The following is a 144,179-nucleotide window of genomic DNA, read 5'->3' on the forward strand; positions in this document are numbered from 1 at the left end:
GCTATTTTTTTTTCTGTATATGAGTATTAGTGATAAGAAGGAATGTGATGCTGCTATTGGATTATTTGTGTTCTAAGATAAGTTCTTTGATTGTTAAATAGCAGCATGAGTGTAGTCTAGTTAGAGACAGTTAGAGGTTCCCTTTTTTTTTTATATAAGGAGAATGGAATATAGGATTGAATGTTAAATGCCCCCTTAGAAATTTTTAGATATGTGTCGTATTAGGGAAATTTAGGTAAATGTTTTGACCCATAGGACAGAGTAGGGTAGAACCTGTCCTTGATTGAGGGTACCCGGCATGTCAGAGAACAGGAGAAGACCCAGTATTGTGATCTTTCACGCTTCGCATTGAGGATCAAGAGGACGGAGTGTAGCCACCTGGGATGGCCACTTACAACCAGGGACAGAGAAACTCACAAAGCCTAGCGGGTAAAATGGACAAAGCAAGACTCAGGCAGGCTCAGAGCCTGAAATGTATATTTGCAAGCAAGGAGTCCAGATGGTATTGAAACTCCGGCCAATTAGCATTTTGATGGGCCGATTAGCATTTAATGACCCATCTTCACCAAGACAAAGGACTGGTACTCGAGCGACCGGTACAGTCCCAGACATTTCGGCGCCACTCCCTGTTCAAGGGAAGCGTAAACAACGGGGTCAGTGACCGCTTGGGACACACCCAGCCATCCAGACCCCCGCCCATTTATTGGTTAGGAATCGAACAGAGTGATCAGGGATCACCCAATTAGCGGGGTCCAAACTGAAGGACCGCCCGAAAAAGTGCGAAAACCCCCAAATATAAGAAGAGAGTCCGCCATATGTTCGTCCTTTTTTGGACCTGGCGCCCGTGCAACGTCCATCTCCAATCGCAACACCACCAAAAGCAAGCCCAAGTTCAATGCTCGCTACCAGACGGGTGAGCCCAGCTGAGCAGCAGTTACTTCTCCAGACTCGATAGATCCAGAATCGGACAGCGGCCACTGTTCCTCTGACCTAAGCTGGGTGCCTGAAGTTAAGTACAGGTTGTCTTAGTCGATAGGTGTAGTTAACTAGTAGAGTTTATGTTGCATGACTAATTGTGTATAAATAAAGTACCCTTGACCTTGAACTAACTAACTGGTGTTTGGCTCTTTGATCGATAGCCGGTTGAACCTTGTGGTGGTATCATTTGATACCTGGCGACTCTGAGCATTTGAACATAAATATCAAAAGAAAGGAGGGCAAACTCTCTGATTGCCATAGTTAGAGCAGAGCCACACAGGAAAAGAAAGGCAACAGGCCGTCCATATGGCGTGCGGCGGGAGTACGGATTTTGGAGGGGCGGAGCATCGCAAAAGCAGCTGACTGCCAAATTCTCTGTCCTCGCTAGCGGCAGTAGTGGGACGGACTCGCAATGGAGAATCCAAGCCAATGCCTCACATTGGGAGCTAGCTGCATGTGGGCCAGCATATTCAGCACTGTTGTAGCTATATCTTACAAGGAAGCTGCAGTATTTTGTTTGAATTCACGAGAATTGCTGGGAGTCAAGTTTTGGGCAATACCAGAGATCACTCGAGTACAAAGCCAATGTGATCAAAAATTTCTGGATGCTTCCATGGAAGTCTTGTTGCAGCAATTGCAGCAGAGGAAAATTGTCTCTTTGGTACCTAGACAATGTCCACGCAGGATAGGTGTAAAGCTAGTTTGGCAGGATGTGCCAGCACATGCCAGTGTGAAAGGCAATATGCAAAGTAGTTGTCTGCAAAAAATCCACGACTCCCGGCTTTGCTTATGATTCAGAATAGGTAGGACAATAATTAGCCAGGGTTAAATTTATCCTCTTTTTTTGGACAGGCCATGCATTGGGCAATTTTCTGTCAAATTAATGCCAGTGCTGTACCTGTACTGGAATAGTTTGGCTAAGAAAGGGGCCAATTCTGGAGAATAGGTCTTCAGTGCTACAGCTGGGATATGGTTGAGATCCACAGCATTTTCTGTGTCCTGTGCAGCCGGTCATTTCTTGATATCTTGTGGAATGAATCAATTTTGTTAAAGACTGACATCTCTTATTAAGGGGACATCAGGAGATGGCCAAGAAGGGCATTCCACTGGGCACTTCTGGCTGAAGGTCATTGTGAATTCTTCAGTCTTGTCTTTTGAATTCACACCCTGCGCTCAAGCATCATCGAGGCTGGAGATGTTTATAGAGTCCCCTCCTTTCATTAGTTGTTTAATTGTTTACCCCCAGTATTAAAGCACTGTTTTCAGCCAAAATGCTGTGCTAATCTTTGTAGATATGTCAGGAGATATCCTTGTGGTACAAGTTGTCCGTAGGTCAGCTTGCTACAGATGGCAGTGTTCAATGGCAGCTCTTTGAAGTCGAGGCAGTGAAAGCAGGTAAGCTCTGACATTCTCAAATAAAATAGTTGGGCTCAATAAATACATACCCTGAGTAGTAGATGTGTACCTTAGGGTGTTGCCGTCCATGCTTTTTGGTGTCCTCTCATGATACCATCTTCATTTCAATTGTGGAGCAGCATAACTCCTATTCTCAATGAGGGTAAAAATAAATGCAACTGTGGTAATCTGCTCAGCAATAGAAACTCATGTAAGAAGAAAAATGCAACAAACGACAATGTTTTCTCAGAAAAAAGATAGTTGATAGTGCTTTTTCCAAAATAAACCTCCCTTTAAAAATGGAATGTTTGCAAGTCCGGCCAGTGGATGATTGTAAATCTACCTTAAATAAATAGATGATCTTCCCTTTGTGCATTTGACTTTGCTACAAACTGTCACGTGTTCTGAATCAGTGCATGGCTGCTTGATTTCCTACTTTGCATTTGCCCCAGGTGAGGTACTCATGTGGAGGCTCCCAAAATTCGACCATGCGTGTTAATTGCTCTTCTGAAATTAGAACAATAAAACCTTGCTAAACTAATACAGAGAGATCAGAAGGTCATTGAGGTTAAATGATTCCAATGGAAATGTACATTACATTGAAAAGCATCATGCAAGCATTTTGTGTTCTGTTTTTACAATACAGCGTATTTAGAAACATTCAATTTCTGTAGTCATAGCTGAGAAAAAAGATTGAAGCTGTCATCTGAAAAGCACAGAACGCAATAATCATATAAACTAAGGACACCTTCAGCATGAAACAGTTGTCCAAATATGGGAACACAAATTAATAATAAAATTGGAGAGGGACAGTTTAATGCTGTCATTCTTGTATTGCTTGTGTAGAATTTTGAGTGGCGAAATATAATCACCTGACCATTGCTCTGTTCTTCAGCACCTGCCATACATTCATGCCCTTTCGGCACAAATGGTGAGGCAAAGGAGTGCTTGTTGTACTTGTTGAGCCAACCTGTAAGTGCCTACTGCTTAGAACATTATTATGCGTTTGGTTCATTAAGGTAGAAATTTTCCATTCATGAAGGCATGTTCTCATATGTGTTTAAACTACATTCGGCAGGTTCAGAGCCCATGTAAAATTGGTACACCCTTTCTTCAAATTGGGTCCTTGTAGTCAAAGAGCTTCCAATTCCTATCATTCACTACTTCTGTACTATGTTTATGTCAGCATTTTGCAGAGACTGTTCCCTCCGGGATACTCTGGTCCACTTGCCATCACCCCCAACACCTCACCCTCTTCCCACGGCACCTTCCCATACAATTGCAGAAGGTGTAACACCTGCCTCTTTACCGCCTCCCTGCTCACCATCCCACAGCCTAAACACTCTTTTGAAGTGAGGGAGTACTTCACCTGCACCTCCTTTAAACTGGTCTATTGCATTTGCTGCTCCTACATTCTACTCTACATTAGACAGACTAAACGCAGACTGAGTGAGTGCTTTGCAGAGCACCTTCGATCTGTCCGCAAGCAGGACCCAGACCTTCCTGTCGCTGCCATTTCAACTCACCGTCCTGCTCTCACGTCCACATGTCAGTCCTTGGCCTGCTGCAATGTTCCAGTGAATCCCAGTGCAAAGTGCAGGAACACCACCTTATCTTCACCCCATTTTCATTTATATCAATTTATTTTCATTTATTCCATAATCTGCTGCGGGATTCTCTGGTCCGCCAGCCGTGTGTTCCTCGCCGCGTGTCCTCACCGTTCGCGGGATTCTCCGTTACGGCCACCTGACAATGGGATTTCCCATTCTGGCCACCTCACAGCGCCGGGAAATCTGTGGGCATGGATGCGCTACCGGCAGAATGGAGAATCCCCCCCTCTCCACTGATGCTGTCAGATCTGCTGAGATTGTCCAGTATTTTCTGTTTTGGTTTCAGATTCCAGCATCCACAGTAATTTGCTTTTATCTATTATTGTTGTTGAGAGGAGCTGTCAGTATTCCTATTGACATCTCTATTTAAAGTTGTTAAAGATCAGGTAGAGGATCAGGATGAAGGTCAAACACGTGTATCTGCATGAGAAGTGGGGGGGGGGGGGGATGATCAATAAGGAACAATTCTTACAACACCAGAGATGAATGCAGACTCAGGAATTAACACAGGAACATTTCAGATGAAACATCTATTCAGAAATTACCCTTCTCCAAAGAGGCTGCCAATGAATAATGGTTATGCTTCTTGCAGCTAGACTTGCAAACCATTCTGTCAATTACAGACCAAGGCGGTCACAGCCCTGAACCTTTGTACAACTTCATCATTTTAGGTGATAGCAAGGTGTATCTGCCAAGTTACATCCAACCCTGTAGTGCACAGTTACAGCATGTTTATTGTAAATATCTTATTTGCCTGGTTCCTTCAATTACCAATGGAAAAGAAGCAGCAACACAAAAGGTCCCAGCTGAACTGGACTACTGTGTCTAATTTTGGGAACCACATTTTAGGAAGGATGGGAAGGCATTGGCAAGGGTGTGAGAAAGAACGATTCCGGGGATGAGAAACTGCAATTACTTAGATTGGCAAAGCTGGGCTGTTATGTTTACAGAAGAGAAGGTTGAGAAGAAATTTGGTAAGGATCTTCAAAATCATGAAGGTTCTGGATAAAGTACATCTGGAGAATCTGTTCCCACTGGCAGATGGACCAAGAACGAGAAGACGGCGATTTAAGGTGATTTGTTGAAAGAGATAACAGCGACATGAGTGAAAACCTTTTATGCAGCGAGTGGTTAGGGTGTGGACTGCACAGCCAAAGAATGTGGTGGAGACAATTCAATTGTGGCTTTAAAAAGGGAATTGGATAATTTTCTGAAGAGAAAAAGAGTAAAAGACACAGGTGTGAGTACTTAAATGACCTCAAACCTTTATTTGGGACCATGACTCGACACTGATGTGAGGTGAAATGATAGCGCAGAAAAATTCAAACCTCTTTGTGGTAAACCACTGTTGCACCTGTATTAGGTGATGTAAGGTAGGACCTGTACTGCAGGTTCGCCAGTAGTCCCTGCCTGCTGGCTCCTCCCAGTAGGCGGAGTATAAAAATGCGTGTTCTCCATTCAGCAGCCATTTCGCCAGCTGCTGTGGGAGGCCACACATCTTAGAGCAATAAAGCCACAGTTGTACCCAACTCAAGTCTTTGGGCAATTGATCGTTCCACAATTTATTGCTCTAAGATTTTCTAAAAGATGGACCTCTGAATCAAACCAGATCGCCTGCAGCTGGATCCGCAATCAAGCGACGCCAAAAAGGACTTTAATTACTGGCTAGCTTGCTTCGAGGCGACATCAACTCAGCGACCAGCCTTTTCCGGAGGCTCAGAAGATACAGATCCTGTACTCAAGGTTTCAGCTGATCCAGGACACCCCGAACCACGCCGACGCCACGGCGCTTCTCAAACAAAACTATGCACAGAAAACGAACACGCTCTACGCCAGGCATGAACTCGCCACTCGCTCTCAACTCCCTGGTGAGTCCATAGAAGACTTCTGGCGGGCCCTAATCCCACTCATCCGGGTCTGTGACTGTCAGGCCATTACAGTCACCGAACATTCCAACCTTCCGATGCGGGATGCGTTCGTAACCGGGATTGGGTCAGACCTCATACGCCAAAGACTGTTAGAAGGGGCCACGCTCGACCTAGCTGAAACAAAGAAGCTAGCGCTCTCCATGACGGTTGCCTCACGTAACATTCAGGCCTACCCCACCAGCCGCACGGCCCACCCCTCCTATACCTCGTGGACTCCACAGACGGCCGCTCCAGCAGGGCGCCTTACCCAGCCAGTACGCCTACGCCACACGCAGCCCGTGCACCCCAGAGGTCCCCAATGTAACTTCTGCGGCCAGCAGAAGCACCCACGCCAACGCTGCCCGGCCCGCGCTGCCCTTTGCAAGGCTTGCGGCAAAAAGGGGCACTTCGCCGCGGTGTGCCAGACCCGCGCAGTAGCCGCTATCGCCCCCACCCCCCTAGCCTACACACAATAGGCGCCGCCATCTTCATCCCCCCGGACCACGCGTGGCCAGTGGGTGCTGCCATCTTTACCTCCCTGGACCACGCGCGGCCAGTGGGCGCCACCATGTTCACCTCCCGGGGTCACACGGAGCCAGTGGGCGCCGCCATCTTCACCTCCCGGGGCCACGCGCGGCCAGTGGGTGCCGCCATCTTCTCCCCCTCAGTCCACGTGCGGCCCATGGGCGCCACCATCTTGTCAAACCCACGCAATGTACAGCCCATGGGCGCTGCCATTTTGTCCCCCGCAGGATCTTCAGGCGCCGCCATCTTGTCTCCCCCAGAGGACATGGACACCGACAGCATTCCAGGACCTGGGCCCCCCAGGCTCCCCATCATCCGACATCAGCGACGACTGACCACGACTCGCCTCAGTGATGATCGACCAGTCTCGTCCGCACAACCTGGCCACCGCATCGACCAGTGTGTGAATCAACGGCCACATGACCTCTTGCCTGCTGGACTCCGGGAGCACCGAAAGCTTCACACACCCAGATACGGTAAGGCACTGCTCCCTTGGGGTACACCACACCAACCAATGAATTTCCCTGGCCTCCGGATCCCATTCCGTCGCGATACGGGGGTTCTGCACGGTCACACTCACGGTCCAGGGCATAGAATTCAGTGGCTTCCGCCTCTACATCCTCCTTAATCTCTGCGTTGCCCTACTACTCGGCCTGGACTTCCAGTGTAACCTCCAGAGCATAAGCCACAAATTCGGCGGGCCCCTGCCACCCCTCACTGTGTGCGGCCTCACGACCCTAAAGGTTGATCCGCCTTCCCTCTTCGCCAATCTAACCTGGACTGCAAACCAGGAGCAGACGGTACAGCACCGAGGACAGGACCTTCATCAGGTCCAAGGTCCAGCGGCTCCTTCGGGAGGGCATTATCGAGGCCAGCAACAGCCCCTGGAGAGCCCAAGTGGTAGTCATTAAAACTGGGGAGAATCACAGAATGGTCGTGGACTACAGCCAGACCATCAATCGGTACATGCAGCTCGACGCGTACCCCCTCCCACGCATATCTGATATGGTCAATCAGATTGCACAGTACCGGGTCTTCTCAAAGGTAGACCTCAAATCAGCCTCCCACCAGCTCCCCATTCGTAAATCAGACTGTCCATACACCGTTTGCGAGGCGGACGGTAACATTGTGGATAGCACAATTGCTTCACAGCACCTGGGTCCCAGGTTTGATTCCGGCTTGGGTCACTGTCTGTGCGGAGTCTGCACGTCCTCCCCGTGTGTGCGTTGGTTTCCTCCGGGTGCTCCGGTTTCCTCTCACAGTCCAAAGATGTGCAGGTTAGGTGGATTGCCATGATAAATTGCCATTAGTGTCCAAAATTGCCCTTAGTGTTGGGTGGGGTTACTGGGTTATGGGGATATGGTGGAGGTGTTGACCTTGGGTAGGGTGCTCTTTCCAAGAGCCGGTGCAGACTCGATTGGCCGAATGGCCTCCTTCTGCACTGTAAATTCTATGATAATCTATCACTTCCTCAGGGTTCCCTTCGGCGTCACTAACGGGGTCTCGGTCTTCCAAAGGGAGATGGACCGAGTGGTCGACCGGTACGGTTTGCGGGCCATCTTCCCATACCTAGACAACGTCACCATCTGCGGCCATGACCAGCAGGACCACGATGCCAACCTTGCCAAATTTCTCCACACCGCCACTCTCCTCAACCTCACCTACAACAAAGAGAAATGAGTGTTTAGCACGACCCGCTTAGCCATCCTCGGCTATGAGATCCAGAACGGAGTTCTGGGGCCCGATCCCGACCGCATGCACCCCCTCTTGGAGCTTCCCCTCCCCACTGCCCCAAGGCCCTCAAACGCTGCCTGGGTTCTTCTCGTACTACGCCCAGTGGGTCCCAAACTATGCGGACAAGGCCCGCCCACCGATTCAGCCCACCCATTTTCCCCTGACGGCTGAGGCACAGCAGGCCTTCGCCCGTATCAGAGCCGATATTATCAAGGACGGGATGCAGGCAGTGGATGAGACACTGCCTTTTCAAGTAGAGAGCGATGCATCGGACGTTGCCCTAGCCGCCACCCTCAATCAGGCAGGCAGACCCGTGGCATTCTTTTCCCGCACCCCTCATGGCTCAGAAATTCGGCACTCATCCGTCGACAAAGAAGCCCAAGCTATCACTGAAGCTGTGCGGCATTGGAGGCATTACCTGGCTGGCAGGAGATTCACTCTCCTCACTGACCAATGGTCGGTAGCCTTCATGTTCAATAACACACAGCGGGACAAGATCAAAAATGATAAAATCTTGCAGTGGAGGATCGAGCTCTCCACCTATAATTACGAGATTGTGTATCGCCCCGGCAAACTCAACGAGCCCCCGGATGCCCTATCCCGAGGTACATGTGCCAGCGCACAAGTAGACCGACTCCGGACCCTGCACGACAGCCTTTGTCACCCGAGAGTCACACAGTTGTACCATTTCATGAAGGCCCGCAACCTGCCCTACTCCGTCGAGGAAGTACAGACAATCACCAGGGACTGCCAGGTCTGTGCGGAATGCAAGCCGTACTTCTCCTGGCTGAACCATGCGCACCTGGTGAAGGCCTCCCGCCCCTTTGAACGCCTCAGCGTGGATTTCAAAGGGCCCTTCTACTTCACCGACCGAAACACGTATATTCTCAGTGTGGTTGATGAGTACTCCAGGTTCCCCTTCGCCATCCCATGCCCTGACATGACGTCTGCCATCATCATCAAAGCCCTAAACATTATCTTCGCTCTGTTCGGTTTCCCCGCCTATATCCACAGTGACAGGGGATCCTCAATCATGAGCGATGAGCTGCGTCTGTTCTTGCTCAGCACGGGTATCGCCTCCAGCAGAACGACAAGCTACAACCCCCGGGGAAACGGGCAGGTAGAGAGGGAGAATGGGACGGTATGGAGGGCCGTCCAACTGGCCCTACGGTCCAGGAACCTCCCAGCCTCTCACTGGCAGGAGGCCCGCCCTGATGCACTCCACTCCATTCGGTCACTGCTGTGCACCGCCACCAACAACACACCCCATGAACGCCTTTTTGCCTTCCCCAGGAAGTCCACATCCGGGGTGTCGCTCTCGACTTGGCTCTCAGCTCCAGGACCAGTCCTGCTCCGTAGGCACGTCCGCCTCCACAAGGCGGACCCATTGGTGGAAAGGGTGCAATTGCTTCATTCCAACCCCCAGTATGCCTACGTGGCAAACCCCGATGGCCGCCAAGATACTGTCTCCCTCAGGGACCTGGCACCAGCAGGTTCCACACACACACACACCTCTCTGGCCCAGCGCCACCCTCCCTCCCCCGGCGTTCCCAGCATTAACCCCACCAGGACCATCCGTCCTTCCCCTGCCCACGCCCGAGGATGAAGAGGATTTTGGCATGCTCCCGGAGTCACCGAACATCAGGCCAGCATCGACATCGCCGCCACCGCTACGTTGCTCCCAGCGGCACATCAAGGCACGAGATCGGTTAAATCGCTAAAGACTTTTTTTCTGATCAAATACTGTAAATATAAATTCATTGCTGTATATATAGTTTTCCACCACCCCCGCCGGACTCAATTTTAACAGGGAAGAATGTGGTAAACCACTGTTGCACCTGTATTAGGTGATGTAAGGTAGGACCTGTACTGCAGGTTCGCAGGTAGTCCCTGCCTGCTGGCTCCGCCCAGTCGGCAGAGATATAAATATGCGTGTCCTCCATTCAGCAGCCATTTCGCCAGCTGCTGTGGGAGGCCACACATCTTAGAGCAATAAAGCCTGAGTTGTACCCAACTCAAGTCTTTGTGCAATTGATCGTCGACATGAATGAAAACTTTTTATGCAGCGAGTGGTTAGGGTGTGGAATGCACAGCCGGAGAAAGTGGTGGAGGCAGTTCAATTGTGGCTTTAAAAAGGGAATTGGATAATTTGCTGAAGAGAAAAACTTTCAATGTTACGAGGAAAAGGTAGGGATGTGGGACTTTCAGGGTTGTTGTTACAGAAAGCCAGAATAAGAATGAAAGGCTAATTGATTTCCATTGTGGTACATGACCATCGTCATGACATGGTACCTGCATGATAGTATTATAAATCTTCAATGACATATTCTTAATGCCTATGCTTTCAAAATGAATAAAGCTGGAATTTAAGGTGACTCCTCAAAGCAACGAGACAGTTTTTGTGAATTAAACCATCTTATCTCTCAAGGGGACATTGGCTAACAGCGAATTAACCAGGAGATAAACAAAACGCATTCAACACATTCATTTTAAAATGCAGATTTTGCTTGTCAAAACTGAAAGCTCAGCCCACCTGTAAAAGACACAGGTGTGAGACTGTTACTTAAATGACCACAAACCTTTATTTTGGGACCATGACTCGACACTGATGTGAGGTGAAATGATAGCACCTGTCCCCCTGCTAAAGATAGCGCAGAAAAATTCAAACCTCTTTTCAGAGCCATCTTCAGAGGCACAGGCAGAATTCCATCAGTGAGAGAGAGAGAAAGTGCCCATCAGTAAAAACCATTAACTGCTGCAGTCAGTTGCGAAACAAAGTAACTACCTACCATATCTTGAAAGAGAAATTAAGCCTCTCTCTTTCCTCTAATCTGTTCATAGAAACATAGGAACAGGAGCCCCTTGAGCCTGCACTTCCATTTAATGGAGATCGTGGCTCATCTGTGGCATAACTCCATATCCCTTTGGCCCATATTCCTTAAAATCTTTGATTAATAAAAATCCATCTATCTCAGACTTAAAATTAATAACTGTTCTGGCTTCAACTGCTGTCTGTGGGAGAGAGTTCGCATTAAGAAGTGCTTCCTAACATCTCTCCTGAACAGTCCAGCCCTAATTTTTAGACAATGCCCCCTAGTTTTAGAATCTCCAATCAGTGGAAATAATTCACCTTTATCTATCCCGCCTTTCCCTGTTAATATATTGAATACCTCAATCAGATCAACCCTTAACCGTCTAAATTCTAGCGAAAACAGGCCTACTTTGTGTAATCTCTTCTTGTTTAGGGTGGCACGGGCAGTGGTTAGCACCGTTGCTTCACAGCGCCAGTGACTCGGGTTCGATTCCCGGTTTGGGTCACTGTCTGTGCGGAGTCTGCACGTTCTCCCCGTGTCTGTGTGGGTTTCCTCCGGATGCTCCGGTTTCCTCCCATAAGTCCCGAAAGACATGGGCAGGGATTCTCCCCGACCCGGCGGGATGGGTGGTGCCGGCAGGATGGAGTGGCGGGAATCACTCGGTGTTGGGCTGCCCCAAAGGTGCGGATTTCTCCACATCTTTAGGGGCCAAGTCATCACCGTGAGGGTCTGGGCCTGCGCCGGAGTGGTTTTCGCTCCACCAGCGAAAGGACTCCGCTGGCCGGCAGAAGTCCGCGCATGCGTGGGAGCGTCAGCTGACGTCATCCTCGCGCATGCGCGGGGGGGTCTCTTCCACGTCGGCCATGGTGAAGGCTATGGCCCAGGCGGAGGAAAAAGAGTGCCCCCACGGCACAGGCCCGCCCGCGGATCGGTGGGCCCCGGTTGCAGGCCAGGCCACCATGGTGGCACCCCCCAGAATCAGATCGCCCCCGCGCCCCCCCCCCAGGACCCCGGAACCCCGCCCGCGCCCCCAGTCCCGCTGGTAATGTAGGTGGTTTGGTTCACGCCGGTGGGACTGGAATGACAGCAGCGGGACTTCGGCCCATCGCAGGCCGGAGAATCGCTGCGGGGGGACCCGCCGACCGGCAGGATTCCCGCCCCCACCAAATATCCGGTGCCGGAGAAATCGGTGGCCGGCGGGGGCGGGATTCACGCTTGCCCCCGGCGATTCTCTGACCCGGCGGGGGGTCGGAGAATCCCTCCCATGCTTGTTAGGTGAATTGGACATTCTGAATTCTCCCTCAGTGGACCCGAACAGGTGCTGGAGTGTGGCGACTAGGGGCTTTTCACAGTAACTTCATTGCAGTGTTAATGTATGCCTACTTGTGACACTAATAAAGATTTTTTTTAAAGATTAACTTAACCCCTGTAGTCTTGCTATCATTTTTGTAAACCTGCAGTGCATTCCCCCCCAAGGTCAAAATATCCTTCCTAAGGTGTGGTGCCCAGAACTGCTCACAGTGCTCCATAAGAACATAAGAACTAGGAGCAGGAGTAGGCCATCTGGCCCCTCGAGCCTGCTCCGCCATTCAATGAGATCATGGCTGATCTTTTGTGGACTCAGCTCCACTTTCCGGCCCGAACACCATAACCCTTAATCCCTTTATTCTTCAAAAAACTATCTATCTTTATCTTAAAAACATTTAATGAAGGAGCCTCTACTGCTTCACTGGGCAAGGAATTCCATAGATTCACAACCCTTTGGGTGAAGAAGTTCCTCCTAAACTCAGTCCTAAATCTATTTCCCCTTATTTTGAGGCTATGCCCCCTAGTTCTGCTTTCACCCGCCAGTGGAAACAACCTGCCCACATCTATCCTAAAGATTCCCTTCATAATCTTATATGTTTCTATAAGATCCCCCCTCATCCTTCTAAATTCCAACGAGTACAGTCCCAGTCTACTCAACCTCTCCTCATAATCCAACCCCTTCAGCTCTGGGATTAACCTAGTGAATCTCCTCTGCACACCCTCCAGTGCCAGTATGTCCTTTCTCAAGTAAGGAGACCAAAACTGAACACAATACTCCAGGTGTGGCCTCACTAACACCTTATACAATTGCAGCATAACCTCCCTAGTCTTAGTGGAATCTAATCAGGCTTTTGTACAGCTGCAACATAACTTCTGTGCCTTTATATTCCAATCCTACATATATATATATATAAAGGCTAGCATTCCATGAACCATTTTGATTATTTTCTGCATTTGTTCCTGGCATTTGAAGGATCTATGCACCTGAACCCCCAAATCTCTTTGAACATCCAAAGAGGCGATTTCTTTCCATTGAGAAAGTGCTCTGTTCTATCTTTTTTTGGTCCAAAGTGGATCACCTCACACTTGCTTCCATTTAATTCAATCTGCCACAATTTTGTCCATTCACCTAGTCTGTCAATATCTCCGTTCAATTTTGTGCTGTCATCTAGACTCTCTACAATGCCACCTAGCTTTGTATCATCAGCAAATTTGGGTATATGATTTTCAATGCCATCGTCCAAGTCATGAATGAATAATATGAATAATTGAGGCCCCTAACACAGATCCCTGTGGTACATCACTAGCCAGCTCCTGCCAATTAGAGTACAAAGAACAAAGAAGCACAGGAACAGGCCCTTTGGCCCTCCAATCCTGCGCCGACCATGGTACCTGCCTAAACTAAAACCGTCTGCACTTACAGAGTCCTTATCCTACCATTCCCACCCTATTCATATATTTGCCTTGATGTCCCGTAAATGCCACTTTCGTACTTGCTCCCACCACCTCCTCAGGCAGTGCGTTCCATATATTTACCACCCTCTGTGTAAAAACCTTGCCTCGCACATCTGTTCTAAACTTCTCCCTCCGCATTTTAAGCCTATGTCCCCTAGTACCTGATTATCCTACGCTAGGAAACGGCATCTAACTATCCACTCTGTCCATGCCACCCATAATCTGGTCGACCTCTATCAGGGCGCCTCTCAACCTCCGTCGTTCCAGTGAGAACAGAGAGAGTTTATCTAACCTCTCCTCATAGCTAATGTCATAATATACACCAGTATATCATGGTGCAGACACACACTGATGGACACACAGTGGGACCAATCAACATACACAACACCGCAGCCAATCACCAGTGAGAGCACACGCACCATAAAGACAGGGGACATCAGAGTTCCCGCTCATTCGAGTAGCAGCTAGCTAGGAGAACAGAGCTCACAGCCTGCAACACAGACATTCACCATGTGCTGAGTGCATCAACTGGTTAGGACAAGGCAAAGGTCTTTAGTTAAAGCTGGTATCATATTTACCCACAGTTCAGGTATGTTTAAATAGTTAACCTTTTGATAAAATAGTGTTGCACTACTTCAAGTGTTGGTGACCTGTATGTGATCCAGAACACCCAACACATCAGCTAATGCCCTCCATACCAGGCAACATCCTAGTAAACCGCTTCTGTACCTTCTCCAAAGCATCCATATCCTTCTGGTAGTGTAGCGACCAGAATTGTACACCATATTCCAAATGAGGCCGAACTAAGGTCCTGTACAGCTGCAACACGACTTTCCAATCTTTATACTCAATGCCCCGACCAATGAAGGCCAGCATGCCGTATGCCTTCTTGAACACCTTATCCATATGCGTTGCCACTTTTAGTGATCGGTGGACATGCACGCCCAGATTTCTCTACCTGTCAGTACTCGCAAGAGTTCTACCATCCATTGTGTAATTCCTACACGCATTGGACCTTCCAAAGTGCATTACCTCACAATTGTCCGGATTATACTCCATCTGCCATTTCTCCGCCCATGACTCCAACCAGTTTATATTCTGCTGTATCATCTGACAATCCTCTTCACTGTCCGCAACTCCACCAATTTTTGTATCGTCTGTGAACTTACTAATTAGACCAGCTGCATTTTCTTCCAATTCATTTATAGACACCATGAACAACAAAGGCCCCAGAACTGATCCCTGTGGAATGGCGCTAGTCACAGCCTTCCATTCAAAAAAGCACCTTTCTATTGCAACCCTCTGTCTTCTATGCCCAAGCCAGATCTGTATCCAACTTGCCAGCTCTCCTCTAATCCCATGGGACTTCACCTCATGTACCAGTCTGCCATGAGGTATCTTGTCAAAGGCTTTAATGAAGTCCATGTGTACAACATCTACTGCCCTTCCCTCATCTATCATCTTTGTCACTTCCTTGAAAAACTTGATCAAATTACTGAGGCACAACCTCCCCTTCACAAAACCATGCTATCCATCACTAATAAGTCCATTTGTTTCCAAATGTGAGTAAATTCTACCTCTAAGAATCTTTTCCAATAATTTCCCTACCACTGATTTAAGGCTCACCAGCCTATAATTTCCTGGATTATCCCTGCTGCCCTTCTTAAACAATGGAACAACATTGGCTACTCTCCAGTCCTCTGGAACTTCACCTGTACTCCTTACCCATTATCCCCACTCCCTTTCACCTGTCTCTCAACCAATATTCTAACCATGGCAATAAATTGCCCTCAACTCCGTGGGCTTCTGCCTTAGTTTACAGTCTCCTATGTGGGACTTTATCAAATGCCTTCTGGAAGTCCATATAAATAACATCCATAGATATACCCTTGTCCACTACCTTAGTCACCTTAAAGAAATTCAATAAGATTAGTCAGGCATGACCTTCCCTACATGAATCCATGTTGGCTCACCCTGATCGACCAAAGTTTTTCAAGATGCTCAGTTACCCCACCACAGATTTTAGGCCAACCGGTCGGTAATTATCTGCTATCCCTCTTTCACCCTTCTTAAAGAGCAGAGTGATGTGCAATTTTCCAATCCAGAGGATTCCATTTTCAAGCCTACCTGTGAAAATTACCTCCAGGATAATCAACTCCAGGAACCATCACAACTCCTGAGAAATATCTGCATTTTTGAGAGTTTGACTGAAGTAGTAACTTGACTATGGAACATCAGGCCTGTAGAATCATAGAATTTACAGTGTAGAAGGAGGCCATTCAGCCCACCGAGTCTGCACTGGCCCTTGGCAAGAGCATCCTACTTAAGCCCACTTTAAGCCTCTACCCTATCCCCTTTACCCCCGTAACCCAGTAACTCCACCCAACCTTTTTGGACACTAAGGGCAATTTAGAATAGCCAATCCATCTAACCTGCACATCTTTGGACTGTGGGAGGAAACCGGAGCACCCGGAGGAAACCCACGCACACGGGGAGAACATGCAGACTCCACACAGACAGTGACCCAAGCCAGGAATCGAATCTGAGACCCAGGAACTGTGAAGCAACTGTGCTAACCATTGTGATACCGTGCTGTACCAGAAATTGAAACTGAGTTCAGATCTATTTTTTATAATGACAATTTTAGCTTCAATTGTATCCAGGTTTTATGTTTGGGCAGCCTGGGCGAACCGTTTGAGTGAGATGCCACAGTTTTGTTAACCTGCAGAGAAAGTGTATGAGAAATCAACTAAGCTTCATCATTTTTAAAGTACAAAAGCTTGCTGCGGAGTTATTAAAATTGACTCGATCTCTCTGAGGGTAAGAAAATACACACATCCACATATAAATATATTTTATTGTGGGCAATAAAATGTAAATATCTTAAAATTGGCCATGACGTTATTCTATGATTCTGTACATGTTTACCATCTGTCTGGATTTCTCAATATGCAGGACATTATTGATGCCATGGTTGCAGCCATATCACTGGGACTGCGGCACTGAGGACCCGGGTTCGAATCCCGGCCCTGGGTCACTGTCCGTGTGGAGTTTTCACATTCTCTCCGTGTCTGCGTGGGTCTCACCCCCACAACCCAAAGATGTGTAGGTTAGGTGGATTGGCCACGCTAAATTGCCCCTTAACTGGAAAAAAAATAAAATAATTGGGTACTCTAAATTTATAAAAATAATTTTTTTTTTTTTTTTAAATGGTTGCAGCCATATGAGCACCCATCAGCCCAACATCCACCCCCTTCATCCGACCCCCGCCCTTACCATCATCACATATTTTCACAAACAGAAAAGGGTTCCCACATGGTTGTGCAACTCGTCTTTGATCATTAATATTGATTTGCACAACCTGCTGCCTGCTAGTCTGGTAGTTCTCATGAGTCATTCATTTAATGGGAATTCATTTTTCCACCAAGATTTAAATGGTCTTGGAAATTGGATGGCTGGCATTGAAGGACCAGGGCTGTAAAGCAGCTTACCTATCACAGAACTGAAGGGCAAGAGAGGGTTTTGAACACAGAGAGATTGGTGCTCTAAGCAGGAGCGAATTGAAAACAGTGAGAGCTTTAAAATGGGAATTCACTGAGAAGAGGAAATAGATGCAAAGAGGAAGGAAGATGCTTAAGTAATTGCAATTAATAAGTAATGACAATGGCAAATAAGTAAATATATAAATAAATCACAATAATTAATTACACCTCAGAGGATAACATTAACTAAGTAGAAGATACCAACATTAAGGGGATCTGAATTACATTAATTAAAAATTTGCTATATATAAATAATGAATAAGTAATTGTCGGGATCAGGGCATTTCCGTGATTTGTGAACCTAGGCAAGGAAGTCACAGTACTCTATATAGTAATGAATTAAAGTTGCATTTAATGGTTTAAATATTACAGGCAGAATCAAAACAGTGTAGTCCAGCATGAAAAATCATTCAACATTACATCACCTTTAAAATCAAGCCTCTGCTTCAAAGCATTGGAGTTACCAGATCTCTCACAGCGCGAGTTACTTGTTCCTGCATGTCACCCCTCTCAATGAAGATTCTCAGAGTGGAGTAAAACATCTGCCATGATGTTCTATTTTTATACAATTATCTTTTTGCCAATGGGTTTGAATTAATGTCAAGAATGGCCCCATTTTGGCCTCTCCACTGGTTTCATTAATGGCCAGTTGACTAGGCCACTCAAAACTGAATGAACTCAGGTGCAGTCTAACAGCTACATGCAATCAGCATGTGAAATATTCTGAAATTCTGCTCCTTGCGAAACCAAACAGTGTAGTTTTTGTTGTCACTCTCTCTCTCTCTCTCTCTCTCTCTCGAGGATTTCTGCCTCAGCATTGTTTTCCAAGCACTTGTTTTGAAAACCAAAGGCCTGAATGAAGATTCAAGAAGCTTCAGCAAGTTTTTGCACTGTCGCTGCCATTGCAGTTGAAACTTCAAATGTCCAAATATAATGACCAAAGGGGTAAACTTAACCACACAGGCTAAATTGCTGGCTTTTAAAGCAGACCTAGGTAGGCCAGCAGCATGGTTCAATTCCCGTACCAGCCTCTGCGAACAGGCGCCAAAATGTGGCGACTAGGAGCTTTTCACAGTAACTTCATTTAAAGCCTACCTGTGTCCACCTGGGTGATCCCTGCATGCGAGCTGGCCATTCCATCACACAGTCCCATCGGATCCCTGGGGTGATGGTTGTCGGGATGGTCGGGAAGGGGGGGAGCACGGACCAGCCACATCGTCCGCTCATCCCCCCCACCCCTCTCTGGCCATCCCAGACCAGCCCATCCCTCACACCCGTCTGACAGAGTACCGAGGCAGATTGTATTGGTGGTAACAGGTGTTTAATGTGCACAAATATATACATAAACGTGCCCTGCATCCATGCCAACTTTACTGGTGTCAGCGCTCTAGCCTTATGGGCCCTAACCTATGTCTAGGTGGGTGCCCAGATGGTACAGCAGGAATGGAGGCGGTCTACTGTGATTCCCGCCCTGTGACCTGGGTTCCTGTTGGCGGGTATCTTCTGGGGTTATTGGGCCTGGATGGGCAGCTGCTCCTCAGGTGTCCGAGGCGGCATGGTGCTGGCCTGTTCTGCCCACTGCCCACCAGATGCACCTGGAACAGGAGGGCGGGAGTCTGAGGTGCCGCCGTGTTCCGACACCACCCCTGTGGGAGTCACCAGCACGGGCCCCATTACCTCCTCCTCCCTTGGCAACACGATTCTCCGGCCTCGCTCAAGCAATGAATAGCGGAAGAGGCCAAAACCGAGATCCGCGCCAGGCACCAAACCGTTTGCGATACAACCAGCCCGCCTCCATAGGCGGAATCGGGATTGCGCCGTAGCATGGTGAAAAATCGTAGCCACCTGGGATGGCCACTTACAAAGAAACATGGACATTTACAAAGACTCAAGGGAAATATGGCCAATACAAGATTCAGACAGGCTCAGAGCCTAAATGTATATTTGTAAGGAGAGAACCAGACAGTATCGAAACCCCCAGCTGATTTGCATTCTAATGACCCATTTCCCTAAGACAAAGGACTGGTGCTCAGGTATCCGATAAAATTCCAGATACATCGGCGCTACTCCCTTTACCCAGGAAGCATAAACAGCGAGGTCAATGACCGCTTAGGACCCGCCCAGACATCAAGGCACCCGCCCCTTTATTGGCTCAGATCGAAGGCAGTGATCGAAGTCTGCCGAATTATTGGGTCCAAACCTAAGGACCGCCCAAAAGAGAATGTAACCCCCCAAGGATAAAGAGAGACACCGCCATGTGTTCGATCTCTTTTGGACCTGGCGCTCTGGCAACATCTATCTCCAACTGTAGCACCACGACCAGAAGCAAGTCCAAGTTCAACGCTCACTACCAGACGGATGAGCTCAGCTGAGCAGCAGTTACTTCTCCAGACCAGCAGATCCAGAATCGAACAAAGGCCACTGTTCCTCTGACCTAAGCCGGGTGCCTGAAGTTAAGTACAGGTTGTCATAGTTGATAGGTGTAGTTTAACTAGTAGCATTTATGTTGCATGTTTAAGTTAATCTTGTGTGTAAATAAAGTATTATTGAACTTGAACTAACTAACTGGTTGTTGGGTCTTTGATCGTTTACGGTTGAACCTTGTGGTGGTATCATTTGATACCTACCGACTCTGGAAGCACTATAATATCAATATCTAGACAAAAGAAGGGCAACCATATTAACTGCCATATTTATAGCGAGTAAATATAGCAACAAAACCAATTATCACCACTTAAGCCCCATTTCCATACGATTAATGAGAGCTCCCTGTCATTCATCGGCCTCCCCAGCAAGTGCTTGCATTGGCGCCGATTAGTACTCCTTTTGAAAATTGTGAACGTGGAGGAAAGGTTTCTGTGGGGAGTGAAGAGGTGAGTGGCCATCTTTGCTGACAGGCAAGGAGCCCAGGGGCGCTAGCCTTGTCACCTCTGTGCTCAGTGGGGGTGGGGGACCCTCTGCAGGGCTGAGCAATGGGGATGGATGTGCTGGGAAGATGGGCAAATGGTCTGGGGGTCAGCCCGAATTGCAGAAGGGACAGAGGCACCATAATGGTTTTGTGAAAAGGTGTTTAATGTGTTATACAAACCCCACGCCCAATGGTACCACGCCCCCACCTCCAACCCCCAGCCTCTCCCCACACCCTACCTAACCCCTCCCCTCCACCCCCTATCCCCTACCTCCTCTCCCGATGCCCCCAGTGATCCTCGATGGGCTTTACCTTCCGAGCTCTACCACTACGTCTTGGTGTTTCCCCAGGATGCACACCTGAGATGGAGGCAGCCAGCTGCATACCTCACCCCGTTGCCTTTGATGCCCCAGATGGGTGACCTCTGAGGCCTGAGGACCTCGGCTCACTTGTCAGCGGCACATGTGCCGCCATGTCCCGTGTTCTGACTGTGAGACGCTAGCTCATGAGGGATGGAACCCGAGGGAGCTGGTGCCCACAGTCGCCACTCCATGGGACAAGTCTGGCTTGGCAACCAGCACCTACCAACCGGTGCCTTCAGTGCCCTGGGGTTCACCTTGGGACAGAATAGAAGCTGGTTTGAGCTGCTGCTCTCCCTGCATCTTCGGGCTCTGGCTCCCCTTGGTCCACACCATGGTGTCGACACCCTCGCAATGCACCTCAGTGACAGGGACGTGCTCTGCAGTACCTCAGCCATGTCCACCTGCGACTGGGGTGAGCGCCACAGCACCTTGGCCATTCCCATCTGAGAGCGGGACATGTCCCGCAGAAACTTATCAAGGTCAGCCTGGTACTGGGTGATATCACCCAGCGAATCAGACATTCTGCCGCGACCCTCAGTCATGGCCGTCACCGACTGCACGATGCCTTGGACGCTTTCACTCATGGTGCCGATGCCGTGCACCAGGCTCTCCACTGCGGTTGCCACCCTAGCAGTGTTGACCTTGGTGCCACGCATTGCCGGCGACACCTCCTGTACCCAGAGCCACTGGGACTCCTCCAAGTGGCTATGGATCTGCTGAGGTGATGCTGACATCTCCCTCTGATACCCAGGTTAGTCTGTATCATCTCCATCAGCTCCGGGTAACTCTACTCCAGCAGAACTCTGACTGCTGTCTTACCTGGGGGTTCGTGCCTCCACCGGATGTACATCATCAGCAGTGCGGTGCTCACCAGATTGTGCCCCCGAAGCCTGACCGCTAACATTTCCCATCGAGGTGTGTGTATCTGCGCTGGTGAGGGGTGGGATGACAGATGTGCCGTGACCATGGTTGCATCCTGGGAGCTCTCCTCCAAGGCGTGCTCCTCGGAGTCAGGAGGGGATGCCGCCCAGGATGAGTCAGTGCTGTCGGCTGAAGGACCTGCGGGGGAATGAACATGTGATCAGTAGGAGGGATGGGTCAGCCAGTAAGGCAATAACAACTCACGTTTGACAGGTCCTCCAGTGGAGCCCGGTGGTTTCTCACCTCTGCAGCGTCCACCAGCCTCCGCATGGCTAACCGATCTGTCCTCAGCCACACCGGTCACCTCCAGGGCCCACTCCTCGAAGAAGGTGAGGATTATGATGTCCAGCACCCCTCCTCCAGTCTGGTCCTCTCCCGCTGATTGGGGGAGAGCTTTTCCTGAAGAGACACAGAGAGGCATCGCTAGCCATATGCGTCGTTCACAGTCGTGAGAGAGGGGGTTTCACAGGGAGGGAAGGGCGTGGGGTTGGGGGAGGGGGAGGTGTTTGCATGGGGAGTTGTGGGGTGAGTGCTGTCTTGGGTGGGGGTGGTTTGGTGTCTACTCACTCGTGCTGCCTGGTGTAGGTGCCTTCTTCCTGCATTGCTGGCCAGTCCTGCTGGTCACACTCCCCGAGTTCACAGTTTATCCTAGGCAGCACTGGCTATCTTTTGACTCACCCTCCGGGAACCTCAGGGACACAGAACATCCCGCCTGGCCTCCACTGCATCGAGGAACCTCCCCTGGTCAGTGTTCCTGATTCTTGGGGCGCGCCTCCTCAACGCCATTATTGTGAATCGCTGAGTTGACAGCTTAAGTGCTGCTCGACCTTGTTAGCGACGGAGTTAGCGAGCGGGGTCCCCCCACTGGTGAGCCTTCATTTGCATCGAGAAGCCCGTGAGATCTCGTTAAGTGGACCAATTAACGTTGAATAGTGTTGCCAGCCTCGCTGGGCAGAGCACCAGGAAGTTCGCGGCAATTCCCGCTCGCTATCACACTTCGATATTTTTCCTGAGAATTGCACCCGGGGTACCCAATGGCCTCCGGGCTACTCCACAGGATCGGTATGCAAGCGGAGCTATACCCTGAGGCTCCCCTGCCGCCTGATGCTGCCAGTCGCGGAGGCCCTGGCCTCGGTCAAGGTCTGCAAGCTCGCGGCCATGGAGCACATGGAATGGACAATCTCCGTCTGGGGCTGCCCCACATCAGCCAGTGACTGTGCCATCTCCCTGTGGAACTTGGCCACCTCCCTCTGTGTCTGCGACACGTCGGCCAGCATCTGGTCAATGCCGCTGATGTTCCCAACCGTGGCCTGCTGTGACAGGGCGATGCTCAGAAGTGCCGCTGCGATGTCAAGGTGGCTCTGGCACATGACTGCCTGTGAGACGGCAACCCTATCCTGGGCCTCAACCAGCACCTGCACAGAATACCCCAGGCCTTGCACATGCTAATCCATAGCCAAAACCGTCGCCCCCAATGCCTCCAATGTGGATGCCACCTGTGCGGTTTTTGGCCTGGGTGGCACGCATTGTCGGCACCACCTCCTGCTGCTGCACGTGGTTGGACTCCTTCAACTGCACCTGCAGGTACTGGATTCTCACCAACAACCCCTCGTGCAGTCCCTGGCTCTGTGACTGCATCTCTATGATTCATGGGACTGTCCGTTCCAGAAGCCCAAAACCCACACCTACCGGATCAGCTGTGTGGTACGCACCAAAGAGTGTCCCAGAAGCCTCTTCACTAAAGTGCCCAACCGAGGTGAGTGTCTCTGGGATGGTGGAGGGTGTTGGAGACAGCTGTGATGATAATTACGCATCATCCTCTGACTCAAGCTCCGGGGTCTCCTGAGTCTTGGGCAGAAGGCTTCCATCCGATCCTCTTTCGTCGCTGCTCAGCTCACTGGGGGAGCTCTGGCTGTAGCACTGGCTGGGGAACACTATCTCAGTGACCTCCCTTTCTTTCGGACCGCCGACCACATCCACGGCCCTCTGCTCCGCCATGGTTAGGGGTTGCAGGTCCTGTCTTCTCCCGCTCCTGGTGGTTGTAGGCAGCCTTCTCCTGGGGGGAGGAAGATGTGTAGGGAACAGAAAACTACAGTGTTAGACAGTCTGATGCATGCAGCAGAAGGGCTGGGTAGCTGGTGGCCTCAGTGGCCAGTGCATCCGGCCATGGCGGCCGGTATGGGTGCTGGCATGTGGTGCAGGGTGGGGGTTCTGCCGCCCTCCACGCGGGGCGGTCTCAGATTATGGGTATGAGACGGAGGTTAGTGCCATGGGCACAGTGCTGCCTACTCACCCTGGCCACCCTGAAGAGGTCGTGCAGTTTCTTTCGGCATTGCTAGCCGGTTCAGAGAGTGTTGCCAACGGCACTGATTGCCACTGCCACCTGCGCCCAGGCACGGCGAAATGTGGGGGCTGGCAGCCTCCTTCCCAGGCTGGGGTACAGGGTCTTCATCCTCTCCTCCACCATATCCAGGAGGGTCTCCATCTCAGCATTGGTGAAGCAGGGAGCTGATCTCTTTGCTGCCATCTTGCTGGCTGGGATGGTATGTGTGGTGAGTGAAGTGTGTATGCAAGGCTCACTTGTCAGCCTCCTGAGTGTTGATCGCGAAACCGGAGAATCTGACACAATTCCTCATTGGAATCGATTGTGTTTCACCTGGCCTCTTAACAGTAGCGGAATCGGCCCAGGTGCGGCACCAATTTGCTGCAGTTGAATTCCACAAATTATGCATTGGAGTCGACACTTAGTCTCAGAAATGGCGAATCCCACCCATGATCTCCCTTTGACAAAACCATTGTGACTATCCCTGAAAATCCTTGCCTCTCCAATTGGAGATTAATTCTGTTCTTCAGAACTGTTTCTTGTAGTTTCCCTACCATTGAAGTTGGAATCACTGACCTGTGATTTCCTGCTTTGTCCCTACTTCCCTTCTTGGCTAATGGCACCACATTAGCTGTCCTTCGGTACACTGGCACCTGTCCTGTAGCCAGAGAAGATTTCAAACATTTTGTCGGGACCACTGCCATCTCCTCCCTTCGCCCACACAGCAACCTGGAATACATCTCATCTGGCCCTGGGGATTTATCCACTTTTAGGCCAGTTAAAACTTCCCACTCATTGTTAGGTTATTCAAGTAAATCACAATGCGCCTCCCTGATTTCTATACCTGCATTATCCTTCTTCGTAGTGAACACAGATGCAAAATATTCATTTAAAACCTCAGTTATATCCTGCGGTTCCACACACAAATTGCCACTTTAGTCCCTAATGGGCCAGTATTACCCTGGTCAACCTCCTGCCGTTAATATACTTCTCAATCACCTTTGATTTTCCTTATTATACCCACTAGTTCTTTTTCATGCCTCCTCTTTATTCTCCTAATTTCTTTCTTAAGTAACCCCCTGCACATTCTGTACTCCTCCAGGGCTTCCGTTGTTGTGAGCCCTCAGTATCTGCCATAATCCTCCGTTTATTCCTTACCCAACCCTGGATATCCCATGATATCTAAAGTTCTCTGGATTTTTGCTCCCACCCCTTGCTATCATGGGAACATGTTGACCCTATACTCTCTCGATTTCTTTTTTGACTGCATCCCACTGCTCTGATGTAGATTTTCCTACAAGTAGCTGCTCCCAGTTAACTTTGGATAGATCCTGTCTTATTTGACTAAAATTGCCTCTCCGCCAATTTAGAACCTTCATTTCCAGTCGATCTTTGTCCCTTTCCACAACTACCTTGCAGTCCATTGAGTTTTGGTCAATGTTTCCAAAATGTCCCCCACGGAAACGTCAACCATTTGCCTCGTTTCATTCCCGAAAACTAGATCCAGCACCCCCCCTTGTAAGTCTACATAGTGGCATAAAAAGCACTCCTGGATTAATTTTAAGAATTCCGTTTCTCTAAGCCTTTCACGCTTTGACGATCCCAGTTAATATTGGGGAAGTTGAAATCCCATACTATTATTACCTGAATTTTCTGACAATTCTCAGAGCTTTGCCCTTTTCTCTCTCGCTCTGACTGTTTGGGCGCTGATGGTACACTCCCAGCAACGTGATCACCCTCTTTTTGTTACTAAGTTCTACCCATATGGCTACCCATATGGTCTACTCCCAGGAAAATCAAGGATTATGACCACACCATCAGCCTACCACCTCCCTCAACCCCCACTGGCACACCATCTGCACCCTGCCCAGCCCATCTCTCACACCCTTCGGACAGAGGACCAAGGCAGTCAGAACGCCAGTGAGCAGTTGTTCATTATGACATATATAAGTATTGTGTCCCAGCCCCTATGTACTTCACCCATGCCAATTTAACTGTTATCTAACTTTCTGACCTTGCATGCCCTAACGCTCCTTCTAGTTGGTCAGGGGCAGTGCATCAGAAGTGGAGGCGGCCTGCTGCGGATCTCGCCCGGCAACCTGGGTCCCCTTTGGCAGGAGTCCCCTGGGGCACCCGGGCCCAGATAGCCCAACAGTCTTTCGGGTGTCACAGGTGGTATGGTGCCACCCTGTTATGCCTGCTGCCCATTGGATACACCAGGGACAGGTGAGGGGAATTTAGAGGCGCTGCAGTGTTTCAGGACCTTCCCTGCTGGAGTCACTGGAATGGACCCCAACACCTCCTCCTCCCTCAGAGTGCCCAATGACCCCGGGGTACTCCTTGGGAAAGGGTTGCAGCCGGAATTAGCTCCGGGAACTCTCCCGCCATCTGGCGTTGCCAGTCCTGGAGATCCATTGTCGGCTTGACCAAGGTCTCCATGCCCACGGCCATGGAGCACAGGGACTGTGTCACATCACTCAAGGGGCAGCTCAGGCCACCAACGCCAGGCCAATGCCCTTGGCACCCGCAGTCAAGGCCCGTTGCGACGTGAGAATGACAACACCTGAATGACTGGGCCAAGTTCTGGAGCGCCACTGGAATGTCCATGTGGCCCTTGCACATGGCTGCTTGGGCCTTGGCCAACGTGTGCACAGAGTGCCCCAGGCCTTGGATATCTTGATCCATTGCCGATACCTTCGCACCCAAGGCATCCACTGTAACGGCACCCATGCGGTGTTGGCCTGGGTAGCATGCATGGTTGCACCATGGACTCCTCCAACTGCACCTGCAGATGCTGGATGGCTGCTGTCACCCCCTCCTGTGGTCCCCAGCTCTGCAGCTACATCTCCAACATTGGTGGGACTACCCTTTCACTAAAGTGCCCAACCAAGGTGGATTTCTCTGGGATGGTGGAGGGTGGCAGTGACAGCTATGTCAAGAAGTTGGTGTCGTCCCTGGCACACTCTCTGGGTTGTGGCAGTGTTACACCTGGCGGGCTTGGGACCCTGGATGGTCCTGCCTCACCACGAGGTGGGCCGCTGGATTGCAGCTGGGGCTGGGGACACTTGATGGACCCGTGATCCTGCAAGACATAAGACAAGATGCATGGTTACATCGCATGTAGGGGTGGTGTGCAGGGGAGGGGTGACTCACATGCCATACGGACATTGCAATGCATTGGGGGCTCATTTGGATCTCCAATGCCGACCTCCAGCTCGGCGACGGCCCAATTTCAAAGAACAAAGAACAAAGAAATGTACAGCACAGGAACAGGCCCTTCGGCCCTCCAAGCCCGTGCTGACCATGCTGCCCGACTAAACTACAATCTTTTACACTTCCTGGGTCCATATCCTTCTATTCCCATCCTATTCATATATTTGTCAAGATGCCCCTTAAATGTCCCTATCGTCCCTGCTTCCACTACCTCCTCCGGTAGCGAGTTCCAGGCACCCACTACCCTCTGCGTAAAAAACTTGCCTCGTACATCTACTCTAAACCTTGCCCCTCTCACCTTAAACCTATGCCCCCTAGTAATTGACCCCTCTACCCTGGGGAAAAGCCTCTGACTATCCACTCTGTCTATGCCCCTCATAATTTTGTAGACCTCTATCAGGTCTCCCCTCAACCTCCTTCGTTCCAGTGAGAACAAACCGAGTTTATTCAATCGCTCCTCATAGCTAATGCCCTCCATACCAGGCAACATTCTGGTAAATCTCTTCTGCACCCTCTCTAAAGCCTCCACATCCTTCTGGTAGTGTGGCGACCAGAATTGAACACTATACTCCAAGTGTGGCCTAACTAAGGTTCTATACAGCTGCAACATGACTTGCCAATTCTTATACTCAATGCCCCGGCCAATGAAGGCAAGCATGCCGCCTGCCTTCTTGACTACCTTCTCCACCTGTGTTGCCCCTTTCAATGACCTGTGGACCTGTACTCCTAGATCTCTTTGACTTTCAATACTCTTGAGGGTTCTACCATTCACTGTATATTCCCTACCTGCATTAGACCTTCCAAAATGCATTACCTCACATTTGTCCGGATTAAACTCCATCTGCCATCTCTCCGCCCAAGTCTCCAGACAATCTAAATCCTGCTGTATCCTCCGACAGTCCTCATCACTATCCGCAATTCCACCAACCTTTGTGTCGTCTGCAAACTTACTAATCAGACCAGTTACATTTTCCTCCAAATCATTTATATATACTACAAAGAGCAAACGTCCCAGCACTGATCCCTGTGGAACACCACTGGTCACAGCCCTCCAATTAGAAAAGCATCCCTCCATTGCTACTCTCTGCCTTCTATGGCCTAGCCAGTTCTGTATCCACCTTGCCAGCTCACCCCTGATCCCGTGTGACTTCACCTTTTGTACTAGTCTACCATGAGGGACCTTGTCAAAGGCCTTACTGAAGTCCATATAGACAACATCTACTGCCCTACCTGCACCAACCCCACCAACCAGGTGCATCGCCCTCTGCTCTGCAACGGTGAAGGGCCACAGGTCTGGCGGGCCGGGCTCGCTTCAGTCTTCTCTTGCTCTCTGCAGTTGTGGGCCACCTTCTCCTGGGAGGACAGATAATGCACAGCGTGAGATACTCTGACGCAGACAGTGCAGGGTGTCCGTGGCCTGTGGCCTCTGTGTGCAGGGCACCCAGCCATGTGAGACGGTATTGGTGTTGGCATGTGGGAAGATGTCTTAAAAAGTTAATGATTAGAAAAGTTTGTTTGGATCAGTTGTTCAGGGTCAAATAAAGTCAAGCAGTCATAAAATCCAATTGCCTTTGGAGATGAGCCTTGCTAAGTGCTTGTAAAGATCTTTTATTTATACTCCACAGATTTGAGGTGTGAAATTGCTTTTAGTGAATTCTACCCCACCTCTAAAGCACCCACCAAACCTCTGTCATGAAACCAATAAACTAAACATAAGCTAATATTTATTTTCCATGTCTGTTCAGGCTGAGATGGCTCATGAGTGGTCGATGTTTGATGATGGTGAGGCCAATCTTAAGGAATTTACTGAGTGTTAAGAAAGGGCCAAACAGCTGATGAGCATCGTTAAGAGTTGAGTATCTAGTTTCCAATCAGGCATTGGAGTAAGGAAAGGTGAATGTCGACACTGTTGCTTTGACAAGCTGAATTTCTAAAATATGTATGAGCTTCAGTCATGCGTCAAACATAAATGCTTCACCATTGTATCTCTTTTCTTCCCAAAGGTGGACAGTGTTCTCAAAATAGCCAAGTATATAGGATAGTACTGGAACCAATACACACTTTTATATTTATTTACAGATTTACACATTACAAGCATATACCTCTTAATTCCACTATCAGAGGTTTAGGTTGAATCTGTTTATATTCATTTCAATATGAAAAACAAGTTGAGTGAATGAACAAATTAACAAAATAAAGGTTTAAGAGTTTATTGGGGATCAAATTAATCCTCAATTAAATCCCACCACCTGCATGCAATTAAACATGGGGCTGCACAGCAGCATAGTGGTTAACACTTTGGCTTCACAGCTCCAGGGTCCCAGGTTCTACTCCTGGCTTAAGTCACTGTCTGTGCGGAGTCTGCACGTTCTCCCTGTGGGTTTCTTCCGGGTGCTCCACGTTCCTTCCACAGTCCAAAGATGTGCAGGTTAGATGGATTGGCCATGCTAAATTGCCCTTAGTGTTCAAAACATTTAGCTGGGGTTACTGGGTTGTGGGGATAGGGTGGAGGTGTGGGCTTAGGTGGGTTGATGTTTCCGATGTGGACTCGATGGGCCAAATGGCCTCCTATGTCTAAACACAATTAATGTACAATTAAAAAACAGTTATCCTTGGATGCATGAGCTGCAGATGGTGACACTGGGTGCAGAGGGGTGTAGGCACAGGATACATAGGTGGTGTTAAAGGAAGAGCGAGGAGGAGGAAAAAGATGGAGGGTGGCATCTAAAGGAAGAGGAAGGTGTTCACCCTGGGTAGGAGAGCAGGCAAAGTGGCATTGTTGCCCCTGCTCTTTCAGAGTGCTGATTTTGGTGTTGGGTAGACAATATCAGCTTTGAATCTCAGATCATCACCTATCCATCTCCAGGTCCCCCGGCTCTGTATGAGACACAGAAGACTGCCATCTTCCTTCAGGTGCTGTTCTTCTCTTCTTGAAGTCTGCCATCTTCAACAATTCCTCAAAACAGCAAACAAATCTGGGCAACCTTTAAAACTATCATTCTATATCCAACTTCCCTTCCTATCCAAGATTCTTGAATTTGCTGTGACCTCTCAGATCCATGCATGTCTTTCCAGGGACTCCATATTTGAATTCTGACAATCCGGTTTCCATTCCTACCACAACACCAAAATGACTCATTACACTTAAAACTTACATCCTCTATGATGCGAACAAAAGTAAATTATCCCACTTCATCCTTCTTGAACTGTCTACAGACTTGGTGATACACTCATCCAACACCTTTCCATTTTTGGCCAGTTAAGTGTGACTGGTGTCACGTGGGTTCATTCTAATCAATCTGATCATGTCCAGGGCATCATTTGCAATGGCTTCTTTGCCCATTCAAACACCATTACCTATGGTTTCCCTAAGGTTCTATTCTTGGCTTCCTCAAATTTCTCATCTACATAAGAATGATAATACCTGAATTCACTGCATTAGTTTTCACATATACGCTGAGAATACCTAGCTGTCCCACCACTTCTCGTAATTTCCAAACTTTTTCTAAATTATCGAACTTCTTATCCAACATGCAGTACTTGATGAGCAGATAGTTTTTCCACTTAAATTTTGGGAAGACTTACGTCAGTCTTTTTGGTGTCCACACTGGACTCCATTCCTTACGTTGCGCACTGGAAGAGGGTTTAATTTAAAAAGCACTGATTTTTCCTCTCATCACCTATCTATAACCGCAAAGGTGTTTTAATTTGCTTCCTCTTTTTAAGTGATGGCATATTTCCCAATGTTGCATTATTGGTGTGACACAATTTGCTATTAGTAACCCCACAGTAAACTGCAGTTAGGATGAATTCAAAGGGTTAGTTTATTTGCACACATTCAAATGCTGGAGGGGGTTGCAACTTTTCCTCCTTCACACTGATAAAGTAAAAGGATAGAGACTAGAAAGATTTACAGGGCAAAGACCACAGTAAAAAGCATTTTTGTGAAATGTGGGTCCAGAATCAAAGTCCAATAAAGTATTAATTCACAGAGGTCAAGCGGTTTAAATCTAATGCTGTATAATTTGCTTTTCCAGTGGAGTTGACTTCACACGATGAGGGAGGGATGCAGAGGGCAAAGGCCACAGAAAAAATCATTTTGGTGAAATGTGGGTCCAGAATCAAAGTCCAATAAGATATTAATTCACAGAGGTCAAGCGGTTGAAATCTAATGCTGTATAATTTGCTTTTCCAGTAGAGTTGACTTCACACGATGAGGGAAGGATGCAGAGGGAATTGATCTTGCTGGCGGTATGGAGGTTCCAATAGAAACAGTTTAGATAGGCCATGTATTCAATCTGAGCAGAACCCCCTTTCTGCTTATGAATAGCAAGCTGGCAGACTGATTTTGTAGTGCAGCAAGGCAATATCACTGGTCATGTCACAAAGCATCTGAGTCCTTGAGAGGGTTAAATGCCTCAACCATTAAAAATTGAAGGGAAGGCAGCATGGCTCTTTATCCCAGCAGATGTTTAGACGGTGGTTGGCCAACCTGGGTTATGAAATGCAGATGACCCTTGTATAGCTCTCAATGAATTTGGTTGTGCAGCTTATAATGTGCCAATAGTGTCTCTTCAGATAGCTCCTTTTGCTCAGGAGTCACAGACAGACATTAATCCAGTTATCTTAAAAGGTCTTTGCCCAGTTTTTAAAATGTTACAAACAGTCATGAGGATCTCTATATATATTTTGTTTTAAAAATACAGGATGAGGTCTCAGAACCCTCATACCTAGCTTCTAAAGGTACCTCTTTCCCAGGCAACAGTCAAGATTAAATCAGACTGGTTGCAACATTGGTCTCATATGTAATGATCCCAGTCGATGTTATAACTGGATGGGAAGATTGCAGAATTGAACCCTGGCTCAAAAGACTGTAATTTTTACTTTTTAAAAATAAAATGTGGAGGAAAAGTGTCACAGGACTGCTAATCAGTTTTAACAACAAGAAAAAAACATTTATTAAACATGGAAAAATTGGACACTATTGAACAATTTGATACAATATTTCTTTACCCCCCCAGCTTAATAATACACACTAATTTTAAGATTAACATAGATTGCAAAGTACATCTTAAGCTGCAATGGTCTCCTTAACACAAAGTCCGCACAGTGAGCTAAACAGCTGGCTTGTAATGCAGAACAAAACCAGCAGCGCGAGTTCAATTCCCGTACCGGCCTCCCCGAACAGGTGCCAGAATGTGGCGACCAGGGGCTTTTCACAGTAACTTCATTGAAGCCTAATTGTGACAATAAGTGATTATTATTATTAAGTCCCTTTAAGCACATAGACTGGCTGTGGTCAACTAGGCACTCTGCTCTGAACCCAAGTTAGTGTCAGTCGTTTTCTCCGCAGAATCCTCCCCCCCCGTCCCTGATGATTGTCACATGAGTGTTTCCAAGCTCCACTCCCAAAGACACATTTTAAAACCTTTTCTCACCTTAATAATGCTTTCCCTTAGCAGTTTGGATTCTGAAATCCAGTCCAGGTTTTCCAAATGACACTTTTAAACAAGCTTCTGCTCCACTTTTAACAGCAAATCCAGTCCAAGATTTGGATTTGGACACTACTCGCAACATGATTACTTTGTCTTGACTGCTGTCCAAAGAAGCAAATAGCTAGTTAACTCAATTTGTACCTAAGGATTTGCACTAAATGCCTCAAGTTTATATAACATTTTGCAATTGCTATTTCAAAAGTCTTGCAAAAAATTTTTTGTTACTAAATTTATGTTAATTTGTTTCACTTTCAATCTTTACTGTTCCGGTATTGAGATTTTGGAAATAGTGACTTGTTTACTTGGGATATACAGGGTAGAACTGAAGCTTGTGCATGACAAGGTATGCAGACATATGGTAAACATAGAGAAGAACATCAGCAGGAGGAAATAGACTAATGAAATTATCCAGATGTTGTTTAATCCACAGGAGTTTGAAGTGATGTATTTTGGTAGGAAGAATCGAGGCGTTGCAATTTAAACTAAATGTCAAAATTTTGAAGGAGGAGCAGGAATTCTTGGGTAGGTACACACACAAATTGTTTTAGGCAGGGGAATTTGAAAAGAATCTCAAAAGGCTTACAGATGCTTGGATCGATGAGCAGAAGCTTGGAGTACAAAACCAAGGAAGTTATGCCGACTCTTCAAAAATTGGTTAGGCCCCAGCTGGAGATATATTTCAAACCCTGGGCACCACACTTTAGGAAAGATGCTGGGGTCTTGAGGAGTGTGCAGAGGAGATTTGTCAGAATTGGACCAAAGATGCAGCACAGTTATGTGGTGAGAAATTGGGATTATTCTCCATAAGTGAGATAAGGGAATTTAGCACAGTATGCGTTGCCTGAATGGGTAATAGAAGCAGATTCAATATTGGCATTCAGAATGGAATTAGCTAAATACTACAAGGGAAAAGAAAGAAAATAAGGTTTATGATCAAGAGAATGGGATTCATTGGGTAGCTCTTTCAAAGAACTGGTACAGCATGAAGGCCTGAGCGACTTCTTTCTGTTTGGTGATAGTCTACGATACACACTCTGGTACCAGGATGTTGGTTAACTAGGCCATTCACCAAAGCTTCAGATGCTTAGACAAATCAATCTCTCATGTGAGATCTTATAAGTTGATAGCCTAAGCAATGGAAATGTAACCGCAAAGCATTATCTGTGTGCCATAATATGCATGATAATGATCTTGCCATCGTTTTGCTTGTTGCAGGCATTGGTGCAAAAAGAGTATGTACAGGAACAGCTCTGATGAGAGATCCACTCCAGAATTAGCAGCAAGGTGTGTTCTTCAGATTGGAAATCTCTCTGGAGGTGTTCTCCAGGTTGACAACCTCAAGCAAGACAGAAGTTTTAAGCAGTGATGACTGATAAAAAAACATGGTAGCTCAGTTCAGCCTTCAGCAGAATGAAGGCTCACCTCCCCCTATCTACATCAGTGGTATTGTTCTAATTGCAAGCACATCATAATGTATCAATGTCTGCTTGATTTTCCCTTTGCGCTCTCTCAGCAGATGAAGCAAATACCCTGTGCTGCAAGGAAGCCAGGTGTATAAGTGCAAGAACTGAATGTCCAATAGACAGTCATTTACACTGCCTCTTCACAAGAGGGAGAGCTGACTGCTGGTGATTTAACCTGACGGTCACCACACCTCAGGCGAAAGGCAAGGTTGAGAAGGCAGGGCCTTCATGAATAACCTCAGTCAGTACAGGGATTGAACCCACACTACTGGCCTTACTTTGCATCATGAGCCAGCTGTCTAGCCAATTGAGCTAAACTAGCCCCCAGGTAGCCCATATCCCTAGGAAAGTAAGCAGAGAATTTTCCCAGCAAAAAATATAATTCAACCAATGCTGGTAGCAGAGCAAAAGATTAGGAGATGGATTTATGACAGTTAAAAGAAGGCAGGAAGATTTTTTCGGCATCATGTCTGCTGCTATTCCCATGATGTCTATAGATGGAAATCTTTGGACAGGTCCCTTGGAGCAATGAATGTTATGTATTTTTGGCATTAAGTAAATGCTCAGTTGCATAGAGTGCACCTCTCGGTGTGATGCATGATTTCATGAAGCTTGAGCTTGCTCATATAATTTGTGGTATGATGAATAAATATTGCACCTCCTACCTCTTAATGGGCAACTACAATGTATGCAATTTTAGTGCCGACGCATAGAACTGTATTTGATCGATTAATGTCCACATTCTCAAAGCTGACTTTGATACGTTGAGGGAGAAGTGGAGAACATCAGGAAGGGGAAGACAAGGAACTTGTTCAACAATGGGCAGCACGGTAGCACAAGTGGATAGCACTGTGGCTTCACAGCACCAGGGTCTTAGGTTCGATTCCCCGCTGGGTCACTATCTGCATGTTCTCCCCGTGTCTGTGTGGATTACCTCCGGGTGCTCCGGTTTCCTCCCACAGTCCAAAAACGTGCAGGTTAGGTGGATTGGCTATGATAAATTGCCCTTAGTGACCAAAAAGGTTAGGAGGCGTTATTGGGTTATGGGGATAGGGTGGAAGTGAGGGTTTAAGTGGGTCAGTGCAGACTCGATGGCCCTTCTGCACTGTATGTTCTATAATGAAGGTCCCTGGTGGTGGAGAGCAAAGTACCTTTTGAGCACTTCTCTGTTGGTGAAATCTCTATACACCCTTCAATTTCTACATGAGAGTTCTATTCTCATAGGGAGGGTAAACACATCATTGTGAAATTCTTAGATTTATGAAGGGCTTAGGGAGTTATCTTGATCACAGTATCATGAAGTTACTTTCACCAGGGAGTTCTCAGACGTTGAATAGCATTGTTCTATATTAAATAAACCAGTGGGATTGTAGGTTCAGGCAAATCTAGTTCTAAAGGAACACTGTTAGCACCTCCACTAAAAAGATTTCTTTAAAAGCTATGATAACAGATTTAAGAAAGAAACACTTTGCATTCATATAGCACCTTAAACAACCTCAGGATGTGCCAGTACACCACATAGTGAATAGATCACTTTTTAAAGTGAAGTCATTGTTGTAAAGTAGAAAAATATAACAAGTAGAAAATGGTAATGAAATTATTAGCCAGTTGATCTGTTTTGGATTTTGGTTCAGTGACAAATGTTGTCAGGATACCGAGAGAACTCTTTGTTCACATTCAAATAATATCGCTAGATCTTTTGCACCAGCCTGAATGGGCAAATGGATCCTCATCTGAAAGACAACAGTTCGATCTTTTCACAAAGCTGAGCAGGTGTACTTCAAAATGTTGGCCCTTATGGGCGATAGGTTGGCGACCCATCCAAGCAAAAAAACGATGACATCAATGCCATTCTGCAAGATTGAAAACCATCTAGCCGTAGCCAGTTCCAACAAAGGACCACACTGCAGGGTAAATTCAACCCTTCAAAGGAAAAGCAGAGAGGATGGATTTCATTGCTCACACAAGATTGCCACAGCCACATTAGTGGAGCCAAGCAGAACAATGTGCCAGCATTGAAGCCTTGCCCAAAATTATCTTATCTTCAGATCTCTCCTTATTCCCTCAAGTCTGCAGCTCCTCAGTTTCCTGAAAATTGATGCCTTTGTTAGTTTGGACTTTTTCCCAACTCTTGTGCGTGTGGTTTCCTAAACAGACGAGGGCTGCAGAATTTTGAAACCCAAACCTCCTATGAACACTGTAAATTCTAGGTCCTATTCCACTATCAGCTTCAAGTTCCACTCAAACAAAAAGTGCCGTCTTGCAGAAATGTTCCTGCTTATATCGATGTTAACATGTCAACATTTAGGAGTTAACCTCTTCACCGTGATATATCAATCAATGGCGAACATGGGATATCCACAATGTACACCTGTTTCTACAAAAGGACAGAAAATAACACTCTGACAAATGCATTGTGATTAAATTAACTTGGTTGACATATTTACAGGCTAATTAAAACATAACGACTGAAGAACTAAAACGCAGTGCTTGAAAATAAAAATGAAATTCATGCACAAGGGTTTGATATGATCATTTTAATCACAGATTTCTCACTGAATCTGATAAACCTGAATGCACCAGCCAGCTGTTTATTGATGGACAGTCACGCTGTTGGGTAATATGTGGACAACACAAATTCTAGTTCATTTTAGGAGATTATTTTTAACCTTAGGAAGAGCTGAGAAGCCAGTGCTGTGATAACATTTTGGCTTAATTAGTTTCTGAATAAAGGCATTGAAATAACTGATAAAACTCATTTAGGATCATTGAATGTACTAACTAAGTCTGATTGGATGCACCTAGTTATTTTCATTAATGCCAGACGCTCTTAGTAATCCAACTAACTGAAGTATTTTTTTAAAGTCAAATTTAGTTGTAGATTTTAATTAATAAATCTTGTTATTTCTTGTACCCTCTCTTGATTGTGATATTATTGAGTATATAACACATTCCAGGTAACATTCCATAGAATCCCTACAGTGCAGAAGGAGACCATTCAGCCCATCAAACCTACACTGATCATCCGAAAGAACACTCTACCGAGGCACACCCCCATTCCCATAACCCAGCGCATTGATCATGCCCAATCCACCTGACCTGCGTATCCTGGACGGTGAGAGGAAACCGGAGCACACAGAGGAAACCCACGCAGACACGGTGAGAACGTGCAAACTCTGCACAGGTCATCCAGATCCCTGCTGCTGTGAAGCTTCAAGCCACCTAAACACCCCTCAGTGAGCATTGTTCTTTTTGGAAGGGTCACCCAATTTTTAAGGTTGTTGTGACAATTGTTACGCTTGGAATAAATCTCCCAGTTATTCCTCTTGCTACTTGAATTCTGTGCTGTTGTAGGATACAAGTTCATCACAACTCTCAGGATGATTCCACATAGGCAGCCCCTTCCTGCCCAGGCTCTACATAAGAAAATCATTCATGTGTGATATTGGGAAACTCAACCATAACCCTTGATTCACCATCAATCTCAGGTTCCTTACTTTTCCTCGATCACTGATTACCACATGCTCCTCTTTTCACCAATACAAAATTAAAAGCTACAAGGCATTGCGCTTACCAATCACATTTTATAAAATCAACAATTACATGATACACACAAAAATAACCTAATCACTTTTGTGAAATTCCTGAGTGGCTCTTTTGTGCCCCTTTGTCTCTCCTACAAGGTGCTTCCCCAGTAACAGCAGCATATGACTGGTGAAAGGCTGTTGACATTCAATTGAGGAGACTGCAATCATTCCAAGCACAGGCATCATGAAATTAATTTGTTTAATCAGCTACTGGCAACACTGAGTAGCATAAGTTGATTGTATATCTTATTCCAGTGAAGCAGATGTTATTTTAAAATTGTTTCTGGAGTCTACTGTTGCTTTAAGTGTGTGCGTGTACCAATGAGCGATTTGGTGCGTCCGATTGTGACCATCAAAAGAGCTAGGGGTGAAGAATAGACATTTGATGTGATTAGGGCCAAGTCAGATGTTCTGCAGGTAAACACAACAAAGTATAAATTTGCATTAGATGAGAAGTGAAGATTTTGAGTTTTAGCTGTATATTGGTTTGATAGAAAGAGCTCTGTCCTTCAGGGAACATGTGAAGGAAAAAGCAGCAAAGGTCAAAAACCTCTTTTTATCCTGATGACCAAAATGAATTACTTCACATTTCATTGAATCCCTACTGTGCAGAAGGAGTCCATTCAGCCCATTGAGTCTGCACTGACCCTCCAAAAGCGCACGCTACCCAAATCCACTACCCGTCGACCCTGCCCTGTCTCCATGACCCAACCTGCATGTCCTTGGACACTAAGGGGCAATTTAGCATGGCAAATTCTTCCAATCTGCACATCTTTGGTCTGTAGAAGGAAGCTGGAGCACCCGGAGGAACCCACACAGACACGGGGAGAATACGCAAACTCCACACAGTCACCCAAGACTGGATTTAACCCAGATCCATCATGCTGTGAGGCAGCAGTGCTAACTATTGTGCCACTGTGCCACCTAAATGCCCTATTTCCTGCACTAAATTTCATCTGCCATTTGTCTGCCCACTCCACCACTTCCTCCTTACAGTTTACAATGCTTCCAAGTTCTGTATCATCCATAAATTTTAAAACTGTGCCAGTACACCATTAAAATACTTCAAGAAGATCAAGTGTTCCAACACCTTCCCCTGGGCAAATTCCACTGCAAACATTACTCCCATCTGAACAACATCCATGCAGATCAGTGAGTTGACATAGGTTGGCGCTAACTTGGCAGAGGGCTATTATAGTTCCTATGTGTGGGTTGAATGGCATAGGTTGGCATGAGGGATCATGGGGGTTGGCTAGGGAGGCATAGGTAGTCAGAGAGGGGTGTGTGGCAGGGAATTCTTTTAACTTGCCCACCCCAGCACCTGGCAGCCTCTGCGCCTGGTCTGCGTTGTTTCTGGAAGTGAAGGGTCCGACTCCAGTTTAAACTTAAATCTTGCCCAGAGTGAAAATTCAATCATTTGGGGCAATTTATTGCCTAGCTAAGTTTGCAGAGTTGGGAAAAACATAGCTTTACACACACAACTTGGGACCGAACATTTGGCCCTTAATCCCTCCAGTCTATAATCCTGTCACAGAATTTTCATCACATTCTATCCTCCATTTACACTTTTCTTACAAGGAGAGCTGTAGTATTAAGTATACTGAGGGTGATTGACACTGTTCTCTGCAGTAAAGGGCCAAACTCCAGATGGCTGTGTTGCCCAACCAATGTCAGGGTTCTAGACATCAGCTCCATGCTGGAGTGGAACTTGCAGTTGAAGGGGGAAGGTGCCATTGTCATGGTCCAAGTAGGAAAAACAAAGAAAGAGTTTCTGCATTGGGTGTTTGAGGAGCTAGGCACACCATTGAACCTCCAAGGTTATAATCTCTGGATTGTTCCCTGGGCCGGGTGCAGGTTGGCACTGGCACATAACGGGAAGGTGGTGGCGCAGTGGTACTGTTGCTAGAGTAGTAATCCAGAGACCCATGGTAATGCTCTGGGGACCCAGATTCAAATCCCACCACGGCAGATGGTGGAATTAAACTCAATAAAAAAGTCTGTAATTAAAAGTCTAATGATGAAACCATTGACGATTGTCAGAAAAACTCAACTGGTTCACTAATGTCCTTTACGGAAGCAAGCCTGTCGTCCTTACCTGGCTTGACCTACAGGTGACACCAGACCCACAGAAATGTGGTTGACCCTTAACTGCCCTCTGAAATGGCCAAGTATGCTACTAAGTATTTTTAAAATTCATTTATGGGATGTGGGCATCACTGGTTAGGCCATCATTTATTGCCCACTCCTAGTTGCCCTTGAGAAGGTGGTGGTGAGTTGTCTCTTGAACCACTGCAGACCTTGAGGTGTAGGTACACCCACTATGCTGCTAGGGAGGGAGTTCCAGAGTTTTGTCCCAGCGACAGAGGAGGAACGGCGATATATCTCTGAGTCGGGTGGTGAGTGACTTGAGGGGGAACCTCCATGTGGTGGAGTTCCCAGGTGTCTGCTGCTCTTGTCCTTCGAGATGGTAGTGGTCGTTTTTGGAAGGTGCTGTCGAGGGAACCTTGGTGAGTTACTGCAGTGCATCTTGTAGATGGTACACAGGGTTGCCACTGTTCGTCAGTGGTGGAGGGTTTGAATGTTTGTGGAAGGAGGAGCAATCAAATGGGCTGCTTTGTCCTGGATGGTGCCAAGCTTCTTGAGTATTGTTGGAGCTGGACTCATCCAGGCAAGTGGAGAGTATTCCATTACACTCCTGACTTGTGCCTTGTAGATGGTTGACAGGCTTTGGGTGGTCAGGATGTGAGTTACGCGCCGTAGGATTCCTAGCCTTTGACCTGCCCTGGTAGCCACATTATTAATGTGGCTAGTCCAGTTCAGTTTCTGATCACTGGTAACCCCAGAATGTTGATTGTGGGGATTCAGTGATGGTAATGCCACTGAATGTCAAGGGGCGATGGTTAGATCCCCTCGTGTAGGATATGGTCATTGCCTGGCACTTGTGTGGCTCCAATGTAACTTGCCACTTGTCAGCACAAGCCTGGATATTGTCCAGGTCTTGCTGAATTTGGACACAGACTGCTTCATTATCTGAGGAGGCGCGAATGGTGCTGATCATTGTGCAGTCACCTGGAAACATCCCACTTCTGACCTTATGATGGAAGGCAGGTTATTGATGAAGCAGCTGAAGATGGTTGGGCCTAGGACACTACCCTGAGGAACTGCTGAAGTGACCTGGAGTTGAGATGATTGACCTCCAACCACCACAACTATCTTCCTTTTTGCCAAGTAAGATTCCAACCAGCGGAGAGTTTTCCCCCCGATTCCCATTGACACCAGTTTAGCTAGGGCTCCTTGATGCCATACTCGGTCAAATGCTGCCTTGATATCAAGGGCAGACACTCTCACCTCACCTCTGGAATTCAGTGCTTTTGTCCATATTTTATTCAGACCTCAATGCGGTCAGGAGCTGAGTGACCCTGGCGGAACCCAAATTCAGCGTCCATGAGCAGGTTATTGCCAGTAAGTGCCACTTGATAACACTGTTGAGGACTCCTTCCATCACTTTGCTGATGATGGTGAGTAGACTGATGGGGCTGTAATCGGCTGGGTTGGATTTGTCCTGCCTCTTGTGTGCAGGACACACCTGGGCAATTTTACACATTGCCGGGTAGATGCCAGTGTTGTACCTGTACTGGAACAGCTTGGCTAGGGGTGCGGCAAGTTCTGGAGCACATGTCTTCAGTACAATAGCCCGAATATTATCAGGACCCATAGCTGTTGCAGTATCCAGTGCCTTCAGCCATTTTTTGATCTCACGTCGAATGAATCATATTGGCTGAAGACTGACATCTGTAATGCCGGGGGCTTCTGGAGGAGATAGAGATGGGTCAGCCACTCTTCACTACTGGCTGAAGATTGTTGCAAGTGCCTCAGCCTCGTCTTTTCACAGATGTGCTGGGCTCCTCCATCATTGAAGATGGGGATATTTGTGCAACCTCCTCCTCCAGTGAGTTGTTTAATTGTCCACCACCATTCAAGGCGGGATGTGGCAGGACTGCAGAGCTTAGATCTGATACGTTGGTTGTGGAATCGCTTAGCTCTGTCTATTAATTGCTCCTTATGCTGGTTAGCATACACGTTGTCCTGTTTTGTAGCTTCACCAGGTTGACACCTCATTTTTCAGTATGCCTGGTGTTGCTCCTGGCATGATCTCCTGCACTCTTCATTGAACCAGGGTTAATCCCTTGCCTTGGTGGTAATGGTAGAGTGGTTAAATGCTGGACCATGAGGTTGCAGCTTATGGTTGAATACAATTCTGCTGCTGCCAATGGCCCACAGCGCCTCATGGATGCCCAGTCTTGAGTTGCTAGATCTGTTCGAAGTCTATCCCATTTAGGACAGTGGTATTGCCACACAACACAATGCAGGGTATCCTCAATGTGAATACGGGACTTTGTCTCCACAAGGACTGGCGGTGGTCACTTCTACCGATACTGTCATGGACAGATGCATCTGCAGCAGGCAGATTGATGAGGATGACGTCAAGTATGTTTTTCCCTCTTGTTGGTTCCCTCACCACCTGCTGCAGCCCAAGTCCAGCAGTTATGTCCATTTGGACAGCCAGCCCGATCTGTAGTGGTACTACTGAGCCGCTCTTGGTGATGGACATTGAAATCCCCCACCCAGAGCATATTCTGTGCTCTTGCCACCCTCAGTGCTTCCTTCAAGTGGTGTTCAACATGGAGGAGTACTGATTCATCCGCTGATGGTGGCCGATTTGCGGTAATCAGCAGGTTTTCTTGCCCTGCTTCACCTGAAGTCATGAGACTTCATGGGATCCAGAGTTGATGTTGGGGATTCCCAGGGCAACTCCCTCCCGACTGTATACCACTGTGTCGCCATCTCTGCTGTGTCTGTCCTGCCGGTGAGACAGGAGGATGGTAATGCCCTGCATCTAGGGGCTTGTGCCAAAGTTGAGAGAGCTGACTCACAAACTAGTTAAGCAGCAGCCTGACATAGTCATATTCTCAGAATCATACCTTTCAGACAATATTCCAGACAGCACGATTACCATCCTTCTGTCTCAGTCGGAACAGTGTTCTCACTTGTCACAGGCTGATTGGACATTTCATTTCTCAGGCAGCCAACAACACTTCCAGCTGGCAACACTGAATCAGTCTGTAACACTGGCTCTTGGGGCAACTCTCGCTCATGCAGATGGACCACATATTCCTTCAAAATCCTATCTTGTGCAGTCACTTAGTTGCAACAATTCCTGGAACCCAGCTTGGGCCAACCCTGAAATCTCTCACATAAACTGGGTCATCTATTTTGAACGATTTTTCATCTTTAGTCAAATCATGGTTCCTCTTTTAGTTGCATTGTCTAGCCTCTAGTCTCCCCGCTAAATTTGGGAATTCCAGGCTTAACCTGGTCTTTGAACATTGATCTATCAATAGTTCTGCTGGAGATATCCCTGTGCTTGAATGCGGGCTGGTCCAGTACATTAACAGGAACCAAGTTATTCTTGTTTCCAAAGATGCAGCTGACTGTTTCTTTAAGCCGGCCTTGAAAGTCTGGACTGCCGGCTCAGGCAGTCCAGTGGATGGGGGTGATACGGTGCAATTCTGATGTGCTTTACCACATTGGAAGACATGAAACTTTGAAATTTGGTTGCTTGTAAAAGCCATTCCATTATTTGATATGAGTACTTTAGGTAATCCATGGAGCATGAAGCACTGGAGAAGGTTCCCAACTGTGGCATGTACAGTTGTTGATCTCATCACAAATACTGCTATAGAACACTGTGACGTCAGAACAACACTGTAAGGAACCTCTTAAATCCTTTTCTAAAGGGTGACACGGCGGCGCAGTTAGCACTGCTGCCTGTGGCACTGAGGACCCAGGTTCGATCCCGGCCCTGGGTCACTGTCTGTGTGGAGTTTGTACATTCTCTCCGTGTCTGCATGGGTTTCACCCCCACAACCCAAGAATGTGCAGGGTAGGTGGATTGGCCATGCTAAAGTGCCCCTTAATTGGAAAAAACAATTTGGGACTCTAAATTTATTATTTTTTAAATCCGCTATTTGAACTGGCTCAAGGGGATCCTCCTACATGCAATGTGTTGTGTAGCATAGACCCATGATTTCATTTTGATGGACTTGGCTAGCAGCCAGCTGACTCTTCTGTGATTCCGTGACATATTTTATTCTTGATTGTGATTAGTGGAGCACCCTAGAGATTTCTATGGCTCCATTTTAACTTCTACATTTTTACACCTCAGTAAGAACAGGTTCTCTCAGCTGAGGCTGGCAATTTTTAAACACTCTCCAGCCAGGCCCGTGCAAGTGTAAATCTCTGTGAGAAAGGTTGGGAAAAGCTCAGGCTGATATTTCCCTCCTCAGAACGCTAAAAGGTTCTGAAGACCAGGCATTTTTTTCTCTCTCTCCATTCTACAGCCAGAACCCTACCCAGAGAAAAGGTCACTTGACCCTTTCAGATGGTCGCCCCTTAAAGGGGCCAGCTACTACAGCTCTATATTCCCATCTATCCCCAATAACCTTTAATTCCATTGTCTAACAAGAATCTTTCTCCCTCTGCCTTAAAGATATTCAATGACTGCATTCTGAAGCAGAGAATTCCAAAGTGGAACAACTCCTCAGAGAACAAAATTCCCCTCATCTCTCCTAAAAGGGAAACCATTAATTTTAAAACACTGCTCCCCAGCAATGGACTTGCCCAAAGAGGAAAACTCCTTTCCGCATCCATGTTGTCAAGATGGTTCAGGATCTTGTGCTCAGGATGGCAAAAAAGAAAGTAAATGAAAGGCTTTACCATTTGTTTTTCAGGAAAATAGAATATTAAAAAATCAATAGAGGAGATTATGCAGAGAAATTAAATAGGGTTTAATAAAAGGACAGAAAAAGAAGGAGACATATTACCCCTAAAGGGTTGAGATTGAAATACAAGAAACTTATTCTTAAGCATACAACATAAGAATATTAAACATCCATTCACCTACCTCAGAATGTAATGTAATAATTCGCAATAAAAGAAAACAAATATAATTACATGGGGAGCCAACATGCATATGGAATATAGGTCGAAGTCCATATTGGGTTAATGTCTTTCCATACATTGTTTCAAAGAAACACCTATATGAAAGCATTTTCTGTACATTATTGAAACTCTAAGGTAAGAGAATATGATGTCCAAGATTAATATTGACTCTTTGCAACCTCCTTGCACATCATAGTTTGAATCTGAGTTGGCAAGATTGCTTCAGTACATGCTAATGAACATTTTGTTCCATTTGACACCATATCGCATCTGACTAGTCTCATGGGCCTACAAAGGTACATTTTGTTTTTTATTTGACAATACGTCGGATGACTAAATTATGATAAGATGTTATCATTAACTGCCTCTTATGTTATCTGTAACCTCAAAAGTGTTGGATCCTTTATTTAATAGTTAATTAAAAATATATATATCTTATAGGCTTCAGATCTCAATAAGTTTGCAGTGCTGCCAATTGCTAAGGCTTTTCCATCACTGGAGAAGTGTGGGAAGTAAACATAGCTTATAATGGTGACAGTTGTAAGCTCGTATGACCTCTGAATGGCCAGTAATGTTGCCAATCTACTGCTGATGTGTTGTTCCCCCACCCTTGTAGCTTCAAAATGAGGCATTCATTAGACTCCACCCTAAATTGCATCCTGGGAGGATTCCCCATGCAGTTCCTCTGCTGAGGACATCAGTACATTCTGGCAGTTTGTGGTCCGTTATTTAGTGCAGTAATCACTATGAGAACCTGATGCTGCACAGTGACATCAATGGAGGCTGTTGTGAGGTGCTGGTGTGCTCTGATACACCAGAAGTAGCAAACCTCTGTTCTTCAAAACCTAAGAAAGCAGAAAAGAAGAATCACCAAGCTGTCTTAAATACTGATTCTTTGCACTCAATGCTGCATGATATTATTCCAGTTTGTGTAATTGTGTAACAGTGGCTCAGCATCAACCCATAGCATGACACAACACCAACGACAACTTGTGTATATATATATATATATATTGCCTTTAACAGAGCAAAGCAATCCATATGAGCATTAGCAGACAAAATTTGACACCGAGCCATATTACAAGGCATCAAGACAATTGACAAAAGAGTTAGGTATTAAGAAGTGTCTTAAAGCAGAAAACAAATTACAGGTGGAGAGGTTAATGGAGGGAGTTCCAGGGCTTGGGACGTAGGATGCTGAAAGCATGGTTGTTATTCTGGAGTGCAGGAAGGCTCAATAGGCCAGAACGAGTGACGTAGAGTTCTCAAGGGTCTGTAGGGTTGCAAGAAGTTACAGATATTGGGAGAAATTATGCCATGGTTGGACTTCAATGGGAATTTAAGGATGCAATAGCAAATTTGAGGCATTGGTAGACCAGGAGCAGATATTGGTTAGCAAACAAAGGGATGATGTATAACAAAGAACAAAGAACAAAGAAATGTACAGCACAGGAACAGGCCCTTCGGCCCTCCAAGCCCGTGCCGACCATACTGCCCGACTAAACTACAATCTTCTACACTTCCTGGGTCCGTATCCTTCTATTCCCATCCTATTCATATATTTGTCAAGATGCCCCTTAAATGTCCCTATCGTCCCTGCCTCCACTACCTCCTCCGGTAGTGAGTTCCAGGCACCCACTACCCTCTGCGTAAAAAACTTGCCTCGTACATCTACTCTAAACTTTGCCCCTCTCACCTTAAACCTATGCCCCCTAGTAATTGACCCCTCTACCCTGGGGAAAAGCCTCTGACTATCCACTCTGTCTATGCCCCTCATAATTTTGTATACCTCTATCAGGTCGCCCCTCAACCTCCTTCGTTCCAGTGAGAACAAACCGAGTTTATTCAATCACTCCTCATAGCTTATGCCCTCCATACCAGGCAACATTCTGGTAAATCTCTTCTGCACCCTCTCTAAAGCCTCCACATCCTTCTGGTAGTGTGGCGACCAGAATTGAACACTATACTCCAAGTGTGGCCTAACTAAGGTTCTATACAGCTGCAACATGACTTGCCAATTCTTATACTCAATGCCCCGGCCAATGAAGGCAAGCATGCCGTATGCCTTCTTGACTACCTTCTCCACCTGTGTAGCCCCTTTCAGTGATCTGTGGACCTGTACTCCTAGATCTCTTTGACTTTCAATACTCTTGAGGGTTCTACCATTCACTGTATATTCCCTACCTGCATTAGCCCTTCCAAAATGCATTACCTCACATTTGTCCAGGTTAAACTCCATCTGCCATCTCTCCGCCCAAGTCTCCAGACAATCTAAATCCTGCTGTATCCTCAGACAGTCCTCATCGCTATCCGCAATTCCACCAACCTTTGTGTCGTCTGCAAACTTACTAATCAGACCAGTTACATTTTCCTCCAAATCATTTATATATACTACAAAGAGCAAAGGTCCCAGCACTGATCCCTGTGGAACACCACTGGTCACAGCCCTCCAATTAGAAAAGCATCCCTCCATTGCTACCCTCTGCCTTCTATGGCCTAGCCAGTTCTGTATCCACCTTGCCAGTTCACCCCTGATCCCGTGTGACTTCACCTTTTGTACTAGTCTACCATGAGGGACCTTGTCAAAGGCCTTACTGAAGTCCATATAGACAACATCTACTGCCCTACCTGCATCAATCATCTTAGTGACCTCCTCGAAAAACTCGATCAAGTTAGTGAGACACGACCTCCCCTTCACAAAACCGTGCTGCCTCTCACTAATACGTCCATTTGCTTCCAAATGGGAGTAGATCCTGTCTCGAAGAATTCTCTCCAGTAATTTCCCTACCACTGAAGTAAGGCTCACCGGCCTGTAGTTCCCGGGATTATCCCTGCCACCCTTCTTAAACAGAGGAACAACATTGGCTATTCTCCAGTCCTCCGGGACATCCCCTGAAGACAGCGAGGATCCAAAGATTTCTGTCAAGGCCTCAGCAATTTCCTCTCCAGCCTCCTTCAGTATTCTGGGGTAGATCCCATCCGGCCCTGGGGACTTATCTACCTTAATATTTTTTAAGACACCCAACACCTCGTCTTTTTGGATCACAATGTGACCCAGGCTATCTACACCCCCTTCTCCAGACTCAACATCTACCAATTCCTTCTCTTTGGTGAATACTGATGCAAAGTATTCATTTAGTACCTCGCCCATTTCCTCTGGCTCCACACATAGATTCCCTTGCCTATCCTTCAGTGGGCCAACCCTTTCCCTGGCTACCCTCTTGCTTTTTATGTAAGTGTAAAAAGCCTTGGGATTTTCCTTAACCCTATTTGCCAATGACTTTTCATGACCCCTTCTAGCCCTCCTGACTCCCTGCTTAAGTTCCTTCCTACTTTCCTTATATTCCACGCAGGCTTCGTCTGTTCCCAGCCTTTTAGCCCTGACAAATGCCTCCTTTTTCTTTTTGACGAGGCCTACAATATCATTCGTCATCCAAGGTTCCCGAAAATTGCCGTATTTATCTTTCTTCCTCACAGGAACATGCCTGTCCTGTATTCCTATCAACTGACACTTGAAAGCCTCCCACATGTCAGATGTTGATTTGCCCTCAAACATCCGCCCCCAATCTATGTTCTTCAGTTCCCGCCTAATATTGTTATAATTAGCCTTCCCCCAATTTAGCACATTCATCCTCAGACCACTCTTATCCTTGTCCACCAGTACTTTAAAACTTACTGAATTGTGGTCACTGTTACCGAAATGCTCCCCTACTGAAACATCTACCACCTGGCCGGGCTCATTCCCCAATACCAGGTCCAGTACCGCCTCTTCCCTAGTTGGACTGTTTACATATTGTTTTAAGAAGCCCTCCTGGATGCTCCTTACAAACTCTGCCACGTCTAAGCCCCTGGCACTAAGTGAGTCCCAGTCAATATTGGGGAAGTTGAAGTCTCCCATCACCACAACCCTGTTGTTTTTACTCTTTTCCAAAATCTGTCTACCTATCTGCTCCTCTATCTCCCGCTGGCTGTTGGGAGGCCTGTAGTATACCCCCAACATTGTGACTGCACCCTTCTTATTCCTGATCTCTACCCATATAGCCTCACTGCCCTCTGAGGTGTCCTCTCGCTGTATAGCTGTGATACTCTCCTGAACAAGTAGCGCAACTCCGCCTCCCCTTTTACATCCCCCTCTATCCCGCCTGAAACATCTAAATCCTGGAACGTTTAGCTGCCAATCCTGCCCTTCCCTCAACCAGGTCTCTGTAATGGCAACAACATCATAGTTCCAAGTAGTAATCCAAGCTCTAAGTTCATCTGCCTTACCCGTAATGCTCCTTGCATTAAAACATATGCACTTCAGGCCACCAGACCCGCTGTGTTCAGCAACTTCTCCCCGTCTGCTCTGCCTCAGAGCCACACTGTCCCTATTCCCTAGTTCTCCCTCAACGCTCTCACCTTCTGACCTATTGCTCCCGTGCCCACCCCCCTGCCATACTAGTTTAAACCCTCCCGTGTGACACTAGCAAATCTCGCGGCCAGGATATTTATGCCTCTCCGGTTTAGATGCAACCCGTCCATCTTATACAGGTCACACCTGCCCCGGAAGAGCTCCCAGTGGTCCAGATAACAGAAACCCTCCCTCCTACACCAGCTGTTTAGCCACGTGTTTGTCTGCTCTATCTTCCTATTTCTAGCCTCACTGGCACGTGGCACAGGGAGTAATCCCGAGATTACAACCCTCGAGGTCCTGTCTTTTAACTTTCTGCCTAGCTCCCTGAACTCCTGCTGCAGGACCTCATGCCCCTTCCTGCCTATGTCGTTAGTACCAATATGTACAACGACCTCTACCTGTTTGCCCTCCCCCTTCAGGATTCCCTCTACCCGTTCGGAGACATCCTGGACCCTGGCACCAGGGAGGCAACATACCATCCTGGAGTCTCTTTCACGTCCACAGAAGCGCCTATCTGTTCCCCTGACTATAGAGTCCCCTATAACTATTACTCTTCTGCGCTTTGACCCTCCCTTCTGAACATCAGAGCCAGCCGTGGTGCCACTGCTCTGGCTGCTGCTGTTTTCCCCTGATAGGCTATCCCCCCCGACAGTATCCAAAGGGGTATATCTGTTCGAGAGGGGGACAACCACAGGGGATTCCTGCACTGACTGCCTGCCCTTTCTGGTGGTCACCCATTTCTCTGCCTGCACCTTGGGTGTGACCACACTTACATAACTGCGATCTATGACGCTTTCCGCCACCTGCATGCTCCTAAGTGCATCCAATTGCTGCTCCAACCGAACCATGCGATCTGTGAGGAGCTGCAGTTGGGTGCACTTTCTGCAGATGAAGCCATCCGGGACGCTGGAAGCCTCCCGGACCTGCCACATCTCACAGTCAGAGCACAGCACCCCTCTAACTGACATTGCGTCAATTAATTAAAATTAAAATTTGTCTTTTTTTTTTTTATAAATACTTTTTTTTTTTTAATTACAAAGTTACTGTCAACTATCTGTTTCCTAGCACTAGTTTTCTAATAGAAATGCGATAGCTAACTATAATATCCTCCGATCTCTGGCTTAGATATCCTCTAAATTATAATTAAGTTATTATGTTTAATTAGTTCCCAAATACTCAAAAAAAATTTAGGTTAGAATCCCAACCAGCCACTCAGGTCACAGCTTTTCTGTGATGTCACTTCAGTTTCCCCCCGACACACACAATTTGAAAAAAAGGTATAAAAGTAAAAATCACTTGCTTACCTTCTGAGATGTTCTCAGGTTCTCTCGCTGACAGAGACTGCTCCTCCACCTCCAATCCTTGGCCTGCACAATGCTAATAATATAATAATATAATATGGCACTTACCTTACACCAATGGGTCTTATTATTAGGTTAGAGGAGGAGGGTGGGTGGGAGACACTACACGTGTAGTGTCTCGGGTTTCCTCTCCACCAGAATTTATTGGGGGGGGGGGACTTGCCAGAGGTTGAACTTCCGGTTCCCGCCGAAATCCAAAGGGCTGCTCCTGTAAAGGTAAGGTTTTTAAACTCACTACTCACCTCCAAGAAGGCCCCTGCGCACCGCTGCCGCCGAAATCCAAAGGGCTGCTCCTGTAAAGGTAAGAGCTTTTAAACTAACTACTCACCTCCCAGAAGGCCCCTGCGCACCGCTGCCGCCGAAATCCAAAGGGCTGCTCCTGTAAAGGTAAGAGCTTTTAAACTAACTACTCACCTCCCAGAAGGCCCCTGCGCACCGCTGCCGCCGAAATCCAAAGGGCTGCTCCTGTAAAGGTAAGGTTTTTAAACTCACTACTCACCTCCAAGAAGGCCCCTGCGCACCGCTGCCGCCGAAATCCAAAGGGCTGCTCCTGTAAAGGTAAGAGCTTTTAAACTAACTACTCACCTCCCAGAAGGCCCCTGCGCACCGCTGCCGCCGAAATCCAAAGGGCTGCTCCTGTAAAGGTAAGGTTTTTAAACTCACTACTCACCTCCAAGAAGGCCCCTGCGCACCGCTGCCGCCGAAATCCATGATCAGGAAATTGATGTAAATTAGGATAGGGGCAGCAGAGTTTTGAAGAACCCAAGTTTATAGAGGGTGAACAGATGCGAGGCCAGGAAAGCATGGAAAGATGGTCTATCCTAGGATCAGATAAGATTCTTGTTGCTTAGATTAGAGATCAGAGGTGGCAGTGGTATAGGGGGTGGGGTCACTGTGAAGAGGCATTGGATGAATAGAGTGTGATTTTGTGGGTCAGGGCATGATCACTGGCAATTAGGGAGATATCAAGGCAGAGACAGAGATTTGCAGAGTCAGTGATTGTGGGGTACAGTGATTGTGGGGATTCACATTATGTGACGGTCGGTCCTGGAGGAGATCCAATAGCAGGAACGGAAGCACATTAGCATAGTGGGGAAGGCAGGGGAGGAACCTTCCTGTTCGTCTTGACCCACAAGCAGTGCTAGAAATGTGTTTATCTCTTCTATGCATAAATCTGCACTTCATTTTAGCTGTTGTGTTTCCCAAGCCGTGGGAAGGCTGGCCAAGGACTACTAAAGCTTGAGTCGAGATAAAATCTGAGACACACAGCCTAATTAATATATATATATTTTTAAATAACTTTAGTGTACCCAATTCATTTTTTTCCAATTAAGGGGTAATTTAGCGTGTTCAATCCACCTATCCTGCACATCTTTGGGTTGTGGGGGCAAAACCCACGCAAACACGTGGAATTCCACATGAACAGTGACCCAGAGCCGGGATCGAACCTGGGACCTCGGCAGCGTGATGCAGCAGGGCTAACCCACTGCGCCACCGTGCTGCCCTCTAATTAATATATTTAAGTGACCGACCTGATCCGTGGGAGCAGTTGCTTACCAACCCAATCTCCATCACACCCCCTGTATTGCCTCTGTTAAGTCTTTGCATCCCACCTACCCCAATCCCCCTTTTGAGGGTTTAAAATTAACCTCAATGTCTTTGGTCTTCCCAATCTTTCAATGGAAAAAGTTTCTGGCTATTCCAATATTGGGTGTCCAAGACCAGTGTGATGAAGCAGAAGTTGAAACTAACTTTTTGTTCCCTGACCCCCTTTGTAAGCAGAATAATATTGCAAACATATTGAAAATGATAGAATGATAGAATAGTTTCATACAGTTGAATACTATTCTTATTGGCTACCCGTCGCTAATGGGGATCATTGTCTTCCATGAGTCTGAAAATAGCTGATGAGGCCGAGTTGGGACCTGCAAATCCTATGGCACATAGGGCATATGTTGTCATGGGGAATGTCAGTTTGGATCTGGCGTATTCTTTTCACCGTCTTTGCTTTTGCTCTTCAATTATTAAATCCCAAAATGCTAGGATTCTTCCCAAATACTCTCATCTCTGAAGCAAACTGTATGATGTAAATTGAGAATGCATATCCTTTGTATGAAGCTACTTTAAGAAGTTTTGCTGTGCACTTGCATTGTCATGTGCTCTCTCTAATTGTTACTCGAGCAAATATCCTTGATTATCCATTCAAACCAATTATTGGTTCTAGAACAGCATTATATCTGGGTGAAATATTTAGTCCCTTTCTTAGTCTCACTCTTCCTGGCTCCTGGTAAGGAGCCCCCTCCCCTTTGTCCTTACTGTGATTCTTGGATCCCAGAATTACAAGAACAAAATATAGACGACAAGCAGATTTTGGCTCAACCTTAAACTCGCTAGTTTATTAAACCAACAAAATCTCTGATTTGACTGAAGCGTACAATCACCCGTGTTACTGACCATTACCGGTCTTGGTTGTAGGGATGGATCTGGAGATGATCAGTCCCTATCATTCTTCACCTCACTGCAGTTCCCACGCTTCGATATTGTCCTTTTGTTATAGTTTCTCAATCATGCTCTCACACACGAGGGCCTCAGATTTGGTTCATTGCCTGTGCATCACGTCTTTCATACCTCTTTAACTTGATCTTTCAATCTCTTGAGCTGTGCAAAACTGCAAGGGAAAAGATAATTCCTTATCTTTTGCCCTGCTGTTTATACACCCAGTAATGGGTGGTTAACCCATAGCATTTTTTGGATGTTGCTGCCTCTTCCATGATCGCCAGGAAACCATGGTGATTCATAATTACATATGTTGCCCTTTTTAATACTGAGTGGGATACTATCCCACCAGCGCCACCAAGAATGTTGCCAATTAATAATGATGATATTGCTTTTCAGGGTCGCCAGGTATCAAATGATATCACCACAAGGTTCAACCGGATATTGATCAAAGACCCAACAACCAGTCAGTTAGTTCAAGTTCAATAATGGTTTATTTACACACAATATTAACTCATATATGCAACATAAAAACACTACAAGCTAAATTATACCTAACATTACAAAAACCTGTATTTAACTTCAGGCACCCGGCTTTGGCAGAGGAACAAGGCCCTTGTTCGGATAATGAGTGGCTGGGTCTGGAGAAGTAACTTCGGTTCTGCTGGGCTCATCCGTCTGGTAGTGATCGTTGATCTTGAACTTGCTTCTGGTCGTGGTGCTGCAGTTGGCTTCAGATATAGGCCGGGCCGAAGAGTGCCGGTGTGCCAGGGCCAAAAGTGATCGAACACATGGCAGTGTCTCTCTTTATCCTTTGGGGTTTTGTGCTCTTTTGGGCGGTTCCTAGCTTTGGACCCAATAATTCGGCAGGCTTCAATTAATGCCTTCGATTTGAGCCAATAAAGGGGCGGGTGCCTTGATGGCTGGGCATGTCCTGAGTGGTCATTAACCTTGGCTGTTTGGGCTTCCTGGGTGAAGGAAGTGGTGCCGATGTGTCTGGAATTGTATCTGATACCTGAGTACCAGTACTTTGTCCTGGGGAAATGGGCCATTACAATGCAAATCGGCTAAGGGTTTCGATACTGTCTGGTTCTCTGTTAGCAAATATACATTTAGGCTGAGTTTGCCTGAATCCTGTATTGGCCATATTTCCCTTGAGCCTTTGAAAGTATCCATTTTTCCTTTATAAGTGGCCATCCCAGATGGCTACACATAATTGCATGAGTTGTCCAGTTGTTAAGTCTCCAAACCGATCATGAATCAGGGTTTCAGTTAACTCATTCTTTATGTGTGTCGAGGCTAACTGTTTCATTCCCTTCACTCCACATTAAGGTAAGTATGAAACATTTGAATCAATAGATTCTTATGGCCTCCCCATCAATCTTTTCCAGGATAACTGGCCGAGCCACTGTCACTCAGGGAAACTAATTGGAGTCACGAGGATAGAGGACCCTCCCTGGGAGCGAGGCAGTTAGCTGAGCAACGGGTGAGCTGGTTGGGAAAGTGCATCAGGCATCGACAGCATGCAGTAATTGTTAAAATAAGGTCTGAAGCACCATTTCTGTCGATCTTCAGATTCCTGCTTTGGCTGTGTGCTGGAAGTGTGTCTCTGGCTATAAGTCCAAAACAAAGCAGTAACAAATGGCTAGTCCCACATATAAACAACATAGAACACAGGAGAATACAGTGCAGAAGGAAGCCATTCAGCCTATCGAGTTTACACCGACCCACTTAAGCCCTCACTTCCACCCTATCCCCGTAACCCAATAACTCCTCCTAACCTTTTTTTGGTCACTAAGGGCAATTTATCATGACCAACCCACCTAACCTGCACGTCTTTGGACTGTGGGAGGAAACCGGAGCACCTGGAGGAAACCCACGCAGACACTGGGAGTACGTGCAGACTCCGCACAGACAGTGACCCAGCTGGGAATCAAACCTGGGACCCTGGCGCTGTGAAGCCATAGTGCTAACCACCTGTGCTACCGTGCTGCCCCTTATTCTACCATGCTGCTCCTTGTGCTACCGTGCTGCCCCTATATATATATATAAATAGAACAGATAAATACATGTAAAAAACATTAACTAACTTAACATAGAATCGACAGCATAAAAATATGCAATTTGGTCCAACCAGCCTATGCTAGTTTTTATATTCTAACCAAACCTCTTCTACACTAATTACTTCTTCCCACACTACCCCATATCTCTCCACTGTCTTCTCCCTCATGTATGCATCTAACTTTCCTTTTAAAGGTGTTCAAATCCAAATACATCAGCACTCTCAGTGTGTGATGTTGCTGGTGGTGAACGTAGTGAATGAAAAGTAAAATTAAATGGCATAAAAAACAATCTACAAATTATTACCTATTTTTCCCCACCAGAAATGGAACTCATTCCCTCTGGATTTAATATTTCGATTGAAAGCCAATGCAACAACAAAAATATGGTGGCTCGAGACAGACACTGGAGGCTTCCAGTAATAAACAAAGGGGTTTATTGATGAAAGGCAAAGGCAGCTAGAAAATAGACACAACGCTACCAACAAGTCTTAACACTTCAGTTCCCTGGTCCACGTTGCCCGGGGTCCTGCTCCCAGGATCCAACGCAAACTCCCCATTCGCCGGGTTCACGCACACCTACACGATTGACTCTGAGCTGGTCTTGTGGTCCATGCAGCTCACCCCACTACCACACCCTTTGCCCCGCCAAGTCCCTTAAAACAGTATGCCAAATACTACATATAAAAGTCACAATTGTTAACAGGGACAACCAAGGAAAGAGAGTCCATCAAAACATCAACCGGTCCAGAGACTTGTGAGTCCTCCCATACCTCCACAGCCCAACCACAGGCTCAGCACTCTTTGGGGCACTTGAATGGTCCACAATCGACTCCACCTCAGGAGGAGCTCTTCAATGGCAGACGAACGAGCCTCAGCGGCCTTGACAGACAGTGCATTGAACAGAAGCGGGAATCCCTGAATCCCCTTGGCTGAACCAAGTTACAGGAATATTCACGATGCTCACTGGACATATCTACTCAGCAACGGGGGCCACCACCTCTTAACTCCTCAGGTGGTCAACAGGCTTTTTGATGGTTTTCCCATTAACGGCAGCACATTAGACACCAGCCCTGACTGGGACACAATCCTTCCTTCCTTCAAGGTGAACCGACTGTGGAATTCTGGGCTAAAAATGGGTCTCCCTCCTGGAATGCCCTGTCCTCTTGCTTGTCTGACCGCTGACTCTTCCAGGAGGCCTGACGTGCCTCCACCCTCCCCACCAAATCTGGAAATACAAGATCCAATAAGATCCTCAGCTAACAGTCAATAAGCAGATCAGCTGGTGTGACTCCAATAGTTGAATGAGGGTTTGAGATGCAGAACAACAAAAGTTGGCCAAGCTCTGGTAAAGTGGTTTGTTGAATTGCTTTTTCATGGCATTCTTTAAGTTTGAACTGCCCTCTTAGCCAAACCATTCAGGGCTGGATGGTAGGTCCTTGTGTGTCTTATGCCATTTGCTCTCACAAAATGCTGGAAATCATTGCTGGTGAAGGGGATGTCATTGTCCTAAACAATTGACCCGGGAGGCCCATGTATGGCAAACATTCGCCACAAGGCCTCAGCGTGGTTGTAGAGGTAGTGGTCACCATCTCTTAAATTGATGGCCATTTTTAAGTGGGCATCTACTTGCACCAAAAATATATTGTCCAAAAACAGCCGCACATAATCAATGTGGACCCTGGACATGGGTGATCTGACTATTCCCAGGGGTGGAGGGTGGTGGAAGGCAGCAAAGATTGCTGCATTTGACAAGGGTGGTGGCATTGTTGTACGAGCTCTTCAATGGCTTAGTCTATGCCTGGCCACTGCGTATCAACATTTTCATCTTTGTCTGTCCTGGGTGGGTGCTGTGTAATTCTTGAAGGAGGGTTCTCCTCGTCTGAGGTGGAATGACCACCCGTGATCACCATAGAATCACGCCATTTTCACAGGTCAACGTGCCCTAATGAGTGAAGTAGGGTCTCAGCTGTTCAGTCTTCTCATATTGCCAGGCAGACTGTATCATTCAGTTGATCTTAGAAAGAATAGGGTCTCTTTGGATCCAGCTGCAGAATGGTGACCAGGGAGTTTGGGGCTAGAATTATCTCCTTGGGTACTGTTGGTGGCGGAATGCTTTTAGGTCGGGGCAGGCGACTTACTGCATCCTCATTAGCAATTTGCATTCCAGGCCAGTGCTGTAAAACATAGTTGTAAACCACCGACAGCCAGGCCCAACGCTGCATCCTCTCTGAAGCTATGGGCAGAATGGGCTTATCTTCCCTTAACCCGCCCAATGATGGCTTGTGGTCAGTCACTATGTCAAACTGTTGACCGTACACATACTGGTGGAATTTCTTCACATCAAATATGACCGCTAAACCTCATTCTCAATACTTTCATTCTGCTTCAGGAAGGGCCGTTGAGGCAAAGGCGATAGGGCGTTCCATACCATCTCCCATTTTGTGGGACAAAACAATCCCATTATCATGTGGGGAGGTATCACAATGCAGCATGATTGGTTTCCAGGATCAAAATGCACCAAGAGATTTGAAGACTAATGCTTGCTTCACAACTTGGAAAGCTTCTTTCTGAGGCTTCCATTGCCACTGCTGATTGTTCCTTAATATCTGCTATAATGGTGCCAATGTCATGGCTAGATATGAAATAAGCCTTCCACTGTTATTGACCATATCAAGGAAGGACTTAAACTCGCTGACATTTTTGTGTGCAGGAATTTCTCGAATGGATTTGACCTTTTCTGCCACTGTCAGGTCAATACAAAATCCTGGGTAAGTCACCTCTGAGGGCTGAAAAGTACAGTTTTTGCATTCTCCAACATCACAAAACCTCCTGAGTAATTCCTCCAGGCTGGCCTTGTATTCTTCTGGTGTCGCACCGTTGGCTAGGTCATCAAGGTAAACCATCACCTTGAGAATTCCCTGGAGGAGATTTTCCATTGTGCGCTGGAAGATAGACTGAAGAGGTGCCGAATGGCAGTCTGGTATACTGGAAGAGGCCCTTATGGGTATTGATTGTAGCAAACATCTGAGACCCCTCATCCAACTCTCGTTGCAGTTAGGTGTGACAGAGGTCCAGTTTTAAATCGATGAGACCTTCCTCCAACCTGTCACAGAGGTCTTCAATTTTGGGAATCGGATACAGATATATGTATCTTGAGCCAGCTCTGCCATTGCTGCTCCTCATGGGAGGAGAGCATCCTCAGTTCTGAGGCCTCCCCTCGAACCTTCACTCTCTCCCTTATGTTGCAGGAGATCTTGTCCTGCATAATGACAGAAGGATTGACTGCATGTTATGAATGAAAGAGTCATTCAGAAGCATGCATACCTGCCGTTGTGCTGTGGAGGGAAGATGCCAGTGTGGAAGAACTTACAAGAGATGGTGAGTTTAAAATGACTGGCAGACATTCAGTGCTGATGTCCATCTCATGGTAATGTGTGACATCCCTGTGGACTCTAACCCTCAGACTGCCTGATGCTCTTATTTGAGTGAGAGTTTGGAGGGAGTAAAAGTTTCACTTACCTTGGCAGAGTGCATCAGATCATTCACCTGTAGGGTGGTCCTTTTCTTGTTGGCTGCGGGTGTTGACCTTCCTGTGGAACTACTCCTAAACTGGCATGATCATCTGGGATGACCTCTGGTTCCCATCCCAAGGAGAGAGGACCTCCTGCCTTTTCTAGATAGCTTAGAGGAGAATCTCCAGAGAGGCCTCACTAAAACATGAGTTTTGTCTGTGTGAGTAGCAGAGTGAACTAGAATTTTACACCACACCTGGCCTGTAGTGACAGAATGTCTGTGCGGGTACAGTTTAAATATGGTGCCGCACGATGTAATGATGGGGGCAGACAAATCCCTGTCCAGCCGGCCACAAGATTCGAAGAGCTCCTCGCTGATGCATATTTAATAAGCTGAAAAACAGAAGATCACGTGGATTAACCCATTCCACTGTCCAGCAGGAATCATGCCGAATTTCCCACCCACCACCTCAATTAATCTCCAAAATGAAAAGTCTGCACAACATTTCACAGTTTACTGTTCACTGTTGAACACAGGAAGTCAAAGAGAGCTAACTATATTTTATTTTCTCTTGGCAGAAACAAGCAGGCAGAGCGAGCATGAGGATTTATTAGGATACACGGTTCTCCATAATGCAGGGTGCCAGTGATTGCATGGACATCAATTTGCAGGTTCCACATGTCAACTCTGCCCTATGCCAGAACCAAAAGAGGTTCCACTCCCTGAACCATGCAACTGGCATGTGACCATGGGCAGTGAGTTACTCCTACAGGTCATAGCACATTACCCTGGCCATTCCGCAGTAGCCCACTCTTCCAGCTTTATTTGTACCATCCCAGAACACAGAAGGGTGGTTATTAGGTGACAAGAATCATCCGAAGATAATGAGTCATGACTCTGGTTCACAACCCACACTCACATACACAATGTGCATAGAATGAAAGCCATGCTGTCACACAAAATGTTTTACAGCACACTGTTAGAGTGCTGAAGGAACAATTCCGAAGCACGGGCCACCCTGGGGGTTGCCTCCTGTCTGGAGTTGATTTGCGATGCTCTTCTGCATTCTGCCTAAACTTGCCATTATGAGGGGGCACCTGTTCCCACTAGCTGTCAGGCAAATAGATGAGGAGGTTGAGGTGGAGGATGAAGAACTAAAGGAAAATCAGGAAGTTGAGGAAGGGAGACAACAATCTCGATAGCCCCTTCCTGACCAAAACTAATGTAAGTGAGATGCTCCAATATCCACATCTTCCCTTGCCTCCATCAATGACCATCACAACGTTTGCTCAGCGACAATGCAAAAATAAAAGCCACAACAAAATAAACATTCTTAAACAAATTTATTTTATAGCAATATAAAACCAATTGCCAGTGTGGAGAACTTTTTAGTGTCTTTGCACTTTCTAGCATTCCTAAACACTGCTACCCCAGTGACTGCAGCAAGGCCAGTGAAGGCTGCTGACTTTCAGCGAAAGTGACCTTAAGAAACTCTGTGCCTACAAAACCCTGTATTACACTGTAACATCTCAACAGGTTGATTCATAAGCAACAGAAAGGTTATTGGCTTAGAGGCAGGGGTGAGAGCATGGATATTTTCATTTTGAATGGGGACAGCAGGTTTGTGCTCCATGAAGCCACATACCCCTACGGCAGCACCTCAGCAATCCTAGTAATTTGTTGGAGAAGTGAACATCCGTACTTTTGACCTTATGATGGAAGGAAGATCATTGATGTGTGTGGTATTATAGGTATTACGGTACCTGAGGGGCTAAAGCACCATTGGTAGAACCTGTATGCTTGCTATTGGCGAGAGTGTATAATAGCTCCGCCCTGATAGGTGGGGTATAAGAACCCGTGCCATCCCAGCAGCCCTCATTCTGTACCTGAGCTGTTGGGGGAAACATCTAGCGTATTAAAGCCTTCAGTTGGACTACAACCTCGCTTTAGTGGTCATTGATCGTGCATCAATGTGGCAGCTGAAGGTGGTTGGGCCACTACCCTGAGGAAACCCTGCAGTGATATCCTGGAGCTGAGATGATTGACCTCCAACTACCACATCCACCTTCCTTTGTGTCAGGCAAGACTCCAACCAATGGAGGGTTTTCCATCTGACTTCCATTTACTCCAATTTTGCAAGTGCTCCTTGATGCCATACTCAGTCAACTGTTGCCTTAATGTCAAGGGCAGTCACTCTTAATTCACATCTGATGTTCAGCTGTTTTATCCATACAGCATTTGAAGATGCATTCACTGACCTGGACCACTTGTTTGAGATCATTAAACCTCTTGCAGCACAGAAACCAGGTCCTGCGAACTAAATTCTTGGCATTAATGTCCACTGCTCCTTATTTCCAATGTCTTTTGATCCCATGTCTAGAGGGCCTCTTGGTCCGCTGCGGATAGACCATACTGATCTTAATTCTTGCAGCACAGAATCCAAGTCCAGAGGGATAAATTCTTGATGTTGATATCCACCGCTCCTTATTTCCAATGCCTTTTGATCCCATGTCTAAAGGGCCTCTTGGTCCCTTACGGATAAACGACACTGATCTTAATTTCTACCTCCTCCACCAATACCTCCAGTACCTGAAAGTCTTGAAGCACATTTCGTCCCATGTCATGCTATTCTACAATGTTTTACTGCACAAATTCACTTCCTGCATTACTCCCAGTACCATTCCAGTTATGATGCACCTCCCCTTTAAGAGATGCAAGCCAGCATTAACAGTACAGACTAGCTTTAATTGGTGCAGACATTTATAATACTGGGCCAGTCACTGATGTCACGAGCAGAGCTGCAAGATGAGAATAACTAACCTGACTTTTTTTCCCCAGAAGTGAACTTGAATCATTAAAAGCAATGATGCTCAGCCAGCCAATGAACATCACAATTAGTACTGGTTGCATGCAGCAATCATGCCAATCGGTGGGAAGTACCAGTGTGGGGCGCGATCCATCGGAAATAAAAGTCCCATTCTGGGCGGGATTAGGCCTTCCCGTCGCTTGTACCCCGAGAAACGACACCACTATCGAATAACATTCTGCTATTTTTTCAGGATCAGCGGGGAACGAGCAGCCAAGGCCGCACTCAGTCGCACTTTCTGCACTGAGGATCTCCACTCCACCGTGCAAGAAGCGATTGTGGGTGCCATTCTCTCGATCCCCTGATGCGGACCCTGACTCCCCAATGTCCCAATTCACCTATTTGGGGGGGGGGTCCCTGAACCCCCCTGCACCCCACGGGCCTGATCCCTGGCACAGGCAAAATGCCTCCTGGCCATCTTGGCATTGCCAGCCTGGAACCATTGCCAGGGTGCTCAGATGGCACTGCCAGGGTGCTTGTCTGGCTGAGCCACTGTGCCTGGGTGGCATCAGTAATGCCAGGGTGCCACCCTGCCCACAGGCAAACCACCTGGTGATCTCTGATTGCCTGGGAAACCTGAAGTGCCATTCCACCTGGTGCCCGTTTGTGGGAACCAGAAGTAAACGGCGCCTCACTGATGTCGCCTCGGTGAGGCTGGTAGATCCCGGGGGTTGGATATATCTGGCATAGACATCGCTAAGCGAGCTTACCTATGCATGTCTGACTCCCGCCGATTGTGGGCGGGATCTCGTTAGATCTCGAGGGGCGTAATGACCATCAGGAATCTTGGAAGAGTCCTTTTACATAGATTACATAGAACATACAGTGCAGAAGGAGGCCATTCGGCCCATCGAGTCTGCACCGACCCACATTAATCCCTCACTTCCACCCTATCCCCGCAACCCAATAACCCCTCCCAACCCTTATGGACACTACGGGCAATTTTTAGCATGGCCAATCCACCTAACCTGCACGTCTTTGGACTGTGGGAGGAAACCGGAGCACCCGGAGGAAACCCACGCAGACACGGGGAGAACGTGCAGACTCCGCACAGACAGTGACCCAGCGGGGAATCGAACCTGGGACCCTGGCGCTGTGAAGCCACAGTGCTATCCACTTGTGCTACCGTGCTGCCCACAGGATCTATTGCCACATTCCATCCCAAATCTGGCAGGATGCGACCGGGAAATCGCGACATGGTGTTTTCTACCTGTATTTCAGTCAACAGGTACTGGTTCATCCCACATTGCGATTCCAGCCCTCATTTTCAGGGGTTATCCAATTTATTACTCGAGCCCTCTATCAATAAAAACACAGATTCCATCTGCTCTTTTAAAATCTTTTAATAAAAACCTGACGGTTCACCTTCAAAACCCTTTCCTTATCATGCAGCAAGCCTGTGTCATCGCTGTGCTCACGATCATCACCGTGGCTCCTGGTCAAGTAATGTCCTGATTTTAAAATTCTCATTCTCAATTAGATAATGAAGAGCTAGTGGTGGGCCTACCTTGGGCCCAAGGATCCTGGGGGGGAAAATCCCCAGGATGGAGCTGCAGACCAATCAGTGAAGGGGAGGCGGTAGTTGTTGCCTTTGCTGCACCTGCCCGAAACCCAAGATCACTGAAGGACCAAGGCACACCGTGGCTGCGGGAGGGGGCTGTGGAGTGGGGGTCACAGGAGGGTGGGCAGTTTGGGCAGAGGGGTTGGTTCTCAGGAAGCTTCACTCTTCTTGATGCTGTGCTAGAACAGGCACTAAGTGACTGAATGGGAATTTCCTCCCTGCATCTCTGCCTCTCTACCTCATTTCCTGTTTTAAGATGCTCCTTGAACTTTATCTCTCTGTCCTAGCTTTTGGTCATCTGACCTAATAACTCCTCAAGTGGCTTGGTGTCATATTTTGCTTTATCATGCTTCTGTGAAGCGCATTGGGGTGTTTTATTACATTAAGGTGCTGATGCACGATCAATGACCACTAAAGCGAGGTTGTAGTCCAACTGAAGGCTTTAATAAGCTAGATTTTTCCCCCAACAGCTCAGGTACAGAAAGAAGGCTGCTGGGGTGGCACGGGCTCTTATACCCCGCCTTTCAGGGCAGAGCTACCATACAGCTTGACCAATAGGAAACATACAATATCTACCAATGGTGTTCCAGCATTACCAGGTACCGCAATACCTCTACACAGACTACCACATTCACCCCCTGTTAAAAAAGAGTCCGGCGGGGGGGGTGGCTTGATATTACAACATGGTAACGTGGTAGAAATTATAGTTATGGAGATACCGCAATACCTCCGACCAGCGTTTTGTAACTATTTACAGATTTACAATTAACTTTAAAATGAAGCAATCAGTCGATCGGGGGCCCTGGTCGTCCTCTATGATCGTCGAAGCTTTGGTGGTGACGCCGGTAGAGGCTCAGGCGTCTGTGACTCCGGGAGCGTGGCCTTGATCTCTGTGGCAGCTTCAACACCAAGGAGGAGTCCGGAAAGGAGAGTCAAAAATGTTTTATTTTCAATTGTTGGCTTGGAAAAGTATATATTAGCAACAGTCCAGGTCCCAGCCAGGATTATTCTGGAACCCCGGCTCCTACCTGGGCCGGGATTTTATCCTGTGGAATTAACAAACCCACTTAGGGACTGTGGTGAATATATAATTACTGATAATTCACCAGTGCACTGTTATGTTATTAACCCTGTGGGCTCTACCTATGGGCCATTGTGTGGCTTCACCCACAGGGGATAAGTTGGGGCATGTACGGGCTCCGCCCATGGCTCCACCCCCTTTACAGGAAGTATAAGAGCTGCTGACCTGCGGGGCCACCTTCAGTGTTGTACCGGTCACAGGCAGGCTCAGTTCTAAGCTGATTAAAACCACGGTTTACTTCTCCACGTGTCTTCGAGTGAATTGATGGTCGCATCAATTTAATCAGCTTAAAATACTACCATGGAATCAGCCTCAAACCTGACAGACTGGAACTCGAGCCACAGGCCGTGGAGGCGAAATAAATGTTTTCACATTGGCTTCGATGCTTCAAGGCCTATCTCACCGTGTTGTCTACGCCATCCATCACTGACGAAAAGAAGCTGAGCCTCCTCCACGCACAGGTGAGCCATCGCATTTCTGTCCAGCTCGACAAAGCCGCTTCCTATACAGAGGCCCTCGCACTACTCGAGCGCCTCTATGTGCGGCCTGTGAACGAGGTATACACGCGACACGTCTTCACCACTCGCCGCCAGCGCCCCGGGGAGTCGCTAGATGATTACCTACGCGACCTCAAAGCCCTCGCGCGCAACTGTAACTACCAGGCCATTACGGCCACTCAGCACATGGAGCTCGCCGTCCGAGATGTTTACGTGGTGGGGATCCGATCGAACTATGTGAGACAGCGCCTGCTCGAAAAAGGGGCCCAGGACCTGGACGACACAGTAAAACTGGCTACCTCTCTGGAGGCCGCTTTTCAGAGCCTTACTGCGATCCCGGCCGATCACGCGACCCCCTCGTGGGCCCCCGACCTGAGACTACCCCAGGCCTGTTCCGCGCGGCCGCCTGCCCATCATGGGGGGCTACCCTGCTACTTTTGCAGCCAGTCCCAGCACCCCCGACTGCACTGCCCGGCCCGCAACGCGAACTGCAGCAGCTGCGTGCGAAAAGGACATTTCGCCAAGGTCTGCCTGGCCAGGTCTAAGAACTCGAACTCACAAACCCGATCCACAGACTCACAGCCCCGCAGACCCCGCAAGGTGGCAGCGTGTCTGCCGACTCTGCCTCCACATAACATGTGCGACTCATGGGGGCTGCCATCTTGGCCATCCTCCCCCACGCGGCCGGCCACGTGCGATCCATGGGGGCCGCCATCTTGGACGCCATCTTCCTCAACGCCCACCATGCTCGACCAACGGGGGCCGCCATCTTGGCCACCATCTGCTACGCCGCTCGACGCGTACGACCTACACGGGCAGCCATCGTGGGCCCGCCCCAGCACCTCCGATCATGCCGCCGGCTACCCACACCTCAGCACGTTCGCCCTGGACCAGTCACGACCTAAGCATCTCCGGAGCTCCATGATGGCCGTCCGGGTTAACGGGTACGAGACACCTTGTCTTTTCGACTCCGGGAGCACAGAGAGCTTCATTCACACGGACATGGTAAGACGCTGCTCACTCCCAATATTCCTGACACAACAAACCATATCCCTCGCCTCTGGGTCGCACTCGGTGCAAATCCAAGGGTGCACTACTGGCATCAGGGACCGCTGCCCCTCAGCAGGGGAGCACGTACTCCACGAGGCTCACGTGGAGTTTAATTGCGTCGTCCGCCCGTGGGTCTTGTGGGGGTTAGAACACAGTTGTACAAACCCCCCTGTTCTGTACCCTCTTTAAGATTGGATCATTTAATTTAGATTGTTTCTCCTCAGTCATCTTATCAGAATGTGCCACTTCATCTGTATTATATCTCTGCATTAAATTTAATCTGCCTGGGTCTGCCCATTGAATAAAGCATTATGCCATGGAATCAAAAAATGAATAATAATAGTAATAATCTTTATTATTGTCACAAGTAGGCTTACATTAACACTGCAATGAAGTTACTGTGAAAATTCCCGAGTCGCCACACTGAATGTCCAATTCACCTAACAGCACGTCTTTCGGGACTTGTGGAAGGAATCCTGAGCACCCGGAGGAAACCCACGCAGACACGGAGAACGTGCAGACTCCATGCAGACAGTGACCCAAGCCAGGAATCGAACCCGGGACCCTGGAGCTGTGTAGCAACAGTGCTATCTACTGTTTACATGACGGGAGGAGCTTATTGTTCCCCTCAAATTCATACTGGCTCTCAGGAAGTGCAAGATGACTTGTGCTACTCCCCTGTCCGTTCCCCATAGCTCTGCAAATTATTTCTCTTCAAGAGCTTATCCAATTCCCTTTTGAAAACTCCTTTTGAATCTGCCTCCACCACACTCTCAGGCCATCCTCTCCAAACCACTTGCTACGAAAAAATGTTTTTCCTCGTGTGATCCGTGGTTCTTTTGCCAATCACTTTAAATCTGAGCCCTCTGGATCTCAACCCTTCTGACAATAGGAACAGTTTCTCCCTCTGTACTCAGTCATGGTCTTGAAAACCTCTATTAAATCTCTTCTCAACCTTCTCCTCCATAAGGAGAATAACCCAGCTTCTGCAACCTATCCGTGTAACTGAAGTTCCTCACCCCTGGAACCATACTTGTGAGGCACAACTAATTGGACAAAAGACGATAGTTGAATCCAACTGAGGCTTTATTGCTATCAGATGTGTGGCCTCCCACAGCAGCTGGCGAAATGGCTGCTGGCTGGAGGACATGCATATTTATACTCCGCCTACTGGGCAGAGCCAGCAGGCAGGGACTACCGGCGAACCTGTAGTACAGGTCCTGCCGTACATCACCTAATACAGGTGCAACAGTGGTTTACCACAACTTGTAAATCTTATTACACTTGCTCTAAAATCTTTTAACTTTTCTAAATTGTGGTGTCACAATTAGACACACTACAGCTGAGGCCAAACTAGTATTTTATTAAAAATGCAACATAACTTCCTTGCATTTGTAACTTCTTTCTCAACCTTTTCTACCATCTTCAATGATTTGTGCACATCCCTGTACCCCTTAAATATACATTATATTTTATATTGCCTTTCCTCGCTCTTCGTATCAAAATGCATCACTTCACACTTCTCTGCAATATTCACCTGTCCCTTGTCCTCCCATTCCACCAACCCGTCTATGTCCTCTTTTAGTCAATCACTATCCGCCTCACAGTTCACAATACTTCCAAGGTTTGTACAATCTACAAATTCTAAAATTATGCCCTATACACCCAATTCTAAGTCATTAATATATGTCAATACCTACTCTTGGGGAATCCCATCTGTAAAATAACTGTTTACCACTTCTCTCTGTTTCCTGTCACTCAGCCAACGTTATATCCATTCTGCCAGTCCTTTTTATTCCATGGATTTCAAATTTTCTGACAAACCTATTGTATGCATTTTGTCAAATGTCTTTTGGACGACCAATTCCATCACTACCGTGCTAAATGGGTTAGACTTTAAACAGTTCTAGCAACTTAAGACTGGGCATCCATGAGGCACTATGGGCCATCAGCAGCAGCAGAATTGTATTAAACTGCAATCTGCAACCTCATGGCCTGGCATATCCCCCACTCTACCATTACCACTAAGTCAGGGGATCAATCCTGGTTCAATGAAGAGTGCAGAAGAGCATGCCAGGAGAAGCATAAGGCATACCGAAAAATGAGGTGTCAAGCTGGTGATGCTACAACACAGGACTACTTGTGTGCCAACCAGCATAAGCAGCAAGTAATAGACAGAGCTAAGCGATTCCACAATGATCGCATCGGATCTAAGCTCTGCAGTCCTGCCACATCCAGCCTTGAATGGTGGTGGACAATGAAACAACTCACTGGAGGAGGAGGCTCCACAAATATCCCATCCTCAATGATGGAAGAGCCCAGCATGTATGTGCAAAAGACAAGGCTGAGGCATTCACAAAAATCTTCAGCCAGAAGTGTCGAATGGATGATTCATCTCGGTTTCCTCCAGAGGTCCCTAGCATCACGAATGTCAATCTTCAGCCAATACGATTCACTCCACGTGATATCAAGAAAGGCTGAAAGCACTGGATACTGCAAAGGCTTTGGGTCCTGAAAATATTCTGGCAATAGCGCTGAAGACTTGTGCTCCAGAACTTGCCGCACCCCTAGCCAAGCTGTTCAAGTACAGCTACAACATTGGCATCTACCTGGCAATGTGGAAAACTGCTCAGGTGGGTCCTGTACACAAGAAACAAAACATATCCAACCCAGCTAATTATCGCCCTATCAGTCTGCTCTCCATCAGCAAAGTGGTGGAAGGATTCATCAACAGTGCGATCAAGCGGCATTTACTCAGCAATAACCTGCTCACGGGCGCTCAGTTTGGGATCTGCCAGGGTCACACAGCTCCTGATCTCATTACAGCCTTGGTTCAAAAATGGACAAAAGAGCTGAATGACAGGTGAGTTGACAGTGACTGCCCTTGACTCAAGGCAGCATTTGACCGATTATGGCATCAAGGAGCCCTAGCTAAACTGGAGTTAATGGGAATCAGGGGGACATCTCTCTGCTGGTTGGAGTCAGACCTAGCACAAAAGAAGATGGTTGTGGTAGTTAGAAGTCAATCATCTCAGCTCCAGGACATCACTGCAGGGGTTCCTCAGGGTAGTGTCCTAGGCCCAACCATCTTCAGCTGCTTCATCAATGACCTCCCTTCCATCATAAGGTCAGAAATGGGGGTGTTTGCGAATGACTGCACAATGTTCAGCACCATTCGCGACTTCTCAGATAATGAAGCAGTCCATGTCCAAATGCAGCAAGACCCGGACAATATTCAGGCTGGGGCTGAGTTAGAGTCGGAGACTGTGGATGGTTCTGAAACACTTACCGGAATCGTTACGCTGGGAAATGTTACAAGGATTCAAACCAATTCTAACTCCTGAGTAACAATATTACTGAATCCCCGACTCCCCACTAGAAGCCCCTTTTGGAGATGCCATCTTTCAGATGAGAGGTTAAAGTGAGTCCCCAACTGCTAGCTCCGAAAGTCACAAAATATTGTATGGTACATTTTCAAAGAAGAAAAGGGAAGCTTTCAAAAGTCTACTGGCCAATATTTATCTCTGAATCTATGTCACAAAATCAGATTACCTGTTCATTTTCACATTGCCTCATTTTCACATCGCCGTTTGCAAGGGTTCGTTGGGGGCATATTGACCATCGCATTTCCTGCGCTACAATGATGACTATACTTCAAAAATACTTCCACCAAAGCATTTTGGAACATGACGAAGCTGTGAAAGTCTTTCTGTTATTCTCTTCCTCTGAGTACAATGCTTGCTTCCTTCACTATTTAAAATGATGACAGTGAAATTAACTTTTATTTTCATTTGGATTCATTCGTAAACGAATCATAGTGGCTAACAACAGGCTGGAAGTTCTTTAGGAGTCCAGTACTTCAATATTTGAGTGATTAATTAGTGTAGGTTGATACTGAGAACTGTAAGTACTCTTATTGATCTTTCACAATAAGTTTAAATTATCTAATGCGAGTGATGCTGCTAAATGACTCACTGCTCTTTGTCTTACCTTCGGAACTTGGGGATTGAATGAGTTTAATAGTTGAGCTCCTTGAATTTAGATTGCTTTCTCATTTTGCACTGGAACTGCAATATTCAGACAGGAAATCTCCTCACCATGCTGCAGAACAGCTGGCAGAATTGAGTTAATCTGGCAATCTTGCATTTGGGAAAATTAAACCATTTTTGCTTTGTACAAAAACTGGTGAATCATTTGTCAGTGTACAATATCGTTTTTCCATTCTTTTGACATTGGAAAAACATTGTGAAACCTTCTTTTGTTTATTCTTTGTTGGAAACCTTTGAATAACCCGAGGGGTCCAGTACAATTTCCAAAATCCTGAAGTTAGAGTGGTTTACAGCTGAAGGCTAGATAGTGATATTTTTAATATGAAGAGTGTTTTCAATATGATGGTATTTTTCCTTGTATAGTTTGCTCTACATTAAATAGATATTTTAATGTTATATTATCATGCGCAGGTTTAACAGTAACAATAATAATAAACATTTCTGGAAAAACTGAGCTTCTTTGCATGGTATTCCTTGGAATAGGATATACAGTACAAAACAAAATAGAAAATGAGAATAAGCTTGCCAGTATTATAAAAATCAGATTGGCAGGGCTTTTACAAGTATGTGAAAAAAGAAGTAGATAAGGTGTGACAGGCTGGGGAAATTATCTTGAGGACTGAGGAAATATTGAATATTAGGAGGCACAAATTATACACTAGAAATAATGAGTAATCAAAGAGACTAATAAGAGTGAGGAACTTAAAGTAATTAATATCAGCAGAACAGGACAAAACAACTAACAAAAGCATAAAGGACAAAAGCTAACTGTGGTGATACACCACTGTACTTCCTTAGCATTGTACATAGTTATATAATAGTTGTGTGTAACGTAGCCTGTAACCCTGTGTGTTGTACTGTGTATTGTACTGTAGCTCTGTAGAGGTTCGGTCACCTGTATGTAACCTGACCTGGCCACGGAGAGCTCCGCCTTGGCCACTCCCCCGGGAGTTAGGTATAAGACCCCGCTTCTGAGACCTGACCCATTTGTCGGTGGTCGTCTGTGTCAGGTAAGCTTCCTATGTAGTGTATTAAAGCCTTGGTTAAAGTCTCACATGTCTTTGTGGTTCTTGACGCTTAGTGCATCAATTTAATACTCTACATAATAAACATTTCTGGAAAAACTGAGCTTCTTTGAATGGTTTCCTTGGAATAGGATATACAGTACAAAACAAAATAGAAAATGAGAATAAGCTTGCCAGTATTATAAAAATCAGATTGGCAGGGCTTTTACAAGTATGTGAAAAAAGAAGTAGATCAGGTGTGACAGGCTGGAGAAATTATCTTGAGGACTGAGGAAATATTGAATATTAGGAGGCACAAATTATACACTAGAAATACACTAGAATGGAGGCTGCTCTGAAACCCGAAATGCTCTCGCTCGACTCCCACGCTCCACGCGCGGATCACCTTTTCAACTGCTGGCTCCTGTGTTTCGAGGCCTACCTAGAAGCATCCTCTGCCTTCGCCAAAACGGACGCTGACCGACTCAACCTCCTGTGCTCACGGCTCGACTACGGGCTTTTCGACCTCATCACGGGAACAACGACTTACGTTGATGCCATCGTGAAGCTCAAACGCCGGTATGCACGAACTGTTAATTCTATTTACGCCCGCCACCGCCTCGCCTCCCGGCACCAGCAGCCGGGTGAACCCCTATCCGTGTTCGTTCGGGACCTCCGTGCCCTCGCGCTCACCTGCAACGCGCCAGCAGTCTCCGCTGAGCAGAACACTGAGGCCCTGGCGCTCGATGACTTTGTAGCCGGCATCGCTTCCGTCCCAATTCGCCAACTCCTACTGGCACAAACTACCCTGACTCTGGACACGGCAGTCACTATGGCAGAGGCCCAACAGGCAGCTTATGACAATAATGCGTCCTACACGCCTGCCCAAACTTCCTATGCGCCTGCCCACGTTCCCTACATGGCCGCTACCTCCCTGCCGCCCGCCTGCAACAACCCCTGCAAGTCACGGCCCACTCAGCCACACCAGCAGTAAAAAGAACGCCTGGGCCCCAGTGTTACTTTTGTGGCCAGGCAAAACACCCCAGGAAACGCTGCCCTGCTAGAGATGCTACCTGTTCAGCCTGTGGCAAGAAAGGCCATTTTGCAAACGTCTGCCGCTCCACCGCTGCCTCGGGGTCCAACACCACAGCCTGCTACTCCTGGGTGCCGCCATCCTCCATTCCCGGCTCGCTATTCGACACGTGCAACGCATGGGCGCCGCCATCTTTGACTATCCCCAGCCCGGCTTCCTTCACTTCCGGTCCGCCGTACGTCACTTCCGGTCCACCGCCGATCTTCACTTCCGGTCCATCGCCGATCGTCACTTCCGGTCCACCGCCGATCGTCACTTCCGGTCCTGTGCACCCGACCAAAATGCTGCAAACAACTAAGATGCAGCCAACGACAGCAACCTGGCCTCCAACAGCAGCCTACGACGCCTGGGCTCCGCCACCTTCTTCCGCAGGCCGCTCCCTGGATCCGGCACCCTTCTCTAACAGCTCCACCATCGCATCCATCGTCCTCGACCAGGACCGACCGCATCAGCTCGCCAGATCCACCATGGAGGTTCAGGTAAATTGTTTCACTGTTACCTGCCTCTTCGACAGCGGCAGCACGGAGAGCTTCCTCCACCCGGACACCGTGCGCCGCTGCTCCCTCAAGGTACTATCCACGCGCAGACATATTTCCATGGCCTCCAACTCCCAGTCGGCCGAGGTTTTGGGCTACTGCGTCGTCACCCTCTCAGTGAACGGCGCGGTGTTCCAGGATTTCAAATTCATGGTCCTCCCTCACCTCTGCGCCGCCGCGATCCTCGGCCTGGACTTCCAATGCCACCTGCGCAGCCTCACCTTGAATTTTAACGGCCCCCTCCCCCCCTCACGGTCTCCAACCCCCAGTTCTTCCCTGATCCCCCCCCGGGTCCCACCTGTAGCCTCTCCACGCTCAGGATCCCCCCCCCCCCTTCACTGTTTGCTAATCTCACCCCGACTGCAAGCCCGTGGCTACTAAAAGTCGGCGTTACAGTTTCGGGGACCGCCAATTCATTCGAGCGGAGATTAAGCGCCTTCTCTCGGAAAAGATCATTGCTCCCAGCACCAGCCCTGGCGAGCCCAAGTGGTGGTAGTCAAGTCTGGTGAGAAACACCGCATGGTCATTGACTACAGTCAGACCATCAATCGGTACACGCTGCTTGATGCGTATCCCCTCCCCCGCATATCTGACATGGTCAACCGGATTGCACAGTACCGGGTGTTCTCCACCATAGACTTGAAATCCGCCAACCACCAGCTCGCTATCCGCCCGGAGGACGGTAACTTCACAGCCTTCGAGGCGGACGGTCAGCTCTACCACTTTCTTAGGGTACCCTTTGGCGTCACCAATGGAGTCTCTGTCTTCCAACGGGAGATGGGCCGAATGGTGGACCAGAACAGACTGCGGGCTACCTTCCCGTATCTGGACAATGTCACCATCTGCGGCCACAACCAGCAGGACCATGATATCAACCTCACTAAATTCCTCCAAACTGCCAAACGCCTCAATCTCACGTACAACGAGGCAAAATGTGTTTTCGGCACCACCCGCCTCACCATACTCGGCTACGTGGTGGAGAATGGTGTCCTCGGCCCCGATCCTGACCGTCTGCGCCCCCTTCTCGAACTCCCCATTCCCACCTGCCCCAAAGAACTGAGGCGATGCCTCGGATTCTTTGCCTACTATGCCCAGTGGGTGCCCGAGTACGCTGACAAGGCCCGACCCCTCCTCCGTTCCCCCTCATTCCCGCTCCCGCCCGAGGCCTGCCAGGCCTTCCACCTCCTAAAAACCGCTATCGCCAAAGCTGCCATGCATGCGGTAGATGAGTCTGCACCATTCCAAGTCGAGAGCGATGCCTCCGACTTTGCCCTGGGTGCGACCCTCAACCAGGCGGGCAGGCCCATCGCCTTCTTTTCCCGCACACTCCAAGGCCCCGAGATCCGCCACTCCTCTGTTGAGAAGGAGGCACAGGCCATAGTGGAAGCCGTCCGGCACTGGAGGCACTACCTGGCCGGAAAACCATTTACCCTCGTTACTGACCAACGATCAGTTGCGTTCATGTTCGACAACAAACAACGAGGTAAAATCAAAAATGATAAGATATTACGGTGGAGGATCGAACTCTCCACCTACAATTATAATATCTTATACCGGCCAGGTAAGCTCAGTGATCCTCCTGATGCCCTGTCCCGTAGTACTTGTGCCAACGCACAGGATGACCGACTGCGGGCACTACATAATGACCTCTGTCACCCGGGCGTCAGGCGGTTCTACCACTACATCAAGGGCCACAACCTGCCCTTCTCAGTCGAGGAGGTCAAGGCCGTGACTAGGGACTGCCAAGTCTGTGCTGAGTGCAAGCCGCAATTCTACAAGCCAGACAAGGCTCACCTTATCAAGGCTACCCGCCCCTTTGAACGTCTCAGCATTGACTTCAAAGGGCCCCTCCCCACCCACAACCGCAACACGTACTTCCTCAATGTCATCGACGAGTACTCGCGGTTCCCCTTCACCATTCCCTGCCCCGACACGACCTCCACCACCGTCATCAAAGCGTTGCATGACCTCTTCATGCTGTTCGGTTATCCCAATTACATTCACAGTGACCGGGGCTCCTCCTTCATGAGTGAGGAGCTGCGTCAGTACCTGCTCGCCAGGGGCGTTGCCTCGAGCAGGACGACCAGTTACAACCCCCGGGGGAACGGACAGGTGGAGAGGGAGAACGCGACAGTTTGGAAGGCCGTGCTGCTAGCCCTCAAGTCCAAAGGCCTACCAGTCTCCCATTGGCAGGAGGCCCTCCCGGTCGCACTCCACTCCATCCGGTCCCTTTTGTGTACTGTAACAAATGCTACCCCTCATGAGCGGATGTTTCTCTTCTCCAGGAGATCGGCATCCGTGACATCGTTTCCGTCCTGGCTCCTGTCCCCGGGAGACGTCCTGCTCCGCAAGCACGTACGGACCTCTAAGGCAGAGCTCCTGGTGGAGAGAGTCCGTCTCCTCCACGCCAACCCACAGTACGTGTACATAGCGTACCCCGACGGGCGTGAGGAGACCGTCTCCATCAAGGACCTGGCCCCCTCTGGGGCCCCTGCCACCCCCACCCCGCAACCTCCACCCCGCTCCCTCTCTGCTCCCGTCGATCCCTCAGCCTGTTACTAACCGTGCCAGCCGCTGTCATCCCGCAGTTTCGCCTTGAGCCAGCCAAAGCGGTGGGGGGCGTTATGCCGCCTCGCGACCCAGCACCACCGACCGCACGGATACCGCCGGACACTACTTCAGCGCCGCAACTCCGACGTTCAAAGAGATCGACCAAACCCATCGTTCGTCTCGACCTCTGACGACACGGAACCTCCTGATGGACTCTGTTCATTACTCCCTGTTTGTTCACTGTGTGTGCTACTCCATATTTTCACCCCGGACTTCCGTCTAAACAAGGGGTGAATGTGGTGATACACCAATGTACTTCCCTAGCATTGTACATAGTTATATAATAATTGTGTGTAACGTGGCCTGTAACCCTGTGTATTGTACTGTGTATTGTACTGTAGCTCTGTAGAGGTTCGGTCACCTGTATGTAACCTGACCTGGCCACGGAGAGCTCCGCCTTGGCCACTCCCCCGGGAGTTAGGTATAAGACCCCACTTCTGAGACCTGACCCATTTGTCTGGGGTCGTCTGTGTTGGGTAAGCTTCCTATGTAGTGTATTAAAGCCTTGGTTAAAGTCTCACATGTCTTTGTGGTTCTTGATGCTTAGTGCATCAATAACAAATCTCCAGGCTTACATCCCAGGGTTCTAAAAGTTGCAGAGATGCAGCAATCACAATTTACCAAAATTCCCTGGATCCACAAAAGGTCTCACAGAATCTACAGTGCAGAAGGAGGCCATTCGGCCCATCAGGTCTGCACCGGCCCTTGGAACGAGCACCCCACCTAAGCCCACACCTCCACCCTATACCCACACTTCCAACTTATCCCCATAACCCCGCCTTACCTTATTTGGACACTAAGGGTAATTTAGCATAGCCAATCGACCTACCCCTGCACATCTTTGGATTGTGGGATGAAACCGGAGCACCCGGAGGAAACCCACGCAGACACGGGGAGAACATGCAGACTCCGTGCAGACAGTGACCCAAGCCGGAAATCGAACCTGGGACCCTGGCGCTGTGAAACCACGGTGGTAATCACTGTGCTACCCTGCTGCTCAATGGATTGAAAGTTAGCAAATGGAACTGCTACAAAAATGGGTGGTGAAAAACGTTGCCTGACATCAACAATTGGCAAAATACTGGATTAATAAGGCAGTCTTAACAATGCATTTGGAAACTCATGGCATGATCAGACATGGTCAGCAGGGTTTTATGAAATTGAAGTTGTATTTGATAAGTTTATTAGAGGCTTTCAAGGTGCCACACAAAAGAATAATACATATCATAAAGGGGCATAGATGGAGGATTAGTTAATGGACAGGAAGCATATCATTGGAATAAATGGGGGATTTTCAAATTGACAGGCTGTAACCAGTGGAGGGCTACAGGGATCTGTTCTGAGAACTCAGCTGGTTGCATTCTGTATTAACAACAACAAAGAGAGTGAGAGGAAGGTATCCAAGTTTGCTCTTTGATACAAAGCTGGATGGGAATGTAAACTGTGAGGAGAACACAAAAAAGCTGCAAAGATATTTAGATCATTGAATTGAGTGGACAACAAAGTGACTTGGAGCATAATGTGGGTAAGTGTCAAGTTATTCACTTTGGTAATAAGAACAGAAAAGCAGAGTTTTTCAAAAAAAGATGTGAAATTTCTAAATGTTGATGTTCAAAGAGACTTGGGTGTATTCATGCATGAAATACAGAAAATTAGATTGCAGATAGAGCAAGCGTTTAGGAAATCAAATAGCATATTAGCTTTTGTTGAACAAAAACAAGGCAGTCTTGTTAAATTGTATAGGGCTTTGGTGAGACCACCCTGGAGTATTGTGCATATTTTTAGTCTCCTTGGAGTAGGATATACTTGCCTTAAAAGTGGCACAACAGAAGTTTACTAGATTGGTTCCAAGGATGAATGGTTGAGTAAATTGCACCTGTACATTCTTGAATTTAGAAGAATGAGCAATTATCTCACAGAAGTGTGCAAGATTCTGAATGTTGTTTCCCATGGCTGGGACATATAGATCATGGGAGTGTAGTCTCAGGAAAAGGTGAGGAGAAATTACTTCTCAGGGTTGTGAATCATTGGACTTGTCTACCAAGGGATGTGGATGCTTCTCCTTTAAGTATATTTAAGACCCAGATAGTCAGATTTGCTGAGAAGAGAGACATATTGCTGAAGCTTTACATCAGGATAAATGCAAGAATACCAAATTTCAAATGATCTCTGCAATGTATACGACAAGAGAACAGGGTGCTGATTGGTTGGCAAACTGGCTCTGATTGGCTGAGACATTGCCATGGAAAAAGCAACAGAGAACTGTACATCCCCAAACTCCCTGGTAATTTTAAAAAGTGCAAGGCTTGAAATTATTCCTTTTGCTTGGAGAGTAAGGATCTCTGAATATGAAGTTATGTCACATCGAGCAGGCATAAATGAACCATGTGATAAGATCGATTGATTATCTTAAACTGGTTGTTAATGTAGCTGTGAGAAAACCTAGAATTGTTTAGCAAGTGCTGTCCAATCACCATCAGCACCCTTTATTCTTGTAGCATAAATTGTTGTGCTGTTTTGAAATTTGGCATTCTTGTGTTTGTCCTTATGAGTGCAAGATGAAAAGCTTTGGCAACATGTCCCTCTTTTCAGCAAAGTTCAAGTTCTGTACTACCAAGTGACTGTTTGATGGACAGATTTTTGATCTCCCAGGGATCAAGGGAAATGGTAGCAGGCAAGAAAGCGGAATTGAGGCTGAAGACCAAACATGGTCGTATTGAATGATGGAGTAAGGTTTGAGGGTCCACATGGTCTATTCCTGCTCCCATTTCCTCTCCTCTTACACTCAGAAAATCAAATCCATCTTTTCTCTTCACAGACACTGATTTGCCTGCTGCATATTTCCAGCATTCACTGGTATTCAAATGATGCACCCTTAAAGTCGACAAAATGAATGCAAACAGGGAAGCGAAGACTTGATGAAGCTACTTAAGAATTCAATATATTGATTCCATAAAACAAGGGTTTTTATTATTATTGCTGTAAGTTAACCAGATGTTACAACAATTAAATAAAGGTTTAATGTTCCAGTCTAATTTGGGAATATTTCTCTTTCTACATGCTGTGAAATAACATTTGATAGCATTGTAGAATATGCCAAGTGGTACAATATACTATGATTGTTCAGTTAGATAAAGTCTGCAGTTTTGTCCATGTGCCAAGAATGAGACTCCTCGACAGTGGTTCATATTTAGAAATATAATCAAAGAAATTGATTCTCAACACCAACATATTCAGAACTGTGAAGACAACAGACAACCTCACATTACAATTAATGAACTGAATAGTAACATGATTAGCCTTCATGTTCTGATAGTTTCTCATTTTTATGCCTTAGCTGTACGATTACTATGTCTTGCATTCCATGAACTTTAGCCCCGGTTTACATTAACTTCCATTAGTTCAGTATTCCAGAGACTTGCTGTCTCTTCTATAAGTGATTGAGAGAGCAACAACCTTACCGTATCAACACTATGATAGACTTAAGACATTGATCAGAATCCTGTTGTGTCATCAAGCAGTCCAACAGTAGGACCAGAGGTCTGCAGGGCTTGCATTGTAAGTGGGACAGCTGGTAACGCGCAATCATGCAGCGGCCAGCCAATTAAATATTCACAGATCATGTACCTGACCAATCATATGGCAGGGATGCTCAGGGATTCTGCCATTATCTCATGGCGTCAAAGGTCCGGGCACAATATTTAAAGGAAACCTAAACAAGCATTCAGAATCTACAATCCAACAGCATCAGCATGGCTGTGTAAGTGGACGCCTTGAGACTACAGCAGCTGCTTGAACCTTTTGATCTTTCTCCCACCTCAGATAACCTCAACCAGTACTACATTATCCTACCCCCACACCACCCAGGATAACTACAACGGCTGCGACTGACCACCTGCTATTCTGAAGTGATGTCTCAGAGCAAACAGGTGGCCCAACAGTTCAGTTATGCCTCCCTGCAAGTTCACCGTCAGGTCTGTCTGGCATCAATGGGAGGACCTCTTTCCCAGTGATGGCAGCAAGAAATCCTCAAGCCTAACCGAGGCAGCCTGGGCGGAGGTCACAGCAGAGGTTAGCAGTCATGGGGTCCACAAGCGAAACTGGGCCCAGTGCAGAAATGGGCCAATGACCTCCTACTCCGTAGGAGTAAGTGGTATGGTGTCATCATTATGAAGTGGTACTCAAAAGAGCATCAGCAAAGTAAATGTGAGTGGAAAGGGTTGCCGCAGGCAGGAGATTGGGTTCTATGGCCACAGTACCAAATCGAACATGTAGTCAAATGTTTGGAAACCAGTTCATGTTGTGAAAGTGGTACAAGTTGCAAAGGAATGCATGTGGGGAACACTTACCTAGGAGGTGTTAATAGCTGTCTTAGGCCTGCATGCTCAGAAATGATTTGAAATGACACCAAGGGGACAATTCTCCCAAAAATGTTCTAAGTTTGTAGCGGACGGGAACAGCCGCTAGCTTCCCAGCGCTCAGCGCAGGGAGGCCACAATGCTATTCAACGTTAACTGGCCCACTTAACGAGGCCTCAGGTGCTTCTCACTGCAAATGAAGGTTCGCAGCTGATTCGCCAGCACCGCACTCGCCAGCCCCCCGCTAACAAAGTTGAGTAGCATTTAAGCGAACTCGCTCAGCCAACCCCAGCCAGCTCGCAACAATGGCATCCAGGAAACTGGCACCATGATTTTGGGAGGCAGACCCGGGGAGGCTGCTAGATGCTGTGGAAGCCAGACGAAATGTCCTGTTCCCCCGAGGGCCCCGAAATATCAGTCATAGGGCAACCAGGCTACCTGGGATGAGGTGGTGGTGACTGTGAGTGCCGGGAGTGTGACCAGGAGGACTGGCCCCCGGTGCAGGTAAAAGGTGAATGACCTACACCGGGCAGCATGAGTGAGTTAACGCCAAAGCCTCACAACACCGCCCCCCCCCCTCCCCCTCCTCCCCCCGAGACCTTTCTGCTCTCACAGGAATATCCAACCCCCAACTCACCATGCAACCCCCTACCCTCCATCCACCCCCCTCCCCCTCAACATCCCCAACCATTCCTTGACACCACTGTGAGCCACGCATGTGGCTAAATATGCCCTCTCTGTGTCTCCTCAGGAAAAGTTTTCCTACAATCAGCGGGAGAGGGCCCAGATTGGCGATGCTCCCCACCCAACCGGCCGAGTTCCCGACGGCGTGGGACACGTGTGGTCTCACCCGTTGGGAACTCGGCATGGCGGCTGCGGCCTCAGTCCAGCGCCGCCACAGTCGGGCAGGGGAGAACATTATTCGGGGCTGGGAGCACTGTGGGGGGATGTTCTGGGATGCGTGAGCCGGCCGAAGGGGTGGCACTGTTTCACGGGCCGGGTCTGCAAGTGACCGCCGCCATGTAGCACGGCGCGACCGCTGCAGGCTGCCGCCGTGCACATGCGCGGCCACGGAATCGGCAATTTTCCAGGGTGTATCGGTTCGCCACAATTTATGAGGACATGTTTCTATCTTAGAATTGGTGTCCCATAGCTTTCCGCCACTAGTTGGAAATTATAGGCCATTGTTGGTGAAAGGGAATGTGCATAATAGCCTTCTAACTATTTGTCTTCTCCACTGCAGGTGCTCACAGTCATGACAGACAGTGAAATCAGCTTGCAACAAGCCGGCCTCCACTTCTGAGGATGATAAAACAGACCAGTCAGAAAACGCACCATCACACCTATCCCCACACCCTCCACCAATACAGAAACATTTACCTCAGTGCTTACATTTTCACGATGACTTGGGAGCACAATTTGGTGAGCACCTTACAGGCATGGCCCCAAGGTCCCTGAATGTTGGAGGGCTGTTGGAGACCAGGTCCATGCTGAGCCCCATGCAGTGCATCTGGAAACAACCTGATGGAGACAGAGGGGGGAACACCTGGCAGAGATAAGACTAGAAGACATAGGAGCAGAATTAGGCCACTCGGCCCATCGAGTCTGCTCCGTCATTCAATCTTGGCTGATATTTTTCTCAACACCATTCTCCTGCCTTTTCCCCATAATGCTTTGTCCCCATAATGCCTGATCCGTTTATTAATCAAGAACCTATCCATCTCTGTCTTAAAGTCACTCAGTGATTTGACCTCCACAGCTTCTGTGGCAAAGAGTTCCACAAATTCACCACCTTCTGGCTGAAGAAATTCCTCCACATCTGTGTCTTAAAGGATCGTCCCTTCAGTCTGAGATTGTGCCCTCTGGTTCTAGTTTTTCCTACTAGGGGGAACATCCTCTCCACGTCCACTCTATCCAGGCCTTGTAGTATCGGTGGAGGGGTTCATCCAAGTCTTGAGTTCTGTCATGATTCCAGCATGATTTCCTCCATGGAGAGGTTGACAACTGCCATGAAGAACCAGGTCCAGCACAACATTTAATGGTTCTGAGATCTGCATTCTGTCACTGTGGCCAAAGTTTCTATACAGCAGTGGCTTGGCAAGAGTGGTTGAGGCACATTGAACCCCCTCTAGGTGCTCCTTCCCCTCCTGAATTCAGGGAGATGCCATTGTGCACTGACAGGGAGGAGGAGTGCCAGATCGTCATCCAGGACATCATCTCAGGACACTCAAAGTGTGGGTTGTCGCTGCCCCTCCCCTTTGCCAATGTCCCTATCACCTCTAGCAGGTGAGATTCAAGAGGGTGCAACTGCACCTGTGCAGGAAACCCTCAGCAAACTGGAGCCCTCTCAGCCAAGGTGATCACAAGCAATGGGGTGTAGAATTTAGCAGGCTGCCTCCACCACAGCTGCAGATGTCAGGGTTGCACCAAGGTGTAGTGTTAAGTAGTGTGAGCTGAAAATACTGTCATGGATATTATAAGCCAAGTGTAAATATATGTTTTGGATCACTTTATTCATGTGTAATGAATGGTGCAGACTGATGTGTGCAGGTTAGGTGGATTGGCAATGCTAAATTTTCCCTTAAGTATCCAAAGTTTAGGCGGAGTTACAAGGATGGGCAGGGGAGTGGGCCTAGGTAGGGTGCTGTTTTGGAGAGTCGGTGCAGACACAATGGGCAGAATGACCTCTTTCTGCATTGTAGAGATTCTATGATCCTATGATTTCAAGGCGTTGTGCTACTTTGATTATCAATGGTAGATAACATGAGCCTACAGAATCACCATTTATTGTGGGACATCAGACATAGTGTCATCACTGAGCTTCTTGACATGTGCAGGTTTCAATTTCAGGAGATCTTTCAGGGTCCTCACTCTTGTCGGCATCGTGTTTCAATAGAATGCCACAGGCCTGAGGCCTGTCCAGCATATTGCTCCATTGTCCTGCCATCTGCTGCTGTAACCCTACCATCCACTCCGTCAGGATCATTGGGCTCTTCTCCTTCTTCCTTGTTCAAGGAGGCATCCAGCTCCTCTACCTCCCTGACAAGTTGTGTCGGTTGCAGCAGGCCACACTGATCCTGGAGATTATCTGTGTCATGTACATCATGTACAGTCATCCATATAAAACAGGGATTGGGGAGAACTTCTGCCCTCAAGAGGATAGTGAATCTGTGGAATTTTTTACTGCAGAGAGCTCCTCCAAATGCTAGCCCGTGGCCATGCTGTGGCCCAGCAGCTCAATGTCCATGCTGAGCTGCTTTGCAGGATGCAAAACCGGTGGGAAGGAATTGCTGGCATGCCCACCACCAAAACCAATTCCCACCTCCAGATTAAATTCCTGTGCCTCTTCCCGGCTATCTCCAAAAGTAACAGGAGGGAAGGGAAGAAAATATTTTTTTAAATTGAGCTAAATGTGCAACAGTTTAAGAAATACTAGTTTCAGCACGCAAACCATTCTCGCACATACACCTCCAATACATTCTTTTGAGAACAATTCAGGAATTATTGTACAAAAGCTCTCTTGGTCTATCAAGTTGTAGCTATCATTTTGCTCTCATGTTAGAAAGTCACCCATACGATAAATTAAATTCGACTTGAAGACAGAGGTCCTAAAGATAGCTCTGTCCTATAATCAGGTATAAGCATCATTGCCTTGTTATACATCCATCCAGTGTCCGCTGAGAAATAAAAAGTAAATAAAGGCAACTGTAATCGTTGTGCACCAATTATCAGCTAAATGAACCAGTCAGTTTGCAATCTCTCAGGTCCTGCTCCTCTGAAAGTACAGAAGTATTAGAAATTGAAAACAGCCCAAAAAATGAAGAAAATTGAAAGTATAAGGGTCCTTCCTGATGATTCTCTTATTTCCGCTTTCTTTATTTCTTTCTGTTATCTTTTTTGATCCATGGACACTTAATGGACATGTATCTTTCAGTCAAGCAGCAGAGAGAAGGGGGAATTCAAGAAGTTGCAACATAGTATTTGATACCAGTGTTTGAACAGGAGAACTCAGACTTTTTGGCACCCGAGAGATGGGGAGGGATTCAGTTCGATTGATTCGCTGGTGGCCAATGAATTGCCCAAATGGCCGTATTCTGCCTGAAAACAGGTGGTGATTGAGTCCTGCCTGAGTGGAATGATTTCCAGAGACTCAAGGAGCTCAACTCTGAATCCTGGACACTCAGGGGAAGGACCTGCTCTCTTTTCTCACTCCAGAAAGGCTGTGAGTTGATATATTTCTGAACCTGCAGAGACCTGAATGAATCTACAGTATAACCATTACAGGTTGAAAACAGAGACCTGCATATGAAAGCTTACTTTGAAGGAAGATCCGCTTAAAGACAACCACCTGAAACAAATGTTTTTTTAAAATTTACTTATTATTTCCACTCCTCTGTATTTGTCTGACGTGTGTTTGGTGTGGAGGGTGGGGGCAAGTTAAAGTGGGGAAATAGGAATTGTATAATAGTTAACCACGTGCATTTTCTGCATATTTCATGATAGTTCTTGTTGTAAATAAAAAGTAATAGTGTTTAAATTGACAAAACCTGGTGACTGTAATTATTGGGCAAACAAAGGCCAAAGACTTTGGCTATTTTTCTTAGAATTATTGGTGAATTCAATTGTATTGTGACTCTGGGTCAAGTGGGGCTGGAATTGACCACATCCTAGCCCAGGGCATTGGAACAAAAGCTTAATTTTAAGGAACATTTTATACTGACACGGTAGCACAGTGGGTAGCACTGTTGCTTCACAGCACCAGGGTCCCAGGTTTGATTGCCGGCTTAGGTCACTGTCTGTGTGGAGTCTGCACGTTCTCCCCGTGTCTGTGTGGGTTTCCTCTGGGTGCTCCAGTTTCCTCCCACAAGTCCCGAAAGATGTGCTGCTAAGTAATTTGGACATTCTGAATTCTCCCTCTGTGCACCTGAACAGGCACCAGAATGTGGCAACCAGGGGCTTTTCATAGTAACTTCATTGCAGTTAATGTAAGCTTACTTGTGACAATAAAGATTATTATTGTTATATTTTAAATAATGACTTATCTAAAATATATATATTACTCTTGAATCCACCAGGATGATAAAATGACCAATAGTCTTCTTGTTGAAAGATTAACTATTTAATGATTAATAAAATAATAAACTGTGAGTCATTTTACTCAATACTAAACTAACAATAAAGAAATAAAGTACAATACAGATAACTATAGAACTATATACTATTATAACAAACTAGTTCTAACTTCTCTCACTCTAGCTATTCTATGTCTTGCTTGTTCACTGTTCTGAACACATCATTATCATCTAATTTAGAAAAGGCGGGAATCCAGTTCTTATAGTATCTGACTGTGAGACATCTAGTGTTGAAATGACTGTACTACATTTACATACATTGATCGTATCTGAATATGACTACAATTATTATTATTCCACACCAATTTTTATTTAGGTCAATTATTGTGAGAATTTGATTATTTAAATAGTCTCATTTCCATCCAAACCATTTTTCTTGTAAATGATGCTTTCCTTCTCAGCTTTGTTAAATGCAAAGACTTAGCTGCTTGATTTACAAATTTTATGGAATTAACTTGGCAGTGAGAGTTATAGACATGCATCACAGTCATAAAATATTAATTTTCCCCCTTTTTATTCATGTAAATTGTCTTTGGTTTTGGTGGGTGGGATGCGATACAGGGTGAGAAGGTTATCTGGAGTGTTTCAATCTAACCACACAATTGTCATCGTTCAGCTTCATCACATAAATGTTTTTTAAAAAGAGATTGGGAATGTGCCTTAATTGTGTTGAAAGCCTTCCATGGCCTGCCCCTTCCTACCTACAGAGATTTGAAAGGAAAAACAAAGAAGATGCATTAGCGCTGATTGAAGGCAATCAATGAATTGCTTTCCTTCAACATCGCCATAGTCTCCTTGTGCTGAGAAAGACGAGCCTCATCTCCTGAGGTCACAGGTTATTGCTGGGCACCATCAGTAAGGCTCCTGATAGGAAGCACTCATTCATACATAGAGTAATTTACTAGCTGGAATGCAGCTCTGCATAAGGCAGTGAAAGCAAAATCTCAAATCAGTCTATTGATTTTCAGGAAATACAAGCTTGATGAGTTGAATAACTTCCTTCAGTTGTACTTAGGTGTGTGAACTTTATTATCTTTGCAGCTTGGCATAAAGGCAACAGTAGCGTTAGGTAATGGGACTAGATGCCAGTTCAACAATGGAAGAATACTACTCACTGCAAAAAGAAATGTGGTTTACTTTGCAATATTTGTGCAATTTTCTTTTATTTATTTCCATCCTTTCCAAGCTGGGAGACTAGGGGTACTGTAGAATCGGGGACAAGGAAAGTTGAGGATGGCCTTCCTGCACAGAAGCCAATTGAGACTCTTAGTGGTAAATTAATGGCCACCTTGGGGCCTTTTCCTGCTGCCCTGGCATTCTTTCACAGTAGCATTCAGAGGCTACCCAGTTAAACCTGGCGGGCCTGTGGTGGGGATGCTGATGGTCCTCCTGATTAGGCATCCTGTAGGCTAAGAGCATCCCCTCCCTGAACCAGTATCAAAGAACCTTGGACAGCACCCCCCAATTTAATGAAACAATCCCCCTCCCCTACACACACACACAAACCCCCATTCCCTCAACCGGGACGTGCCTGACTGGTCCAACTCGCTGAGCTCCATTCTGGTGCTCCCTCTGTTGTTGTTGTTGTTGATCCTGGCCAGTGGCTAGGATTGATGAGCTACTAGCTGTCTGATTTATCACAAGCTTTTGGAGGCCTGATCTCTGCCTTAATTGGATGGAGGCCCAACACCAGACAGCTAATTGTCTGAAGTGAAGACATTGTATTGTGGTTTCCAGAAATGGCTGTGGCAGCTTTTCCCTGGCTTTCGAGGCCAGTGTTGGGGCCATTGTCTTGGTTATAAAGTGCAGCCCTATGTGCAGCCAGATATCAGCCAGCAACATGGGGCGGCATGGTGGCATAGTGGTTAGCTCTGTGGCATCACAGCGCCAGGGACCTGGGTTCAATTCCGGCCTCGGGTGACTGTGTGGAGTTCACACTTTCTCCCCGTGTCTGCGTAATTTCCTTTGGGTGCTCTGGTTTCCTCCCACAGTCCAAAGGTGTGCAGGTTAAGTGGATTATCCATGTTAAATTGCCCTTAGTGTCCAAAAGGTTGGGTGGTGTCATGGGGATTGGGCATGAGTGTGGGCCTGAGTGGAGTGCTCCTTTGGAGGGTCGGTACATATTCAATGGGCTGATTGGCCTCCTTCTGCACTGTAGGAATTTCTTCATTCTATGATTCTATGATGGATTCATTAATTACAATTGGAAAATATGAGTGAAACTTTCCCATTTTCTTCACCGTGTCAGGCCCGCAACTGGCCGGATGGCCCGACGCTGGGGCCAAGAGCGGCGTGAACCGCTCTGGCATCGGGCTGCCCGGAAGTTGCGGAATCCTCTGCACTTCTGGGTCTAGGCCGGCAGCGGAGGTTTTGGCGCCGCGCCAACCGGTGCCGAAGGGCCGCCATGGTCCCGCGCATGCGCAGAACCGCCGGCGTGTTCTGGCACATGCGGAGAACCACCGGCCTGTTCTTGCGCATGTGCAGGGGGGTTTCTTCTCCGCGCCGGCTATGGCGGAGCCCTACAGAGGCCAACGCGGAGGGAAAGAGTGCCCCCACGGCACTGGCCCGCCCGCAGATCGGTGGGCCCCGATCGCAGGCCAGGCCACCGTGGGGGGCCCCCCGGGGCTAGATCCCCCCGCGCCTGCTGAGGACTCCGCTAGCCACCCTCCAAGCCAGGTCCCGCCGTGATGGACCATGTCCATTTCACACCAGCGGGACTGGCCTAAAACGGGTGGCCGCTCAGCCCATCGGGGCCCAGAGAATTTCCAGGGCAGCCGCTGCCAATGGCCCCCGACTGGCGCGGCGTGATCCCCGCCCCCGCCCGAAAACCGGCACCGGAGAATTTGACGGGGGTTCGGCGAATCCCGGCCCTGGTATGTAGTTCTTCAGTAAGCAGTTGAATTTTTAGTTCAGATTTTGAACCTCTTTGAAGAAGAAATTCAGGGGGCATGGTTTATGTCATCACTGTGTAAGGGCAGGGCCTGATAGGGCACCCTTTGAAAAGGATGCCCTGATCAGCACAGAAAGAACCCCCTCCCTCCCCGACCCCCTCCCATGGACATAGGGAACCCCCCTCAAGCATCGGGGGGCAGTGCGAGCATGTCCCTTTCTCCCAGAGGCTATACTTATATATAGGCATCATGAGGTGGGGGGCTCGGCAAGTATATTAAAATATATTTAAATTAGGTTCCCGCCTTTTCTGGGTGTGAACCCCATTACATCACCGGCAAGGGGTGTGTGTAAAAGGGGATCTCGCCAGCAAGAATTGCATTTTCCAAATGTTGTGAGATTTTCTGCCCGCATCATCATTCTCGCTGACAGCTAACGCGGGCTGACAATCGCCCTCATCATCTTTTCTGTCTCACTTAATAACATTGTGAAATATGTGTTTTGCAGTTTACAACATAAACTGCAATCTAGTATAATTGTTATTTCATTATTTTCTTAAGTTAAGGATAATAACATGTGGACATATTCAGTAAACTCAAAAGTAGCATAAATTTGATGTTTTGCCTATGGACTTGCTAAAGTTATCCAGATACTGGGTGGGAAAGAACATAATGCGGTTCACAGGCGTGTGGCTTTATTCAACAAGCACTTGACACAAATACATCAGCAACATCGCAGTAAGAGGAGTGTGGTAGTCACCACTGTTGTATTATATTATATATACTGGTATTACGGTAAGGCCCCTGTACTACAGGTACGGGGCTAGATCCCTGCCTGCTGGCTCCGCCCAGTAGGCGGAGTATACATGTGTGTGCTCTCCAAACTGCAGCCATTTCGCCAGCAGCTGTAGGAGGCTACACATCTCTGTGTAATAAAGCCTCGATTACTCTCTACTCTCGTCTCGTCGTAATTGATAGTGCATCAATTTATTACACAGAGATTTTTCAAAGATGGACCTCCTCATCAAGCCGGATCGCCTGCAGCTGCATCCTCAAGCAGACAACGCCAAAAAGGACTTTGTACATTGGCTGGCTTGCTTTGAAGCATACATCGGGTCTGCGACAGACCCAATCTCAGAAGCACAGAAGCTCCAGATTCTGTACATGCGGCTGAGCTCTGATGTCTTTCCCCTCGTCTGGGACACACCTACCTACGCAGAGGCCATGGCGTTACTGAAGGTGAACTATGCTCAGCATACTGTCATGCAAGAGTGCCTTTAAGAAATGGATGTGTAAGCAATGTCCCTTTAAGAAAACAGTAATGTCAGAGAGTGGGTGGGGCTGGGCTTTAGGTCAGCCATTTTGCAGGTTTTTAGTTTCAGTTTCAAAAGACCTGGATGTGTGTCTGTGTTTTGCAGGGAGCTGTGATGTCTACCATAAAAGACCATCTCTGGATCATTTGGGTGATTTAAATTCATAATAGTAAAACTTTTAACCTGATGTGATACTGTTTAAAGGTGTTAAGTCTCTTGGAAGTTTGAAGGAACATTTTAAGGAATTATTTACTGTTGCAATATTTTCTGAGTTAACTTTGAAGTAAGGGGTGTTAAGAGATTCAATGTTTATTTAAGATGTTAAGTTGAGTTCATGGAATAAACAGTGTTTTGTGTTTAAAAACCCACGTGTCCATAATTGTAATCCCACACCTAGGGAAAAAGCCATGTGCTCAGAAAAGCAACAAATCCTTTAAAGGGAGAGGTTGGTTGAACTCCATGATACATTTTGGGGTTCTGAAAATGCCTCGCCCATAATTATTGGTGGCTCATCCGGGATGAAAGTCTATCTATTGGATTGGCTTTTGTGAACTTAAAGACAGTGAAGGATTGTTGCTTTTCCGGTGTGGTATTTTAGTTTAAGTGGGGAGAGTGTTGTGAACAATGGCTCTTTCAGAGGCTCAGAAGTTTTTGGGGATGGAGAATGTCACACATAGTACTTTACGGGCAGAAACAAAATGCAGACTGTTAGATTTGGCAAAAACATTGCAGTTAACCTTACCTGATAAAATACGAAAAGATGAGGTAATTATGGTGGAGGTTAAGCATTTAAAGTTGCCTGAGATAGAGTTTGACTCCTTGGAAATGGCAAAAATTCAGTTGCAAATTAAACAAATGGAACATCAGAAAGAATTAAAGCGGCTGGAATACGAGAGTGAGAGAGAGGAAAAAGAAAGAGAGAGAGGGAAAAAAAAAGGAGACAGAAGAAAGGAGAAAAGAAAGAATAGCCTGAGCAGAACAAAAAGATAAAGAGAGGGAGATTGAACTTCAGAAAATGGCCATGAAATATGACAATCAGTTAAAATTGGCAGACGTAAAGGGAAAGGTACAGTTGGATGATAGTGATGAGGATAGTGAGAAAGAGCGTCATAGTCGAATGCTTGGTGGGAATCTATTTAAATATGTCCAAGCATTGCCAAGGTTTGACAAGAAGGAAGTGGAAGCCTTTTTTATTTCATTTCAGAAAGTAGCTAAACAAATGAAATGGCTACAGGACATGTGGGTGTTACTGATTCAAACAAAGCTGGTAGGTAGAGCTAGTGAAGTGTTTGCATCACTACCGGAGGAGGTATCTGAAACGTATGAGGAGGTAAAGAAATCCATCTTAAGTGCATATGAGCTAGTGCCTGAAGCTTACAGACAAAGGTTTAGAAATTTAAGGAAAGAATTTGGTCAAACATACATGGAGTTTGAAAGGTTCAAACAGAGTAATTTTGATAGGTGGATAAGGGCTTTGAAAATAGACTAAACGTATGAAGCTCTCAGAGAAATTATACTTTTGGAGGAGTTTAAAAATTCAATTCCTGATGTAGTGAGAACTCATGTGGAAGAAGAGAGAGTTAAAACTGCGAGATTAGCAGCGGAAATGGCAGATGATTATGAATTAGTTCATAAATCAAAGATTGGTTTCTGACATCAGGTTCAGCCGGTGAGGGATAGAAACTGGGGACATGAGAAATACTCAAGTGGTAAAGGTAAAGGTGATCTGATGGGAGACAATAAAGAGAGTGTACCTCAGATTACAAAAGAAATCCAGGAGGGTGGAAAAGAAATGAAAAGCTTCAAATGTTTTCACTGTAATAAACTAGGCCATGTAAAGTCACAGTGTTGGTGGTTGAAGAAAAGCACTGGGAAGGCTGATGTGGTAAAACAGGATAAGACAGTGGGATTTGTTAGACTGGTAAAGGAAAGCCAAAGGGAAGCAAAGGAGGTGCAAACGATTTTACAGCCTGTTCAAGAAGTAATTTTTAAGAAGGTGCCAGATGTCTTTAAAGAATTTACTTGTGTGGGTAAAGTTTACTCATGTGTATCAGGGTGAGCAGGTAAATAAGTCACAATTTTAAGAGATACAGGGGCTAGTCAATCTTTAATGGTAAGAGATGAGGAATTATGTAGTTTGGGAAGAATGTTGCCAGAAAAGGTGGTGATATGTGGAATTCAGGATGCGAGGAGTAGCGTTCCATTCTATAAGGTAAGGTTGGAAGAGTGAAGAGTGAAGAGTGGTGAAGTGGTAGTAGGAGTAATAGCGAAACTATCTTGTCCAGGAATACAGTTTATCTTGGGTAATGATATAGCTGGATCGCAGGTGGGAGTGATGCCTACTGTGGTTGATAAGCCAGTGGAAAATCAGACAACTGAAGCGTTGAAGGACAAGTAGCCTGGGATTTTTCCGGATTGTGCAGTAACAAGGTCGCAAAATCACAGGTTAAGACAAGAAGAGAAATCAAAGAGTGAAGATGAAGTTGAAGTGCAATTATCAGAAACGATTTTTGATCAGATGGTTGAAAAAGAACAAGAACAGGTGGAGGATGAGGCGGATATTTTTAATTCAGGAAAATTGGCGGAGTTACAACAGAAAGACGTAGAAATAAAACGGATATATCAGAAAGCATATACGGAGGAGGAATCTGAGAGCCTACCAGAGTGTTATTACAGTAAAAATGATGTCTTGGTGAGAAAATGGAGTCCTGTACATAAGCAGGTGGTTGAAAAGTGGGCAGAAGTTCATCAAGTAGTATTGGCGGTAGAAAGGAGTTGTTGCGAGTTGCACATGAGGTACCAGTGGGAGGTCATTTGGGAATAAGGAAAACTCAAGCTAAAATCCAGAAACATTTTTATTGGCCTGGACTACATAAAGATGTAGTTAAATTTTGTCAATCATGTCACACATGTCAAGTGATAGGGAAACCTCAAGCAGTGATAAAACCAGTGCCCTTAATACCCATTCCAACATTTGAGGAACCTTTTACAAGGGTCCTAATCGATTGTGTAGGACCGCTTCCTAAAACAAAAAGTGGGAATCAATATCTTTTGACTGTAATGGATGTGTCTACTAGGTTTCCAGAGGCCATTCCAGTACATAATATTACAGCTAAAAGGATTGTGGAGGAGCTACTTACATTTTTTACGAGATATGGGCTACCCACAGAAATTCAATCGGATCAAGGAACGAATTTTACTTCAAAGTTATTCAAAGAAGTTATGGATAGCTTAGGAATAAAACAATTTAAATCAACTGCATACCATCGAGAATCGCAGGGAGCGTTAGAAAGGTGGCATCAGACATTAAAGACAATGTTGAGGGCGTATTGTCAAGATTATCCAGAGGATTGGGATAAAGGAATTCCACTTGTATTGTTTGCAATGAGGGATGAATCTAATGAGTCTACCAAATTTAGTCCTTTTGAACTAAATTTTGGTCATGAGGTAAGAGAACCACGTAAATTGATTAAGGAGAAATTGGCGGGTGAGAAATCGGAAATTACATTATTGGATTACGTGTCAAATTTTAGGGAACGATTAAATAGAGCAGGGGAATTGGCTAGACAACATTTGAAAGTTGCACAAAATGTAATGAAACGGGTAGCGGACAAAATATCCAAAGTTCGTAGTTTTGCCAGTGGGGATAAAGTTTTAGTGTTGTTACCAGTGGTAGGGGAGCCTTTAAAAGCTAAGTTTTGTGGACCATATCAGATTGAAAGGAAATTAAGTGAGGTGAATTATGTGGTAAAAACACCAGATAGAAGGAAGACTCACTGAGTGGGTCATGTGAATATGCTTAAAAGGTACTTTGAAAGGGAAGGAGAGAAAAAGGAAGTTTTAATGATTCTAACTCAAAGTGATGAACCAAATCCAGCTGACTGTGAATTTGACATACCTCAAATTAAATTGGAAAATGAGGATGTTCTTAAAAATTGGGATGAATTGTTAAGTTACTTTCCAGAGGAAAAACAAACTGACCAGAAAGAGTTATTGATATAACATGGGCAACTTTGTAGAGATAAATTGGGAAGTACTAAAATGGCTATACATGATGTAGATGTGGGAAATGCTGTTCCTATCAAACAACATCCAAATAGACTTAACCCTTTAAAATTGGCACAGGTTAACAGAGAGATTGAGAGTATGCTTAAAAATGGCATAATTGACATGGGTTGCAGCCAATGGAGCTCACCCAGAGTGATGGTACCTGAACAAGACGGTACCCAATGGTTGTGGTGGACTATCGAAAGGTGAATGCAGTTACAAGAACGGACTCTTATCGTATCCCACGTTTGAAGGATTGCATTGAGAAAGTGGGACAATCTGCTTTTATTTCCAACTTCCAGATTTGGAAAGAACTTTTAAACCATCGTATGGAGTTCTTCGATCGACTTCAGGAGGCGGGTTTGGTGATGAACCTAGCCGAAAGTGAATTTGGAGAAGCCCAAATCACTTTCCTTAAGGAGTTTCCGATGCCCTCAAGACGAAGGGAGGCAATGCGATCTCTTAACATGAATTAATTTGATCAAACAGCTGTACAAAAGTTTTGTGGCGTGATTACTCCACTGATGGAATTGCTAAAGAAACCTAAAAAAAATTTCAATGGACAGCGGACTTTCAACAGTCATTTGACTGCCTGAAAGCTGTGATCACCAATGCTCCTGTATTGGAGAATTGCAAGGGACTTGGTGGTCAGATTGAACTAAATTATCTGATTCTGAAGAGAAATGACGAGGAGTAGAGGAATGGATGGATCGTGCAGAGACTTTGTTCAAAGAGTCTGTCAATCGAGAAGGATTTTGGTTGGAGGAAGAAGAACAAAGAAAAATGGACTATACTATTGTACCTGTTTGTTTGCATTGGTTTTTTTTTCTTAAAACGAAAAGGTATATTTGCTGTGTGCATTTCTTAGTGGATGGTGCAAAAGTGAAAAATGAAACCATCTTGAAGTTGATGGTTTATTTATTTTTCTTGGGGGGAAGTGTCATGCAAGAGTGCCTTTAAGAAATGGATGTGTAAGCAATGTACGTTTAAGAAAACAGTGATGTCAGAGAGTGGGTGGGGCTGGGCTTTAGGTCAGCCATTTTGCAGGTTTTTAGTTTCAGTTTCAAAAGACCTGGGTGTGTGTCTGTGTTTTGCAGGGAGCTGTGATGTCTACCATAAAAGGCCATCTCTGGATCATTTGGGTGATTTAAATTCATAATAGTAAAACTTTTAACCTGATGTGATACTGTTTAAAGGTGTTAAGTCTCTTGGTGGTTTGAAGGAACATTTTAAGGAATTATTTACTGTTGCAATATTTTCTGAGTTAACTTTGAAGTAAGGGGTGTTAAGAGATCCAATGTTTATTTAAGATGTTAAGTTGAGTTCATGGAATAAACAGTGTTTTGTGTTTAAAAACCCATGTGTCCATAATTGTAATCCCACACCTAGGGAAAAAGCCATGTGCTCGGAAAAGCAACAAATCCATTAAAGGGAGAGGTTTGTTGAACTCCATGATACATTTTGGGGCTCTGAAAAGCCTCGCCCATAACAATACCAACAAGATCTAGCCAAGCACCTCCTGTCCATGCGGCACCAACTTCCCGGTGAGTCTGTGGAAGACTTCTGGCATGCGCTGCTCGCCCTGGTGAGAGGCTGTGATTGTCAGGCCGTTTCGGCCACTGAACATTCGAAACTGCTCATGAGAGATGCGTTCGTAACAGGCATAGGGTTGAACTACATCCACCAGCGCCTCTTAGAAGGGGCCACGCTTGACCTCGCGGTGACGAAGAAACTAGCGCTCTCGCTCACAGTCGCCTCACGCAATGTACAGGCTTATGCTCCCGACCGCACGGCACACCCCTCCTGGGCATCGTGTACCCCGTCAGCGTCCACCCCATCGTGGACCCCATCAGCGACCACCCCCAGCCAACCCCACGCCTGAGCCGCGCAGCAGCCAACCAACCCTGGTGGACTCAAGTGCTACTTCTGCGGACAGACAAAACACCCCCGGCAGCACTGCCCGGCGCAGAGTGCGCTCTGCAAGGCCTGTGGCAAGAAAGGACATTTCGCTGCAGTGTGCCAGGCCAGCTCAATCACCGCTATTGTCCCTGCACCCCCCACATGCGGCTAGTGGGCGCCACCATCTTCCTCTCCTTAGACCACGTGCGGCCCGTGGGCACCGCCATCTTCCTCTCCTTAGACCACGTGCGGCCCGTGGGCACCGCCATCTTCCTCTCCTTAGACCACGTGCGGCTAGTGGGCGCCGCCAACTTCCTCTCCTTAGACCACGTGCGACCCGTGGGCACCGCCATCTTGCTTGCCTCACAACCAATGGGCGCCGCCATCTTGCCTGCCCCAGGATACGTGGGGCCCGAGGGCGCCGCCATCTGCCTGCCCTAGGACACGTGATGCGGCCCGTGGGCGCCGCCATCTTCCCTGCCTCAGGACCCCTGCCCGTTGGGTACCTCATCAGGCCGCCCATCGCCTGCAACCGCCGACGAACAGCCGTGTCTCGTCTCCGTCATGATCGACCAGTCTCGACCGCACAACCTCACGACAAAGGGGAAGGTCGACGGGCATGAGATATCCTGCCTTCTGCACTCCGGGAGCACTGAGAGCTTCATCCACCCCGATACGGTAAGGCGCTGCTCCCTTGCGGTTCACCCCGTTAACCAAAGAATCTCCCTAGCCTCCGGATCCCACTCTGTGGCGATCCAGGGAGACTGCATTGCCACCCTCACCATCCAGGGCGTAGAGTTCAGCAGCTTCCGGCTCTACGTCCTCCCCAACCTTGGCGCTGCCTTGCTACTCGGCCTGGACTTCCAGTGCAACCTCCAGAGCCCAACCCTGAAATTTGGCGGGCCCCTACCACCCCTTACTGTTTGCGGCCTCACGATCCTTAAGGTCGACCCGCCTTCCCTGTTTGCGAACCTCACCCCGGATTGCAAACCCGTCGCCAGCAGGAGCAGACGGTACAGCGCCCAGGACAGGACCTTCATCAGGTCTGAGATCCAGCGGCTGCTGCGGGAAGGTATCATCGAGGCCAGGAACAGCCCTTGGAGAGCCCAAGTGGTAGCGGTGAAAAGTGGGGAGAAAAACAGGATGGTCGTTGACTACAGTCAGACCATCAATTGGTACACACAGCTCGACGCGTACCCCCTCCCACGCATATCTGATATGGTCAATCAGATTGCACAGTACCGGGTCTTCTCGACAGTGGACCTGAAATCTGCCTACCACCAGCTCCCCAACCGCAAGGCGGACTGCCCATACACTGCGTTTGAAGCAGACGGCCGCCTTTACCATTTCCTTAGGGTTCCCTTTGGCGTCACCAACGAGGTCTCGGTCTTCCAATGGGGGACGAACCGAATGGTTGACCGGTACGGACTGCGGGCCACTTTCCAGTACCTGGACAACGTCACCATCTGTGGCCACGACCAGCAGGACCACGACGCTAACCTTTACAAATTTCTCCACACCGCCAAACTCCTCAGCCTAACTTCCAATAAGGAGAAGTGTGTGTTCAGCACGAACCGATTAGCCAACCTCGGCTATGTGGTTCAGAAAGGAGTTCTGGGGCCCGGCACCGATCGCATACGCCCCCTCATGGAACTCCCCCTTCCCATGTACTCCCCCTTCGCATGTACTCTCTTCATTTCCTTTTTGAACACCCCCCCACTGCTCTGCTGTAGATTTCCCCATAAGTAATTCTTGTTGGACCCTCTCCATATTGAGCTAAATAGTTCTCCTGTATACATTTTAATAACTCCACTCCATCTAAGCCCTTAACACAATGACTATCCCAATTAATGTTGGGAAAGTTGAAATCACCTAATATAATTACCCTATTATTACTGCCAGAATGCTAAAATTGCCAAGAAATCCCTTTTCGCCTGGTAAATGTCTTACATTATTTTTAGCAAGGTATCCATCGCTTATCATTTGTCAGAGTGAAATGTCTGCAGGCTACAACTTGAAATGAGTCAGAGTGTATGCTAATTGCTTACAGTTATATAGGGAATGAGAGAAAGAGGGAGAATGCTGCAAGAAAATTATAGAATGACTGTAAGAGGACGATTCAGAATCGCAGAACAACACAGAATGAGGCCATTTGGCTAGTCGTTTCTGCACCGACTCTCCATAGGAGTCATTTACCGAGTGCCGCTCCCCAATCTTTTCCCCTAACCTTGCAAATTCTTTCCTTTCAGAAAAACATTCAACTTGCTCTTGAATACCTCAATTGATCCTCCCTTCACCACATACTCAGCCAGTTCATTCCAGATCATTACTTATCTACATAACTGGAGTTCCTGATCTCTGCAGGGACCACTCGCACGAATCTTTTCTGTATTATCTCTAATGCCTTCTGATCTTTCTTAAAGTGTGGCACCCAGAATTGGAAGCAATACTCCATCTGTTCTACACAAGTTCAACATAACTGCCTTGCTCTTATAGTCTATACCTCTATGAATAAAGCCTAGGATGCGGCATATTTTATAAACTGCTCTCACAACCTGTCCTACCATCCTCAATGATTTCTGCCCACATACACTGTTGAATTATACTTGTAGCAATGGGAGTGATTGCCCCTCCCTTCTGCCAATCAACCTGTGGGGGGGCAGGCAATGACTGGCTGGGCAGCAAAATGGCAACGAGCCTGTAAATATCTCCCCATGTGATCTCAATAAAGTTTACATGTCTTTGCAACAAGCTGGCTCCTGCCTCAAGATAATACAGTAAACTTTATTTTGCATTCTTCCAATGTTCTTCCAACCAAATGGAATTGCTTCACCCTTCTGTGCCTTAAATTTTGCCTGTGTGGTAAAATGGACAGTGGCCTGGATTTTAGGCCTGATATAAAATTGGACACTTTAAATTTAAATTGGACATTTTTAATTAAACCACAGTCAACTCCAGGCAGGCCTGATGGGAATTCGGACAGCCAAGTTTGAATCCACTGAACAAAGACAGACAGTCGGGACAATTCTGGGCCTGCCCTATCAACAAAACATCAAGAGATAATTGGTCCCATTTAAATGGATCAATTGTTGTGGATTGCCCAGATAATGCTAGGCTTTCTGGCACCCAGGTTTCCGCCATTACCATATATAGAAGAAGGTTACATGTGAACAATATACCTGGAGATGAACCCCTAGGGTTGGGATCCTGGTGTCCTGCAGAGTTGCAATCAGCCACTCCATTGGATGTTGCGTCCCTCACCCCAAGACCTAATGGACCGAATGCCAGAGAATATTTTGGAAAGGCAAGAAGAGGGGTATATAGATTAACAACCCAGGACCCTCCCTAGCGAAGACTCAGCACCGAGATAGCAGAGAAGATTCGACGACAGACCAGAGGACAGAAGGAAGCAGTGTGCCAGACCCACCTTCACGGATGGAGGCCCTGAGACAACCGAGACTCAGAGAATTGGACCTGCAACTCAACTTAGTTCATTGGCATGGGTAGTATCAAGAATCTTGGAATTATTGTTCATTGGGATAATTTAAAAGGGATAACTGTCTTGCTGTGTTTAATAATAAATTTGGTTGAATCATAATTTGGTATTTGTCCTTTGTTCATCTCGCAAATAAGGACACCTGGGTAAAACGTTTGAGTAATAAACTGGTCAAAGTGTCTGAAGTTTTACAGACAACACCTGCCACTTGTCCACTCCTTACACCAACCCATCCATATCTTTATGAAGTTCTGCACTATCGTCCTCACAGTTTACACTTCTTCAAAGTTCTGTACATTCCACACATTTTGAAATTGAGCTCTGTACAACAAGGTCATTCTAGATCATTAACATATAGCAGGGAGAGCAAGAATCCTAACACTGATGCTTGTGGGATTCTACTACCAACTTTGCTTGGGAATAATTGTTGAAATTATGAATTTAGGAACACTTATGGCAAAGCAGGCCATAAGTGGATCAATGAATCAAGCAAAATACAGCTGCCCAATCATGCGATTCCCAAAGCAATGGATGAAATTTCAGGAGAGTTGACAGAAAATTTGCTCAGTGTCAGTCTATGTGACTTAAGGAGAATTATCTGCAAAGTGGATGACCAGGATTACATACAAATGACCAGGATTACATACAAAAAGCTTCAATCATTTCTGCCCTGTTACGTACTGAGAATATAATGATAATTGGACACTAATTTTAATGTTCCTTCTTGCTGAGCTATCTACAGCATCTAAAAACAATCACTTGTCATTGTGTTAAAAGCCTTATTTTTTTGCCCTACATTTCACTTGCAAGATGAAAATACAGAGTATATGAGTTTTGACCCAAAATATTAACAGTTCAATCATTATGCAGTGAAGATATTGGGTTTTGGAGGAGAGGGGTGGGTGTCAACAATTTCCTATTACCAGGCAATGTGTCAGTCTCCTGGCATGGTCCAACCTCTGGCCTATTTTGAAAGAGGCTGTTCTGGTTGTGGTGTCTAGGCAGGTGGGGGAAATCATGTGATAGTCAGTTAGACCATTTAAACGAGTTAGTCTCATCGACGCTGGGATGACATGGATACAAAGGCATCGTATGTCGGGGCATGGGGGTTCTCCCTGAGTGTGGACAAACTTACAGCATGTAACAGCTGCTCAGTATTATCAATAAAACTTCATTATTGTTAGTTCCTGGTCACCGGTTATTGCAACCCAATACTTCTATATACACCACCTACTGAAGCACTCTTCGTGGGCCAAATTTGTTTGGCCTTCTGTTGAAGGCCATCAGATGAATAGAGTGGCCCCCAGCAGGAGGGTAGGTGGGTTGATGATGCCTCATTTAATTCCCCCCATCCTCCCCCTGCACCCACAATTGCCAAAGGGCCATAACTGTGGCCACAGCCCATCCTGTGGACGTTGCCCCTCGCCAATGATTCCTGGAAGCTGTGATCAGACGTTATTTTTAAACATTTTATAGTCTTTAGAGGGTGCCTCCATCTTGTGGCACCCTCCTACTCTGTTACCTACTTACCGTAGCTTTCCCTATGGGGCTGCCAGCCACCATGAGCCGAGGGCTCTCCAATTGACCCTTCCACTTGTGGATCCCTCCTTAATTGGATGGGACTCCCAGAGTCAGACTCATATTTGGCCACATTTTCAAAATCGTCCCGTGTGCCCCCACCACTGTTTGCAATGCATATTTTAAGCAAATTGCAGGTTTGGGATCCGGGAACAAAAAGTTTTAACCTTCTCTACTCAGGCCTACTTCATTTTAAGCATTTTCTGTTTTACAATGATATTTCTAAAATTTACCATTTGTTTCTTCTTTTACTTTACATCAAGGTACTTTTGAAGTTTTACTAAACAAGCTTAAGTCTTGGAATCTTAAAAACAAAAAAGTGTGGCTTGAATTCTACCTTTAACAATTTTGAGCAATGTCAATGTAAAATAGTAATTTATCTTTTAAAGTGTCTTTAAAAACCTATTGCCTTTAATTCATTTATTTTGACATCCACAAAGGAGAAAATCATTCCTGTGTTTCATTTGTTGATGGGATATTAGTTTAATTATTTAGGATGCCCATGACTTATGGCATCAAGCTCTGAAATCATTTTAATGGCCAATAATTATTGACTTTCAGGTAATAATTTTTTTAAAAGTCAAGAAGTGCAGCTTCAGTTTTAAAGCCAAGTTCCACTAAGCAGAAAACAAGTTTTCTCTTGTAGGTTCCATGGTTTGGTGACATGTAATTTCTTCAAACTATTGCCAGAGTTATTTATACGTATGAGCATGGGGAAACAGTACTTAAATAATTACTGACATTGTTCTGGGCCAGAGTTTAGAGAACCCCAAAATGTATTATGGAGTTCACCTGACCCATGACTTTTACTAGATTGTAGTATGGGGAGCACATGGCCCACTCTACAGGTGTGGTGCAGCAGAAATCTAAAAGTATTTTTTCAAGCAAAACAATGTTTATTCCATGAACTCAAGTTAACCTTTTTAAAACACAGTAAATATCGAAGAACCATCAATTCAAATACAACCCCCAAAGAATACAACATTCGAAGTAATACTTAAACTTTCCTTTTAACATCCAAAAGACTTTAAAAAAACCTTTGAGCAGAAGCACATCAGGTTTAAATTCACTACTGAGAACATGTTTTACTCTGAATTCACCAAATGATCAAGAGATAGTCTTTACATGGCAGAGAGAACAACACTACACCTTCTGTGGCTAACTGCAGCTCCAACACTGAAACAAAACCCAAAAAAACACAGACACACCCAAGCTTTTCTCAAAGTGAAACTAAAAAGCAGAGCCAGAGCCCAGCTCCACCCACACTCTGACATTACTCCAGTAACTTTAGCAGACTACCATTTCTTAAAGTGACATTCTCATGACACCTCCCCCCAAGAAAACAAAATGAACCATCAACTTCAAGATGGTTTCATTTTTCACCTTTTCACTATCCCTTAAGAAATGCACACAGTAAATATACTTTTTCATTTAAAAAACAATACACGCAAACAGGTATAATAATATAGTCCATTTTTGTTCTTCTTCCTCCAACTGGAATCCCTCTCGATTGACAGTCTCATTGAACAAGAAGGTCTCTGCACGGCCCATCCATTTCTCTACACCTCGGCATGTCTCTTTAAAGTCAGATACTTTAGCTCAATCTGATCACAGAATCCCTTGTAATTCTCCAACACAGGAGCATTGGTTATCACAGCTTTCAGGCAGTCAAATGCCTGTTGAAACTCTGCTGTCCACTGAAATTTTTGACGTTTCTTCAACAAGTCCATCAGTGGAGCACCACGCTACAAAAACTTGGCACAAATGTTCGATCAAATCCTCTCATGCCAAGAAATCGCAATATTTCCCTTTGTGTCAAGGGTATCGTAAACTCCTCAATAACTGTTTGTTTCACATCCTGTGTGACCATTCGGCCCTGTCCGATTGTATGGCCAAGGAAAGTGACTTGGGCTTTTCCAAATTCACTTTTGGCTAGGTTTACCACCAAACCCGCCTCCTGAAGTCGATCGAATAACTCCATCAGATGTTTTAAATGTTCTTTCCATGTCTGGCTGAAAATTACCAGATCGTCGAAGTATACTGCACAATTGGGTAATCCTGAAACGACTTTGTTAGTTAACCGTTGAAATGTGGCTGGGGCGTTTTTCATGCCAAATGGCATAACTTTGAATTGGTATCTACCATCTGGAGTCACAAAAGCTGAAATCTCCTTCGCCCTTTCGGATAAAGGTACCTGCCAGTAACCTTTAAGTAAATCCAGTTTGGAAATAAAAACTGATTGTCACACTTTCTCAATGCAATCCTCCAAACGTGGGATAGGATAAGAGTCCATTCTTGTAACTGCAGTAACCTTTCAATAGTCCACATACAACCGTTGGGTACCATCTAGTTTAGTTACCATCACTATGGGTGAGCTCCATTGGCTGCAACCAACTTCAATTATGCCATTTTTAAGCATACTCTCAATCACTTTTTTAACCTGTGCCAATTTTAAAGGGTTCCGTCTATATGGATGTTGTTTGATTGGAACAGCATTTTCCACATCTACATCATGTATAGCCATTTGAGTACTTCCCAATTTATCTCTACAAACTTGCCAATGTAATATCAATAACTCTTTCAGGTCAGTCCGTTTTTCCTCTGGAAGGTATCTCAACAATTTATCCCAATTTTTAAGAATATCCTCATTTTCCAACTTAATTTGAGGTATGTCACATTCACAGTCATCTGGATTTGGTTTGTCACTTTGAGTTAAAATCATTAAAACCTCCTCTTTTTGCTCTCTTTCCCTTTCAAAGTACCTTTTAAGCATATTCACATGACACACTCAGTGAGTCTTCCTTCTATCTGGTGTTTATCCCACATAATTCACCTCACTTAATTTCCTTTCAATCTGATAAGGTCCACAAACCTTGCTTTTAAAGGTTCACCTGCCACTGGTAAAAATACTAAAACTTTTGCTCCACTGGCAAAACTACGAACTTTGGATTTCTTGTCCGCTACCCGTTTCATCACATTTTGTGCAACTTTTAAATGATGTCTAGCCAATTCACCTGCTCTATTTAATCGTTCCCTGAAATGTTTTCACATAATCCAATAATGTAAGTTCTGATTTCTCACTCACCAATTTTTCCTTAATCAACTTATGTGGTCATCTTACCTCATGACCAAAAATTAGTTCAAAAGGATTGAATTTGGTTGATTCATTAAGTGCATCCCTAATTGCAAACAGTACGAATGGAATTCCTTTATTCCAATCTTCTGGATAATAGTGACAATAAGCCCTCGACATTGTCTTTAATATCTGATGCCACCTTTCCAACACTCCCTGCAATTCTGGATGGTATGCAGTTGATTTAAATTGTTTTATTCCAAAGCCATCCATAACTTCTTTGAATAACCTTGAGGTAAAATTTGATCGTTGATCTGATTGTATTTCTGTGGGTAGTCCATATCAAGTAAAGAATTTAAGTAACTCCTCCACAATCCTTTTAGCTGTGATATTACTTACTGGAATGGCCTCTGGAAACCTAGTAGACACATCCATTATCGTCAAAAGATATTGACTCCCACTTTTCGTTTTAGGAAGCAGTCCTACGCAATCAATTAGGACCCTTGTAAAAGGTTCCTCAAATGTTGGAATGGGTATTAAGGGCGCTGGTTTTATCACTGCTTGAGATTTCCCTATCACTTGACAGGTGTGGCATGATTGACAAAATTTAACTACATCTTTATGTAGTCCAGCCCATTAAAATGTTTTTGGATTTTGTTGCTCTTATTAGCCTTAGTTTTATTAGCTCTAATTCTGTCACCTTTGCTCACGAGTCGCCAGGTATCTGTCTGATACCGCCACGTGGTTCAAGCACAAGTAATGATTAATAATGCAGCACACCGCTTAGTAAAAGTTAAATCAACGATCATTTGTTATGTACAGCAATAAATACTTATACAATAATCCTACTTCTAGACTACTACCTACCACTAAAGGCCAATACGTAACTTTGGTGATGGCCCACCAGGTCAGGGAAACGAATGGTCTATCGAATTGGGTTTGGCCTGCGGGATTCAAAAGGCTGGTACGAGTCGATAGTCTGGAGCACCTATCTGGATTCGATCACTGGAGTAAGACTTACTTGTTTCTTTGTCGAAGGGTCTCGAAGGTTGCGAGCAGGAGAAGAAGGGTCGATCTGAACTTGGCCCCTATTTTTATAGTTCCCAGGGGCTTCCCGCCTCTCGGGGCGGACCTTGACCCTGGTTCCAAGTGATTGGACTTGGTCCTAATCACTTGGTTCAATATGCTGCAATAATGGGGCGATTCCTTGATCGGGGGGTGGTCGCCTACCTTCCTTTGTCACAGCCACTGCTGGCGCCGAAAAGTCTGGATCGGCTTTATGTTGCTAATGTGTAGCAATTGTTCCCGGGGATGGCTGCTTACTATGCAGATGGCTGGGTTGTTGTGATGTTAATGGCTGCAGGTATCGGTCTGGGCCGACTTCCCCAGAGCCGAATACACTATTTTACCTGCAGCTGTCCGTTTGAGTCCTGTTGGCTGATTTTCCCATCAGCCTCTTTCGTCCACCATTTTAGATCGGGGTTTGACCATTTTAATCGGGAATCAGCCATTTTAGGTGGCTACAATTTTAGCTTGAGCTTTCCTTATTCCCAAATGACCTCCCTCTGGTACCTTATGTGCTACTCACAACACCTCCTTTCTATACAGTACAGGCAATACTACTTGATGAACTTCTGCCCACATTTCATCCGCCTGCATCTGTAAAGGTCTCCATTTTCTCATCAAGTCATCAATTTTTCAATAATAACACTCTGGTATACATGCAGATTCCTCTTCCATGTATGTTTTCTGATACATCCGTTTTATTTCTATATCTTCCTGTTGTAACTCCGCCAATTTTCCAGACTAAAAATTTCCACCACATCCTCCACCTGCTCTTATTCTTTTTCAACCATCTGATCAAAAATCATTTCTGATAATTGCACTTCAACTTCATCTTTATCTTCACTTTCTGATTTCTCCTCTTGTCTCAACCTGTGACTTTGCGAATTTGTTCCTACACAATCAAGAAAAATCACAGGATATTCGTCCTTCAACACTTCAGTTGTCTGATTTTCCACTGGCTTATCAATCACAAGAGGCATCACTCCCACCTGCGATACAGCTATACCATTACCCAAGATAAACTGTATTCCTGGACAAGATAGTTTCTCTATTACTCCTTCTGCCACTTCACCACTCTTCACTGGACTTTCCAATCTTCCCTGATATAATGGAACACTACTCCTCTCACCCTGAATTCCACATATTACTACCATTTCTGGCAATATTCTTCCCAAACTACATAACTCCTCATCTCTTACCATTAAAGATTGACTAGCACCTGCATCTCTTAAAATTGTGACTTCTTTACCTGCTCTTCCTGATACACATGAGTAAACTTTACCCATACAAGTAAATTCTTTAAAGACATCTGGCACCTTCTTATCAATTACCTCTTGATCAGGCTGTACAATCTTTTGCACCTCCTTCACTTCAATTGGGCTTTCCTTTACCACTTTAACAAACCCCACTGTCTTATCCTGTTTTACCATATCAGCCTTCCCAATGCTTTTCTTCAACCACCAACACTGTGACTTTACATGGCCTAGTTTATTACAGTGAAAACATTTGAAACTTTTCATTTATTTTCCACCTTCCTGGATTTCGTTTTTAATCTGAGGTACACTCTCATTATCTCCCATCAGATCACCTTTGCCTCTACCACTTGAGTATTTCTCATTTCCCCAGTTTCTATCCCTTACAGGCTGAAACTGATGTCGGAAACAAAGCTTTGATTTATGAACTAATTCATAATCATCTGCCATTCCTGCTGCTAACCTCACAGTTTTAACCCTCTGTTCTTCCACATGAGTTCTCACTACCTCAGGAATTGAATTTTTAAACTCCTCCAAAAGTATAATTTCTCTGAGAGCTTCATACGTTTAGTCTATTTTCAAAGCCCTTATCCACCTATCAAAATTACTCTGTTTGAGCCTTTCAAACTCCATGTATGTTTGACCAAAATATTTCCTTCAATTTCTAAACCTTTTTCTGTCAGCTTCAGGCACTAGTTCATATGCACCAAAGATGGATTTTTTCACCTCCTCATACTTCCCAGATACCTCCTCTGGTAGTGATGCAAACACTTCACTAGCCCTCCCTATCAGCTTTGTTTGAATCAGTAATACCCACATGTCCTGTGGCCATTTCATTTGTTTAGGCCACCTTCGCAAATGAAATGAAAAAGGCTTCCACCTCCTTCTCGTCAAACCTTGGCAATGCTTGGACTATTTAAATAGATCCCCACCAAGCCTCCGACTTTGACGCTCTTTCTCTTTTTCCTCATCACTATCCTCAAACTGTACATTTCCCTTTAAATCCGCCAATTTTAACTGACTGTCATGATTCATGGCCAATTTCCGTAGTTCAAACTCTCTCTCTTTTTCTTTTCTCTCTCTTTCGTACTCAAGCTGCTTTAATTCTTTCACATGTTCCATTTGTTTAATTTGTAACTGGATTTTTGCCATTTCCAATGAGTCAGACTGTATCTCAGGCAATTTTAAATGCTTAGCCACTGCCATAATTACCTCATCTTTTCACATTTTGTCAGGCAATGTTAACTACAATGTTTTGGCCAAATCTAACAGTCTGCTTTTAGTCTCTATCTGTAAGGTACTACGTGTGACCGTCTTCAACCCCAAAAACTTCAGAGCCTCTTCAAGAGCCATTGTCCACAGCACACTTGGTGCTTGCAGCGGCGCGAAACACATAGCTATATAATACGATTTGTGTCGTACAAGAGGCCTCAGTGGAGAATGTGTGGCCGAGGTCGCACATAGCCCCCTTCAGTACATCCTTTGTACACCGAGTAGCTCCACTTGCCGGAACTCCCCAGTGTAGGTAGAGATTGCGACGCCATTTTAAATGGCGTCCTGATCTCTGAGGTCCCCAAAGCGACCCCTGACCACACCCCAGCCCAAAATAACATTATAAGGGTCACTGGCTCCCCTGCTCCCCCCCTCCCCCCCCCCCACAACATCCACGCAGGGAACCCCCAACCCAATTGTGCATGCGCAGAAAATGTCAGTTTGGCACCTTGGCAGTGCCATCCTGGCATTCTGGCAGTGCCCATGTCACACTTAGTGCCCAATTTTCCCAAAAGGAAACAAAGTCCCATAGTGAGCACGTTTAGCCGCATGTTTCCTGGTGCTCGCGTGGCCGAGGCTGCACATAGCCCCATTTTGTACATGCTTTGTACACTGAGAAGCTCCACTTGCCGGAACTCCCCAGTGTAGTGAGAGATTGCTGATTTCTGAGGCCCCCAAAATAAGCCCTGCCCTCCCCCACAGCTTGAACTTAATATGGGAGAGTCTCTGCTGCCCCCGCCCCCCCCCCCCGCCCCCCCCAACAACCACTCCAGGCAACCCCAGCCCGATTGTGCATGCACAAAAAATGGCAGCTTGGCACCTTGGCAGTGCCAACCTGGGACCCTGGCAGTGCCCAGGCTAGCTGGCAGTTCCACCTGGGTACCTTGGCAGTTGCAGATTGTACTTGGGTTTCACTGCCAAGGTGCCAGGCTGGCCCTGCCAGGGTGCCCAGGGCACCACCCTGCCCAAAAGGCATGCAACTGGGTGCCTCCAATCCTCTTGGAGACTCTCACAAGTGCCGTTCCGTCTGGTCCCCCTTTCTGGGGCCAGTGCTGGAGACGTTGAACCAAGGTCTCTGAGGCAAAGGGATTGGACCCCAAAGCCTCAGGTACCTCGGGAATCTGTACATTAGAGTGAGGTTAACTGCCTAGCTCTAACGTGGAGATTTGCCAAAATGCGTTCCCATCCATTGTGGGAAGGACTCACATCGTAACGTCTTGGGCGGCTGAGTTGAATCTCGCGAGATATTCAAATCTGGTAGTTCCTGAGAGCGGGGTCTCCGGGCTTTCTGGTGCAGCGTAGCCGTTGGATAGCGTGCTTCGAATTTATTTCTGCAGTGGGAAACTAAAGCAAGATCGACTCCTCACAGATTGGGGTGCCATTTTTAAAGTGTGTCCAGATCTCAATGTGAGAACCCCCCCCAGACGTGGGCAACCCTCCAATCCTTGAACCTGGAGAGGCAATCTCCCCCACCATCACTAAGGGTCCATGTGACCAAACCCACCCTCCGCACCACCCAGGCATGAGGGTGATCCGGCCCCACACCCATCCATTCTGGTAGGCATCGGGGCATTGCCTCCACCCCTAAATGAGCATACTGCTCTTTGGGGCGCCAGGGCTCCTCCACCTTTAAGAACCCTTTTTCAGTCCCCCCCCTTTCTGGCCCATCCCTCCATCACCTCCCCCCCCCCCCCCTTAATACCTTCAACACCCTTTTATGGGCATGGTCATGCTCAAGGCCCAACCTTGGCAGTGTCAACCTGGCACATGGGCACTGACTCTGGTGAATTGGCAGTGCCAACCTGGTACACCTGCAGTGCCAGGTAGTCACTGCCAGGGTATCCAGTTGGCACTGTCAGGGTGACACTTCCTGGATACCAGGGGCACTGGCTGAAGGGGGGGGGGGGGAGTGTTCAGCGATGATGCCTCTTAAAACTGAATAGTTAGCATGCCACTAGGGTAGTTTTACATAAGTTACTTTATTAAGGGTTGAGATGAATTATAGAAAGAGTACTGAGTAATCATTATTAACCATTAAACATGTATTTTTAGGACATAGCGGTAATAATAATCAAATGGGATTTAGGATAGGTAACTTGACCCGCAGGACATTACTTCTGACATCCTGTCTTTGTGAAACAATCCAGGGTGCTGGTTCTGTTGTTCTGTTTCTCACAAACAATCAGCACAGGATGCTGAGTTTGTACAAAGCTGTCAGGATGAGGATCCTGGCATCAATCATGGGTTGCTTGCAATTCTATTGGGTGAGGTTTAAACATTGCTTGTGATTCTATTGGATAAGTTTAAACATAGCAGCTTCAGTGATTGGATCGCGTCCAACTGGGGAGGGCTATTGATTTTTGAAAGTCGTATATGTGCTGAGTTTGTGTCTTTGTCTGTAGAAGGATCTTGGCAGCTTTCCAGGCCTTATCTCTCATGTACATGAATGCAAGCTTCAGATTGTTGATGTGTCTGCTGCTCTTCGTACTGAGTTGAGCCACAGGAGAAAAGCCCACGTGGAAGCCGAATCAATATACAGGCCTCGAAACCGCTCCTACACTGCCTTACCCTGTTCCTGACCACCCAGGGCTCCAATGACCTCAGTGACCCCAGCGTGGCCATCACGCCGGGCTCTGTCTTTGGAGACAGTGCTAATTCATGCTAGAGTGAGGCCTGGCCAGCGTGGCTGGTAGCTATTGGCAGCCAGGAGAATGTGGCCTCTAACAGGCTGTGCATATTTAAATGAGCTTATGGATCATTCAAACCTGCTTACCTGGATTACACCCAGTGCAATAGGATCAGTGCCAGGCGCAATGCAGTGGAAAACCACACCCAATATTCAAATTGAGGCCTAACCAATCTTTTTTGAAGATTTGGCATAACTTCTATCATAGACATAGGAGCAGAATTAGGCCACTCAGCCCATCCAGTCTGCTCTGCCATTAAATCATGGCTGATATTTTCTCACCCCCATTCTCCTGCCTTCTCCCCATAACCCCTGATCCCCTTATTAATCAAGAACCTATCTAATTCTGTCGTAAAGACATTCAATTATTTGGCCTCCACAGCCTTCTGCGGTAACGAGTTCCACAGATTCATTACCCTCCGGCTGAAGAAATTTCTCCTCATCTCAGTTTTAAAGGATCATCCCTTTAGTCTGAGATGGTGTCCTCTGGTTCCAGTTTTTCCTACAAGTGGAAACATCCTCTCCACGTTCACTCTATCTAGGCCTCGCAGTATCCTGTAAGTTTCAATAAGATCCCCCCTCATCCTTCAAACTGCAACGAGTACAGACCCAGAGTCCTCAACCGTTCCTCATACGACAAGTTCTTCATTCCAGGAATCATTCTTGTGAACCTCTTCTGGACCTTTCCAAGGCCAGCATATCCTTCCTTAGATGCGGGGCCCAAAACTGCTCACAATACTCCAAATGGGGTCTGAGGCCTTATATAGCCTCAGAAATACATCCTTTATCTTGTATTCTAGCCCTCTTGACATAAATGCTAACATTGCATTTGCCTTCTTAACTGCTGACTGAACCTGCACATTAACCTTAAGAGAATCATGAATAAGGTCTCCCAAGTCCCTTTGTGCTTCTGATTTTCTAAACATTTCCTCATTTAGAAAATAGTCTATGCCTAAATTCCTCCTTCCAAAGTGCATAACCTCACACTTTTCTATATTGTAGTTCATTTGCCACTTCATTGCCCACTCTCCTAGCTTGTCCAAATCCTTCTGCAGCCCCCTTGCTTCCTCAATACTATCTGTTCCTCTTCAGCTCTTTGTATCATCTGCAAACTTAGCAACAGTGTCTTCAGTTACTTCTTCCAGATCATTTATGTATATTGTGAAAAGTTGTGGTCCCAGCACAGACCCCTGAGGCACGCCACTAGTCATCGACTGCCATCCTGAAAAAGGCCCTTTAACCCCACTCTCTGCCTTCTGCCAGTCAGTCAATCCTCTATCCATGCCAGGATCTTATCCTTAACACCTGGGCTTTTAACTTATTTAACAGTCTCCTCTGCGGCATCTTGTCAAAGGCCTTCAGGAAATCTAAATAAATCACGTCCACTGGTTCTCCTTTGTCTAACTTTCAAGTTACCTCTTCAAAGAACTCTAACAGATTCGTCAGACACCACCTCCCTTTGAAAAAGCTGTGCTGACTTAGTCCTATTTTACCATGCACTTCCAAGTACTCTAAGTCACTGCCGATTAAACCAAGAGTCCATTCTGCAATTTTAACAGCCCTTTCACCATCAAAGGTTTCTTCTTGAACCATCACAGTCCACATGGTAAAGTGCTACTGGATAGGGAGTTCCAGGAATTTGACCCAGATTCAATAGATGAAGAAAGATCAGAGGAGGCTCAAGTGGAGCATAAATGCTGCCATGGACTGGTTGGCTGAAAGACCTGCTTCTGTGATATGTATCTTGTGTAATGAAGGAACAGCAATATATGTCCATGTCAGAATGATTTGTGGCTTGGATGGGGACTTAGTTTTTCCATTCCTGCTGTATTTGACTGTCCACATGGCAGAGATTGTGGTTTTGGGAAGTGCTGTGAAAGAAGACTAGGCAATTTGTTGCAGTGCATTGTGCAGCTGGTACATATTGCAGCTTTGATGCAACAATGGCTGGCAAGGTGATTGTTTAAGTTGCCTCGAGGACCATGTGAAGCAACTGGTGATCTCCATGTCTGTCAGATTCTTGCCATTATTGTATTTGTTGGTAGGAGTTGGGGAACTGTTGAAGTTCAGTAAGATAACATTTTTTGTTAAATTTAGAATACCCAATTATTTTTTTCCAATTATGGGGCAATTGAGCGTGGCCAAACCACCTAACCTGCACATCTTTGGGTAGTGGGGGTGCGACCCACGCAGACAAGGGAGAATGTGCAAACTCCACACGGATAGTGACCCGGGTCCGGGATCGAACCCAGGTCCTCAACCACTGTGCCACCGTGCTGCCCCAGATCAGTAACATTACTGACCTTTCAGTCACTAATGGTACAAATATCTGCCTTGCTAACTGATGACATTCCTGTCTACCCAGAAATGTCAGTGAGAAAATCGAACCCGATCTTATAACAAATGGAAAGATAAAGCAAAAACATTTATCTAGGCCCTCTCAAAAACATCTCAAAGCACTTTTAGTACAATGCACTGTAATGACTGCTACATAGGTTGACATGGTTTTGAGAAATGTATGAATAATGCAAGTCAGAAGGAAATGCAAATTAAATAATGCCACTCTCGTTCCCGCAAGATTACTATAATTTGGAAGCCTGCAGAACTTGCCAAAATTTCAGTGTTACACTTGCTGATACAGAACGCTTTGCAATTTGCCTGTCTGTCATACAATGCAAGATGTTTTTATTCACTTTCATGTTATTTAGGTCTTGAATGATCGGGAAATTACACAGCAGAAAACTTGAAATAAACATCAGTAAAATCTTTTGAAAGGACAACATATTTTACCATGCACATATTGTCACTATTACTTCATTTATTTTACTTTTGCGCAATGTGCGCTGCATTTTTCTCACATTGTCTTTCTCTTGTTTGAAGATAGTTCTGCAGGTAGCCACCCTCCATGACTTCACCCAGTTGTTATTCCTAATTCATGATGCTAGACAATGAGTTCTGATAGACTATTGCTTCATACGGGCCCACCCTTGGATTGAAAAAGTTACTGAGTCATCAGCAGATCACGAAGATTTCTTCTTACACGTCAGGGTCCTGGGGTTAATTGGAGCACACCAGCTGATGCCCCCTCTCCACACACACCCTCCACTCCTCACTTCTTCACTCCACAACTCTGTATCTGCATCACCACAAGAGAAGCAGTCCGGACGTTAGCTGCTGTGGTATTCATGAGTTAGCTGCTGATTATTAAAAGATTTTGGGTGAATTCTTGCTCGCCCACAGACTACCCATATTGCTGCTTTTCGCCATAAATGTGAAGCATGCATTCTCCTGTGCAAACAGGGGCACTCATCTAAGTGTTGAAAATAATTAACAGAAAGTGCGTACATAAGAATGAGTTCATAGGGCTGAGCAAATCAACCAGTTCAATGTAAAACAAAAGCAAATTATTGACAATGCTGGAACTCTGAAATACCAGGGCTCAGTACACCAGGCAGCATCTATGGGGAGAAAATCAGCAGTGTCCTTTTCTGTATGGCCTGAGTGCCATTAGGTTTCCAAGATGGTGTCCATGGCATGCATGCACACTTCAGGCACAAAGTGACTGGATAGCATCCTTACTCTCACTGACCATCACATCATCCCCTTGGTCACAAGACAAACAGAAACAGCAACACAAAACATGCATTCCAAATCAAATTTGTAAATTAAACCATCTAATATTACATAAAAACTTAAAGAAATCCCCCTAATGCATTGCATTAGTGCCTGCTTCTTTAGAGTGAAGAGTGGCCAATGTAGTACACTTGTCTTTAAAAAAGAGACAGAACTAGTCTAGATAATTGCAGACAATTCATCTCAACATCTGTAGGAGGGAAAATTTGAGAGTGTTTAATTAACGCTGAAATTACCATGAGGTAAATCTTTGTTGTCACCACCCGGGGGTTGGAATATGGCAAGGATGTCCACCGATTGTAAAATCTGTCCAATTCTCTATTAATTGAAGTCACAAAAATCAGGTCATTTCTACTGGATTAAAAACTAGTTGGTAATGATTAGAATTTACCCCACATATTCAATATACCCCATACGTATTCACAGACCTATATGCTCGTGTCTCTTTCCACTTCACCTCAGCTGGGACACTCCACACCTTTCTGAAATATGCTCTCATTTAATCTGGTAATTTAGTTTCCACATTGACTTTTTCCATTTCTACTTTCAGTTTAAAACTCATTAGGTTGTGGTCAGTACTCCGAAGATGCTCACCCACATTTAGCTCATCTATCAGATGAATCTCATTCCTATAACCAGATCTAATGTCTCTGCCATGTGAGTCTTTTAGCATACTTCTTTAGAATTGAGTGTTGCATGCATTTTAGGAATTCCATTGAGTTTTCTGCATTTATTACCTGCTTGACCCAGTTGATGGTGATAATTAAAATTTGCCAGAACAATAATTTTGTTCTTAATACTCATGTCTTTAATGTGACTGCATTTTTCCTCTTCCATTATCTTCCGAAAATCATATACTGACTCATGACTTGAGGATGATAGCTACTCAGGGTTGCAAGTTTCTGTCATGGATCCTTGTGTGACCGAAAAGGCCAATCCTTGACTCACAGACCTTTAGACGCGTACATGGGCAGGCTGTCCCATGTGGTAATGGGATCAAGAGTGCAAGATTTGCTTCATTTTATCTCTTCCCTACCGGCACTCGGCCTCATCATTAAGGTGTTGGACAAGTTGTTACCATCCTGGACAATTGATAACCCCCTCCTCCCAGTCATTAATGTCAATGCTGCTGTGTTTCAAGGAGAGCTTCAGGGAGTCTTTGAAGCATTTCCTTTGTCTTCCCCTGGAATGCTGGTCATATAATTTACATTTTAGAAGGAGGCCATTCAGCTCATCAAGCCTACACTAGCCCCTGAAAGAGCACCCTACCTAAGCCCACACCCCCACCCTATCCCTACAACCCAGCAACCTCACCTAACTTTTGGACATTAAGAGGCAATTTAGCAGGGCTAATCAACCTAACCTGCACATCTTTGGACTGTGGGAGGAAACCGGACCACCTGGAGGAAACCCAGGCAGGTGACCCAAGCAGGAATCAAACCCAAGTCCCGGATGCTGTGAAGCAGCAGTGCTAACCACCATGCCCTTACTACTCTCTGAGTAAAGAACCTACCTCTGACATCTGTCTTAGATCTATCTCCCCTCAATTTAAAGCTATGTCCCCTCGTGCTAGATATCACCGTCTGAGGAAAAAGGCTCTAACTGTCCACCCTATACAATCCTCTGATTATCTTGTATGCCTCAATCAAGTCACCTCTTAACCTTCTTCTCTCTAACGAAAACAGCCTCAAGTCCCTCAGCCTTTCCTCATAAGATCTTCCCTCCATACCAGGCAACATTTTGGTAAATCTCCTCTGCACCTTTTTGAATGCTTCCACATCCTTCTTATAATGCGGTGACCAGAATTGCACGCAATATTCCAAATGCGGCCGCACCAGAGTTTTGTACAGCTGCAACATGGCCTCATGGCTCCGAAACTCAATCCCTCTACCAATAAAAGCTAACACACCGTACGCCTTCTGAACAACCCTCTCAACCTGGGTGGCAACTTTCAGGGATCCATATACATGGGCACCGAGATCTCTCTGCTCGTCCACACTGCCAAGAATCTTACCATTAGCCCAGTACTCTGTCTTCCTGTTATTCCTTCCAAAATGAATCACCTCACACTTTTCTGCATTAAACTCCAATTTGCCACCTCTCAGCCCAGCGCTGCAGCTTATCTATGTCCCTCTGTAACTTGTAACATCCTTCCGCACTGTCCACAACTCCACCGACTTTAGTATCATCTGCAAATTTACTCACCCATCCTCCTTTATAAAAATGACAAAAAGCAGTGGCCCCAAAACAGATCCTTGTGGTACACCACTAGTAACCCCAATAGAACTTGGCGTGAAAAAACAAACACCGGGATCCTGGGAGACCTGTTTAGCAAGATTCTTATTCTGCTACTGGACAACCCATCATGTCACGACGTATATCGCACCGGCTGAGATGTTGATGAGTCGCCGCCTCCTCACCCGTTTGAGTCTCACCCTTCAGGATATTGGCGGAAAGTCCACCACGCTCAGGGCCGAACTGAGGCAAACTCATGACGCCACAGGCCACTGCGTGAGTTTGCACCGGGAGATGCGGTACACGTCCAGAACTTTGGCGGTGGGGCTGCTTGGATCCCGGGCATCGTGATTGTGAAAACATGTGAGGTTTCTTACCAAATACAGACACAGGGCCGGGAGTCTAATCGGCACATGGACCATCTCCAAAGCCGCATGCTGGATACTTCCACTGTACTGGCCATTGATTCAGACGTCCTAACTCCGCCATCTTCACCGCTGCCCTGGCCACCCCTGCGAGAGCCAACCTACCTGGCTCCGCCAGTTGTGGAGGATTCAGTGGTACGTTTTGAGAACACGGAGATGCCGGACAAAGAGTCGCCCAGCTCCGAATCAGAAACCGAGATGGACATTCTGCCACTGCTGGAGGTGCCCGTGCTGGCTCGCATGGCCATGCCAGCATTACCGCCAACCTCCAGATGCTCGCCATGCAAATGCCACTCCCCAGTCCAATATACGCCTCCTGAGTCCGCAAGGTCTGCGCTTGAACGCTGTCGAAAGGCCCTGCGTACGCACCCATGGATGAGTACGTTACTCTGGACTTGGGAGTGGGGGGGTTGCGGGGAGGAGTGTTATAACCCCAAAAGAGGTCCCGGGTTCAGGACCATGTGATTTCCCATGAACTTCCCAAAATATGAACTTCCCCTTTAAGGCAAGCAGGCCTTCCCCTTTAGGGGGCAGGGTTTCCCTGTTACAAGGAGAGCCCAGCTGTATAAAAACCCCGGCCTAGCTGCAGGTCGGGAAAGGAGACACTTGGGGGAGTGGAGGAGAATTGTAACGATATTGGAATAAACTGTGTTCTTTAATTTCTTCCATGTTTATGCATTCAGCTTGTGTCCCAATGTGTTTACTTTCTATTCTTATCTGCTTTGTAGCCAGTTTTTATTAATGCTGTAAAGTCTAGGTCTTTTTAGAAAACAATTGTTTCCAACTCCCACTATCTGAATATTGCAAGACAGATACACATATCTTTTTGTTTTGCTTTATTTTGACACTGCTCCTTGTCATCTGATTTTCTTTGTCTCAGCTATAACTTTGGTCTGTTCCAATTCTAACCAGACAATTTGATTTCATTCTTCTACCTTATATCCCTCTTGTTAAGTAAATTCCTGTACAAATGTTATCCTCATCTATCTTCCCTTCATTATTAGATAAGATTAGTTAGCTTTATTTTTTCCCCTTGTGGTTTAGATATCTCTTCACTTAGTTTAATAGCACCTTTCCTGTTCATATATCCTTAAAAGATATCCCCTATCAGTTCTGAAATAGTTGTTAATGTTCAATAAACTCAAATGTTTCTCACTGACATAAGAGGAGTATTGTAAAACACCCCACAATGGGCAGAAGAGGAGCTGGTGGGGAAATAGGTTAAATCAGAAATGAATCCCACCCAATGTCGGCCATCCATTTCCAGTTTTAAAGGAAGTGAGTCGAGAGATGGATTAGTAATTTAATTTTTTTGAAAATTTAGGTACCTAATTATTTGTTCCCAATTAAGGGGCAATTTAGCGTGGCCATCTAGCTACCCTGCACATCTGTGTGTTGGAGACATGGGGAGAATGCCCCAACCCATGCTGATCTCCTTACTGACAAGACCCAGACTCCGCAATACCCCTACTGTACCCCCAAACCCTTTCCCTCCATTCACTCTCCAATGTCACCCACCCAAATCCAATCTTCCACCTCAAAATATACAGACATCTCCCATGCATGACTGCATTGTCCACCACTTCAATAGCCAACAAAATTGTGATCTTGACTAATTTCAAAATTTTAAAAGGGGAATAAAATAGCCCCTTCCTGGAGCTTAAAAAATTGTCAATGAAAGCTTTTGTAGTCACCATTTTACAAATATTTATTTCAACTTTGATGATGCAGCAGCATTTGAGTAAGAATACACAAACTTCAAAAATAGGAAGTAAATGTGAAATGACAAATAACAAACTAATGTCAATAGTATTCATTTCAGTACTTGTCTGTTTTATTAGATGTGAAAATACACCAAGTTGCCATCTATGTTGCATAGATACATGAAGATAAATAAGTGAGGTGACGTAGATTAGATGTGCTTTTTATGTACAGTCATGTGTGATTAAACTGAAAATAAATTATGTGAATGTCTTGATCAGAATGGCAGAGCTGGTGTTTTGTTTTTTGCTACTGATGATTTTGACATTTATCAGCCTTAAGGATAAGAAGACACAAGACTGATCTGTAGTATTACAAGACATAGGACTCGATTCAACTAATTGGGAACAAAACCCCATAGCGAGCACATTTAGCCGCGTACTTCCCGGCACTCGCAGCGCCGAGAAGCACATGGCTATACAACGCGACTCATGTTATTTAATGGGGCCTCAGCAAGGGACGGCACGTGGCACAGTGGTTAGCACTGGGACTACAGCGCTGAAGACCAGGGTTCGAATCCCGGCCCTGGGTCACTGTCCATGTGGAGTTTGCACATTCTCCCCGTGTCTGCGTGGGTTTCACCCCCACAACCCAAAGATGTGCAGGTTAGGTGGATTGGCCAAGCTAAACTGCCCCTTTAATTTGAAAAAAAAAAAAAATTGGGTACTCTTAATTTTAAAAACATTGGGGTGCCTCAGCGGGGATGGGCAGCCGAGGTCACACATAAATGCCGTCCGGATCTCCGAGGCCACCGAAGCGACCTTGATTCCCCCCAGCCCAAACATACTACGGAAGGGTCCCTGCCCCCTCCCCAAACACCCAAGCAGTGCACCCCGGCCCAATCACGTGCAAAAATGCTAGCTTGGCACCCTGGCAGTGCCTATGCCAGCTGGAAGTGCCACCTGGGCACCTTGATGTTTATGACCATTTTCCTTAGTACTAGTGACAAATCACTTTATTTACTTAATTAATTTCATATGTTTCTATGATTTGGTCTGGTTGCCATTCCACACTCTAGCTATTAGGCTGTAGTTGGAGCTGGTTGAAGTCAAACCTCACACAAAGGAGTTGTGGTCAATCATCTCAGTTCCAGGACATCACTGTAGAAGTTCCTCAGGGTGGTGCCGTACGCCCAACCATCTGCAGTTGCTTCATCAGTGATCTTCCTTCCATCATAAGGGCTGAAGTGGGAATGTTTGATGATGGTTAGACAATGTTCAGCACCATTCGTGACTCCTCAGATAATGAAGTAAGCACGTTCAAATGCAGCAAGACCAGGGGCGCCATTCTCCGCCGGCGGGAGTCTCCGTTCTGCCGGCACCGGGGGGGTTTCCCGACGGCGTGGGGCTGCCCCACAATGGGAAACCCCATTGACCGGCCGGTGTTACGGAGACTCCCGCCGGCCGGTCGACGCAGAAATGTGGCGGGGCGGGTAGGAGAATTTCGCCCCTGGTTTTTATCCAGGCTGGGGCTGACAAGTCACGAGTTACATTCGCACCACTCAATTGACAAGTAATGGCAATCTCCAACAAGAAAAAAATCTAACCATCGCCCCTTGACATTGACATTCAATAGCATTACCATTGCTAAATTCCCCATATCAATATCCTAGGGGTTACCATTGACTAGAAACTGAACTGGACTCGGCCCACAAATACAGTGGCTACAAGAACAGCGCAGACGTTAGGAATACTAAGTGAGCAACGCACCTCCTGCTCCCCTAAAGCCTGTCTAACATCTACAAGGGACAAGTCAGGTGTGGTAGAATACTCTCCACTTGCCTAGATGAGTGTAGATCCATCAACACTCACTTAACAAAAGCATCCCACTTGACAGGCACCCCATCCACAAATATTCACTATACCATCTCCGATGGTAGTGTGGACCATCTACAAGATGCACTGCAGGAACTCACCAAGGCTCCTTAGACAGCACCTTCCAAACCCATAACCGCTACCATCCAGTCGGAGAAAGGCAGGAGCTGACAGTACCACCTGGATATTCTCCTCCAAGCCACTCACTATCCTGACCTGGAATTGAATTGCCGGTCCTTTACGATCACTGTGTCAAAATCCTGGAACTCCTTCCCTCACAGCATTGTGCTTGCACCACATGGACTGCAGGGGTTCAAGAAAGAAGCTCACCACCGCCTTCCCAAGGGTAATTAGAGATTATCAATAAATGCTGGCCTAGCCAATGCTGCCCACATCCCCATAAATGGAATTTTAAAAAAAGGTAACCAATGAAGAGAATATAGTAACATAGATAGGAAGTTGAATAAAGTTCAGAAGACAGATAGGGGTTAATAGACAGTTTTCATGTTCGAGGCATGTGAATAATAGTAGTCCTCAGTGTTAGTGGTATCGTCATCGTTTTCTCTGTATTTCTCTGATCTTGAATATAGGAGGGCAAAATACAAAAAGGTGCAGACTGACCAAAACTAAGAGTTCAGTAACTCACTTCAGCTGCATAAACAGGTGAATTGATTGAACATAAAATGTTTGGTGAAAGTACGTGAAAAGAAATATGAAATGATTCAATTTAGAGGAAAAATAATAAAGAATATACTGAAAACCTTAAAAGGAGTAGAAGGGAAGAAATAATTTGGGATTGAGATGCACAAATCTTTAAAGTTCGATGACAAACTGATAAAGCTATAAAATATCATTTGGCATCCTTAAATTTATGAATGCAAGTTGAGAATACAAAAAATAAAAAAGAGAATGATACGTATGTGTATTGGTTAAACAACGGTTGGACTATCGATCCAGTTCATTTTGGCACTTTTGTGGGAAGGGTGTTGAATACATCTTTGAAAAGGCATTCCTTAATTGTCTACCTCCTCATCCAAGTTGTCACTGCAAACAAAGCAGTTTTGCAGGCAAGTTCTTTCAGATGGTTCCCACCTTTCAGCATGTATTTCATGCTCTGCACACCAACATGGGTAATATTTTGAGAAGAACACAGAGAACACAAAATAGGTTCACAAATATTATACTGGAAACTTTATTTACAAGGAGGGTGTAAAAAAAGTAAGCGTTCATCCCATAAGAACAGGGATATCTAGGAGATGAAAGAGGTGTTCAAGATTATGAAGCATTTTGATTAGCTAAACAGGGAAAACCTGTGCCCCCACCCCATCCTCCCACTGAGGTAGATGACTTTGGAGATTTTGAATCTGAGCCGTGCATTCAAAGTGAGCCCAGCTATAATAAGAGACTTTGGAAAATGTCAACAATATAGCCTGTTGATACTGCAGGATCAAATGGTAATGTTTTTTCTCAAAAGCTGTCTTAGATGACCTATCAATCAATGCAGTCCAGGAGTGTCTGGTTTGTTTCACTTTAACTGACAGCTATAGCCTATCTTTTTCATGTTTAAAGGGCTAGTGATTTGAATAACTGCAGTTCATTACACTTAAACAGTACTCACCTGCCCTTCAAGAGCATTTATGTCTCTTCCATCAATTCATGACTCCAAAAGTGCAGGTCCTTGGAGCAGTCAATTTTTCTTCTTCTTGAATTCTGCATTAATTTCAAATGGCCCTGCTAAGTGTGGGATTCTAGCCCGTGTGATTTATGTACCAGCCTTTCCCCCACCGGCAAAAATAAGATCTGTTTGAAATAGGGGCAGGACTTCTGCATCCAGGTCCCATCCACAATATTTAAAGGCCTCCAGCCCAACTCTCTGAAACTCCAAACTGTAATGAAGTAAAGAGGTAGAGAAGGGCATTTTGTTTGTTGTAGCAATTGGACTTAAAAAATAAAAAAGTGAGAAAGGTATTGGTGAAGTAGAGAATTCAAGAGCATGGGACTATAGCAGTTGAAGGCGAAACTGCCAATGGTGGAGTTGAAGGGACATTGAGATCCACATCGGCAGGGCCAAGACAACAGGGTTTAGGAGGAGGGAGTTTTAGGAATAGGGAGGGACAATGCAATGAAGCAATTTAAACACAAGAATGAGAAATTTAAATGGAAATGTTAAGGACTGATACCAAACAGAAATGAGTCATGACAGGTGTGAAAGGTAAGTGTAACCTGAGGTGTTGTGGTATACCATCAGCAGAGCCCTGGCTTTAAACTCGAGGATGGGTTATTCGCCTCATTGAAAGCAATCCTTAGGTATATCTTATGGAATGAGAGAGATGATCATGGGAGGGGTGCCAGATTTAATTTTCCTGGAGTACATGGGCTGGAATTCTCCAGTCATTATGATTCACTTTTCCCACTGCAGAGCACCTTGCCCGTGGGTTTTGCAATGGCGTGGGTTGGCGTGAATGGGAAATCCCATTGACAAGTGGCGGGAGTATAGAAACCCACCACCAGCAAATGGCCCTGAGAAACACGTAGCTGAGGACTGGAGAATCCAGTCCATGAATTAAAAATGTGACTTAAATGTTAGTATTACATTATTTGTTTGCACCATGCATATAACTCCACATTGAAATCACAAGAATGAATCCAGTAAGGCAGGGGTACAATTTTAGTTTAGAAACAACGTGGATTGGTAACGAAAGGAATCTTGAAGATTTACTTTTCATGATACTTAGATGTGAGCTCGAGTTTAACAATTACCTCAAATGCTCTACATTAACCAATAACATCGATTCCTTAAAATGCTGAGAAAAAACATAACGGCAGACCAAAAAAATAAACAACATATCAAAAAGCGCATTAATTATTTCCTGGTTGTAAAGGAATATTTAAAATTTCGTTATTGAATTTGTAAAGTCGGTGACATTTGTATCAGGTATATATGGGCACTGAAAGTGGTACTATTACGGATGGCAGGCTGCACACATCTGGTTCATAAGACCTTGTAATTCCTGCCTGCTATATCGGAGGCTCGGGAGGACATTCAGCTCCCCAAAAAACGGGTTAAATTTTAGGCTGAGAAAACAGTTAAAAAGATAAAAATTATTTCAAAGTAAGGATGATTTTCTAACAAATTCCAAAGAGTAAAATGATCCTGTAGGTTTTATTGAACTTTTTGTCATAGAACTAGGGAAATGGAAATACATTATGATTCTTCATCTGTTGCCAAAACCTATTGTAATCTTACTTTGCATTTTGCAGCCTAAATGCTACAGCAGCTCTCAGTAGCTGAAGATCAAGCAATAAATTCTGTTAATATAATGAAAATACCATCACAGAAATGCACTTCTGATATGTCTGGCATGCCATTGTTAACGATCTCATCTACTCATATTGCAAAAGATTAAATCATTTGTGTTCTTTGGATTATCAAGCTGTACAAAACCAATGACGAGCTGCATAAACTCTTTTATTGCAAGCGGATGGTTTGAAGTGTTATCGGATTTTAAGTAGGTTAGGCAGTTGAGCAGTGACTACTGAAGAATGTAATACAATCCTAGAGCAGAATGGTGCTTTATATTTAATATATGTGTCAGGGCTTTGGGTATTATTTTACACCAGATATGTCACTCATCACTCAGGCAGACCTTACTTCCCGCACTATTTGGAGCACTTTTTCCAGCTCAATTTGGATTTATACAAAATTAGGATCTGGACAGTCTATGATCTCCTTACAAATCTCAAAGTATATGAGCATTTTGAGTGCCTTTTCCCCATTCGGGGGCTTTGCTTTATTTGCAGTCTGTGACATGCTAATCCTGCTTCAGGATCACCATGCCCCCACAAAATGCCCCCACTATTGGATACTGTGCAGTTGCTGCTCAGGGAAAGGTACACCAACATTTCTGCACAATTTCATTAGTCAAAATCTCCCTTATTATGAGTAGCTGAGATCATTAATAATGGCATGCCAGACAAATCAGTAGTGCATTTCTGTGATGGTATTTTCAGCAAAAGCAAATATAATCCAATTTATGACTGGATCAAGGTTAGTGGAGGCTCAAATATCTGGCATCTGTTCATATAAAAACTCAGGAAAGGAAAATTCCTTTAAATATGAGGATGATTTAAGTTACGTTACAGCTGATAGATACTTACTGCACTACAGCAGGCTTTTTGGCTTCAGATAAATACTAGCCACAGTCTTTTGATGTATGGAAGTCAGATTAATTGACTGAATTAAAAATATTGTAAATCAAGCTATTTTAGCAAAAGCAGGAGAAACAGAACCAGGTAAAGTTTGAATGCATCTTTGGTCACTGTAGGTTAGGACAACACTGGTCAGCACTTATGCCTGTGTGCCCGACATTCTGAACACACTGTGATGAACTCCCCAAATGGGAGCAATCAATGGAAAGTTGCTACTCCAACCTGGGTGTATGACAAGATTTATGTGGGGAATGGTTTAGGCAAATGAACTTCTTTTCCAATGTAAACAATTATGGATATTCATGCGTGCCATTCAGGTATGATTAAACTTCCACAACCTTTAACACTATTTTGTTTGATTCTTGATAAATTAAGTGGGCATCTGGGCAGAAATCGTGTAGAAACCCCAGGGCTGTGTGAATAGTCATGTCAACTGTCACAGCTTTTTCACATGTGGCTGGATTCTTCCGCCCCGCCCGCTACAAGAACGCCATGGGCGAGACGCTGACAATGAAAAACTTCATTGACCTCAGGCGGGATTCTCCGGTCGCTGGGTGAACGTGACTGGAGAATCCCACCCTTATCTCCTGACCGGATCAGAATACTTTCATTTCATGAAAGTTGCCGCCACATTTTTATACTGTTCATGTCTCCTCTGCATTTTTGCATAATTCATTGAACTATTGAACTTTGCAGGTTCATGGAAGGTCAAAAGGACATGTCACCAAATCTACAAATCTATGCTCGGAGTTTTAGAACATCATGCAGGTGCTGCCACAAAAAGAGTCTCCTTGATATCCACAGTGTATCTCCAAAACAAAAAATTAAACAATGCCCTGTCTGTAAATCAAATATTTCTTCCATGCAGCAGAAACACAGGGGGCAGGATTCTCCATCCAACAACACCAGAATCAGGAAACACAATTGGGCAGAGAATCGCCCAACAGCTGAAATTCTTGGCCAACGCTGGGTGCCCAACAGAATGTCATCCAGTGCCTCGCCATCCGTGTGAATGCATTCAACTCCTCACATACAGTAAACGCCGTTGGCATATCATTAACGGGCCCAACCCAGTATTCTCTGAGGCCCCTGCAATGCTCCACCTCTGTCAGCAGGTATTACCAATGGCGAGGTTCACTTGCGCTTTTAAAAATCGGGAAACAGGTGCTGTGGCTGCAGAGGGCGAGAGTGGAGGTTGAACATGTCTCAGAAGTGTGACCATGGGCTGCCGGTCCTGCTGCTGGAGGGGCGGGGGGTGGGGAGAGAGGGGGGCATGCAGAGGCAGGAGCTGCAGTGCAGGTCGGGGACGTGTAGCCTGTTGGACCTGGTTGGGCGTGGGGGTACGTACCATGCTGACACGTCAGCCTCTCATCCCCTGCAGACAATGGAATTCGGAGTTCAATCGGGAATGGTGGCCTTCATCCCAGCCACCACAGCCTTGGGGGAGCAGGACTGTACGAGCAGGAACCGTTCAGGGTGAACCCTGCGGCAGCTGGGCCTGTCGAAGAGGGACAGGAGGCAGTCAATGAAAATGGAGAGTCGGCCACCCATCAGGCCGAGGAGGAGGTGGGTAGGAGGTGCAGCATAAGGCCTCGTGTGTACCGGCAGCACCTGTCATAAGATATAGGAGCAGAATTAGTCCATTCGGCCCATTGAGGACCTGCCGGACTGGGCATGCTGTTGAAGACTCCGGCTGAGCAGGAGGACCGTACGACATAGCTGCGAGATGATGGTGCACCTGGCACTGCGAGTGTATGGGGGAGGACTGTAGGTCCCAGTGGCCGTCAAATTGACCATCACCCTGAATGCTTACGCCATGGGGTCCTTCCCGCTGTGTGGGGACCGGTCAGTGATCTCACAGACCTCTGTGCACAGGTGCATCCGCACCATCATGGAGGCCCTATATGCCCTGTCGGCACAATATATCAACTTCAATCAGTACTGAGCCCACCAGGGTGCCCAGGCAGTGGGGTTCGCCGCCATCACCAGGTCCATTGACTGGATGCATGTCACCCTATGTGAATCAGTCCATGACTGGCCGGTCTTCACAAACCAAAAGCGGTTTCACTCGATGAATGTGCAGCTGGTGTGTGACAAACAGATGCACATCATGTACGTTTGTGCCCGATATCCGGGAAGTGGGCACAACACATTCACCCTGACACACTTGATGGTTCCTGACACGTTTGAGGTGCATCCCCGGGTGAGGGTTGCCTCCTGGGCGGCAAGAGCTATCTGTGTCGTGGCTAATGACGCCTATTGGAGGCCACAGATCGACACGGAGACCCGCTACAACAGCGAGCATGCCGCAACCAGGGGTATGATCGAGTGGTGCTTCGGCACCCTGAAGATGAAGGCAAGGTGCCTGGACCGCTCATCTCCCCTTCCTTCAGGGTGCCCGGTGGCACGCGGGCTACTCCTTGGGACAATGGTATGACCGGAATGAACTGCTGGGCTCCCCGGTCAGCCCTGGAGGCCTGTTCTGGTGTAGCCCAGGGTCTCCATGCTCACGGCCCTGGAGGACAGGGACTGGACCGCCTCCCTCTGGGACTGATTCAGGTCCCGGGTCAGCGCCTGGGCAATGCCGTTGACACCCGCAGCCATAACCCGTTGTGACTGGGTCAAGCTCTGGCGCGCCGCTGCAATGTCCTGGTGACTCTGGTACATAGCTGCCCATAACAGGACTTCCCTGTCCTGTGCCTCGGCCACCGCCTGCACAGAGTGCCCCAGGCCTTGCACATCCTGACCTATGTCTGATATTTTAGACCCCAAGGACTCCATCAGGGACGCTATTTTCGACCCCAAGTACTCCAAAAGAGACGCCACCCATGGGGAGTTGGGCTGGGTGCCATGAATGGCAGGCACCACCTCCTGCCCCTGCAGGTGGTTGGACTCCTCCAACTGCACTTGCAGGAGCTGGATAGTTTCTGACACCCCCTCATGTAGTCCCCAGCTCTGTGTCTGCATCTCCATTATAGAATCATAGAATCATAGAATTTACAGTGCAGCAAGAGGCCATTCAATCCATCGAGTCTGCATCAGCCCTTACAAAGAGGACCCTACTGAAGCCCACGTATCTACCATATCCCCATAACCCAGTAACCCCCACTTAACCTTTTTTGGACCTAAGGGCAATTTAGCATGGCCAATCCACCTAACCTGCACATCTTTGGACTGTGGGAGGAAACCGGAGCACCCAGAGAAAACCCACGCAGACACAGAGAGAACGTGCAGACTCCGCACAGACAGTGACCCAGCCGGGAATCGAACCTGGGATCCTGGAGCTGTGAAGCAGCTGTGTTAGCCTCCATGCTACTGTACTGCCCCTGTGCATTAGCGATGGCACCGCCCTTTCCAGAAGCCTGTGATCCGTCAGGAGGGCAGCTAGTCCCTGGGATGGGGCCACCCTCCGACCGTCCTCCCTCTCAGGGATTCCTACCTCCACCTGATGTACTGCTGCACGTGTGTGGTGCTCAACAGAATGTGCCCCAGGAGCCTCTTCATTAACATGCTCAACTGAGGTGAGTGTCTCCATGATGGTGGAGGATGTGGGTGACAGCTGTGACGGAAAGTCAGTGCTGTCCTCGGACTGGTGCTCCGGGGAGTCTCAGGCTAACATTTGGGGGCTCCCTTCACTATCCGTTGTCAACTCCTCGCTGGAATCTGCTTGAGATTGGGATTGGGGGACACAAGAAGGGCCCTCCTCATCGCCAGGTGATCCTGCTAGACACAAGACTTGACCTATGATTGGAGTGCGGGTTGGGATGGTGGGTAGTGTGGCGAAGGTGGGGATCATGCCATGCATGCCATCAGGACATCTCAACTCAGTGGGGGCTCACTCGGTTGCCTGATGCCGATCTCCGCCTCGGCGACTGCTGTCCACCCGTGCCCACCTACCAGGTCCAGTGCCCACTGCTCCACAACGGTGTGCGGCTGCAGGTCCGACGGTCCCCCTCATGTTTTCTCTCTCTCTCTGTAGTTACGTGCTGCTTTCTCCAGGGGCACGGGGAACAGAGAAAGCACCAGTGTTAGGCAGTTGGATGAGTGCAGCACAAGGGTCGGCAGCTGATGGCCCACGTGGCCAGGGCATCCGCCCATGACGGACGATATGGGTGCTGGCATGTGGTGCAAGGTGGTGAGCGCACTCATTGCTGGGGGGTGGGGTTTGGTCACCCTCTGAGTGGGGATGGGGAGGTGGTTAAGGGTGTGCATGACGGGGCTTGGTGCCAGGGGTGCGGTGCGAGTTACTCACCCTGGCATCCCTGAGGAGCAGCTTCTTCCTGCACTGCTGTCCGGTCCTGGCAGTCGGGCCCATGGCACTCACGACTTCTGCCACCAGTGCTTAGACCCGATGTACGGTGGCAGGCGGCAGCCTCCTTCCAAGGTGGCCCTCCTCTCCTCTATGACGTCCAGCAGGGCCTCAAGCTCTTCCGTCCACAAATCGGAGGTGCCGCTCTCCGTGCTGCCATCTTGTTAGCTGGGAGGAGAGTGTGTGGGGAGTGCGGTGATATGTTAAGAAATGATATTGTATGCAGGCGACAGTACAACCTCCAACCATTTGGTGACGTCAGAACTTGGTCACGTGATGCGGCAGACTCATCAGTTGGTAGTCAGCCGTCCACCAGGATAGTCGCACATCGCACATCCAGAGCATCTAAGTCTGTAAAGTATTCTGTGTGCTACCTTTCCACTTGGTCGTCAATAAATCTTCATTCTAAGTAAGTCACCAGCAGTTCTGTGAGAATCATTGCATCAGCAAGACAACAGAACACAACAGGGCGTGAAGTGCTAATATATATACCTGCAGCTTGTCAGCCAATCCCGACCCCAGCGAATCGGACACCGACTTTCATTGGAATTGATCAAGTTCCACGTGGCGTCGGTGATAGCCCATTAACGGATCATGAATTACTCCGGGACCGTCACCAATTTAGTTGTCGTGGAAGTCCATTGGTTCTGTCCCGGCTTCAACACTTATAAAATAATATTATCTTTATTAGTGTCACAAGTAGCCTTACATCAACACTGCAATGAAGTTACTGTGAAAATCCCCTAGTCACCACACTCCAGCACCTGTTCGGGTACACTGAGGAAGAATTCAGAATGTCCAATTCACCTAACAAGCAAGTCTTTCGGGACTTATGGGAGGAAACTGGAGCACCCGGAGGAAACCCATGCAGACACGGAGAGAACGTGCAGACTCCGCACAGACCGAAGCCAGGAATCGAACCTGGGACACTGGCGCCATGAAGCAACAGTGCTAACCACTGTGCTACCATGCTCCCACCTGTCATGATATGCGGACACACACATAATGATATACAGACAAGCAGCTAATGGACACAGAGAACAGGACATGACCAATAAGCAGGCAGGACACTCTGGGGTTGGATCTGGCTTTAAAAGACACGAGGGCACTCACTCTCCGTCTCGTTCCACTGATGAACATCTAGAGAGTCAGTCAAGGGTTTTGTTACAATCTCACACCTCCACCACATGGCTAAGAGCTAGTCTGGTTCAGTCAGACAGAGTAACCACACTTAAGTTAGCAGAGAGTCAAACTCATAGAGTACTGTGCTAACTGTGCTACTGGTTCAATAAACCTGATTGAACAAACTTCAAGGTCTGGAGTATCTTTCTGATCTAATCTGCATGCAGTTGCAGCCAGTGTTAGACCAGTGTACCTAACACGACATGATACCAGGAGACTACTATTTTAAGGTGGCTTACCTCAGTCCGTTCCGTGACGACCAGCAAATATATCCCGGCCCCATGGAGAAGATTCAGGCTCCTCACCAGCTCAGGACCTCCGGCAATCTCAGTGCCAACTGGCAGATATTCAAGCAAATGTTTCTGCTGTACATCGAAGCCTCAGACCTCAAGGGTGCGTCTGATGCAAGAAAGATCGCGCTTTTCCTCTCAACAACGGGTGATCAAGCCATCGAACTCTTCAACTCGTTTAACTTCACCGAAGGCCAGGAAAAGACAAAGTTTCAGACCGTCTTGGACAAGTTCGATAATCACTGTGAAGTGGACACCAATGAAATCTTCGAGCGCTACATATTCAAACAACGTCTTCAAGGTAAAGATGAATCTTTCAATGCCTTCTTAACTAGCTTCCGCCAGCTAGTGCTGTCCTGCAACTTTGGTGATATTGCTGACTCCATGATCAGAGACCAAATCGTGTTTGGAGTTCACTCTGATCCTCTGAGAGAGCAGTTCTTAAAAATCAAGCATATGACCCTGCCAGTCGCGATTGAAACATGCACAGTGCATGAGCACGCAAAAAATCGGTATTCCCAATACAAATCGGCTGAAAATGAGAAACGTGCCTCCCACGAGGCTGTGAGTGTGCAGGCCATTTCCCGGATGCAGCGCCTCAGCATTGAAGACAGCAGCCATCTCGCTCGATTTTCCCAGAGCCCCACGCATGCGCAATGCAAACGAGATAACAAAGTGGTCGACACCCACACTGCGCAGGTGCAGATGTCTGCCGACCGTACTGCGCATGTGCGGTGACGTACACCGGTTCACGACGCCGACGTCATGATGTGTCCGAACTGTGGCAATGCCCACTTAAAGGGACACTGCCCTGCAAGAGGCAGGCGATGTTTAAACTGCGGGAAGCCTGGACACTATGCAGCCTTGTGCAGGTCTGCACCACCAGTCAGAGGCCAACGCTCCCAATTCCGACGACGGCACGTCCAGAATGTGCAACGACGATTACAGGATTCTGATCCTGGCAGTACAACGGAACCAGAGGACGAGTGCCTGGAGCCCGCCTACCACGTGGGCATCATTATCACAGGTGAACATGCCACACCTAACTCATCTCACATTCAGTCCATCCTTGCTGTGGATTCGGACGACGAATGGCGTGCGGAGATGCAGGTCAACTGCTGCTCCATCCAGTTCAAGCTGGACACGGGTGCCTCTGCCAACCTCCTCTCACAGGCAGACGTCAAACGCATCAAGAAGCCCCCCAAGATCCTTCCAGCAGCCTGCCAGCTCCTGACTATAACGGTAATGCCATCACGGCACTGGGGTCCTGACATCTACTCGTCTCCAACCGGAGTACCCATGCACAGCTAAGGTTTGAAATTGTCAAGCCGGACAGGGCATCCCTACTGGGCGCGCATGACTGCAAAAAGCTAAACCTGGTGCAGCGGGTTTATTCAACGATATCCTCCAACGTGGATCTTCACGCTGGCATTGACGACATCCTCGCTCAGTATCCAGGTGTGTTTGACGGGGTGGGTACTTTGACATATCGGTATAAGATCCTATTGCGACTTGATGCCAAGCTAGTGGTCCATGCCCGCTGAAGGAGCGCCTGAAGGAACAGCTCAAGGAGCTGCAGCAGCAGGGGATCATTTCCAGGGTAACCGAACCGACTGACTGGGTCAGCTCGATGATGGTGGTTAAAAAACCCTCTGGAGATCTGCGCATCTGCATTGATCCCAAGGATCTCAACCAGAATATAATGCGTGACCCTACCCCATCCCGAAGCGGGAGGAACTCACCAGTGAGATGGCACATGCACGGTTTTTCACGAAGTTAGATGCATCACATGGATTCTGGCAAATCCAGCTGGATGAGTCCAGCAGAAGGCTCTGCATCTTCAACACGCCGTTTGGCATGTACTGCTATAACCATATGCCATTTGGCATCGTCTCGGCATTGGAGATATTTCATCGCATCATGGATTAGATGATGGAGGGCATTGAAGGGGTTTGTGTGTACGTGAACGACGTCATCATATGGTCCACAACCCCTGAGGAGCATGTTTCCCGTCTCCAGCAGATATTCCGCCATGTCCATGCCAATGGCCTGAAGCTGAACAGGGCCAGATGTTGTTTTGGCATGTCGACACTCAAGTTCCTAGGAGGCCAGATCTCTCAGTAGGGCGAGTGCCCCGACACAGACATGGTCAAGGCCATCGCAGCCATGAAGGTTCCGTATTGCGCTTCCTGGGCATGGTCAATTTTCTGGGCAAGTTCATCCCAAACATGGCCTCACACACTATGGCTCTACGAAACCTGGTGAAAAAGTCGAGTGGAACGCGGCCCATCAGGCAGAGTGGTTGGAGCTGAAAGCCAAGCTCACCACTCCACCCGTATTGGCATTTTTCGACCCAGACAGGGAAACAAAAATCTCGACAGATGCGAGCGAGGATGGCATCTTTGCGGTCCTGCTGCAACGCGAGGACACTTCATCCTGGTCACCGGTTGCCTACGCATCAAGGGCAATGACGCCCACCGAATAAAGGTATGCACAAATCGAGAAGGAATGCCTGGGCCTTCTCACTGGCATTCTCAAGTTTCACGACTATGTCTGCGGCCTGCCGACATTCACAGTCGAGATGGATCACAGGCCCCTGGTCCACATTATCCACAAGGACCTTAATGACATGGCGCCTCGGTTGCAGCGCATCCTCCTCAACTCAGAAGGTACGACTTTGACCTGGTCTACACGCCTGGCAAGGAGCTCATCATTGCTGCTACACTGTCTCGCTCCATCACCGTGCCGAGTGAACCACTGAACGGCATCCAGCAAATTGAGTCACAGGTTGAGTCACACGTGTAGCTGTGTGCTAGCACCCTCCCGGCATCTGATGAGAAGGTGATTCGTATCCGTGAGGAAACAGCCAAAGACCACCTCTTGCAGCATGTTATGCAACACCTAGCCAATGGCTGGCAAAAAGGGCAGTGCCCTCAATTTTTCAATGTAATGGACGACTTGACGGTGGTTGATGGTATCCTCCTCAAACTGGACCGATTGTATTTCCACACAGTCTCCAGAGCTTGGTGCTCTGTCAAATCCATGACGGCCACCTGGGTGTGGAAAAGTGCAGACGCAGACCCAGACAGGCTGTCTACTGGCCCGGGGTCAGCCAGGACATCGCGAACATGGTCCTTAACTGTGCGACCTGTCAACGCTTCCAGTGAGGGCAGAATATGGAGACACTTCAGCAACATGAAATCAAAACCTCTCTGTGGTCCATGGTTGGCATTGACCTCTTTCATGCAAATGGTCATGATTACGTGTCAATCATTGATTACTTTTCCAATTACCCTGAAGTCGTGAAGCTCTCAGACCTCACATCTCAGACCGTCATCAAGGCCTGTAAGGAGACGTTCTCCAGGCATGGTATCCCACTCACTGTCATGAGTGGCAATGGCCCGTGCTTCAGCAGCCATGAATGGTCTCTGTTTGCCCAGTCATATCAGTTCAAACACATCACTTCCAGCCCACACTATCCGCAGTCAAACGGAAAAGTTGAGAAAGGGGTGCACGTAGTGAAGTAGCTCATCTGCAAGGCTGCTAATTCTGCGTCTGACATTCACCTTGCACTGCTAGTGTACAGGGCGACCCCACTGTCCACTGGCATGTCGCCGGCTCAACTCCTGATGAACAGGGACCTGCGAACGACACTTCCAGCCATACACGTGCCCAACCTGGATCACCTCCCGGTGCTGCAAAAGGTGCAGCAACTCCGAGACCGGCAAAAACAGGGCTATGATGCTCATGCCACCGATTTGCCCACGTTATCCCCGTCAGACACTGTTCGGGTCATGATCCCTGATGGAGGCTGGTCAGCTCCAGCTGTCGTTGTTCGACAAGCAGCTAATGGACACAGAGAACAGGACATGACCAATAAGCAGGCAGGAAACTCACGGGTGGGATCTGACTATAAAAGACACGAGGCACTCACACTCCGCCTCTTTCCACTGCTGAACATCTAGAGAGTCAGTCAAGGGTGTTGTTACAATCTCACACCTCCACCACATGGCTAAGAGCTAGTCTGGTTCATTCAGACAGAGTAACCACACTTAAGTTAGCAGAGAGTCAAACTCACAGAGAACTGTGCTAACTGTGCTACTGGTTCAATAAATCAGATTGAACTAACTTGAAGGTCTGGAGTATCTTTCTGATCTAAGCTGCATGCAGTTGCAGCCAGTGTTAGACCAATGTACCTAACACGACACCGCCCAAGAAGTCCAGCAACAGGGTTAATGTCATTGGGTGGTTCATATGGTGAGCAATTCATAAGTTTAAAACCATCAACATCAGAATCAAGTGTAGTTTGTCCAGATTTGATCATGAACGTCTTTCGGGACAAAATAATGATAGGTTACTGCCGCCATTAATATTTCACAAGGAAAAACATTAATGTCTTGAAAATTAAAACTCCTGGGAGCAAAAAAGAAAAATTACCCAAATAGCTCCTTCAGGCCTAATTTTCTCCAGTTTCTTGATATAATGTTATCCCAAAATTATTCTTGTTACTCCTGACTAGCCCTTGTCCTTTATTGAATTTTTGAAGACAGGATGCTTAAAAGGGCACTTAATAATCCAAATATAGCTTAATCTATGCTAAATTAGAATAACTTGTTTTGACCTATAATCGATTTACACCCGAGTGCCTGATTAGCCCTGTTGCTAACAGCGTCACATTGTCTAGGTATTTTCAGAGAATGGTTTATATGGTTAGCAATTATAGCTGTATTTTCCCTTTGCCTTCCTCGACATGAGATCCCATTTACACAAAAATATATTCCATTGTTTCCATTCAGAGGTGCATCACCTTGGCTGATCTGTAGAAAGCTAACAGCAATTGCTGAGCCATCTGCTTAATTGGCAATATTTGTTTGAATGCTATCAATCGCCAGCATTTGCTGATATAACTTGTTGAAATCATCAAATTTAATATCACTGTCTTCAAAATAATTTAATACAATGCAAGTAGTAAGATCACAAACTTGTGAAACTCTGTTAGTTAACCCCAAATAACAAAGAACAAAGAAAAGTACAGCAGAGAAACAGGCCTTTCGGCCCTCCAAGCCTGTGCCAACCATGCTGCCCGTCTAAACTAAAATCTTCTACACTTCCTGGGTCCATATCCCTCTATTCCCATCCTATTCATGTATTTGTCAAGATGCCGCTTAAATGTCACTATCGTCCCTGCTTCCACCACCTCCTCCGGCAGCGAGTTCCAGGCACCCATTACCCTCTGTGTAAAAAGCATGCCTCGTACATCTCCTCTAAACCTTGCCCCTCGCACCTTAAACCTATGCCCCCTAGTAATTGACCCCTCTACCCTGGGAAAAAGCCTCTGACTATCCACTCTGTCTGTGCCCCTCATAATTTGGTGGACCTCTATCATGTCGCCCCTCAACCTCCGTCGTTCCAGTGAGAACAAATCGAGTTTATTCAACCGCTCCTCATAGCTAATGCCCTCCATACCAGGCAACATCCTGGTAAATGTCTTCTACACCCTCGCTAAAGCCTCCACATCATTCTGGTAGTGTGGCGACCAGAATTGAACACTATACTCCAAGTGTGGCCTAACTAAGGTTCTATACAGCTGCAACATAACTTGCCAATTCTTATACTCAATGCCCCGGCCAATGAAGGCAAGCCAATAGGGTGGTCGTGATGGGAGATTTTAACTTTCCCAACATTGAATGGGACTCATGTAGTGTTGGAGCAGAATTTGTAAGGAGCATCCAGGAGAGTTTTTTAGAGCAGTATGTAAATAGTCCAACTCGGGAAGGGGCAATACTGGACCTGGTATTGGGGAATGATCCCGGCCAGGTGGTTGAAGTTCCAGTCGGTGATTTCTTTGGGAATAGCGATCACAATTCCGTAAGTTTTAGAATACTCGTGGACAAAGACGAGAGTGGTCCTAAAGGAAGAGTGCTAAATTGGGGAAAGGCTAAGTATAACAAAATTCGGCAGGAGCTAGGGAATGTGGATTGGGAGCAGCTGTTTAAGGGTAAATCCACATTTGAAATGTGGGAGTCTTTTAAGGAAAGGTTGATTAGAGTGCAGAACAGACATGTCCCTGTGAAAATGAGGGATAGAAATGGCAAGATTAGGGAACCATGGATGACGGGTGGAATTGTGAGACTAGGTAAGATGAAAAAGGAAGCATACATAAGATCTAGGCGACTTAAAACTGATGAAGCTTTGGAGGAATATCGGGAAAGTAGGACAATCTCAAACGCGCAATAAAGAGGGCTAAAAGTGGTCATGAAATATCTTTGGCTAACAGGGTTAAGGAAAATCCCAAAGCCTTTTATATAAGGAGCAAGAGGGTAACTAGGGAAAGGATTGGCCCACTCAAAGACAAGAGAGGGAATTTATGCGTGGAGTCAGAGGAAATGGGTGAGATTCTTAATGAGTACTTTGCATCGGTATTCACCAAGGAGAGGGACATGACGGATATTGAGGCTAGGGATGGATGTTTAAATACTCTAGGTCAAGTCGGCATAAGGAAGGGGGAAATTTTGGGTATTCTAAAAGGCATTAAGGTGGACAAGCCCCCAGGTCCGGATGGGATCTATCCCAGGTTACTGAGGGAAGTGAGGGACAAAACAGCTGGGGCCTTAACAGATATCTTTGCAGCATCCTTGAGCACGGGTGAGGGCCCGGAAGACTGGAGAATTGCTAATGTTGTCCCTTAGTTTAAGAAGGGTAGCAGGAATAATCCAGGGAATTATAGACCTGTGAGCTTGACGTCAGTGGTAGGCAAACTGTTGGAGAAGATACTGAGGGATAGGATCTGTTCACATTTGGAAGAAAATAGACTTATCAGTGATAGGCAGCATGGTTTTGTGCAGGGAAGGTCAGGTCTTACAGACCTAATAGAATTCTTTGAGGAAGTGACAAAGTTAATTGATGAGGGAAGGGCTGTAGATGTCATATACATGGACTTCAGTAAGGCGTTTGATAAAGTTTCCCATGGCAGGTTGATGGAAAAAGTGAAGTCATATGCGGTTCTGGGTGTACTAGCTAGGTGGATAAAGAACTGGCTGGGCAACAGGAGACAGAGAGTAGTGGTGGAAGGGAGTATCTCAAAATGTAGAAAGGTGACTAGTGGTGTTCCACAGGGATCCGTACTCGGATCACTGCTGTTTGTGATATACATAAATGATCTGGATGAAGATATAGGTGGTCTAATTAGCAAGTTGGCAGATGATACTAAGATTGGTGGAGTTGCAGATAGCGAGGAGGACTGTCAGAGAATACAGAAAAATATAGATAGATTGGAGAGTTGGGCAGAGAAATGGCAGATGGAGTTCAATCCAGGCAAATGCGAGGTGATGCATTTTGGAAGATCTAATTCAAGAGCGGACTATACGGTCAATGGAAGAGTCCTGGGGAAAATTGATGTACAGAGAGATCTGGGAATTCAGGTCCATTGTACCCTGAAGGTGGCAACGCAGGTCGCTAGAGTGGTCAAGAAGGCACACAGCATGCTTGCCTTCATCGGACGGGGTATTGAGTACAAGAGTTGGCAGGTCATGTTACAGTTGTATAGGACTTTGGTTAGGCCACATTTGGAATACTGCGTGCAGTTCTGGTCGCCACATTACCAGAAGGATGTGGATGCTTTAGAGAGGGTGCAGAGGAGGTTCACCAGGATGTTGCCTGGTATGGAGGGTGCTAGCTATGAAGAAACGTTGAGTAGATTCGGATTGTTTTCATTGGAAAGATGGAGGTTGAGGGGGGACCTGATTGAGGTCTACAAAATTCTGAGAGGTATGAACAGGGTGGATAGCAACAAGCTTTTTCCAAGAGTGGGGGGTGTCAATTACAAGGGGTCACGATTTCAAGGTGATAGGGGAATAGTTTAAGGGAGATGTGCGTGGAAAGTTCTTTACGCAGAGGGTGGTGGGTGCCTGGAACGCTTTGCCAGCAGAGGTGGTAGAGGTGGGCACGATAGCATCATTTAAGATGCATCTAGACAGATATATGAACGGGCGGGGAACAGAGGGAAGTAGATCCTTGGAAAATCGGCGACAGGTTTAGATAAAGGATCTGGATCGGCGCAGGCTGGGATGGCCGAAGGGCCTGTTCCTGTGCTGTAATTTTCTTTGTTCTTTGTTCTTTGTTCTTATCAAGCCTCCCTGTACCTAATCTGCTGCTTCTCCTCTAAAGAAGAAGACGTTCATCATCATGAGACTTGCTGATGTACCCATGTGCTCCGCTTTCCTCCCACAAGCCCCGAAAGACATGCTGTTAGGAGAATTGGACACTCTGCGCAGGTGCCAGAATGTGGCGACTAGGGGATTTTCAAAGTAACTTCATTGCAGTGTTAATGTAAGCCTACTTGTGACAATAATAAAGATTATTATTATTTCCACCAAACTAGGGATGAAATTCCTTTGAATGCTCAATGAACAACAAACATGTTGATAGTGCCTTTCAGCCCTGCATTACATACAGGTTTCTTTCTATTCTGCAGTTGAGTTGTTCCTTGTAATGTCTGTTGCCAACTCGCTTGACATCTCAATGCGATCCATACAGTGGACAAAATTTAAATGCTTTAGGCAGGAAACAGCTAGAACAAATTTCAATGTTCAGTTTTAACTTTAATTTAAATAGGCAGCTCTGTTACTAACATGTTTTAATGCAGACCTTTACAGGCAAAAAATGTGTGATGTACCATTACAGACAGCATACAAAATAATTAGATATAAATGCTCATCTGGCATGTGCGTCGTTTCTATCGACAGAGAAATGCCACTTGAACTTTCATCTTTAACACAATTAAGAGGCGCCATCAATTAATATTCCTGAATGTAACGATTCCAATATACTGAAAACAATAATCTGGCTAAAGGAGGAAGATGGAAACTGAGAAATGCCTATTCTCATCTGTCACTGTATGGTTTTGGAAAGAGTCCTGCTGACTCTGATGAAATCCACTGAAATGTCAGGAATAGATTAATGCAGCTGTAGGACTAGTGCAGCAAGCTCTCAAGTTAATTCTGAATATTGACTGTGTGGGACCCGACAAATTGGACAGTTTGATTACCTTGCTGCCTCAGCCCTGATGAGTCTATGAGTTTGCCCTGTTACTTGAAGAATTAAATACTTGCTTATTTGCTTATACAGTAGTTTACAAGACTAGGTACCAGATGATGCCTGTTGTTAACTTGGTCTGGAAGCTGACTGAAAAATACATTGTAATTTACATAAACCAGCTGGGGTTAAAAATGATGGTGCAATCTATTCATGCTGAGAATCACATGAATGTGCACTAATCTAAACTGCTAAGATTTGAATGGTTTCATTTCACTTTAAAAAATAGAAAGCAAGGGCCCAGAAAATAGCAGAAGTGGCTGAAAATCATGGGCAGGATTCTCCATTCCTGAGACCGGGGCAGGATTTGTGGACTTCCATGACAACAAAACTGGTGCTGCACCTGGACTGATTCCGCAATTGTTCAGGGACCAGCACCGGTGCCACGTGGAACACAAAAGATTCCAATGAAAAACGGTGCTGGATTCGCCAGATTCATGATTTACACTCAGGAGGCTGACAAGCTGCAGCCGTATATTCCCCACACACAACGTCCCAGCCAACAAGATGGCAGCAAGACGCGCGGCCCCACGGTTTATGGACACCGAGCTGGAGATCCTGCTAGATGCGGTGGAGGAGAGGCAGGCCACCCTGTACCTGTCGTGTTGGGTGTTCTGGTGTACAAACGAATAACAAAATCTTAAACAGTATGGCAAAAAGTCTGAAACAGTATGTCAGAACAAGTCAGTGAGTCCAATATGAAAAGGTTCATAAATTAAGTCTCTCAGGTGGGCGGCGAATTCGGGTTGACCGCCTCAAGGGTGGGTCAGGATCCACCGGCTGGGGAACGGGCCGGGCGACGGTCGAGTGAGGAGGATGCAGGGTGTCCGGAAGGTCAACAGAGTCCATTGCAGGGACAACAGGAGGGCGTGGCACTGGTGCAGGATCACGTAGCGAGCGCGGAACCAGACGAAGGGCTCGCCGATTGCGGAGGCGAATAGAGCCATCAGGCAGACGAACAAGGGACGAGCGGGCAGCTAACTGTCGGAGAACCTCAGCGGTTGTCGACCAGCCACCCTCCGGAAGGTGTCTGCGGACATTATCTCCAGGCGCCAGGGCAGGAAGATCAGTCACCCGAGCATCATGTGTCGCCTTTTGTTGCTCACGCTGTTGCTGCATCCGCCGAAGTACCGGAGCATGGTCGAGGTCTGGGACGTGAATGGATGGCACAGTGGTCCTGAGGGTGTGGCCCATAAGCAGCTGGGCCGGTGATAGGCCCGTGGACAGTGGGGCCGAGCGATAGGCCAGCAAGGCGAGGCAGAAGTCCGATCCTGCATCAGCAGCCTTGCAGAGGAGTCTTTTAACGATATGGATGCCCTTTTCTGCTTTGCCATTCGACTGAGGATGCAGAGGACTGGACGTCACATGTGTGAAGTTGTATGAACTGGCGAAGGAAGACCATTCCCAACTCGCAAAGCAGGGGCCATTGTCTGACATCACGGTGAGCGGAATGCCGTGGCGAGCAAAGGTCTCTTTGCAGGCCCGGATGACAGCCGATGACGTGGTGTCGTGCAGGTGTGTGACCTCTGGATAGCTGGAAAAGTAGTCGATGATGATGATGCAGTCCCTGCCGAGCGCATGGAACAGGTCCAAACCCACCTTCGACCACGGGGACGTGACCAACTCATGGCGCTGAAGGGTCTCACGGGGTTGTGCCGGCTGAAACCGCTGACAGGTGGGGCAATTGGACACAGTGTTAGCAATGTCCTCACTTATTCACGGCCAGTACACAGCCTCTCGGGCCCTCCGCCGGCACTTCTCAACGCCGAGTCGGCCTTCGTGCAGTTGTTCTAAAACAAGTCGGTGCATGCTGTGTGGGATCACGATGTGGTCCAGCTTCAGGAGGACACCATCAACGACTGCCAAGTCGTCCCGAACATTGTAAAACTGTGGGCATTGTCCCTTGGGCCACCCGTCCGTCATTTGGCACATCACACGTTGCAGAAGGGGGTCGGCCACAGTCTCACGTCGAATGTGGGCCAGGCGTGCATCAGTGGCCGGCAGATTGGCAGAAGTGAAGGCTACATGTGCGTCGACTTGGCAAACGAACCCCTCAGGGTCGGACGGTGTGTTGACTGCCCCGGACAGAGCGTCTGCTATGCTGAGGTCCTTACCCGGGGTGTAGACAAGTTGAAAGTCGTACCTCCGGAGTTTGAGCAGAATGCGCTGGAGGTGAGGGGTCATATCGTTGAGGTCCTTTTGAATGATGCCAACCAGCGGGCGATGGTCAGTCTACACGGTGAACGGCCATACACATAGTCGTGGAACTTGTCAACGCCAGTCAACAGGCCTAGGCACTGCTTTTCAATCTGCGCATAGCGCTGCTCTGTGGGGGTCATGGCCCGTGACGCATAGGCGACTGGGGCCCATGATGAGGCGTCATCCCGTTGCAGGAGGACCGCCCCAATGCCGGACTGGCTGGCGTCAGTCGAGATTTTCGTCTCCCTTGCAGGATCGAAAAACGGCAGTACCGGGGCGGTGGTGAGCTTGACCTTGAGCTCCTCCCATTCACGCTGGTGGGTGGGAAGCCACTGGAATACAGTTGTCTTCCTGACAAGGTGCCGGAGAGCTGTAGTGTGGGAAGCAAGGTTGGGAATGAACTTCCCTAGGAAGTTGATCATTCTGAGAAAACGTAGCACTGCCTTCTTGTCTGTGGGCTTCTGCATGGCCGTGATGGCTGCCACCTTGTCGGCATAAGGCCGCACCCCCAACTGGGAGATGTGGTCCCCAGGGACTTCAGCTCGGTTTTGCCCAAAAGAGCATTTGGCTCGGATAAGACTCAAGCCCTGAACTTCCGGTTGCGGCGATGCACTGCTAAGTCGCACGTTTCGGCAGCTCCCGCTTTAACTGACTTTTGGGCTCTTTTCGGGAGCCCCAACGGAAATCTTTGCGGACCAAACCCAGTGTGGGGTGACGAAGTAAGGAGTCCCCCTAGTGTGTATGGAAAAGATCGGTGGTAGTGGCCCGATTGCGAAGGATCCTCTGGAGCAGCGGCAGAGAAGAGAAGGAAGACGGGTGGAGACCAGACGACATGGGGGCCGGATCAGCAGGAATTCCTTAGACGTTGTGTGGAAGAATTAAAGAAGGAGGTGCTGGCGCCGATGTTGTTGGCAATCGAAGGGCTAAAAGCAACGCAAAAGGCCCAGGCGATAGAGCTCCGTGGGGTGAAGGAGAAGGCAGCTGAGAACAAGGATGAGATTCTGGGCCTAGCGGTAAAAATGGAGGCGCACGAGGCGCTACACAAGAGGTGTATCGAAAGACCCGAAGTCCTGGAGAACAGATCGAGGAGAAAGAACCTCCGGATTCTGGGTCTCCCCGAGGGAGTGGAGGGAGCTGACGTTGGGGCCTATGTGAGCACGATGCTCCATTCGCTAATGGGAGCTGAGGCCCCCTCGGGCCCCCAGGAGGTGGAAGGGGCTCACCGGGTCCTTGCGAGGAGACCCAAGGCTGGAGAACCACCAAGGGCGATAGTGGTGAGATTTCACCGCTTCACGGACAGAGAGGCTGTTTTGAGCTGGGCCAAGAAGGTACGGAGTAGCAGGTGGGAGAATGCGGTGATACGAGTGTATCAGGACTGGAGCGCGGAGGTGGCAAGAAGGAGAGCGAGTTTTAATCGGGCCAAGTCAGCGCTTCACAAGAAGAAAGTAAAGTTTGGGATGCTGCAGCCGGCGCGATTGTGGGTCACGTACCAAGATAGACACTATTATTTTGAAACGTTGGAAGAGGCATGGACCTTCATCCAAAAAGAAAAGTTGGACTAGAACTGAGGGACTGATGCTGTGGAGGAGATGATGATGTTAGAACATAGAACATAGAAAATACAGCACAGAACAGGCCTTCGGCCCACGATGTTGTGCCGAACCTTTGTCGTAGATTAATCATAGATTATCATTGAATTTACAGTGCAGAAGGAGGCCATTCGGCCCTTTGAGTCTGCACTGGCTCTTGGAAAGAGCACCCTACCCAAACTCAACACCTCCACCCAACACCAAGGGCAATTTTGGACATTAAGGGCAATTTATCATTGGCCAATTCACCTAACCTGCACATCTTTGGACTATGGGAGGATACAGGAGCACCCGGAGGAAACCCACGCAGACACGGGGAGGACGTGCAGACTCCGCACAGACAGTGACCCAAGCCGGAATCGAACCTGGGAACCTGGAGCTGTGAAGCAATTGTGCTAGCCACAATGCTACCGTGCTGCCCTTAAGAACAAATAAATCTACACTATATCATTTTACCGTAATCCATGTACCTATCCAATAGATGCTTGAAGGTCCCTAATGTTTCCGTAATGTTGAAGTACAGAAATGTAAATTGGGGAATGGGAGGTTCACCGTATCGGGACGATAGATGGGGAGGGGAAAGGGAAGAGAAGAATTCCTTTTTTCTTTGACGGGGGGACACTGAGAAATGTGGGCGCTGGTGGAAAAAGGGACATAGGTGGGGGGTGGGGAATGGGAACGGGGCTGTAGTGGGAGCTGCGCCATAGGGGGCGGAGCTGATCTAGGAAAGCGCGGATTTTTCCCCGCACTAGGGAGATAATGGCGGGAAGATAGGCGCAAGGAGGAGGAGAGTGCCACACACAGGGGGGCATCAAGGAGAGAGCGGGGGAAGCCGGGGTCAGCTGGAGTCAGCTGACCTTCAGAAGCATTATGGGGGGAGTAACCATGCTAGATGGGGATCTAGCGGGGGGGAGGGGGGGGGGATAACTGGGTTGCTGCTGCTGGGATCGAGAGGGAGCTGGCAAGTGAAGAGGTGGTCGGGACGGGAGTGCGCCGCCTGGGGGACTGGTGGGTGTGCGGGACCTGGACGTGGGACTGGCCTAGAGTAGGTGATGGCTAGTCGGCAGCCCCCCAATCCGGCTGATCACATGGAATGTGAGAGGCCTAAATGGGCCGATTAAGAGGGCCCGAGTGTTCGCGCATTTAAAAGGACTGAAGGCAGACGTGGTCATGCTTCAGGAGATGCATCTGAAGGTGGCGGATCAGGTTAGGTTAAGGAAAGGATGGGTGGGACAGGTGTTCCACTCAGGGTTGGATGTGTAAAATAGAGGGGTGGCTATATTGGTGGGGAAATGGGTGTCGTTCGAGGCTGGGAATATAGTAGTGGACAACGGTGGCCGATATGTGATGGTGAGTGGCAGACTGCAGGGAATGAAGGTCGTGCTGGTCAACGTATATGCCCCGAACTGGGACGATGCGGGATTTATGAAGCGGATGCTGGGACGTATCCCGGACCTGGAGGTAGGAAGCCTGGTAATGGGGGGGGGATTTCAATACCGTGCTGGATCCAGGGTTAGATCGGTCTAGATCCAGGACCGGAAGAAGGCCGGCAGCGGCCAAGGTGCTTAGGGGGTTTATGGAGCAAATGGGGGGAGTGGATCCGTGGAGATTTGCTAGGCCGTTGGCCAAAGAGCTTTCCTTTTTCTCCCATGTTCATAAGGCTTACTCCTGGATAGATTTCTTTGTTTTGAGTAGGGCACTGATTCCGAGGGTGGAAGGAACGGAGTACTCGGCCATAGCTGTTTCAGATCATGCCCCGCACAGGGTGGATCTGGAACTAGGAGAGGAGAGGGAACAGTGCCCACTGTGGCGACTGGATGTGGGACTATTGGCGGATGAGGGAGTCTGTGGAAGGGTGCGGGGATGTATTGAAAGGTACCTGGAGGCCAATGATGATGGTGAGGTCCAGGTGGGGGTAGTATGGGAAGCGCTGAAGGCAGTGGTTAGGTGAGAGTTGATCTCCATTAGGGCTTACAAGGAGCAAAAAGAGGGCAAAGAAAAGGAGAGATTAGTGGGGGAGATTTTGAGAGTGGATAAAAGATATGCGGAGGCCCCGGGCGAAGGACTATACAGGGAGAGGCGAAGACTTCAGACGGAGTTTGACCTGCTGACCACAGGGAAGGCAGAGGCACAGTGGAGGAAGGCACAGGGGATGAGATACGAATATGGGGAAAAGGCGAGTCGGCTGTTGGCCCACCAGCTTCGTAAGAGGATAGCGGCGAGGGAAATAGGGGGAGTTAGGGATGGAACGGGAACTACGGTGCGGAGTGCAGGGAAGGTAAATGAGGTGTTTAAGACCTTTTATGCGAGGCTTTATAGGTCCCAACCCCCGGAGGGAAAGAGGGGATGCAACAGTTTTTGGACCAACTAAGGTTCCCGAAGGTGGACGAGCAGGAGGTGGCAGGTCTGGGGGCGCCAATCGGGGTGGACGAGGTGACTAAAGGGTTGGGAAACATGCAGGCAGGGAAGGCCCCGGGATCAGACGGGTTCCCGGTGGAATTTTATAGGAAGTATGTGGACTTGTTGGCCCCGCTGTTGGCAAGAACCTTTAACGAGGCCAGAGAAGGGGGGACTCTACCCCCGACAATGTCGGAGGCGATGATATCTTTAATCCTGAAATGGGATAAAGATCCGCTGCAATGCGGGTCATATAGGCCTATCTCGCT

The 144,179-nt window shown here is 46.8% G+C and overlaps 1 long non-coding RNA gene across 1 annotated transcript; it reads right to left on the reverse strand.

Moving 5' to 3' along the window:
• Positions 1 to 44,372: 44,372 nt before the first annotated feature.
• Positions 44,373 to 112,050, reverse strand: LOC140425759 (uncharacterized). The gene is made up of 2 exons (XR_011947985.1): positions 111,633 to 112,050; positions 44,373 to 45,386 (listed from the first exon to the last, which is right to left on the reverse strand). It is a non-coding gene; the product is annotated as an uncharacterized lncRNA (long non-coding RNA).
• Positions 112,051 to 144,179: the final 32,129 nt, after the last annotated feature.

The sequence above is a fragment of the Scyliorhinus torazame genome, chromosome 6, assembly GCF_047496885.1.
Source record: "Scyliorhinus torazame isolate Kashiwa2021f chromosome 6, sScyTor2.1, whole genome shotgun sequence".
Classification (NCBI taxonomy): Eukaryota; Metazoa; Chordata; class Chondrichthyes; order Carcharhiniformes; family Scyliorhinidae; genus Scyliorhinus; species Scyliorhinus torazame.